Source organism: Protopterus annectens, chromosome 2.part0 (assembly GCF_019279795.1).
Source record: "Protopterus annectens isolate FY-2018-M chromosome 2.part0, PAN1.0, whole genome shotgun sequence".
In the NCBI taxonomy this organism is placed as follows: domain Eukaryota; kingdom Metazoa; phylum Chordata; order Ceratodontiformes; family Protopteridae; genus Protopterus; species Protopterus annectens.
This window is the reverse complement of record NC_056728.1, coordinates 1,650,750,809-1,650,894,987: the sequence shown is the minus strand read 5'-3', so window position 1 is coordinate 1,650,894,987 and position 144,179 is coordinate 1,650,750,809.

The window sequence follows — 144,179 nt, the reverse complement described above, 5'->3', positions numbered from 1 at the left end:
ACCTTTCTACTCCCTTCCTTTATGTATGGAGCCCCTCTTTTCACCAATCTCCATCTTGGCCTTCAGTCCAAACTTGAATCCTGCTACCACAAGATCTCCAAATTTGTAATCAATTAAAAAAACTCATCCCACCACTGCCAATCCCTCCTCACCCTCAACTGGCTTGAACTACTCTACTACCTCAGTTACCTACAACTCACCATTGCCCACAAGCTCATCTTTAAACCTGCCAACTACCCAGCTCTCACTACTTTCTCAAAACCTTATATTCCCAACCACTCACTCAGATCCAAAAAACAAAATCTCCTTCAGGTCCACAAACCTGCACGACCTCCTGGCCATCTACTGCTGTCCCACTCCTTAGCTAAACAGTGGAACTCTCTCCCCACACACCTATGCAACCTACCTAACCATACAAATTTCAAATCTCAACTACTTTATCATCTTTCTTCCAAATGGTAATTCCCTTGCCACGCTCCAACTTAAACCTCTCCCCAATTCCATCTTGCACTGACTCATCCAACTACCTCTACTATTACTTCATCCCACCCAAAATAATCCCTCCCCTACCAAAAACTAATTTTTTCTCTAATATCTAATGTACTATACTTTCCAGTCTCAATTATACTATTACCCTCTCCATGCTTAATGTTTTCTTAACCTACTAATGCCTAGTAGCTATATATTTTGAAATGTTAAACCTACAATTGAGTTTATAAGAAAAATATTCACTTTATGTAAATGTTGAAATTTCTGTATTGAATTATATTTTTTCATTTTTGTAACATTATGACAAGCCAATTATCATGGAGCTTATCTGTAAATCTTTAATTAGCTGTATGAACTATGTCCTTTTGTAACAAGTGAAATGTAACTTGCAATTATTGTGGAGCTTTTCTCCCTAGGCCTCCACTGAAAACAGGCTCTTCTTGGCCCAGTGGACTTCCCCGGTCATCAAACTTAAATAAATAATATATATATATATATACATATATATATATATATATATATATATATATATATATATATATATATATATATATATATACATATATATATTTATGTTAATACCAAGGAGTGTATTATGGATTTAGTAACATTCTCATTTACTTTTTATTTCTTTTAGAAGTCTTGTCACGGAGATAATTCAGGGTCTCAAACAGTGGTGTAATTGCATTTCACAAGAAGCTTGGTTGTTATTTGAAGAAATTTCAGCAAAGCGTAACAAATAGGCATGTGGTTCTTCACAGAAAATTTGGAAGAAACACTCCTCTCAGATATATGAGCCTGAAATTTCTAAAGACTGTCCAACTCCAAAAAAAAGCTAGGAGGAAAGCCAGGAAGGAAGGAAGGCAGGACCCACACAGGACTCCAATGATCAAATTCAATATATTTCAGCAGGTATGAAAGCGACAGGAACTTCTAGCAGACAAAGGCAAGTTTACAAGGGGCAAATAGATGAGTACCTACATGCTTTTACTGATGCGCTTAATGAGGAAGATAGGGTTAGGCTAGTCCAAACTGTGGACAAGGATAATAATAAGCTTTCAGATCTAGGTTTAAATAATTGAGGAGGGGTCCAGTCCCCAATACAACATCCTCAGATATTCCTAATAACCTGCCATTCCCGTTATTGTCTGTAGTCTCCTCTGAGGAGATTGCAAATGCGTCCTAAGCAACCAACACTAGTAGTGATACCAGTAGCAATAATATTCAACAAGTAGTTAAGTTATGTGACTCTGACATCACTGAGCATATTTCCCAAGCATTCAAATAAATATTTGTATATATTTTTGACCTCATTGATACTGAAGGGGTTCAAAGAATCATAGAAACAGAATTAAAATGTTCTAAAGATTTAGTAGAAGCACTGGTGTTATAAAGTACACGTCAACCCAAGAATTTAAAAATAAAGTCTTGAGACAATTGGATAGTTGGTTTTATATATTACATTGTGGTATTGTTAGAAAAACACTATTCTTTGTATATGCCTCTGTTAACTTACTTTCTCATTGTATGGAAAACCTACATTTCAAAAGGGGGTACTTCCTAGTTTCATTACAAGCAAAGATTTTAAAAGCTTAAGATACCCAATTAAAATGGAAACCAGACATGTGAGCACTTGTCTCAGTGTCATGGTGAATATAATCAAATCCAATTACAGTCAAGAAAAGGATAAATTGGTTGGCTAAGACAAATCTAGCTGAGCCTTTAATTCTGATAATCGTGGCTGGCCTTTATGCAGATTTCTATATATCTGCAATGCACGCAGTGGGAGGCATTCTGCCATAAAATGTTGGTTCAAAGACTTCAAGAGTCTAACAAACACCAGTCAACCTCAACTTAGAACACAATTCAATCTAGAATCATGGTCCCAGAAAACCCCACTATAAATCTTCATGGAACCATTCCCCCGTTAAAATATAGGCTCTAAAATTCTTTTAGAAGATTACCCAGATCAATCAACAGATAGTTTTCTCATTGAACTTTTCACTCATGGTTTTCAATATCAAGCACAGAATACATACATGTAACAATCAAGGATTTATCATCAAGAAAAGGAAAGGAATCCATAGTACAATCCTTATTTTCAGAGTCTCAAAAGGATGGATTAGAGGATCATATCCATCACCCCCATTCAAACCATTTGTTATTTCCCCCATAGATATAGTCCCCTAAAAGAATCCAGGAGGACACCATTCAATTTATCAATTGTCACACCCTGAAGGCCAATCAGTTAATGGTGGAATAGGTAAGAGAGACACAAATAGTGCACTACTCATTGCTTGATGATGAGGTAGCTACCTGTTATAGAAATCTTGAGATACCAGCATTACTTTAATCTTCCTTGAGCAGCATGTGTATACAATCTTTTATGTGAATGCCAATGACTGAAAACATGAATACAAAAGCTACATGGAATGCCTGGCTAAAAGGGCATCAGCCAAGATAAGATAGTGCTTAGGAATAATTCCTCTCTTTATCAAGGCATAATTATTAATATAAATAAGTATTTGTATTGAAATAATTCCTCTAATAATCAAATGTCAGACAACAGATGCAAACTAACTATCAACAAAAGGGTCAGAGCATGTTTTAGATTATGGATTAATTTATTTATGGACTTCAGTTGCTTTTCCTTTTGGCAAGATAGTTAGGTAATAATAAAACCCTTCAACTTCTCACAGATGCATCTGGCAAATTTGGCATGGGTGGTTACTTTAATGCACATTAGTTTTCCATTGCTTGGCCCAGCAATTGACCTAGTCAAATTAGAAAAGATATCACATTTTAGAGTTTTTCCATTGTGGGCTTCCATTCTCATACGGCAAGATCAGCTTTGGAGAATGCTTTTAATTCTTAGATCAGACAGCAAAACAGTAGCTGAAGTTCTAACAAAAAAGCCTGCAGGCATTTTTGGGTTAACTGTGTTTAGACTATTAGTTCTGCATACCCTAAATATCAATATGTCTTTCACCACAGAACATGTTGCTGGATTACAGGTCCAGAAATCCAGAATGATGACTCCACAAGCAGACATACTTCCCACTCCAATTACACAAGATGTTTGAATGATTAGAGAAGCATAACAACTTCTTGGTTCTGGAAATCTTGGTTCATCAACACTAAGAGAATATATACCTCATCAATTACACTTTTTATTTCCTTTCTCTACAGTTTAGAAACCAAGGAGCATCATTGGTCATTCCATACTACATTACTGCATTTATATCATTGCAATAACTTGAGTTTGTTGTCAGCATCCTTCAAAATTAATTCAGCAGCTTTAAGCTTTTCTAAAATATTTGATATTCCTAACATTACAAAGCAGGGATTATAGGCAAAGTTTTTAAACAGCCGACTACTGAAAAAGGTTCATATCCTGACAAAAGATGTCCCATAGGCTTCGCAATGTTGAGATCAATTTTGCTGGATCTACATACCACAGCTGACTCATATTGCAACTATTTTTCTGGGCTACATTATTTACTTGACTATACTATTGTGCCTTAACAGTCAGTGAACTAGTACGCTCAAGAGGCTGAAGCATTTTTCACATAAGAGGCAGACCTTATTTGGATTTGCAGCTCTAAATCAGATCAGCTACATCTTGGTCAACAAATTTCATTGCACAAAATCAATGACTCCCTTACATGTTTAGACCTTTCAGAAACTTATAACATCTTTAACAACAGCAATTCAGTTTTTGTTTCCAGGGAAGGTTACAATATCATTAACACACTGATCTTATTAAACAACTTTGAATGGCCCTAAACCATCTAGGTATTTGCCTGCATGCCTTCTTCTCCCACTCATTCAGACTTGGCTAGGCTTCTGATCTGGTAGCCTTGGGACTACCTACAGAGGTACTTAACAGGTTGACTATGTAGTATTGTAATCTTACTTAAGGTATATACACCAACACAGTACCTATTAATCTCATCAAATTGTATTTCCTTTAGGGAAAAGGACAATGCTTATCCTTGGACATTCTTACATCTCCTAAATCAATTCCAGAGTCAGAATTTGATCAAATGGTAAAAAAATAAACCTTGAACGGGACTGCATCAAATATGAAATAATCTTGAAAGGAGACCCAGGTTTGAGAAGGAGTCAATTACTTCATAATCATTTTTAATTAAAACAAATTGAAAATTGTCATATGCTCATTTTACATGTGGAAAGGGTTAACCTCAGTTTTACTAGCAAGAGGCAATTAATTTATTATATACTCAGGCACTTAATGACTATTAAATGCACACACCATTGCATGCTGGTAGTTCGGTTTGGGATCAATCTTGTATTAATTTGAAAAAGTTCTCACAGTCCTTTGGCCATCAAGAAAGCTAGAAGATTAGTGAGCCACAGAGTTCAAGAGCTGTGTTTTTTACTGCACATATCCATAGTTGAACACTGTTTTTTTATATGATAAAGATCCCATTTCATTCAACAAGGATGGAGTTCATTTATCTGAGTTTGGACCGGATTTATTCAATTTAAATTTATCTTTTATTTTTGCTTGAACATTTTTCCCTATCTTAATGAAGAATTACGTTATAGGCCTATTTAATGCATACTTAAAATAATATTGTAATTGTAAGATTATATAATCATTTACAATAAGTTTTCATAATTTTATATACTCACTAGCAAATACGGATATACGTATAATATATATGTATATACATATATATATACATATATATATATATGGATCTAGGACGTTTGCTCAAATGAGCAAACGTCCAAATCCATAACAACCGAACTTTAACGAAAGCACTTTTATCGTAAAAGCGCTTTCGTTAAAGCGTACAACAAAAAAAAAAAAAAACCACTGCATTAACATTTTAGCAGGGGGAGGGAGCTTCACTCCCCTGCACCCACTCACCCTACTTTAATATTCTCTCTCCAAGACAGCACTACAGTAGGGAAAAGGGAATTTTCCCTTATCCACACCATAGTACGGCCTCGGCAGCAGGCATACTTATGCGAAAGTGCTTCTTCGATAAAAAGCACTTTCGCATACGTATGCTTGGCCATTTGGGTTTTAGACGTTTGCTCATTCGAGCAAATGTCCGAGACAAATATAAATGTATATATAGATATATATAAAGAGAGGGAGAGAGAGAGAGAGAGAGCTATATAGCTATCTCTCCCTCCCTCTCTCTCTCTCTCTCCCTCTCTATATATATATATATATATATATATATAGGGAGAGAGAGAGAGAGCTATATAGCTATATATATATATATATATATATATATATATATATATATAGATATATATATAGATATATATATATATATATATATATATATATATATATATATATGTATATATATATATATATATATACAGAGAGAGAGAAGGGGGAATACGCTGTTGCAGCCTAGTGAGTGGCTTTGTATGGCCTAAGCCATCCGTTTATTTACACTTTTCTCCCTTTTTCTCATGCTTGGAATATCACACCCGCATTAACACATCCTGTGTTTCAATTGGGAATGGGGCTAAGAGACAGTAAAGTCTTACTCACAAGATTGTTTGTCTCATCTATACCTGTGTGGATGTGGTGCTTGAGCTGTTTTTTACAAAGAAGTTTTCTCCTCAAAGTAACAGTCACCTAGACAAAAAGATTTACACTCCTCCCAACTCCATCTGCATCTCGCTAGGGTTGGTTGTGTATGCCCTCAGCCCTCTTTGTTAACACTTTCCCCACTTTTCCTCTTGCTTGGAAGATGATAACCAAGGAAGTTAAACCATAATGGCACTGCAGTTACAGTAGTAAGATTTGTTATGTGATGGGTTTAATCAAATACAATTGAAGGCCATCAGGAGGGCTTTATATCACTCTAACCAAAAAACAGGCCTATCGTAGTTGTGTCATTTTACTTTGTACGCTTTTATTTTGGTGTTATAGTGTTATATTTATGGTCAGTTACAAACAACCTTTGGCATTTGTTTGGTTTTAATACATAATTGGTTGCACCTGCATTCACATGACCGGTGTTTCATTTGGGAATGGAGCTAAGAGACAAACAAGTAACTGATACATTTATATGTTTCATAGTTTTTCTTACTCACATAGTCTGGTTTCCACACTTTTATCATCTTGTATAAATAACTTTTTTGCAAGCATTTGTCATTCCTCACTGTGCATGCGTGAGATTTCAACAAATTCTAAGATTCTTTGTAATTTATATTAAAACTATTGTACCTTATATTCAAACTCCCTTGCTTTACTTTAAGGCAGTATTTTAGCCACCAGATATATTTATGGCAGTTCTTACACTCACATCATTTAATGATCACTCCTAGCACTCACTGTCCATTACACACGATAGAATAAGCTGTACACCAAGTAAACTATCTAATACAGTGTCAGAATCTGAAACATAGCACAATCCAAAATATGTTAACGTTTATGGCATAATGAAAGCCCAATGTTTTCAGTTAGTGGATTCAAGAATTAATATGCTTTTAGCAAGTCCTGTATTGCCATCCATTTTCAGTTTCAGCAAATAGTCTTATAATATGTGTCATATACTGACAGTTTGTAAACTTTTAATATTGTAGCTCAGTAGATAAATAAATATACATATCAATATCATTGATTAATGCTCATGGCAAAATAATTGCAAGAATTTCAGTAGCAAGACTTGGCATGACACTGGGGAACTGATAGAGAGCAAGAGGTAAAACAGCATGAACAAAGCACTGTAGTAAACCAGGGGACTTTATAGATTGAGGCAAAAGGAAATATCAGCAAGGTGAAAAGTGGTATTACTGGATATTTCAAAAAACTAAGTGATGCTTCAAATTGGGATTATGTGGAGGATTTATTGAAGAAGGCATATCTGAGAGACTTTTTCAATGAGGGATTAAGGCACTAATTGAAGAACCCAGAGTGAGTCAGAATATCTGTCAATAAAGTGTGATCAATGGAAAAGTATACAAGGAAAGGATGAGGCCAGTATATTCTTTAGTCACTTACTTTTTTGTATTAATCATGAAGGTTCTGGCAATATGAATGGTTGACAGGGCCTAAGGAGGCAATGGTAAGAAAATATTGTTTATTCTGTTTGTACATGATTTTATGATATTGTTCATGAGAGTTACAATAATTTTGGCAAACCTTCTTGAAATCTTTGAACACTATAGTACTGAGTCTGAGCTTAAACTCTTCTCAGATGAATCAGTCATTCTTCTTAAAGGGAATGGAGTCTTACTGAGAAGTAAGCAAGGCTTCTAGTAGTAAGCAATGCAAAACATTTAGGAGTGAAGACATTACATTGGGAGATGTTATTGGCCAATGAGTTAATGGAGAAGGTTGGAAAGCTGTTGAGCAGAAGGATGGGTAAGTTTATTACCACAATGGGTTATTTGAAATTGAACAAGATGAGGGCTATACCTAAAATTTTATAATATATAGCTCAATCCTAGACTGGATCATAATTTCTGATTCAATCCACTACCATAATCCTGGCACCCTACCTGACTCTCTAAGTGCCCACCTCCCTATCTTTGTGCATAGATACCCCCTCCAAATCCCCAAGTCCCACCTATACTGCAACATCCACAACCTCTCCAACTTTAATGTTGACACCTTTTATAATACTCTCTCATTAGTTAACTAGTCTAACCTTTTCCACCTTCCCTTCAATGACGCAGTCCTTGAATTTAACCAGACCTTCCTCAATATGCTAAATTCCCTTCCACCTACATGCAAAATTTGAATAAAATCTAATCTTGCATCCTGGGTCTCAAAATACACTATCTCCCTAATGAAAAATAGAAATAGCACTTGGAAACAATGCCTAAGAACTAAATCCCCTATCCATCTGCAACAATACAAAGAACTCAGAAATCTCACCAAAAAACTAATCAATAAAGATAAGAAAAAAATTCTACCATGAGGCACAAACCACCCACCTTTCAAATCCCAAGAAATTCTGGAGCTCCATTAATAAAATCCTCTACCCAGGTAGACCAACTACCCTAACCCATATCCAAACAAGACACCACTTGAGACTGCCTCTTTACTTAACACTCACTTCATAGAATCATTTTTAAGCAAACACACCATGACCACAACAACCACCACACCTCTTCCACTACTAATAGCACCACCACCTTCAACCTTAAGACAGTCCCAACAGCTTATGTAAAATCTCTTCTGTTTAAACTCAAACATGCTCCCCCTCTTCTAATAACCTGCCTCTCCAATTTCTTAAAGTCACCGCTGACTCGATAGCCTCCCTGATCTCTATACTTATCAACAGGTCTATTTAAGAACCTACCGTCCCTGATATCTGGAAATCCTTCTTATACCATACCTCTCCACAGAGCAGGTAATTTTACTGATCCTTCAAATTATAGACCCATTGCCATTCTCTTTCCTCTCTCCCAAACCCTTGGAAAATCAATACACAAACAGCTTCTCAAACACATAGTCCAGGAAAAACTTCTAACCCCCACCCAACATGGTTTTAGACCTAATCCTAGTACTTCCACTGCCCTTCTACCTTTCACCCATACCATCGATGAAGCTAGGGACAAAATGCTTCTATTATCCTGCCTATTCCTAGACCTCTCAAAAGCTTTTGATATTGTTTCCCATTCCAAGATACTAACTAAACTATCTGACCTTGATCTGTCCCCCTCCTCTATTCTCTGGTTTCTGGCTATCTTTCAAATAGGCTACAATCTTTCAGATGACAAACAACTTGCTCCGCTTTTCTACCTATCCTGACAGAAATAGGTTCATAGGTTGGTATGAGGCTATTGGCCCTAGGGCCTATACAAGTCTAGCCATAACAATTCTCTGGCTATTTCTTCCCACAGTATTTACTTCCCTGGACCCCTGTCTAGCAGGGTGACTGATATGATCCCTGGGGTGAATTTCCTATCTCCCATCCAATCATCAAGTTTCCTTTTGAAGAGGGCCAAAGAGGCACTCTGCTTGACATGTACGGGCAGTCTATTCCAGAGTATGGGGAGTCTCTGGGTCAGAAAGCTATCTCTCCAGCATGTTTTGTTCATTGTGATGACAAGGTTTAGATCCCTGGTGCATGTGTCTCTGAGGGATTGGGATTTCTTTAAGTGGAGCATGTCCAACAGCTCTGGGTTTGACATGGCCTTGTATGTTAAGCAGAGATCGCCTCTGAGTAGACGATAGGCGACTGAGTATAGGTGGAGGTTTTTTAGACGGTCAGCATAGGGCACCTGCTTTAGGCCTGTGATCCTTTTAGTGAGTTATTTCTCTGGCCTTTCCAGTTTTTGCAGATGTCTTGAGAGGTACATATCAAATGGGGCATTGTATTCTATAATAGGTCTAATGAGGGATGAGTATAGTGGGACAATGACCTCCTTTTTTTCTGGATGAAAAGCCCTTAGTGATGAGGTGTGCCACATAGAAGGATTTTCTGACTGTCGTGGCGATGTGGTTATCGAATGTGAGACTGCTGTCCACCTGTGTCCCTAAGTCTCTTATTACACTTTTGGCATTTAGTGTACTGCCACCTATGTGGTAATTCATGGGTACGTGTTTTTTCCCAAAGGGGATAATTATACATTTCTTAGCATTGAGCTTGAACCCATGGCTCTGCCACCAAGCATCTGTTTCTGTAAGGCCCTTTTGTAGAATATCCACATCGTTTGGGGATTCAATAATGGCTCCCAGTTTGCAGTCATCTGCGAACCTTGTTAGCCAGAGTCCCTTAGTGTTGTCCTGTACTTCAGAGAAGTAGATGCCAAACAAGAGCGGTCCCAAGACTGAAGCCTGAGGTACTCCAGTTGTCACTTGTCTGGAGCTGGATTTGGAGTTGGCTACTTTTACAGTGTGAGTTCTGGCAGTAAGCCAGCTGGCAACCCATCGAGTGACGTAGAAATTATTGCCCAGCTTAGTAAGTTTATCTATGATTCCAGAGTGGGGAATGGTGTCAAAGGTCTTGGTGAGGTCCAGATAGGCTGTGAGGAACACCTTGTTCACGGCTCTGGAGACTGATTCGAAGAAGTCAATCAGATTCAGGAGACAAGATCGGCCCTTCATGAATCCAAACTGCATGGGGTCCAGTGTTTGAAAGTTGCCAATGTCTTTGTTTATAAGTTCCATGATAATATGTTCCATGGCCTTGCAGATCAGGCTCGTCAGACTGATGGGGCTGTAGTTCCCACGATCCAAGGTGGATCCCCCCTTGTGGAGTGGGATAACTGTAGCTGTGCACCACTCAGTGAGCAGAAAGCTTGATGTGAGGCTATGATTAAACATGACACTTAGGGGAGGTGCCAGTTCATTTTGTATTGTAGTTCATGTAGTACACAGCCTGGGATGTCATCTGGTCCCATGGATGCTGTATTCTTAGCTTTGGAAAATGCGTTTTTTACCTGTGTGGCCATTATTACTGGAATTTGGCAATCTTTCAGTATTGAGATGGGACTTTTAGGGGGTGAGAAGGGGGTGGATTTTGCAATGAATCGAACTAACAAGATACTGGCAATATCCTTGGGATCAGTATATTTAATGCCATTCTGTTGTAGCTCAGAGCAGATCTGAGCATTGCCATTTAGATTCTTGACAAAGCTATAGAATGCCTTGTGGCTGTCTTTGGAATCTTTGGCAATTTTATTTTCTTAACTTGCTTTGGAGGATTTTATGAGGGATCTCAGCTTTTTACTGAGGCTGGTAAGGTAGTTTTTTGCATCCTGGGATGTTCCTCTTTTCTGCAACAGTTTCTTCCTTTTGTTGTAAAGTTTGTTTGTGGCAAGGGACCACCAGATTGGCTTCCTTTTTTTGGAGGAGAGTGTCTTGGTTCTATTGGGGATGGCACAATTCATGCATGAGTGGATGTACTTGTACAGTATCTTAGTGTAGGATTCAGCAGTTAAACTTTCAGTTCTCATCTGCATGAGTGTCATGAAGTTTGTCAATTCTGACTTGAGTAGCATGAATTTGGCTTTGGATAAGTGTTTTTTACAGAGGTTTTCTTACTGGGTGGTGGGGATGGGATGTGGATGTCAAGAGTGATTAGATTATGGTCAGACCTGACCAATGAGGGGGTGACCATAGGTGTGAAGCATCGGTTTCCCATGTTGGTAATGATCAGGTCTAGGATATTGGAGCCCCTTGTGGGACTATGGATTAGTTGATCCAGGGCATTGGAATTTATGAATTCCAAAAAAACATTGGGCAAAGGTGTTGGTACACAAGTAGTTTTCCCAGTTCATGACAGGGTAGTTGAAATCACCCAGTATTAGGGTGTTTGGTTGTATCTTAATATTTTCCAGTATGTTTAGAAAGGTGTAGTGAGAATCTTGGGGCATGGTGGGGGATCTGCAGCAAGCTACAATTTGGATTGCAGTCTTACCTAGTGTTAGTTGCACCTGGAGAATTTCAGATGCATTGTGTTGGGCAACTAGCCTGGTGGTGTGAATATCCTTGGTGAATATGGACACTTCTCCACCTTTAGTGTTTTGGTCCTGGTTTGGTGGCTGAAAAGTGTGGTAAGAGTTGTAGCCTGGTATTGCAGGGGTGCTCTCTGAAGCCTTGAACCAGGTCTCAGTTACTGCACAGATATGGATGTTCTCCATTTTTAGGAGTGCCACGAGATAGTGCATTTTGAGGTTTAGACTTCTAGCATTGATTAGCATTACCTTCAGATTTTGCATGCTTGTACCTGTTACGGTGGTGGTGATCCCCCAAGGCTCCATTCTAGGACCTCTTCTTTTCAATATTTTTACCAATAACCTTCACTCATCCTGCAGTAACTCTTCCCTTATTCAATATGCTGATGATTCCACTCTTATCTCCCTCTCTGATAATATCTACCACCTTTATTCTATAAATCAAAACTCCTTTCTCACCATTGAACAATGGCTAACTGATAACCAACTCATCTTAAATCCAAAAAAACTAAGCTCTTTCTTTTTCTTCCTAAATCATTCTCCCATCATAAAACCTCTTTCACTATTACATCCCTTGATAACACAGTTATTAAACCTGAGTCACACACTGAGCTACTTGGTACCATAATTGATGACCAATTAAAATTTGACCTGCATTCAAACAATGCATTAAAAATACACATCAAAATTTATGTCCACAGAAATAGAAAATGCCTATCCTCTGACTCCAAACCTGCCCTTGCACAAGCATTCTTCCTTTCCTGCCTACTCTACTCCTCTCCACTACTCACACATCTACAATCTACCCTACTAACCAAACTCGAACAAACTTATAACAAAATAGCCAGATTTGTCATTAACCTCCCACACAAATCTCACCACTGCTTTGCTCTAAAACAACTCAAATGGCTTGAATTGCCCCAACTCCTTCTTCTATCACATCTGCAAATTACTCAATCCGTACTTAAACTTCCATTCTGTCCTTCTCTTTCAGCATGTATCCATCTATAAACCCACTTGGAAACGTCGCACCTCTGATCAACTATTTCTCAACATATACAAACCTAATAAAAACATAGGCAAACTACTCTACAAAAGCAGTGTCCCAAGCCTGGAACAAACTCCCACCAAACATTTGTAGCATTAAATACTCTAACAGCTTCAAAAAAGAACCAAAAATCCACTTAGCCAACTTAAGCTTCAAAGCATGCCAGGACCCCCCCCCCCTTCTCTTCCATTTATCTCTTACTAATTATTGTTCTCTTAGCCCCATGAGAAGCAATGAGAAGCATTCTGCTGCTTCATTGCACTTTGTTGTCTTTCAAATAACATGGCCACTAGTCTTTTACAGTCTATCCAGTGTTTCTGTACACGACACCCTTATGAATATTTACTTTCTTCTCTCTACTCTCCATAGGTACCTTCTTGTATATGTATTGAACATTTTAGTGAATGAACCTTAAAAAAATGTTATTGAGTGAATTCACTTTTTTAGAATTCTGTATAAACTTTTGAATGGTTGCTATTCAATTATTTGTACAGCCTTGTCTCTTTGTACCTTACTTGTGTGCAGTATCTAAATTGGTGAAATCTATTACTTTGGTACTAATCTTCTACAACTCTGATTGTATGTAATTTCTATGTAATTTTGTTCTGTTTTGTTTGGAGCTTCTTATGTAATTTCTGGGATTTCTGTAATTTCTATGTATTTTTTGGTTGGAGCTTTTCTTCTTGGGTCTCCACTGAAAAGTCCTGGCTCAGTTGGACTAACCCGGTTAACAAATTACGAATAAATAAATAATAAATGTATAATACATTGGATACTGGAGTTTAAATGTTGAATGGGTATAAAAATGCAAGGAGCATGTGATTTATTTATTTATTTTTTTTTGAGGGGAAAGTTGTTTTGGATAAGAAGAAGTAGTGGAGGGAGGGCCAGCCAAACCTCAAGCACTGCACTGTGCCTACCAGCTGGGAGCAAATGATGTGTGAGTATTGTAAGAAGGGGAGAGTGAGCTGTGCAGGAAAAAGCATGAGGCTGATTAGAAGTCCTGGTTTTGGAAAGAGAAGAGGATGGAGACTACTAAGTGTGGGAACACGTTGATGATTGGCATTATATGACAGATGAATAGGAAACTTTGAGAGAAAAATAAAAGGACTATGCCAAAAGAAAATATCCCACCCAGGGGAAATTTTGGCAACATCAGCCATTTTGATTGTGCATAGTCTAATAGTAGTATAGGCAGAGGGGTAAATGTAGACTCATGGCAGGGAAAATGGCTACAGTTTAGAAGCTTATAGAAGACAGTGGAAGGACTGATTTAAATTGGCAACACAGGAAACTTTAGACAAGTGTAGTTAATGGGATAAATTGATGGGGAAGAGAAAAGGAAGACCGGATAGGGTGCACTATGCGCTAGGAAGGAGAGAAAATAAGACGATTAGAATAAATATGGATGGGATATAACTAGAAGAATACTTTTGGAGGGAGAGATGTATAGGAACATGCAGAGAATGAAAAGGGATTCATCCATTGTGGAATTTGCAAATGAGGATAGTACACAGATGCAGCATATGGGGTAGTGCCAGTGTAGGAGTTACAATTGAAAATACTGACCTGTAAACACTTTATGCCCAGCCAATCCCCACTTCACACTCTCAGAACCCCCAAAGAACCAAATCCCCACCTCACACTATCAGAACCCCCAAACCACCCAATCCTTATCTCAAACTTTCAGAACTCTCAAACCACCAGATCCCCACATCACACTCTCAGAATCCCCTACCCACCTGCTCCCAGCTCAAACTCTCAGACCCCCCCAACCTACCTGATTCCCATTTTACACTCTCAGAACTCGCAACCTTGGCTTATAAAAGCAAAGTATTTTTCTTTTTGCCACATTAAAATTCTAAGTGCAGCTTCAACATAATCAGATGACTTCAGATAAGCATTGCAGTGTTTGCTCTTTCTACACAGGCTGTTTCACAATAATTTCAAATGAAGATATTGTACAAAAGGGTATACCTCTTCTACTATATTTTTAATATTATCAGGTAGCTTCAGCAGTGATTTAAGCTGAAGCCTGGTTCTAATAAAAAATAGTTTCTTAATATTACAAAACAAGTTGGGATGAACTTTTGATGACATTCTCTAGCTGATAATGTAGATTACAAAATAATATTAATTTATTCCTCCCCTACATATCTTAGATACATTCACATATTACCTATATTCTCTTTTTCTCTCTCTATCAAGCAAACAAAGATGTTGCAGCTTCATAAATAAATGGCTATACAATATTTCACATCATGGCTAAAGTGCCACTTACATGAGTACAGAATAGCTTTTTTTAGCCTTATTTGAAAATATTTTTCCTTCACAGTAGCAGTCTGATGGACAGTTCACGGCACCATATGATTTAACTATTGTTCTGCCTCTCTCACTCTCTCTCCCTTTCTCTCTATTTTTTTTTTGCTTTGCTTGCACTTACCTACTGTTGTATCTTGCAAGGCCTCAACCTTTATGAATGCTGTTTATCCTCACAGTTCTTTGCCACCCCCTCTCACACACACACACACACACACACACACACACACACACACACACACACACACACATGAGTCCTTATCACAAGGACAAAAGTGACAAGATTGAATGTCAAAATTTAGAACCAGATCCAATGAAAACCCAGAGTGTCAAAAAACAACAACAACAAAATCTGCATTTTTTCAGGAAGGCAGGCCCCACAGCGCCTGTTAACTATATATACAATCTCTGAGATCACTACAATGGGGAAAGGAGCAAAACCTCATCTGCACTGTAACACTGACCCTGCACAGTCAAAGTCTTTGTCAGTCACCCTTCTTGATGTTCCTGGTTTGGTCTTTTGATATTGCTCTTATGAGCTTATATATATATATATATATATATATATATATATATATATATATATATATATATATACATTCACTTACAAAGGATCATAGGATCATAGGAGGTTACTAGACTGTCGACCCAGAGGTTATTTCAAACCAGTTGTTTCATCCCAATGTAATGCCAATGATACTCTAGTCAATACAGAGGAGTGTATTTAGTAATGATTGCCCATGTCCAGGAGGGTTATTGGCACTATCCCAGTAAGAATTTACAGTACTCTGTCCCCTCATTCAGGTTCCTTTTGAACAGTTAATCCACACCAAACAATCCTGAGTAGACCTGTATCACACACCAGTTGAGTCCAACTAGATCCACAAAAGCAGTATTTATTAAGTTCAAAAATGATAAAACACTTTTCGTTAATCCCAAATAGTTTAACTTCATCAGATACACACTTCCTTAGAAGCAAGAGTTTAAATAACCCACTTGTCACACCACATGGTCTACAACCAAAGGTTGTTGGGTGTGGCAGCTAACACTCCTAAAAGGAACCCTCCCCTCTAAAGCACAAAAGCTAACTTTGTAACACAAAACAGAATATCCAGTTTGATAAAAATGTGTCAAGGTATGCATAGGAATGCATACAAGTGAAAGATTCACTGAATGCAACACACTGCAGTTCAAAAATACAGAAATAAACAATGCATATTTAAAATTCCAATAAAATACTTAAAACAAGTACTGTTTTTCATACAAACAAACAACTGTGTTATTGTTACACTAAAATTTGATATAACAAGTGTTTACAGATACACACATTTTAACCAAGTCTAAAAAACAAGTTGTTAGTGTGATTCAATGCCTTTTAAATAATACCAAAGACAGTACCACTACAACAGTCCCACACAGTTACTGACAGTAGTACCCACTGTTTATCTATTCAAACTTTTCAGTTTTAAAATGCACATGATGAAACTAATTTCATTGATTCCAGGGTAATGGCAAGAATCTTATCTCAACTGCCATAGCAGTTCATTTCTTTCTAAACTGAGTCTGGTCCCCCTCTCCCATCATTCAAAAATTGGTCAATAACTCTGAATAGAAAGTCATGACCTGGATGCTCCATACTGTGTCTTGCTAGGGCATTTTCGATCTTGTTTCGACCTATGCTGTAAATATGCTCGTACACACGTACCTTTTGAACAGTGTCATAGAGTTGCTCTGCTTCACATGAATTGACAGTCTATTCCAAAGAGGCAGCAGTCACTTCAGACAAATCTATCCCTCCAGCATATCCTATTCAAGTCTTGGGCCATATGTAGGTTCATGGAGTCAGTAGCTGTACTCCCATTTGATTTACAGATGTGCGGTAAATTCATTAGGTTTGGGTCAGTGATTGCTGTATAAGCCAGGCATAAATCTCCCTTAAGAAGTCTATACGATACTTAGTATAGTGACAAGGACTTTAGTCAGTCTGTGTAAGGCACTAGCTGTAGTCTCTTGATCTTGATTATTAGAAACCTCTGAGGTCTCTCCACTTGCTGCAGGTGCTTTGTACGGTACATGCCAAAAGGGGCATTATACTCAATTATGGGGCCTGATTAGTGAAGAGTATAGAGAGGTTATAACCTCCTTTGCTCTAAAAGTGATGCATTTGCTAATCAAGTGTGTTAAGTAGAAAGTCTTCCTTACTAGAGTAGATACATGGCAGTCAAAGTTAAGGTCGCAGTCTACTTGTGATCACAGATCCCTTACCACTTTATAGGTACATAGGGTATTATTGTTAATTTGATAGTGTGAAGAAACATTATTTTTACCAAAGGGAAATTATTTTGCAATTAACAACCATATGTATCCAGTCAGCATTGGGTTGTCCATATCTCCAGCATTTCATTTCATCTTTCTTGTACATAATTGCTAGTCTATATGGGGTGAAAAAACATCTATGTTAAAATGTCCAAGTGTATACATGCCAGAACAGGGAAGATGTGGATTCCTTCACCAACTGTAAACAATTTTTTTTTCCTGAGAATACTTGTCTATTAACTTCAGCTGAATAATTCCAAAAAGAACCATCTGTTTTGCTAAAATCATTTCTGAGAACTTTATAAATAACAGATATGCATGAAGTATTCTTGGGTGAGCTGTTAATAAATGTTGAGATAAAATCCAAGATTTTTAAGTTACTCTTATTGTATGCCTCTAATGAGGGTACAAACTTAGTATGTATAAAATCTTTACTAGTTTGGATGTCCAGCCAATTGCAATTTTGCAAACTATACCTGCTGATCAAATAGTCTGCAGAACTTATTTTATTAGCTGAGAGAAATTGATTCCAATATAATAGATCTTCTTCTTTTGGCTGCTTCCATTACGGGTCGCCATAGCAGATCATCTGTTTCTATTTCTTCCTGTCCTCTGCATCTTGCTGTGTCACACCAACCACCTGCATGTCTTCTCTCACCACATCTGTAAACCTTAACTTTGGCCTTCCTCTTTTCCACTTACCTGGCAGCTTCATCCTTAGCATCCTTTTCCCAATATATTTTAAGCATCCCTCCTCAGCACATGTCCAAATCAACATAATCTCACCTCTCTGGCTTTGTCTCCAAACCATCCAACCTGGGCTGGCCCTCTAATATACTTATTCCTAATCCTGTCCACCCTCGTCACACCCAGTGTAAATTTTAACATCTTTAACTCTGTCACATCCAGCTCTGACTCCTGCCTTTTTGTCAATGCCACTGTCTCCAACCCATATAACATAGCTGGTCTCACTATCCTCTTGTAGACCTTCCCTTTCACTCTTACTGGTACTTGTCTGTCACAAATCACTCCTGACACTCTTCTCCACCCACTCCATCCTGCCTGTACTCTCTTCTTCACCTCTCTTCCACACTTACCTTTACTCTGAACTGTTGATCCCAAGTATTTAAACTCATCCACCTTCGCCACCTCTACTCCCTGCATCCTCACCATTCGTCTAGCCCCCCTGTCATTCACACACATATATTCTGTCTTTGTCCTGCTGACCTTCATTCCTCCTCTCTCTAGAGCATATCTTCACCTCTCCAGGGTCTCCTCCACCTGTTCCCTACTCTCATTACAGATCACAGTGTCATCTGCAAACATCATAGTCCACGGGGACTCCTGTCTGATCTTGTCTGTCAACCTGTCCATCACCATTGCAAATAAGAAAGGGCTCAGAGATGATCCTTGATGTAATCCCACCTCCACCTTAAATGCATCCGTCACTCCCACTGCAGACCTCACCACTGTCACACTACCCTCGTAAATATCCTGTACCACTCTTACATACCTCTCTGACACTCCCGTCTTCCTCATACAATACCACAACTCCTTTCTAGGCACCCTGTTATATGCTTTCTCTAAGTCCACAAAGACACAATGCAGCTTGTTCTGACCTTCTCTGTACTTCTCCATCAACGATCTCAGAGCAAAATCACATCTATAGTGCTCTTTCCTGGCATGAAACCATACTGCTGATCACTAATCCTCACCTCCCTTCTTAACCTTGCTTCCACTACTCTTTCCCATAACTTCATGCTGTGACTGATCAATTTAATCCCTCTGTAGTTACTACAGCTCTGCACATCACCCTTATTCTTCAAAATTGGTACCAAAACAGTGTCACCCTTCTTAAATTCTGACATTTTCTGAGTATCAAAAGTTATCAAGCATCCATTTGTGTAAGCAATAGGAAACATAATGTATTGATAAATTCTTAATTAATCGATTAGAAAACATGAGCTTTTTAAACAACAGCAATATTTGGTTTATAACAGGTATGAGAGCAAATTTTAACCTTTCACTTTGAATATATATTTTTAAAAGCCATATAAAGATGTTTGTATGTATTTGAATATATGGTTCAAGTAATCTTCTATTACTATTTAGAAGTAAGGTTTCATGTATTGATTTCCAACATGATGTATAAGAATATTATTCAAAATCAATACTATGTTAATAAATGCAGAGTTTAAATAAAAATCAATATTTGGAAACCCTATACCTCCTTCATTTCAGCTTGTGGTGTGCCAGAGAATGGAAATTCTTGTTTTTTTTTTGGGATACTAAAGGAAGTTGAGTAATAAGTTACTAATTTTCTGTTTAATTTTGACAGGTGGGGGAATTATTAGAACTTAGCCAATGAATAAAATTTTAGGTAACAGTATCATTTTGATTAAAGTTAGTCTGCCTTCAAATGTGAAGAAGAGACTGTTCCAAATGTCAATTAGACTGTTGTATAGAAGTTGTTGGCAATTAGATGTGAGTGATTTTTTATAATTAGATTCAATAATGATACCTAGATATTTAATATGCATGCTCTCCCAGTTTATGTCTCCTTTTGATCTAAGTTTCATAGTAAAATTGTTATTCACTAGAAGTGCCTGAGTTTTGTTGTGGCTGAATTTTAGACCACAGAAGATTATGTAATAGATGATCTACTGAATTTTCCATATCATTAAAAGTTATTAGTAGGTCATCACACACAGTTGTATCTTGGGGGATAATTTGTCTGACACTTTATATCCTTTAACGCTGTCATTATTTCTAACATAATTTGCAAGAGGCTCAATAGCCAGGGTAAATAGTAATGGGGAGTGGGGGCAACCCTGTTTAGTACATCTTAATATGTCAAATGGGCTAGGTAGATAAGATCCAATCTTTACATAGGCTATGGACTTTTCATATCGTTTTTTAATTAATCCTATAAAGTCTGGGGAGAAATTGTATTTTTACAGAGCTTTAAACAGATATGGTCAACTTAGGGAGTCAAAAGCTTTATGTCAAGGCTTAAAATAAAAAGCTAATTTTTCTTGTTTGCTAAGTCTATTAAGGACATTAATCTAATTACATTGTCTTGTACCTTTATATTTTGTAAACCCGGTTTGGTCTTCATGAATTAATATTGAATGAATATTATTTAATCTATCTGCTAAAGTAGACATGAATATCTTGTAATCAATGTTAAGCAAAGAAATTGGCCTGTATAATGTGCAAAGCTTGGGCTCTTTATTTGGTTCTAAGAAGGGAAAGATGATGGGATATTTCCATGACAGAGGGATGTTTGCTGCAGTTTTAACTTCTTGAAATGCATTGATTAAGATTTTTAAGATGTTATCAGGTAAGAGTTTGTAAAATTCTAGAATTAGACCATCCAGCCCTGGAGCCTTTTTTGTCTTAAGATTTTTTATTTGTTTCTTTAATTCTTTAAAGGAAAAGGGTTTGTCTGTGTTATTAATATTGTGTTTGGACAGCTTCTTTTGAATATTATTATCAAGAAAGTTGCCTATACTTTTGTTATCACTCGTAGATGAGTTATTATTATTATTAATATTCTTGTAAGGGTTTTTAAAACATAACATATTTTTAGGTTCATAGGTTCATAGGTTCATACTAGGCTATCTGCCCAAGGGCATTTATAAGCCTAGCCCATAGTTATGTGGCTTTCGCCACCCCTTTAGTTTGAATAAAAACTATGTCTATCATTTTGCTGTGCCTCTGTCAAGCAGTGACACTGAAGTAATCCCTGGGGTATATCTGCAATCTCCCATCCATTGGTCAAGATTCCTCTTGAACAAGGCCAGAGAGGTGCTCTGCCTCACATGTACCGGGATTTTGTTCCACAGCATAGCGAGTCTCTGGGTGATGAATCTGTCCCTCCAGCACGTTCTATTTATAACCGTGTCAAGGTTTAAGTCTCCCGCCCTTGTGGTTCTGAGGGATCTAGATTTTTTGAGGTGAAGCATATTCATCAAATCTGGGTTTGACATGGCCTTATATGTCAGGCACAGGTCACCTCTGAGCAAGCGGTATGAGACTGAATAGAGCTGGAGTTCTTTCAGTCGGGCAGCATAAGACATATTTTTGAGACCCTTTATCCTTTTGGTGAGGAACTTTTGGGGCCTTTCAAGCTGCAGCAGGCGTCTGGTCAGATACATTCCGAACGGGGCATTGTACTCAATCATAGGTCTAATGAGTGATGAGTACAGGGGGACGATGACCTCCCTTGATCTAGATGTGAATCCCTTCATGATCAGGTGGGCGATATAGAAGGTTTTCCTAACTACTTTATCAACATGAGTGTCAAACGAAAGGCTACTGTCAACCTGGGTCCCCAGATCCCTGATTTTATATCTGTAACTTTGATAGTCTGATTATTTCTAGTATATATTATTTCTTTGATATGACTTTTTCTTTTAAATATTTAGATCTAATCACAATCGTATGCATAACCTTGGGATTAATTGAATAAGATTGTAATCTGATTGTTTCTAGCCGTATTGATATTTTATGCTGCATGATATCCTGATATTCCTTGTTCAGTTTACATATGTCAGCTAATGCAGATTTATCATTTGATGTAAGTTTTAGTTTTAGTTCATCAATTTCTTTTTGTATGTCTACTAGTTTTTTACCCCACTCTTTCCTTTTATTTATATACCAACTTTTGACTTTACCATGTAAGACTACATTTAATGTGTCCCATAGTATAATATCTGAAACCTCTCCATTTTTATTGGTGTCTAGGTAAAGCTTTATTTCATCTAGAAACCATTCTTTAAATCCTTGTACTACCTTTGGCAGAAGTTTATGGGGTCAGTATTGTGTTACATTGAAGGTGATAGCATTGTGGGCAGACATAGGGCATGATGTCAACATTACATTATCAGTTTTTGGCAGTAAAGAAATGGTTGCAATAACTTTGTCTATGTTGGTCTGTGTGCCAAATATGAAAGAGTAGTGAGAATACTTCAGGGAGGATAATATTTTATACCTTCAATGTCAGTTAGGTTTCTGTCTTTTATGTAGTTGTTCAAGTGCTTGGCAACAGGGGACACTTTGAATGGCTTAGAGCTTGTGGTATTAGTGGAGGACAAAATACAATTAAAATCACTTGCTAAAGTAACTCACCTTTAGATTTTAATGTTATGGTGCCTAAATGTTTTTTCACAGTTTTAGTTCCAATACCTGGTATCCACTAGGCGCTAGCAAAAGTGTACATATTTTTATCTAATTTTAGTATGACTAAAGCAAGCATACCATCATTGCTTGAGTATGAGTCAACTATTTCGGAAATTCTCATTGATTTTCTGTGTAAAATTAGGACACCTCTTCTTTTGTGGTAGTAGTTTGAACTTACCAAAATTTTATAAGCATTAAAGGTTAATTTGTTTAGATTTTCTGTTACTAAGTGGGATTCCTGAATGAATGCAAAACTGGATTTATGTAACATTAAATATTTGTTGACACTACTCCTTTTCATGGGGTTGTTCAACCCACCAGTGGTGGCTGGTGACTTAAAATTAAATGGGAGCTGCAGGAGACAGCTGAATGGGTGGGGCCAATGGGAAGGGGTGTGGCCAACTAGAAAGGGGTAGAGCTATGCTATGGAACGTTAATTAAATATGCTGCCCTGGGTGCCAAACCATCATTATGAGAGTCCAATCAAGACATAAAGAAGTGTAGAAGAAAAAATATTTCAATGCATTGGCTACATGACAACTTATTTAATATCTAGATGGAAACACAAAGGTTGTGAGGCATGAAAAAATAAATTACTTTTTAAATAGATCACTGGAATGCCAGTCAAAATCAAGTATAAGAAAAAACAAGCAGCACTCAACTCAAGCCACTTATCCTTGCACTGCAGTTCTAATTATAATTTATATTCAGCTTTATAAAATTACCAAGTAACATACTAAAAGTAGCAATCTCTGTGATACCTCCACTTGTAAAAATGTTTCTTATCCAGAAAAGACCTGCTGCATGACAACAACTATCTACTTGTTTTATGGGTAAGACATGATCAAAGTAAAAAATGAACAGCAAACAAGAAACAAGCTCAAGATAAATTGCTTAAAGGATTACTACATAAGTTATGGACCACACATGATAGATTGGCATTCTGTTTAGTTTATGGGTAGAGCCTTCAAAGATGACTGTAAGTCTCCAAGAAATGTAATGAGCTTCTGAAAATACTGTAATCCTGTCCTTTATTACAAATACTGTCATATGCATTTCAGTGCCTAAGGCTTCTGTGTTATCTAGTTATGTAAATATTCTCTGCATGGCAAAAACGAAAAGGCTTTCAATGTTGGTAATTCTTTAACAGTATGCTTATTAAAGCTTACTTGCATCTTACAATTTCTAACAAGCTTAACTGATGGTCATTAAAGCATTGCTACTTAAACACAGAGCAAAAAGGCACTGTGACAGCATGCATTTTCTGAATAACAAGAAGCATAAATCAACAATATAAAAATATGACAGAAAACCAGAGCATTCTGCAAAATCAAGGACAGATGAAAAGCCACGGTCATACTTGTGGTCTACCTTGGATGGGGGAATACTCTGCACACTTGCACTGCACAACTGCTCCTTGCTTGGACACATCCAGAGCCACTACAATGGGGAGTGGGGTGCAACAAGTATGTCACAATTTGAAATGTCTCTGGCTGACGGTGATGGCTCTGACACTCATACCTCTCAACCTCAGAGCAAGAAATCTGGACAAAACCATACATAGAAGTGGGACACAGGCCCAAAAATAAGAGCAATTTTTAAATATTTCTCTTATAAGCTTAGAAAGATAATAGAATAGTAGTAGGTCTTGCATTAGTATGAGTTTTCTGAAGGGTATGAAATCTGAAACTCAAATGTCTGCCATTATTTTCTAACTTCAATCTTTAATGATTTGCCACTAATTTACCAGAAAAAACACAATTGTATGAAAAACAGACCAAAAATGTGATGCAAAAATATAAAATTGCCACACAATACAGCTGGGAACCTGTCAAAAAAGGGACACCTTTTTAATATTAGTACTGTTAACTTGAGCAGCTGACAAAATAAGAGCATCTACATGCATTTCTGAAATAAAAGCAAACTATAACTCTGATCATTACAGTTATTTATAATTGCAAACCCTCCATGTTTTCTTCCAAAATTGCCATTTTGCAGAGGGATTATTAGGGGGAGAGCAACATTTTGAGCCAAAATTTGGGACGGTTGAGAGGTTTAGATATTCCTTACTCTATAAAGTGATTTATTTGCACATACCTCTCAACTTCTTAATGCAGGAAATCTGGACAAGGCCAAATATATTGGGGGATCATAAACAGTACTAAATATTGCTCTTGTATAAACATGATAGAATAACAGGTTTTGCTTTAGCATGCATTTTTCTGAAGGTTATGATATCTGAAACTCAATGTCTGTCATTATTTAGTGACTTCACTCCTAAATGATTTGTCAGAAAACCACAAATTTTATGAGCTTTTAGTACTCACATATAGCTTTAAATGTATTTGTTTATTTCATTTATTTTAATTAGATTATTGGATAATTGTGTAATTTATGGCAGCATGGGAAGTATTTAAACAGCAGTCTATTTTGAGATTTTATCTGATGAAGTCGTATTTTTTCGATGAAAACGTGGTTATACTTCTGTTGACGTTACAATAAACTTGGTTTGGTACAGCAGCGCCTTATTGTGAGCAATTCTTGTGGTGGAGGTTACCAGACTAGCATCAGCTGTTTTGGATCGTTGGTAGTTGTGTTTACAGCGTTTTCTTCTTTTGTGGTTCTTGTTATGGAAGCCAGTTCGGGCTCTTCCACCTTGAGTGATGGTCAGAGTAGTAACTCTGCCAATTTATCAAGGTCCGAAAAGGATGGTATTGTACAGCTCATGGGTCAGCTTACAGCACTTATCAATCTTCTTACACCGTTGGGCCAAGGCATTCACAATTTGATTACAGACCAACGAGAAATTCTGAAAGCAGTTACAAATAGTAAAGTGATTCCACCTGCATTTTCTGAACCACTTGGTTCGGTCCGCTTTAATCTACCTAGAGCAACGGACTTACTCAACGGAACTGATTTTAACAACACACCAGCAGTTTTATGTGAAACTGCTTCCAATTCCTTGTCTGATCCACCTATGTGTCCATCGGAGAAGAATGGAAAGCCTACTTCAACTTTTCTTGAATGGGTTAACACGAAGCCCAAATTTCAGTTTAGCGAGCAAGGAGCTCGTGCTACAGGGGAGAGGCACAGTTTTCAGGAATCCCTACGTTTGCTTGAGAACGCTCTTTACAGGTACAAAACCTTAGAGCTGGACAATATGTATTTGACTGAATGTTTAAACAAAGGCATAGTGCCAAAAGGTCTACGCGTGTATAAATATCCTAACCAGGTATGTCCTGGTAGTGAATTTCACAAAGATTTAATTCTTGCTTTTGACCAATGTGGCCTTGAAATTGTCAAGGCCATTATTAAGAAAAATACTAAAGAAATTTTATGTTTGCAGAATGACATTTCTAAGTACAATGAGTGTGTTACTGATGATTTATTGTTTGATGTTGACAAATCTAAATATTATGATATCAGGAGGGGGGTAGATCAACATTGTGATACAGTACTTAATCAGAAATACAAGAAATTAAGGAGGGATATTAAGGAGTATCAGGAGGGTAGGCGGTATCCTAACCCACCATATAATAGATGGTACACAGAAGCCAACCCAGCAGAACGCAATGTTAATAGGAATTATCCTGAGCCCTTAGTTTTGGAGGAGAATGAAGCAGAGGTGTTTGTCGAAGAACAGCTACAGGGTGTGGGTAATGAGGAAGATTTTTTACCTCGCAGGTCAGAGCGGATACGCAAACAGGGACATCCCTCCACAGGGAATTGTTACCCTTTAGCAATATCTCCTCAGGAACAGAGGGGAGGGGGTCCAACACGAGCATGAAGGAAGACCAGGAGACAGGATTGGTAGAAGATGGTAATTTTACAGTATAGGGGAATATTTCATGTATACTAAGAACAACTACCACATCTACAATTACAGTGATTTTCCTGTTTCCGATGTTTGTTTCCAGCTTTTCACTAAGGGCTTCAAATTTGTCCCCAACAAATGTAGTAACCTAGTGCATACTATTTTGGACCTGAAATTGTTCATGCGCAAACTCAATTTAGAGAATTTGTTGGGAGCCACGCCAGGGACCCCAAGTTTGCATTTGAGAAAGTCTAGTACTTTTAATCCCCCTCTTTACCCACAACTCAAGAATTTGGAACATAGAATTGAGCAACAATTCAGAAAAGAATTAGGGAAGGATAAATATGTAGCTAATTTAATCCAGGAAGAAAGTGTATTACTATACCATTTGAGCCATGGTCATTCCTTGAGGGTCATGGAACCCGATAAGAGTGGGGGAACCGTACTAATGGACCAAAACTTATATCAGGCCAAAATGTATAACATTCTTCATGATTATGATAAATATACATCTGCTTCCATACATGAAATTAATTTATCATATCACAAGATAGAGATTTGGCCATAAAAGATCTGGTAGATCAGGAAGTTATAGAAATGGATACATTTACATATCTTAACAACACAGATCCCAGGGTACCCACGATCTTTGGGGTGCCCAAGATACATAAAGATCCATCTGACCCACCCTTGAGACCTATTGTAGCAGCTCAAGGGTCCAAGACACATAATATTTCCAAGTTCTTAGACTGGAAATTGAAGGAATTGTGGGGGAGACAGGATTATATCCTTAAAGATTCTTGGGCCTTTTTACGTAATGTCCAAACCCATTTATTCAGTAAAGAGGTCGTATTTTTAACCATAGATGTGGTTGACCTCTTTTCAGTTATTCCATCTGATATTGGGTTGGAGTGGATAGAAGAGGCCCTATGGGAATGTCCTGACATTACCCCCAATGATGTACACATGGTTACTGAACTTCTTGGTTTGGTGTTAAAAAACAATTTTGTTTTCTTTTCTGGAGAATATTTTCAGCAGACCTCTGGTGTTTCCATGGGTGCCAATTGTGCCCCCACTTATGCTGACATTGTTATGTCTATATGGGAAAAGAAATTTGTGGTTAACATTGAATTTTCTATACATTGGAACTATTACTGCAGGTTTCTGGACGACATATGTATTTTCTGGAATGGACCAGTAGAGTGTATTGATGATTTTATTAAGTATATAAATACAACCACGACTTTTTTAAAATTTACTTATCAAGTATCCCATAATAGCGTTAACTATTTGGATGTGTCTCTTATTAAGGAAGGGGATGGGGTTAAGTCCTGTATATACAGAAAACCCACATTCTCTAATAGTTATATCCACTTTCAGAGTTCACATCCAAGATTCCAAAAAAGAGGAATTGTGAAAGGTCAGTTCGTCAGGGTTTCCCGGATGACATCACAGGATCTAGATTTTAGTGACGAGTGTGACAAACTTACATCTTTATTTCTAGAAAGGGGATATCCCATAGGTTTGATACAATCTGTTCAGAAAGAGGTAATGGCTGCTCGTAACACTAGATTCAGTCCTATCCTTGGTAAGGGTTCTGGAGAGACTGACGGACCTTCCTTTAAGGACACTGCTGGTTCATTCTCCAGTAATTTTGCCTTTATTACTGATTTTAGTACCAATGCAATACATATTAGAAAAATAATAGAAAAGGAATGGCAACTGTTCCAGGAATTTACTGACTTGAGTTCGTTTAAGGATAAGAACCTGAAAACGGTTTTTAGAAGAGGAGTTAACATGAAATGGGTACTGGAGCAACACGAACAGCACACACAGTCTTCTCGTACGAAGAAAGGAACATACAAATGTGGTCATTGTTCCTCATGTAAATACATAATCCATGACCATCACGTATATTTAGAAAGCAGGAACAGGGATATCAAAGCGTCTGGTTATTCCAATTGTTTGTCCACCGGGGTGGTCTATTTGGCCCTACGTCAGTCATGTCAGGCGTTTTATATCGGCAAAACCGAAAGACAGCTGAAACGCCGCATATATGAACACCAATATGACATGACCAAATCTAATAGTAAAAATGCATTGTATAGGCATTCTATTGAGTATGAGGGGGCCAGGGTTTTGTTTTTTTGTGGTGGAAACTGTTCCTAAAGATATCAGGGGTGGACCCTGGGAGGCCAAGTTAGCTCATAGAGAGACCTTCTGGCAGATTCTTTTAGAATCCAATAAATTTCTGGGCCTCAATGATTTTATTTCTATTGCACCCTACCTTAAACTTAAGGCAGGACGTTTTTAAATTTGAGGTTGCTATTTACAGTGATTAAGTTTTTATATTCCTGTATAACTTTTTCATTGATATTTTGACATATTAACATGAAATTTTTTTATTTCATTACTTTTGCCCTATATGGTTGAATATTTATATATATGTATACTACTAAGTAATCTTCCTTATTTGACAGTGAGGGACATAGTGGTTGTATGATTTTTAATATTGTATTGCAATTCATGTGACTAGTTTTATATAAGGTTTTTTATGTTTAGTAATTCTATAGAGCTTTTAGTACTCACATATAGCTTTAAATGTATTTGTTTATTTCATTTATTTTAATTAGATTATTGGATAATTGTGTAATTTATGGCAGCATGGGAAGTATTTAAACAGCAGTCTATTTTGAGATTTTATCTGATGAAGTCGTATTTTTTCGATGAAAACGTGGTTATACTTCTGTTGACGTTACAATAAACTTGGTTTGGTACAGCAGCGCCTTATTGTGAGCAATTCTTGTGGTGGAGGTTACCGGACTAGCATCAGCTGTTTTGGATCATTGGTAGTTGTGTTTACAGCGTTTTCACAAATTTTATGAGGAACAAACCAAAAATAAGAAGCAAAAATCTATTCATTCTGCAAAAATCTGGACAGTTGAGAGGTATAGTTCAGCCAGAGCTGTCTGTGTTTGCTGTCCTTCCCCCCTCACAAACCCATGGTCGAATGGAGCCTCCCCCTTGCAGCCATTGCAATGTCCCATTCCTTAGTTATTTCACCCCATTTACCAAAAAACACTGTAATGTGCATACTGCTTTACTTCTGCAATGATTTGGATTTCATTTGAAAGTTTTATTTTGCATTTTACAGCACAAACTCAAATAGATATCTGCTAAACAAAGCAATACAGTCTCACAATGAAAATAGACTTAGCATTAAAACTTCTCTGCCACTGAAACTCACATTCATTGAAACAGTATTGAAACCCACATTCAAAGAAAATACATTTTGCCAGTGGCAGATAAAGATTATCTTTGGGCTGTTTTCAAATCATAGGATCTTTGAATATGAAACATACACATGCTCTTTGATACAACTTCCTGGTTGCATTAAATTATGTTACTTGTACAAAACAGTATAGTTGTTAGACAGCATTTTAAATTTATTGTTTTGAACATTTTTCCAGTAAACAATAAAGCAAAATGCATGCAACAATAATGACAAAACTGCCCAGTTCAGAACATTTCCATCAGAAAAGTCTACTCTAACTTCTACAGTCCACTAGTATCAGTAAATATGCACAATCTCTGAAGAAGTAAAAGTCCTCTAAATAATTCCACATTAAAGAAATCTATAACTAATGAAGAGGTTGCTGCTAGCAAACAACTTTATATGTCATTGTTTCATCTACAAATAAAGTGTCTGTTACCCTTGAGGAATAAATGATCTATGTTGCATTAAAAAAAAATGATAAGCTAGTAATACTGCAATAGGGAATGGATGGCAAACTGATAGGTTCATAGTTACTAGGTATCTTCACCAAAAAGGAGTGCAGTATCCACCTCCTTTACAAGGCAGTACAGTATCAGCAATGCATCTACCTAATGTCGGAGTAGAACCGACAGCCTTCTGCATCAAAAGTAAGTACATTACCTGTTGTGTTATTAATAATGCAAGCAGAGTTACCATAAGCAGCACTAAACCTTCGTTCCTCTGCAGCTCTCAGCTCCTTGTAAAATCTACTCGACACTCAGCTGTATCTCTGAACTTTGCAACACACGAAATCTGGAAAAAGCCGACATTTATTGGGGAAAGCAAAAACCCAAAAACCAGGGACACATTTTAAACATTGCTTGTATAATGTTGGAAAGTTGCTAGAATAAAATGTTGTGTTACCACCATACATTTCACTGCCAAGTCTTGAACCCAGGGGACCCTGTGCAAAGCAGTCAGAGCAACATACCACTATGCCAAATCAGCTGTTTTGTGAAAGAGAGGAAGACTGAAACTTAAATGGCTACCATTTAGGGAATTCAGTTCTCACCATAGCTGTCAGCCTCTTAGCACAAAACACCAGAACAAAGCCAATAATAGGGGAATACAGCCCCCAAACATATTCAGTGAATTCAGTTCTCACCATAGCTCTCAACCTCATAGCAAAAACACGTGGATAAAGCCAGTAATGGGGGAATACAGCCCCCAAACATATTCAGTGAATTCAGTTCTCACCATAGCTTTCAACCTTAGCACAGAAAACCTGGACAAAGCCAATAATGGGGGAATACAGTCCCAAAAATAGGGACACATTTCAAATATCCATGTTATAAACTTATAAAATTGCTGGAATAAAAGGTTTTGTGTTACCATGTACTTTCTTAAGAATATGAAGTCTGAAATTCAAATGCCTGTTATTTTTATTTAACATTTGTTAACCAGGAAAGTCTGACTTGGAACAAAAGCCAATTTTTAGAAGAAAAGGGACAAACTCTCCAGACACATGTCTTTGTAAGATAGGAGGACATGTAGACTCCACACAGAAGGCATTCCAGTCAAGAATCAAACCAGACAACCTGTAGCTGTTAGGCAGCAGTGCTACCAGTGCATCACTGCTCTACTGACTTTGCAAGGAAAAACAAGCATACAGAAACCACAGATTTTATGAGGAACAGAACAAATATGAGGCAAAAATCTGCAACATGTTTATAAATGGTGGTGGGTAGGGAATTCAGGCCCTTGCCACCTGCACCCAAGGTACAGGGTTCAATCCTGAGTATTCTCTACCCACCACCATGTGTTCTCTAGTCACCAGTATATAGCAACTGGGGCATTACACACACACCTGAATTAAATATGCAGCAGTCAGCCTGTACACACACACCTTAATCTGGTCGCAGCAGTCCTGAATCAAAGTCTCCTTAGCCCACCTGCACAAGCTAATGGCTGGTTTCTGGTTCTCCTGTCTCTGCGAGAGTAAGGTGATGCAGTCCAGTGTCCCTCCATTCTGTGCGGCAGTCACCACACAGACCTCTGGGCTGCAGGGCAGAGATGCCTTTCTCTGGACTGCCTATCACAGCAGTCTGGAGTTCTGTGAGTACCAGGAACTCCAAGCACACATGCATGAAGTTCCGGGACTCCTTTTTTTTATTTATTTTCTTCTTTCCTTCTACAGGTGGGGGGGGGGGGCTGCAGTCCTGCAGTCCTATAGCACAAGCCGCCCCTGCAACCCACTGACATTAATAGATATAATGTTAAATATTATGTCCTCCAATAACAGCACTATCATACTTCCTGATACAACTACCAAACTGCTCGGAAAAACTATTGACAATCACCTTACTTTTGATACCCACATAAATAACACTATCAAAACCGTCAATAGAAAAATTGGTTCCTTATACAGGATCAAACCTTTCCTCACCCCTATAGCCAGAACTAAAATTGCTCACTCTCACTTAATATCAACTCTTCTGTACGCTTCGTCCATATATACTAACCTAAAGAAAAATAATCTTACCAAACTAACAAATTCTTATTATAACATCGCCAGATTTGCAACTGGCAATCCCTTTAGAACCCACCACTATTTGAATCTAAGGCAACTAGGCTGGCTTGAACTTCAAAACCAACTGATAGTATCCCAACTCACCATTGCCCACAAGATCTTCTACCAACCCAACAACACTCCTATACTCTCCAATCTCATCCTCCAGTACAAAAATCTTAACTCCCTGCGCTCTTCCAACAAACTCCTTGCCTGCATATGCAAGTCTAACAACCTGGCTGGAGACTCTCTTTTTTCTAACACTGTTGGAAAAATCTGGAACCTACCGCCAAATGAACTAGCATTACTTTCTTCCTTGCCTCTATTTATACACAACCTCAAAAAACACCTACATTCTCACTGGCTATGCCCCTGCAGCAACCCTGACTAATCTTCTTCCTCCTCTCGTCTTCTTTTTCTAATTTCACCTCCTGTTAATTCTTATTTCTTCTACTCTTACTTCAACTACTTATACTCCAAATTGATTGTTACATGCTCACTCCTTGTTAGATTTACTAACTGTTGTTCCTAATTTGATATGCCTAAAGAGTCATTCCTACTCTATATTATTAGTACTTCCTACAAGGCATACTTTTTAATTTTAAACATTATTTACTTGTAATTTTTATTTTTATTTTTATTTAATCCCTGTGGATGATTTTCTAAGTTGTATAACTGCCGGAGCTTTTCTCCCCGGGCCTCTACTGAAAATGGAAATATATCCAGTTAGACTAGCCCGGTTAACAAATGTAAAATAAAATAAATAAATTATCATTTGATGGAGATTGCTATTATAAATAAAATAGAAAAGTGCTTTCCTTGGTTCATTATGACAAGTACAGTTTTTAAAACTGTTATGGATAATTTAAAAACTCTAAATTTGAAAATAAAACTGCATATTTTAATAACCTTCTGCAGGGATAAAATATAGCCAGGCTTACTATAGCTCTCAAAGATGCCACAAACTAGCCCTCTCATGACATCTACTGGGAAGTCCTAGCTACTGCAGATTAATAGCAAGAAGAAGGGAAACTGCATGTACATTAAAAACATACAAAACAAAAACTAAAGTTCAATATACTATGTATGCATAAACTAAGAACATGAAGCTGTATACAATTTCTTGAAGTTCTTTTTATCTAAACAGGCTAACTAAGATATATTAGCTAAATGGAATACATTGCAGAAGTTCAGTTAATTAGTGTCACCACTTTCTTTTTAATTAGCAGTGGTGGTGCTGCAGTAACATTGTCGCCTCACAGAAAGTCGCTGTCTGGTTCAGTTCTCAGCTAGAGCGTCTTCCAGCGTGGAGACATGCATGAATGGGCATACCTTCTTTGCAGGTTGTGCATCAGGGCTGGCAACTCGGCATGTAAAAATCAACTGCCAATTATTAGCAGACCAGAGTTCCGCTGTGGCGACCCCCAACCGGGAAAAGCTGAAAGACACAACAAGTTTCTTTTTAATTACTTAACAGTAACACAGGAAGCATTTCTCTCTCCTGAAGTGAATAAATAATATGATACTAGGACTAAAACAGAAAGGAAAGGCACATACATGAAGAAATAAGTATAGTATATAAAATAAATAAATAAATAAATATATATATATATATATATATATATATATATATATATATATATATATATAAATATATGAAATGAGTAAGTGATTGTATACCATTCCACTAGTACTATGCAATATATATTAAGAAATAAAAGTATAAAGTAGTAATTTGTAGTTGGATATGATTTTGATTTACTTGAATTTTAAGTAACATATATTATTTATAAAGTTAGTATTATTGTGAGAAAGATAATAGAAGAGAAAAAAGTTACATTACCTTCTGTGTATGAATCCACATTATTTAGAAGGAAGTAAACAAAAACTTGCATGAAATGTGAAGTTATGTAAAATCATTTGTATATGGGTTTCTTTTTTTCTTTAATAATCCACTCATTTTCTGAAGCTTGTCTTCTTAAATTCGTTGAAGGACCCATGGGTTCAGGTTGTCTGAAAAGGTTCTTTTTTGACAAATGTGGATGCTTCTTCAAGAGAGTTAAAAGCTTTCTTTCCTTCTGGCAGGGATAGTCTTATTCTTGCTGGGAATATAAGTTGTGCTTTGATTCCTTCATTTTTTAATGATTTTGTTAGAGGGGCACATGCGCTTTTTTGGGCACAACAAGGGATGAAAAGTTGTTATCAAACCTGATAGTTTGGTCACCAATTTTTAATGGAGCAAGAGACCAGGCAGTTCTTAAAACAATGTCTTTGTCTTGAGTGGAGATAAATCTTACAATAATTGATCTTGGATTGCTGTTTTTACTGGATACAGAAGTTGTAGTTAAATACCTGTTTTCCCTTTCTATACCAAAGGATAGTGCTTCAGGTAGGTTTAGGATTTTAGGAATCCAATTAATCATATTGTCTCCCTTGATCTAGCCCAGGATGCCATAGATTCTTATGTTGTTTTGTCTGGTTCTGTTCTCAATATCATTATCTTTTCAATGAGTCTGGTGTTTTCTTGAAGAATAAAGTCTATGTTTTTCTCTCTTTCTGTTAACCTCTAGTCTGTATCTGTTACAGAATCTTCCAAAGCAGCCATCTGGGCAGTTTGTTGTTTAAGGACTTCATTTAATATGGTTATTTGTTTGGTGATATTTTCTTTTATATTGTCCACTTTTAAGTTTAATTTGTCAATTTTACCCACCAAGTCTTGAACTGTAGTAAGGATCGCCTGCATTTTTTTCATCATTTGAGTTTCTAGCTTAGAAAATTTGGAGCTGCTTACCTTCCTTTGTGAACGTGGTTTCAATGTCCCTTCTGTTTGAAAGTTTGACATGAAAATGTGAAAATATTAGCTTAAAATCTATACCATCTCATATCTTACAACTTCCAGAATCTGATTTTAGTAGTTTCAGGTCTCTAAAAAAAAATCCTGTCAGGAAAAAATGAAGACTGCAGAGCTCATGAACTCTTGTTACTTTCAGCTTGCCATCCAAGCCATACACACCCCCTACCCATGGCCTCAGCTAGTTTTGAGTTGATATCTTGTTGCCCAAATATGATATCATTAACATGACATATACAAACTAAACATGGTAGTATACACAGAGTGTGTCAAGACAATCACTCATGTAAATGTTGGAGAGAACAACACTATATATTAATTGAATGAAGTTACTAGAGGGGAATACTCCTTTACCTGAGCTGGTCTGAATTCAGATTTCATAATATTTTGTAAGGGGTGGGGGTTTTGCCACACTTAAAAGCTTATTTCAAATTCTACTATAAATCATTTTTTTTCAGATTTTGTCAGAAACTATACTACTGCCATTTTCAAAGGTGGCAATAGGCCACAAAAAAATGCTAAATGGTTGTCTATACTCGGATGAGAAATGACACAAAGCATGTCTGACTAGCACATCTGATCTAGAAGCAAAATAACAGTCTCTTTTGAAGGCTATAGTCAGCAATTTTTGCCTGGGTAAGTTGCAATGACAACTTGAGAATGTTACAGAAATTAGTGGATTTCAAAGAAACAGCCATGGATAAAGAATACAAATGGAAAAGAGTGTCAGCTATCTGCAAGTCGTGGATTACCTGTGACTGATTCTATAAAAGTATGAATCCTTATACTGTGCATATGAAAGGAAATTGCATGTTAAGCAGCATTCTGGCATTTACTAATACACCTAAATACAAATCAGTCACCATTTACTCCTGATCTATTGCATGTAGTCATATTTTATTATGATTTTGACCCAGATGACCTGAGTTTAAATAGTATCCTGAGCACTGTAAGATCTGCACAGTGGAGGATGGGAGTGAACAGATTACACTAACTAATTCATTTCGGAGGGCAGGAGATGTGGTTTCAGCTGGTTAAATGTATACATGCAGTGCAGACTTGCACATTCACAATGACCACATGACTGGAGGATGTGAGCACGGTGATACCAAGAGGGTGACTGCAAATCTCAGGGGATATGTATGTGGGTGTAGATAGTCCTTATGAGAATAGCATTGGATACCAGCTTGTGGGCCATTGGTGCCCACATCAGTCATCAGAGGAACATGTAGGGAGACTTTGGTGTGTGTGTGTGTGTGTGTGTGTGTGTGTGTGTGTGTGTGTGTGTGTGTGTGTGTGTGTGTGTGTGTGTGTGTGTGTATGAGACTGTTGGATGAAATGCCAGTGCTTGCATGAGCAACAGTTTACTACAATGACATTCAGATCATCAGAGGTTTGGGTTATTAAAGTGACCCACCATAGCTGTGTGCATGACATCTCTGTCATTATTTCTAACCCAAGAGGTGAAACAAGATTGATCAGTGGTGGGACTTGATGGTCATCAAGCAACTTTCAGGAAAATACATGTGTTTGCTTCAGCTACTGGTTATGCCAATGATACCATTCTTGAGGGATCAAGTTTGTGACTGTCTAAGAGAACATGGTAGACAAATCATTCTGCTTCATCAGGAATGGGGTGCATCTACTCTTTAAGGACATGCATATACTGGCTAAACCTTGGTGCCTTGTTTTTGCTAAGGTGAAATCATTGGACAGTTCAAGATGGCAAATTCCAACCTGCCATTTGTCTGAGAGGTTCACATAAAAAACTCAAATGTAAAATGTCTGACTTGCAGACTTTCTTTTACTTGAAGAATGCACACATTTGTGTAGCTACTGAAACATGGTTCTAATCTATAGAAAGCACTATTTCTATTCTAGAATTCATTGCTTATCACATGTGCATTGAAACAATATCCACATTTACTACAGATATCATTCACATCTCATCCCAAAATTATAGCAGAACCAATTTAGCTCATGTTCAGATCATGCTCAAAAAAGCTAATTTTTACTTTATTGTTAATTATAAGTCCACCTCTATAATCCACTGGAGTATGTTAAATAACTAAACATGCTTCCTCTGCTGGAAGTCAAAATAAGTACTTTTTGTTAGGAAACTTTATATACACAAATATCACCTGATTTACCTCCACATCCAGCTGTAGTGATATACGAGCTTTTCCCAACAAGATCAATTCCAGATTCATGGAACAAGTAGCTACTTTCCCTACTAAAGGTCCAAACTTTTCAGATCTTTTCTTTACTAACTTCGCTGCTCTCTTTTCAGCCCAACAAGTATTATCTTCCGCAGTTAAATACTGTTATTGGTAAATGTAAAGCATTACCTAACCTAACATCTTCTACACATCTTCAGTCAAAGTATTTTCAAAGTATATTTACCTGAAGAATAGAAAAATGTCATTGTCATCCATCTTCATATGGGTGGAACCTTCATTGACCCAGATAAGTGTTGGTGTATGAATCTCACTCGTCTTAGCTGTAAATCTATAGAAGGAATGAGAAAGAGTGAATGAATAGGTTCATAGGTTCATACTAGGCTATCTGCCCTAGAGCATTTATAAGCCTAGCCAGAGTGTGTTTGGCTTTCGCCACCCATTTTAAATGAATTTTGCTATACCCTTTTTCGAGGTTAGTGTACTGTGCATCTGTCTAACAGTGACACAGAAGTGATACCCGGGGTAAACCTACTATCTCCCATCCACTCATCAAGATTCCCCTTGAAGAGAGTCAATAAGGGACTCTGCCTAACCTGGACTGGGATTTTATTCCAGAGTGAAGGGAGCCTCTAGGTTATGAATCTGTCCCTCCAGCATGTCCTATTTATTTCAGTGCTGAGGTTCAAGTCTCTCGAGCGAGTAGCTCGATGGGATTTGGATTTTCTGAGGTGCAGCATGTCCATTAATTCTGGGTTGGACATGGCTTTATACATCAGGCACAGATCGCCTCTGAGCAGGCGGTATGCCACTGAGTAGAGTTGGAGTTTCTTTAACTGGGCAGCATATGTCATCTGTTTGAACCCTTTGATCCTCTTGGTGAGGTACTTTTGGGGTCTTTCCAGTTGCTGCAGGTGTCTGGTAAGGTACATCGCAAAAGGGGCATTGTACTCAATTATGGGTCTGATGAGGGATGAGTAAAGAGGCATGATGAACTCCCTTGAGCTAGATGTGAATCCCTTCATGATTAGGTGGGCTATATAAAATGTTTTCTAACCACTTTGGCCATGTGGTTGTCAAATGAGAGATTGCTATCAACTTGGGTCCCCAGGTCCCTAATTACTTCTTCCATACTTAATGGATTACCACCTATGTGGTAATTTGTGGGCACTTTGTTTTTGCCAAAGGGGATGACTATACACTTTTTGGCGTTTAGCTTGAGGCCATGGCTCTGGCACCAGTTGTCTGTTTCTATGAGGCCCTTTTGTAGGATGCTTGTGTCGGCTGGAGAGTTGATTATGACGCCCAGTTTGCAGTCATCTGTGAACTTGGTCAGCCACAGTCCTTCCGTGTTAGCCTGTACCTCCGAGACATATATACCGAACAAGAGAGGTCCCAGGACTGAGCCTTGTGGGACGCCACTTGTAACTGGTTTGGAGTCTGACATGGCTCCAGGAATTCTAACTATGTGGGTTCTGTCTTTGAGCCAGTTTGCAACCCATCTAGTGACATAGGGGTTTATATTTAAGCTGGTGAGCTTATCTATAATGCCCGAGTGGGGTATTGTACTGAAGGCTTTTGCAAGGTCCAGGTAGGCTGTGTGGACCATCTTCCCCTCGTCAATGGCCTTGGTGGCTGTTTCAAAGAAATCAACCAGGTTTAAGAGGCAGGATCTGCCCTTAACAAGGCCGAACTGGGTAGGATCCAGTGTCTGTAGGTCCCCAATATCTTTATTTATGAGGTCCATGATGATCCTTTCCATAGCTTTGCAGACCAAGCTAGTCAGGCTTATGGGGCGATAGTTTCCAGGATCCGTTGAGGCATCACCTTTGTGGAGAGGGACCACTGTTGCTGTACGCCACTCTTTGGGTACATATCCTGTAGTAAGGCTGAGATTGAACAGTAGTTTTATGTTTGGGTTTAGTTCTTCTTGGAGTTCATGTAGGATGCAGCCCAGGACACCGTCTGGTCCCATTGATGCTGTGTTTTTTGCTTTGGAGAGGGCGGCTCTTACCTGAGCATCTGAGATGTCATGGGGGCAGCACTCTGCTGGGATAGATATTTGCCCTTTTGGTGGGGAAGGGGGGGAGAAGTTTGCGCTGAACCTGTCAGCTAGGATGTTGGCAATGTCTGTGGGTTTGGTGTATTTTTTGTCATTTTGGACTAATTCTGAGCATATCTGGGAATTCCCACCCAGGTTCCAAACATAACTAAAGAAAGCCATGTGATTATCCTTAGTGTCCTCTGCAATTTTTCTCTCGAAGTTGGCCTTAGACAAGTTTATGAGTGCCTGTAGTTTTTTGCTAATACTGATCAGAGATGCCTTCCCTTTTTGGGATTTTGCTCTATCATGTAGTAGCTTCCTCCTTCTATTGTATAATTTGTTTATGGCTGGGGTCCACCAGACAGGACGCCTAACTTTGGAGGATTGGGTCTTGGTTTTATTTGGGATTGCATGATCCATGCATTCCTGCAGGTGTTCATAGAATGCATTTATAAACGATTCTGCGGTCTGGGCCATATTTTCCACAGGCCCAGGGGCTTTGAAGGATTCCACCTCGGTTTTGAGGAGTGTGAAATTTGCTTTAGAGAAGTTTTTCACTGTGGTTTTCTGGGCAGGGGCTGGGGTCGGGATGTGAATATCTAGTGAGATTAGTTTATGGTCTGATCTTACCAGTGAGGGATACACTTCTGGTCTGGAGCATAGAGTCCCCATGTTGGTGATGATCAGGTCCAGTATGTTTTCCCCTCTTGTGGGAGTGGCAACAAGCTGTTCCATAGCATTTGAGTTTATAAATTCTAGGCACCTTTGGGCTAGGGTGTTGGAACTAGAGTAATGCTCCCAGTCTATGTTAGGGTAGTTGAAGTCGCCCAATATAATGGTGTTTGGAGAGACCTTCATATTTTCCAGTGTTCTCAGGATGGCCGAGTGGGGTTCCTGGGTTTGAGAGGGTGGTCTGTAGCAGGCTATAAACTGGAAGGCAGTTTTACCCACTGTTAGTTGCACATGGATAGTCTCTGATGCTTCGTGCTGTGCCACCAACCTGGAGGTGTGGGTATCTTTGACGAATATTGATACTCCCCCTCCTTTTGTGGTTCGGTCCAAGTTTTGGGACCGAAAAACATGGTATGAGGTATAACCTGGTAGTGCTGGGGTGCTCTGGGAGCCTTGAACCAAGTTTCTGTTACTGCACAGATATCAATGTTCTCCATGCTAAGGAGAGTTTCGAGTGCGTGCATCTTGAGGTTTAGACTTCTGGCGTTGAGTGGCATTACTCTTAGTTTCTTGTCCCTTGTGATACCTATGGAGGTGGGTTTGTCTTTTGAGCCTTGCCTAAAAAAGGCACTATGGGGGTATATAAATCTAATCAATATAAATCTAATCAATAAGGACATATATAATCTGCAGACACTAGTCTCTTTCTCACTTTGTCTTTGGAAAGTGTAGATTGTGCCTTCTTAATCTTGTTAGCTTTCTCCAGAAAAGCTGCCGAAGTCCTAGATGAATGATTTCCCATTCACAGTGGTCATTTGGACATAGCCAACTTAATACTGTTCACCATCAGTCATCATACATAACAATACCAGATAAACATCATAGTATTTGTGTTTCATGCAGCTGCTAATTAGCTGCCAAGCAGAACACAATTATTCATAATAAATGATGATGTCTTCAAAAATCAAGTTGTAACTAACAGCACCCACCAATGTTCAGTTGTAGGCCCTCACCTCTGCAGTACAGGCAGATGCAAATTTACAGATGACAGCAAGGTAGTAACCATGTTAAACTGAACTACTCAGACTCACTAATACATCTACAAGGCTTTGATCATATCAATAAATGGTGCTCTAATCACAGTTTAATCCTAAATGTGAAGTAACAGTATAGTCCCCTTTGACAAAACTAGTGGTGCTGCACAGAATTTTATATACAGAATTCACCTTAAGGCTGACATCAAGAAGTGGAATTTAAGAACTTACATGAAGAATGATCTGTTCCTAAATCAGAATGCATCATTGCTGTCAGAGAATCATCCCACCTCTTATTCATTTTACCTTTTACAGGATTTCATCCAGATCTCAGTCTGCTCTAATTCCCCCTTACTCTCCCCTCATTTGATCCAGTTTGGCAAGCATAATTCTGTACAACTCTCTCAGCTAGAAAGATGTCTGTATTTTATTAACACATGAATGTAATGTTTCAGCATCTGTCCTATCATTGCTTTCCATATTCTATAGATTCATGCAAGGTGACCTATAGTTTGCCTTCTACACTATGTCAAACCCTGTCGTATGTAGCCTCTTGTTCCTCAAGAAGAGCACATAAGCCTCACCAGCCTTATAAGCAAAGCCATGGAATACATCATAGCAGAACTCCTTTATGCTGCATAGGCAACTTAACCCAGTCTATAGACCTGGCAGGACTTTTCTCCTAACCCAGGGTGCAAATCTTTGAAAATGTCACAGAAGCTGTGAACAGTGGACACTTAATGCATACTACTTTTCTTGACCTGACCATTTCTTTTGTTTCTAACTCCCATTGAAAAGCAAATAGATAAACTTAAGGTAAACCATTATGTTAGTTTGGTTGTAGCAAATTGACTGTCCTACAGATCCCATGTTGTGAAACATGCCGATATCATTTCTGAATGTAAAATTCTAATTGGTGTGGGGGGGGGTACCACAAGAATCAGTGATAGGTCATTGCGTTTAGTTTGCAGATATCCAAGCTAATATCCCAGAAGTGTGGTTGACCAAGATTGCTGATTGCTGCAAATTGACACTGTTATCTACTCATGAACTAATACTAAATCGCTCCATATGTGCTGGAATATGTGACTACCTGGTATACTGAAAACCGTCTCAAGCAAAATGCAAAAGCATTCAGTACAGTAGTATTCAGCAAATAGTTGCTACTACCTCATATGTTCTCAGTGGTAGTCCTCTCCAGACAGATACAACCATAAGAGACCTGAATAATTATATGGATAAGACTCTCTCATTCAATTATCATGTTTCCACCACTGTCAGTGAATCCTCCTATCTGACACACTTAATATCCAAGGGATATCATCAAGATCCAAAAAAGATGTGTTGTTACTGTATTCTTCCATTATCAGACCAATCATTGAGTACAGTGTTCCATAAGTGCAAATCCAAGCAGATTACTCAACTGGAAAGGACCCAACAATCTTAACAAAAGGTAATTAAGGACTTATCCCCTTCAAATTCTGCTTGTTCCCCTGAAGTGACTTGTATTTTACTTTTTGGAATCAAGAAAGACCCAGTCCTATTTGACCTCTTATTTCTTCACAAACTCCAAACATGCATATTAGGGACTATATCTGCACCAACAAATACATAAGATGAGCTGGAAGGATAAGTTCCTAACTCAGCATATTCACAGTTTATGGAAAATATTGCTACTACAAAGTCAAGGAAGGTGCTATTTTTACTTTTAAGGCTAGTTGTAACAATTGGATCATAGTTTGAATATACTGCAAAGTGGTAAGAGATCATAAAAATGCAGGCCTCAAATTCCAGAAATAAATTTTACTATCAAACCAACTATCTAACCTTTTCTTAAAAAACAGTTAAAGATCTACTCTCCTGTTAGACAGAAGCAGTGCAATTCAGGACCTAACAATGCAAGGAGATAGAAGTTATCTTTCAAGGTCCTCTTATATTTAGGAAACTGTGAAGTCTAACAATATCATCTAGATGATTTATTGGTTTACAGCATATCAATATTCATTAAGATTGAGATTTTTTTGTTATTGAAAGCAGGGTATGCTAAACATAACATACTGTGTAGCCAGTGATAATTTGTTGACTATAGATTGAGTTTTTCTAGGCATGCACTGTAAGTCATTTTATAATTAGCTGTTCTTTTTCTAATTGTCCTTTGGACACTTTCTAACACAGATCACCTGTAGAATAGGAGCAAAATGTTGCATTCAGTAACAGGGCCATCATAGGTAGTAAATAATTTTACCAGAAAAGCCACAGAACTACTGCTGAATATTTTTAATAAAAATGCCAGAACACATATGTTTTTTGCTTTACAATACAAGAATTATTCTTATATTATATGCATGAGTTGATATATATACTCTCATGCCTTTGTATTCATGGATTTTAGAAATTGTAGTCACACCTAGAATAAGGTCTTGATGTGATCTGAAGGTGTCAAACTACACCACACAATGTTTTGTAGAACTATTGTGTAATACTTGTTTTGCCATCCAAATACCTGTGAAACATATGAGCTGAATGCCAGAAAATTAGATGTGAAAGATAAAAGACCATTCATTTTAATATCACTTGTGCATTGGGACAGCCAATAAGTAACATTAATGGATAATAAAGAGATCACATATTTAAATAACACTGGCTTATCTTGTATAAACCTGCTCAATTTTAGAATGCTGCACCACTAAGTGCTTGAAAAGGGTGGCACAGACTTTTAGTTGTGTCTTATTTAGGCTAGCCATCCTATGGCATTTGTGATTGCTTGTCTAATATTGTTCATATTTCCCTATATGTCTCAGTTAATACCCTTTACATGGACATAATTTTGTGTTAAAATAAAAACAGTTCATGCCTCAGGGATAAATTCATCAGCCAGCACCTCCCTTTTGTAGCGACCAAGCTTTTACTAAATACTAAATAGAGTAAAATCCTACCAACATTCAAAAGCTCCATTGGATGAATGGATGGGATGCTGTAAATCCATCCCTCGAGTCACTGGCCAGAAACTTTCATCTGGTAACTACATAAAAGCTATCACATATCAGTTTTTCTTATTAATTCTCATTTTGTTTCTCTTCACATTTTTCCATCTTCTTCTTATGTTACTTCTTTCTTGCATTATACAGGTTCAATCTATTCTATCTTAAACATCTTCTGAAGTATTGTCTCACCTTCAAGTGCTCTTCTTCCATGGCATTTTTGGCTAAGCCAATAGTAGTTGACATACCTCTGGCTTAAAAGTAACCTATGAATCTATAAGAAGTGTAAACTGGAAGAGCTCAATTTTTATACAGGATGTCTCTGAAAACCAAGTAAAGGAGAAACTGGAGTGTAGCTTTTTGCAGCTGTTAAAGGTCTGTATGTGAAAGTATTGCCTTAAGGATCAAACCATTTACTGCACCCACTGCAACAATGAAGTCTCCTAATAGCAGTCTTCTGCATCTCCTGTTTGGCAAGCTGTCTGACCAAGAGGCTATCAGTGGATACAGACTGGACACACCTCATGTGTTAGCTGCAAATGACATGTGCACCACAAAGTAATCCAAGTAATCTGAGGGGTGGAACTATCCTACTTGAAGTCAAAGTATGCCTATTGCTAGGAATACCTGTATATGGGGTATTCCAACAGCATACATGAGAGTTACAATCTGCAACATCTAGTATATTGAAGAAGGTCTAGATTATTACATACCATAAGGCTGCTAATTACATAAAGTTCAGCACACATGCCAGCTGCAGACATGATGGTGCATGCTCAAAAGAACATAACAAAACATGTGACAGCATGTACCAATGTTTTTAACAGCAAACAATATATTTTTTTCATCCAGAAATTGCAGTGACAAAGTTGAAAATTAATCAACAAATTTTGCCAAAGATTATTCAGGAATGAAAGATGAAACATTGGTGAACCTGGTGATAGTATTATTCTGTGCAACAGGGTATACACAAAGCATGTATCTGTTTATTTATCTATGTATTTATGTATGTATTCATTAGTTTAATTAATTCACTTTTGCATGTATTTATGCATTTATTTGCGTTCTTAATCAGGACAGGGCACTAAACTCATTGGACCCCTTTTAGGCTCATCTTAGAACACAACAGTCTTTGAAGAAATTGTATAAATGTTTTGGTGTGCATACAACCAGAATGGTTAGAAGGCTGGCATGGCGGCTTTTCATACTGGTTTGTCAAGCCCTAGCTTAAGAACTCAGACACACAAACAGGATCATCCATAGGACAATGAAAATAATAGGGAAGCATCTCTGAAAGTGGAATATATGTATCTCAGAAGCAGGGTTCATGGCATGCCCAAGTTTTAGTGATATGGAAACCACTGGCACAGAACTATGCCCCTTGGCATTTTACATGCACACAGTGAGCATATGTGCATGGTCTCCAGGATTCTGGTATCAGTAATCATATTTCCGGAGTACACATTACTACATAGCTAAAAACTTTACAGCACATTCACGTGCACATACCATATACATATAACTACAACTGTCATGGCCAAGCCCACTTAAAGCAGTCTAACCAATGCATGTTCAACAAACCTGTGGCATGCTTTAACAGATTCATAAATCCAAACTCTGTCCTGCAAAATAAAGGGCAGCATACATATAATCAGCACATTGGCTACAACACAGAGATGAGTAAGGCAGATATGAGGTTCATAGGTTCATAGGTAGGTACTAGGCTATCTGCCCGAGAGGATTTATAAGCCTAGCCAGAGTGTGTCAGCTTTCACTGCCCCATTGATTAATTCACTGATCCTCTGTCAAGCAGAGCCAATTAAGTGATCCCAGGAGTGTATTTTCTGTTACCCATCCACTCGTCAAGGTTTCTCTTGATGAGTGTTAGTGAGGGGCTCTGCCTAATGTAGTTTGGAATTTTGTTCCAAAGCATGGAGAGTCTCTGTGACAGGAAGCTATCCCTTCAGCATGTTCTATTTATTGTTGTGGCAAGGTTTAGCGCACTAGAGTGCGTGGCTCGCAGTGACTTGGATTTTTTTTGGTGGAGCATATCCATCAATTCTGAGTTGGACATGGCTTTGTAAGTCAGGCAGAGATCACCTCTGAGTAAGCGATATGCCACTGAGTACAGCCAGCATTTTTTCAGTTGAGCTGCATAGGACATATGTTTGAGGCCAGTAATCCTCTTGGTGAGGTACTTTTGTGGTCTCTCCAGCTGTTGGAAGTTTCTTGTGAGGTACATCCGAAATGGGGCATTGTATTCTATGATGGGTCTGATGAGTGATGTGTAGAGAGGCACTATAACCTCTTTATTTCTAGATGTGAACCCTTTAGTAATTAGATGGGCCACATAGAAGGATTTCCTAACTACTTTGGCAATATGATTGTCAAAGGAGAGATTACTATCTACCTGGGTCCCCAGATCTCTTATTACCACTTCTGTATTAAGGGAGCTGCCACCTATGTGGTAATTCGTGGGTGTTTTGTTTTTCCCAAATGGGATGCTTATGCATTTTTTGGCATTTAGCTTGAGGCCATGACTTTTGACACAAGGTGTCCATCTCAGTAAGGCCCTTTTGGAGGATGTCCGCATTGGCTGGAGAGTCAGTTATGGCTCCCAATTTGCAGTCATTGGTGAACTTGGTTAGCCATATTCCTCTTGTGTTTGCCTGTACTTCTAAGAAGTATATGCCAAACAGTAGGGGTCCCAGGGCCGAGCCTTGTGGGACACCACTTGTGACTGGTTTGCAGTTGGACCTGGAGCTGTCTATTCTTACCGTGTGAGTTCTGTCTGTACGTCAGTTGGCAACCCATCTCCTGACATAGGGGTTTATGTTCAGGCTGGTGAGTTTTTCTGTAATATCCAAGTGGGGAATGATGTCGAAAGCCTTGGCGAGGTCAAGGTAGGCTGTGTGAACAACCTTTTCCTCATCTATGGCCTTGGTGACTGTCTCAAATAAGTCAACCAGATTTAGTAGGTGTGATCTGCCCTTAACAAAGCCGAACTGGGTCGGGTCAAGTGTTTGGTGGTTCCCAGTGTCTTTGTTAATGAGTTCCATGATGATGTGCTCCATAGCCTTGCAGAGCAGGCTAGTCAGGCTTATGGGGCGATAGTTACCAGGGTCAGTTGTGGCCCCTCCTTTGTGGAGTGGAATAACCATTGTTGTGTGCCATTCTATGGGCATGTAGCCTATGGAGATGCTGATGTTGAACAGCGTGTTTAGGTGGGGGGTTAGTTCATTCTGTAGTTCATGCAAGAAGCAGCCTGGGACACCATCTGGCTCCATTGATGCTTTGTTTTTGGCATTTTAAAGGCTATTTTCACCTGTGCATCTGTGATTTCTGGGACACTACACTTTTTTGGTATTGATGTGGGCCCTTTTGGGGGTGAGAGGGGGGTGAAGTTTGCACTGAATCTATCTGCCAGGATGTTGGCAATATCAGTAGGTTCAGTATATTTTGTGCTATTTTGCACTAATTCAGTGCATGTCTTTGAGTTGCCACTTAGATTCTTAACATAACTAAAGAAAGCTTTGCGGTTATCTTTTGAATCCTTGGCTATTTTTCTTTCGAAGTTAGCCTTGGATGATTTTATGAGGGACCTTAGTTTCTTACTGATACTGATCAGGGATGTCTTTCTTTCTTGGGATTTGCTTTTTTTCTGAACTAGTTTCCTCCTTCTGTTGTATAGCCTGTTTATGGAAGGGGTCCACCAGACTGGTTTCCTTCTCTTAGAGGAGTGAGTCTTGGTTTTGCTAGGGATGGCACGATCCATGCATCCTTGTAGGTGCTCATAGAGTGCATTTGTAAAGGTTTCTGCATCTTGGGCAGTGTTATCCTTTAGCGTGGGGACTGTGAAACTTACAGCCTCTGTCTTAAGTAAGGTGAAGTTTGCTTTAGAAGTTTTTTACTATGGTTTCCTTAGTTGGGGGGGGGGGGGGGGTGTGGACATCTAGAGTGATTAGTTTATGGTCTGATCTAACCAATGACGGGTTGACCACTGGTGTGGAACACTTGTCACCAGTATTTGTGATGAACAGGTCCAATATGTTTTCACCTCTGGTAGGGGAGTTTACCAGCTGATCCAGGGCATTTAAGTTGATGAATTTTAGGAAGCGCTGGGCCTGGGAGTTTGTACTCGAGTAGTTTTCCCAGTTAATGGTAGGGTAATTGAAATCGCCCAATATCAGGGTGTTCGGTAGGACTTTCATGTTTTCCAGTGTCTCCAGAAAGGTGGCGTGATACTGGGTCATGGAGGGTGATCTATAGCAGGCCACAATTTGCATTGCAGATTTGCCCAATGTTAGTTGCATATGGATGATCTCAGAGGTATCATGCTGTGCCACTAACCTGGAGGTGTCGGTATCCTTGATGAATATGGATACACCCCCTCCTTTTGTGTTTTGGTCCATGTTCTGTGGCCGAAACGTGTGGTACGAGTTGTAGTCCAGTAGTGCTGGGGTGCTCTCTGGAGCCTTGAACCAGGTTTCAGTTACTGCACAGATGTTGACATTCTCCATACTGAGGAGTGTTTTGAGCGCATGCATTTTGAGATTTAAACTCCTGGTGTTGAGTAGCATAACCCTCAGTTTTTTGGTAAAAAAATGAGGTCCACAAGATCACAGGTGCTTTGTCAGATTTAACCCCTAGTATAGTGAATGGTGAGTTTTCTGACAACATATTGTACGATCATACACATACGTAACTAGCTAGATAGGCCTAGCATACTATAGAGTGAATGCTCTTCTGACAACATATTGTACAGTCATGCACATACATAGATAGGCCTAGCATGCTGAACAGTGAGTGTTCTGACAACATATTGTATGGTCATACACATCCATAGACAGATCAGCCTAGCATGCTGAAAAGTCAATGTTCTGAGAACATATTGTATAGTCATGCACATACATAGATAGATAGCCCAAACCTGCTGAACAGTGAGTGCACTGACAACATATTGTACGGTCATACACATACGTAGATAGATAGACCTAGGATGCTGAACAGTGAGTGTTCTGACAACATATTGTATGTTCATACACTTATGTAGATAGATAGGTTCCACTATGAGTTGTCATGTTTTATCAGGAAGAAATTACAATGAGATAAACTGAACTAGTCAAAATTTCATCTGGATTAAAAAATGCATTTATTTTGTTTATTTATTTAATGTTTGTTGACCAGGAAGTACAACTGGGCACAAACCCTTTTTCAGCAGAGGACTGGAGGAAAAGCCCCAAACAGAATAAAGATTGTTACAAATAAATCATACAATACATAAGCTCTTACAGTAGAAGTACATACAATGAATAACAAGATATAAATAGATACTTGTCTGGGAGGTAAAGTATGCCATGGGCCATTGTGAGTTGGGTGTATGTGAAATAATTGGGGAGCCCAAGCCAGTTTAGTTGGTGTAGAGAAGTACAGTGATAGGATATAGGATCTATGAGGACGGTTGGTGGAGAATCTGCCAGTTTTGTTGTAGCAGGTATCTAGTTTTGCCAGGTCAGTTTTGTACAGGTTAGTGAGAATGGGTGAGGCAAAAAGAAGTGTAGAGATTAGGTGTGTTCTGGCAATAGATTGTCTTGTGGAGTCAGTGACGAGGGGTTTGGCTCTGTAGAGCAAGGCTAATTTAATGTGAACTTTTTTAATAGTTTGAGTAGTGTGTTTGCCAAATCTCATCTTGTTATCAGTTGTAATACCAAGCAGCTTAGTGTGAGAAATGGGTTGTATTTTTGCGTTATTAGAAAAATGAATCATGAAGGGGAACAGAAGGTCTGGTTATCTGTTGTTAGAGAAAATCATAAGTTTAGCTTTACTGGGACTGAGGATTGACTGTGCATCAGAGAGCCAATATTCTACCTCTGTAAAACATTTTTATGTTATTTCTTGATGTTTAGAAAGAGAGAGTGTTGCTCATATGACTGTAGAGTCATCAGCATATTGTATGGTAGTGGCCTAGTGGGTGGCAGATTGAAGCTTGTTGGTGAAGATCGAAAAAAGCGGAGGACCTAGAATGGATCCTTTTGGGATACCTAATAGACAGGAAGTAGAGAACAGAGTTCACATTGCAATGTTACAGCCTGCTGATGGTCAGATAAGTAATTGTGGCTTAGTTTAAAGGATGAAAGTTTTTTGAGGAGTTTCTAATGGGAGACAGTATCGAATGCTTTGGACATGTCAAGGGAAATGGAGGAGACTAGACAGCTGTTGTTTCTAAAATGATTGATAAAGTTTGTGAAGCTTAAGAGAGTTGTAGTGGTACTGTAATTGGGTCTAAAGCCATGTTAGGAATTATCTAGAAGGTTATTAGAAATTAAGTAAGGCATGAGTTGGGAATTGATACATTTCTCTAGAATTTTGGATAGTGGAGAAAAGATGGCAATAGGCCTGTAATTGCAGAAGTCTGTAGAGGTACTGCCTTTATGTAATGTAGGAAATTTTCCAGATCTTGGGACTGTACTGTTCTGTTATGGAATGATTGATTAAGATAGAGACAGGGTAAGAGATTTTGTCAGCAGCTAGAATGAAATATTCAGAAGGGAGATTGTCAGCAGCGAGAGGAGTAGGTCTAAGTTTATTGACTAGCTTTTTTTATGGTGCTGGTTTTTACAGTTTTGAGGGAAAAGGTATGGGAACCATTGTCAGGATTAGTGGGAATAATTAGAGGAGCACTGATGTTGGTTTGGGTTAGGGTTATTATAGAGTTTGTAAAGCAGGTGTTAAATTGTGTGGCTATACTGTCTGAAGAATTTGTACGGTTAGGTATTGGGGTTTTGGGTTGACCTGGTTTTAACAGTTAATTTATAGAAGCCTAGAGTTTTTTGGGATTGTTTTGGCATTTTTGTTGGGTAGTAATGTAGTAGGATTTTTTTTTATCATTTTTGACCTATTTCTTGGCTTTGTTTCTTAGATGATGAAAGGAATTGAGGGAGGTTTGGGTTTTGATGGACTGGTATTGATCCCAGGCTTTACCTCTGGTTTTTAGTAATAGTTTGGTTTCTTTTGTCAGCCAGGGAGCATAGTTTGTCTTGATTCTAATAGTTTAACAAGTTTTTAATAATTTAATAATTTTGACAAGTTTAAACAAATGCCTGGACTTTATTCTCGAATCTCCTCTTAATTAAATATACTGACTCAAAAATGGCACATCTGTTGAGAAAAGGAAGAACTCAGAGAAAAAAATAAATGCATGTGACTATCTGTACTGTAAGAGTATATATATATATATATATATATATATATATATATATATATATATACACAGACACACACACACACACACACACATATAAATATATACATATATATATATATATATATATATATATATATATCTATATATATATATATATATATATATATATATATATATATATATGTCCCACTGGTAGGTAAAGAGCATCTAATTTGTATGGTATAACAGCTATCTCTATAGCCAGGAGTTCCAGAGGTAGCAGTGTATACAGGGATGAAAATACAGCAGGATATGAAAGACACATTAGTCACATCACTACATTTACCATGTCATAAAACACCCAGGGCTTCCTGACCTTTGCATGTCCTACCACCACGAGTCATGTTATGTATCTATGTGCATACAATAGATACTGGAGTATAGAATAAATTGCAGTTAAGACTTCTGAGAGCAGGACAAATAAATTAAACCACTATACAGAGAAACAAACATATTATGGGTGTACATGCCAGGATGATGTATTTAGTACTAACCAAAGGCATACTGACATGTACATGTTCATTAGACCAGGTACATGTCAGAATACATAGGTACTCAGCACACTTATGCTATCACTGTAGGCCATTAAGGTAGGACCTATACATAAGCTGAGTAATAACATCAAACAGCACATAAAGATAAAACATGCAGCCAGAATGGTACAGCTGCCATGACAATGCCAGAAAAATGCCAACTCACAGCACATGCTTTGCAAAAAATAACCTCTGCCATATAACAGAATATCTGTATGTACAAATGATGTGCTGCTACAGAAGGTACAAGTTATCATCTTGATTGTCCTCACATCACACAGCCTACAGTGCAACAGACACACACACACTACACATATTACACACACACACACACACACACACACACACACACACACACACACACACACACACACACACACATAAACAAGGATGCCAAAGCACATTATCATTTTATGTAGGAAGACGTGGCTTGATCTCAGTATTTGATCACATCTGAAACCACTACTAGTCATGAACGGTTGCAGGATTGGTATTATCACCTGTGGATGCAAGGAGACCTGGATGTGTTGCCATGGTAGAGCAATGTGTGGCATAGTGCTGTGCTGATGTGCATGAATACTCATCAATTTTACATAGCTGACCCTGCTGTGAAATCATGGCCACTATATATATTACACTGCAGGGCTGGCACTCATAGACCTCATGAAAGTTTGTTTATCCAGTAGCTAATACAATAATTCTCTAATTAGCATGATTTGTTTTTTGACGTGTACACATTCTCACTGGGCTCAAACAGCAATCACTACCGAGTTGTCAGCCAAGACTTTTCTTTGGAAGAGAGTGAGGGTCAGAGAGTGGACACTAAGTCATCAGATAACACACCTCCATAATGGAGGTCCATTCATTCTCAGGACAGGGTTAAGGCCATACAGTCCAAACATTCCTTATCAAAGGCAAGAGCCTGATCTTAACTCCATCCTTTGCCATGTCTTGTATTTATAACAGCAGACTAAAGCTATGAGCGGTGGGGATGCTGCAGTAGCATTGTCACCTCACAGTTAGACGTTGCCCATTCGATTCTTAGTTAGAGCGTCTTCTGTGTAGCAACATGCATGAATGGGCATTCCTTTGTTGAAGGTTGTGCATTAGGCCTGGCAAGCCAGTACATAAAAATCTACTGCCAATCATTACTGGACCGGAATTCCGCTGTGGCGACCCCTAACCGGGAAAAGCCGAAAGACACAAACAAACAAACTAAAGCTATGAGCTATTAATGAGCTATTTCCTATGCTTAGGGTATGATGCTAGATTCCTTACACCTTTATTTGCCTACTCTATGACTCTGAGTAAGTCACTTAACCAGATATTGCTCCCTTGTCTCCTCTGAAAAGGGACAGTTATGCCCAGTGGGCTTACCCAATCAAGAAATGCAAAAAATAAAATAAAATGAAATGATAAGATAAATCAAAGTGTATTCCTATGAAAGTATGTTGAGTTGAGCAGGGATGCTCCCATCCATGCCACTCCCAGAAGGCAGTTCTACAACCCATTGTAGTTGCAGTCATAGAATGCAGCAAAGGGAACCTAATATAACCCTCCTCTAGCATGAAGAGGCCTATCCTTCCCATACTGACTACCACAGACATCGAGCAGCTATTTGAACCCAAGTTGCATGGATCATAGTTTGGGCTGTACTCCCCGTACACCAGCAGCCTTGGCAGTTCCCATCCTTGTCATAGTCCAGGCATTACCCCCATACACCAGCAGCCTTGAAAGTTACCATCCTGATTATAGTCCAGGCTTTACCCCCATATTCTTTCATTTTCCACTGATTATCTAATTGATCTATTCTCATTTTTTTTAAATAATTTGAAGTAAACCTTTTCAAAAATTGCAGACTTCAGTCATGGGGCTACTGCCCTCAGAAGACATTCCTCCCTGCAAATCATCTTACATTTATCTCTACTTGATGTATCACTGTCTTTCCCCTACTATATATCCTGTCTTCTTGAGTTGGTTATGTGTTGCATCATGTTATTCCCCCATCTGTGCCTGACCTTACCATAGAACATTTATTTTTTTAATCCATATATCTTGTTGTACTTGATGATGACTTGCATGCACCATGATCATAGATTCATAGGCTCATAGGAGGTTACTAGGCTAATGGCCCTAAAGCCCTTACAAGCCTAGCCATATTTATCCTGAGTAGCCCCAATTGTCTGTGGTTAGGTGAGTGAAGTTCACAGAGGTAAGGGTCTGTGGAAGTTAATACCGACTTTGTCTGTCCAGAAGGGACATGGGTACCACCCTAGTAGTGAATTTGCAATCACCCATACAGGGAGGGGGTGGTGTAATGGTTATGGCATTTGCCTCGCAGACACAAGGTACAGAGTTTGATTCTCACAGTGGGTAATTGGCTAGGCTTAAAATGGCCCACAAAGGCAGTTAGCCTAGTACCAACCTATGAACATATGAACCTATGAACAGATATTGATCTAGGTTGTGTTTGAAGTGGGTCAGGGAGGGAATCTGTTTCATGTGAACTGGAAGCTTATTCTGAAGACATGGCAGTCTCTGGGAGATGGAGCTATCTCTCTGGCATAACCTGTTTATAAGCTAGGTTAAGATCTCTAGAGCGATTGAACATCCTCCAGTTTGATTTACAAATGCTTGGCATTTCCATCAGGTCCAGGTCAGAGATTACCCTGTAAGCCAGGCACAGGTCACCTCTTAGCAATCTGTAGGAGACAGAATACAGTGACAGGACTTTCAGTCTTTCCTTGTAAGACTTGTTTTGTGTACCCTGCAATTTCTTGCTGAGAAACCTCTGTGGTCTCGCCACTTGTTGCATGTGTATGGTGAGGTACATGACAAAGGGAGCACTGTACTCAATTACTGGTCTGATAAGGGCTGAATATAATGGAATTTCAACAGCCTTAGATCTAAATGTGATGCCTTTACTTATAAGATGTGTTAAACAGAAGGATTTCCTTACTACTGTCGATACATGGTAGTCAAAATTCAGACTGCTATAGACCTGAGTAAACGCCAGGAAAGAAAGATGTGATCCACAAATGTCTTGATATTTAGCGCTTTCGTTTTTTAATAAAAACTTCTTCAGAATACACATCCATAATAAATTAAACCCTTTTTATACAAATACATGCCTTCATAATTAATGACATCACAATGAAATTACTTACATTGAATTAAATTGAATTAATACAGCGCCATTGAGGCATCTAAAATATTGAATACATTTTGTACCATATTACAATAAAATAAAAACCTTAATAAATACAACATATTATGTACAAACCACAAAAAATCCCTAGTTTATTGTCACTATTATTCAAAAATAACCTTCAGATTTTAATCTGAGGGTGGAACTGATAGATGTATTTGTGTTTAAGCCTGGGAATGATGTTGCATTAGTTTTTAACTGCCATCTTAGTTCCCTATTTTCCAAAAAATCATTAAGGGGACCACCTCTATCTCCAACTGTGACTTGTTCCAATACTGAAAATCTAAAATCATGTCCCTCATTATTGATAATGTGCACTGCTAAAATATTTTTTGTATCTTGTTTTTTAATATCGTAAAAATGTTGATACATTCTGCTCCTGAGAGCATTGATGGTCTTCCCGATGTAAAAATAAGAACATTGTGTGCATGTCCCTATGTAAACAACAGCCCTACTATTACAGGTGAGTTTTTTCTTTTATATATATATATATATATATATATATATATATATATATATATATATATATATTTACCATAATTTGGGATAAACAACTCTGTGCCTTCTAAAATATATTTGCACTGCAGACAAAATCCACATTTAAACATCCCCTTGGGCCCAGTGTGAATCTCTTGTACCCTCTCCAGCATGATTTTTATAGTGGTGTCCTTTTTATAAACAATATTAGGTTCTGTTCCCACTAAATTCAAGAATTCTTTATTAATGTTAAAGAAATTCCAGTTACGTTGAATAATGTTGCTTATACTTTTAAACTGCTGGTTATATCTAAAAATACCAGCTCTATGAAATGACTTATTGTTCGAACCTTGAGAACTTTGTATACCTTCAGCTGAACTATTAAGACCCTTCCCTAATAGTGGAAAAAATATACCATGTTCCCTTTTAGATACCACCTCCTTTAATATATTTTCTACAAATTCTAAGGGATAACCTCTACTAACCAACATACCTTTAAGAATTTCTATTTGACATAATAACTCATAGAAGTCTGAAACCATTCTTGCTAGTCTAACTCCTTGTCCTTTAATTAGTGACTTCTTCTAATATATAAGGTGAAAACTAGAAAAATGTAAAAGTGTGTTGGAATAAGTAGGTTTCCTAAAAATTGTCATTTCAAAACAACATTTAATTCTATTTTTACTTATAGTAATATCTAAATAATTAATTTTCTCATCCGAAATAGTGTGGGAAAATTCCAAAAACTCTGTACTTACACCAATAAACTCAAGAAATTCATTTAACATATCCTCACTGTCATCCAAATACCACCCATAATATTGACAAAGTTTTACATATTTACTGGTGAACATATATTCCTTCTCCCAGAATGCTAAGACTAAATTAGCAAAGATGGGTGTGTGCACAAATAGCCCCCACGGCTACACCTTTACACTGTTTGAACAATTGTTCTTGAAATACAATAATGTTAGTGCCCAAAACTAACTCCATGAGGCTCCTTAATGTAAGAATCCTATCATGCCCCATCTTAGTATATTGACATAAATATGAAATAGAACCATTCAGTTCTAATATCATGTGGGATAACAGAAAATAAATCTTTGACATCAATTGTTACAAAACTTAAACTATGATTATACATATTTTTATTAATTTTCTTAAGTAAATCCCACGAATCCTTGACTATCCAATTACAGTCTCGTAAAATGTTTTTTAATTGAATGTCAATAAAACTGGCTATATAATATGTTTTTGAAGCCTTTGCATCAACAATGGGTCTAAGGGGGGGGGGGGGTTGTTGAGATCCTTATGTACTTTTGGTATACCAAAAGTAGTAGGTATTTTTGGACGTTTAACTGTCATATAAAACCATTCATCAAATGTGATTTGTCTATTTAAGAGAAGTTCTTCCAACATAATGTCCACTTTCCTATATAATATATTTTTCTCATTGAAACTCATTTGACAATATGTATCAGTGTGAAGAAATGATAGCATTCTATCAATATAGGAATTAGTGTCCATTATAACTAATCCTCCCCCCTTGTCCGGTTTCATAATTCTAATCTTGTTGTTATTACATAAATTCTGTAATTATTCCATCTCTTGCTTTTCCAAATTATTTTTGTCATAAGTTGTCCTGCTACTGTTCTTAAATAACATGCGGATATCATGTTCACACATTTTTTTCAAACATCTGTACAATGGGGCATAGTTGGGGATTAAATGTACTGGATCTTTTACATATATTGTTACTACTATTAATGTTGATATCATGTGATCCTTCTTTGAAATAAAACTGAAAGTTCAACTTTCTTGTATACATTTTCAAATCTATTAATGCTTCATCTACAGTCCCTCTTTTACTTGGCACAAAGGACCAACTTCTTTCAAAGATGTTTGCTAAACCTTTGTCCAATATACAGTCACTATAATTATACATTTTAAAGTCACCATTATTGTTGGTTATAATCTGAACAGAGGTGTCTATAGAGTCCCTTAAAACATAAGGGACTTCTAAAATGTCATTCGCTGTATTCAATATATTTATTTCTGCAAAATCATTTTCCAAGAAGAAACTTTCAAATATATCTATTACATTCTCCCCCTCCCCCTGCCCCTGTTGTTGTAATTCAAATTATGTTGTCCCCTTCCCCCTCTCTGATTCCTGATCCTTTCGGAACACCTCAGAGGGGGAAACTCTAAAGGGTTCAAGCCAAAAACATTTTCATCATCATTAAATCCATTAACATCACCAAGTTCCCCATCAGGTACATGACTATAATCCTGGTACTGATTGTAATTGTTAAAAACCTTCTTTTGACTTAAAGGGGGTGGGGGGTATGCTCTCTGTTCAGCATACTCCTTTTCATCCCTTCTAAGCTTTTTTTCTTTTTTGTACTTTAAATCAGAAATAAACTGATCAACATTCTTAAATATACTATCAAACTTTACTTTATTAAACTCGAATAATAAATCGGATTGTAAAATGTTATTCACCTGTTTAATTCTATCATTTAGTTTTACCATTTTTTTATCATTATCAGTAATAAGGCAGTCCAAAAGTTCAAAACCATGCCGATTAAACATTGCGATTAGTTCCACGTGTAGTTCTGAATTTTTAACCAAACCTGTCGGGTATCGCCATAGTCGGAGTCCTTTTGGCACCAATTCTCTCCATTTACACTCACGTAAATAGTTATTTTCTAGTTGCAGTTTTCGATATTCAAAAGTTAGACTTTCCAAGTCATTAAGCTGCTCCTGAAATGAGTAAACCAAAATGCTGACACCAACGGTCCACAGGAAATCCAAGTTTATTGCCAGAAAGTCACAAAAAGGACCAACTGCACCACACGAACCACAAAAGTAAACACTAACGCTTCCAAATCTAACGCTTCCAAATCACGTTTTCGTCACCAACTTCTTCAGAAATACAAGGAGTTCTGTTAAGAGCACAGATTTATAGTATGACAAGTTAGCAACCAACCAATGAAAAATGATCATTGAAAATTTGAAAAAAATATACATATATATATATATATATATAATGAAAATTTAAATCTAATAATAATTGTAATAACACTGTTATTTGTAACTGCTTGGTCAAAATGAAACTTCCCACTGTTAAAATAGTAAATGACAAGAAAATAGGTTAAAATACATGAATGTATATGTTTTAAATAAAAAATCTTCAGAACGGAGTCATTACGTAAAAGTGTGTGCATTATTTGACCTAACAAACATTTACCATAAAAACCCTGGCCATCAAAAGTTAAAACAGTGTGTCATAACACCTAAAAAGTCACAATATGAAAATTTTAAAACCTAGATAGTTTAAATAATTTATAATTTGGCAGATCTTAACTTAAGTACTGGTCCCAGGGAGATCATATCGTTCAAACCTGGGGGCCGTGTGGACTCAAGAACAATCTGCCAATACAGCTCCCTGTATTCCACACGGGTTTCCCAGATACCTCCCCTGGGATCCATTCCCACAGATTCTAGGACAAAGAATTGGTATTTGGCTTTGATGCAACTACAGGAATGTTTGTACAGAGCATTACTGTCCTTCCTTGACCTAATGTCATAAAGGTGTTCGTACATTCTCTGTTTCAACTTTCTTTCACTTTTTCCAATATAAAAAGAACCACATTCTTTGCAGTCTGCTAAATAAATAATCCCTTTGGTGTTACAATTAACAAAGGTATTACAAAATAATTTCTTATTCCTTGCTACCAAAAAGTAACTCTCTCCTGTTATTAAATGGGTACAATAATTGCATGCCCCACATTTAAACAAACCTTTCTTATTCACTGGTCTGTTTAAATCAACCCCTTAGAGCTATACTCCAAAAGGTTTTTAAGGGTTTTCCCTTTTCGATAAACATATTTTAGTTCATCATCAAAAAATGTGGTTTAAATCTGAAATTTTGGCAAAATTCTGCCATTCTCTGTCTATAATTTTTCTAACAAGATTAGACTGGCCATCGTATGTTGTAATAATACCCCCAGTGTAATCTTCTTTAATTGTCTGTTCATTACTAAATCCTTTATATGGGTTTTTTGTACCAAGTATTGGGGCAAAGGTAGAATTCCTCTTAACTATAACTTCATTGTAAATTCCATCCAGAAGGTCCTCAGGGTACCCTCAGTTTAGAAATTGTCTTTTTAACCATCATTATTATCAGAGTTCATCCTACTAATTCTGACCAACTGTCCTTTTACTACCCCTCTTTTTTGATAAGGGGGGGTGGGAGCTATACTAATGTAGGTACGAATTAGAAAAAGTATCTTTTCTAAAAACCCTTGAAACAAAATGGTTTTCTCTCTTAATAATTGTAATGTCCAAATAGTTTAACATGCATTTGTCAAACTTGTGTGTGAATTTTAGGAAAGGTACAGTACTATTCAAGTATTCAACTAAACCCATGAAGGATTTTTCATCTCCTTTCCACAGAAAACAAAGATCATCTAAAAACCTACCATAAAATACACATTTCTCTTTGTACAAAGTGTTGAGCAAAAAATGATTTTCCCAATATGCCATGATGACATTAGCATAAGTGGGTGCACAAGGTGCACCCATAGCCACACCCCTCACCTGCTTGTAGTATTCACCAGAAAAAAATATGAAGTTGTATTTAAGTACTACTTCCATAAGAATCAGAACTGTTCTAAATTCATTGTTGGTTAGCAATTTGTGTTCAGTCAGCATTTCTTCGAACCACTCCAACCCAATGTCATGGGGAATACTGGTAAAAAGATCTACAACATCCATTGTACCAAAGCTGACCTCATCGGAACATAAAGAATGTTCCAATCTACCTAGTAGATCCCATGAATCTTTTAAAATTTTCTGGTTGTTCATAACAAGTCCCTTAAGTTTGGTGTCCACATATTTGGCAAGGGGTGTAGTGATGGAACCTTGTGCTGATATTATTGCTCTCAGTGGGGGGTCACTGAAATTCTTATGTATTTTTGGTATTCCAAAAATAGATGGCACTCTAGGTCTGTCCACTTTCAAATATCTAAGTGTACCTAGATCTATAGAACCCTTCATAAACAAATCATCAAGAAGAAGGTTAATTTTCTGGTTGGCAATATTAATCTCATTGATGGATGTCCTGACGTATTTGTCAGAATTGTTAAGGAGCTCCATCATTTTTCCTTCATATATTATATGTTCCATGAAAACAACCCCCCTCCCTTGTCAGGTTTCATAACTCTGAGTGTATTGTCATTACGTATTTCACCTAACAAAGTCCTCTCCGCCTGTGTTAAATTATTTACAACATATTCATTTTTTAATGATTTTCTTAAAGAACTCTCCAAGATTTTTTCAAAATTTTTCAATTGAGGATGGAGTGGGGGGTTGAAAGTACTTTTCCGTCTTAAACCTATTGTTCCAATTGGGTTTTCGTTACCATTAAAGAAAAGTTGTAAATTCTTTTTCCTGAGAAAAAGTTTTACATCGACTAGTAAATGAAATATATTGGTTTTCTGAACAGGTATAAATCCAAACCCCTTCGAAAAAAGGTCAAAAGTAGTATTTGTGATGGTATAACCAGAATAGTTGTAAATACTAAAATCTTGATGTGTCCATTTACAACCTGTGTTAACAATGTTACCTGTTAGTTCCACTTGACTGGATTCCTCATTTGAGGTCTCCTCTGGTTGCCCTGGTAGTTTTTTGAATAACTTTCAATATTATTTTTAGACCTAAGTCTTTCTGACCTTCTTAAAGGGGGAAATTCTGAGTCATAATTTTCCTCAAAAAATACCTCCTCATTAGTATTAGGTTCAACATTGTGTCTGTTGTACACCCCTGAGTTAATTCTACCCCTGTATTTAGGTTTGGGGTAGTGGGTTTTGGTCTTGTAATCATTGAGGTCTCTGTCTATTTTGTTAAATTTTCTGTTATGCACCTCGATACATCTACCTTCAATGTTCTTAAGTAATTTAAAGTATTTCATCCTCTCTTCTTCAATGGTAAAAGCTAGATCATTGGTAATACTATTATTCAAACATTCAATTTTACCAAACAGTTTTTCTTTTTCAAAATCATTATTCCTAATAATAGCTCTCATTATATCCATACCACATTTGTCAAATGCAACTAATAATTCAGAATGAAATTCCGTTCCCTCCACCACATTATTAGGATATTTACAAACTCTAAGTCCCTTAGGGACTATATTTAAAGATAAACAGTGTTTGAGATATTCATTGTCCATCTCCAGCATTTTAACTTTGTATAAGAAAAAATCCAAGTCCTCAAGCATTGTCTTATAAGACCCTTTCTTGAACAGAAGAGGTACTCTGTGTTCAAAGTCAAATTTAGCATAAAAAATGTCACCAAAAAGGTTCTTAGTACCTGTAGTATTATTAGCATCATTGCCAGTCCGCTTATTGCTTGTTCGAGTGTTAGTATTGGTTGTATCCTTAGGAGAATCACCTAAGGTGTTGCCTGTAGCAAAAAGCCTCGGAAGTCGTTCAAAACTGTTGTTAACTTCTTTGTTTGCTTCCCTTCCCCGTTTATCGGTGTTTGAAGATGGTGGTCTTTTCTCTCTTACTAGCATTGTCCTCTCCGCTTCCTGGTTCCCTGGTAAAGGTAGCGACGATAGCAGCGTGGTCACAGATTGGCTTATTGGTGTTAACGAACCCACTAGCTGCATCAGCTGACCTATCAGTTTACGCAGCTCTCCTGTTTCGGAGCTGCGTTGAGTGTTTTCCACCTGAGGATTGCCTGTAGGATCCATCCAAAAAAGACCAAGAAGCAAAAAATATGGTAGGTGTCAAATTAAACCAGTAAACCAAAATGCTGACACCAACGGTCCACAGGAAATCCAAGTTTATTGCCAGAAAGTCACAAAAAGGACCGACTGCACCACACGAACCACAAAAGTAAACACTAACGCTTCCAAATCTAACGCTTCCAAATCACGTTTTCGTCACCAACTTCTTCAGAAATACAAGGAGTTCTGTTAAGAGCACAAATTTATAGTATGACAAGTTAGCAACCAACCAATGAAAAATGATCATTGAAAATTTGAAAAAAATGATGATTACAAGACCAAAACCCACTACCCCAAACCTAAATACAGGGGTAGAATTAACTCAGGGGTGTACAACAGACACAATGTCGAACCTAATACTAATGAGGAGGTGTTTTTTGAGGAAAATTATGACTCAGAATTTCCCCCTTTAAGAAGGTCAGAAAGACTTAGGTCTAAAAATAATATTGAAAGTTATTCAAAAAACTACCAAGGCAACCAGAGGAGACCTCAAATGAGGAATCCAGTCAAGTGGAACTAACAGGTAACATTGTTAACACAGGTTGTAAATGGACACGTCAAGATTTTAGCATTTACAACTATTCTGGTTATACCATCACAAATACTACTTTTGACCTTTTTTCGAAGGGGTTTGGATTTATACCTGTTCAGAAAACCAATATATTTCATTTACTAGTCGATGTAAAACTTTTTTTCAGGATAAAGAATTTACAACTTTTCTTTAATGGTAACGAAAACCCAATTGGAACAATAGGTTTAAGACGGAAAAGTACTTTCAACCCTCCACTCCATCCTCAATTGAAAAATTTTGAAAAAATCTTGGAGAGTTCTTTAAGAAAATCATTAAAAAATGAATATGTTGTAAATAATTTAACACAGGTGGAGAGGACTTTGTTAGGTGAAATACGTAATGACAATACACTCAGAGTTATGAAACCTGACAAGGGAGGGGGGGTTGTTTTCATGGAACATATAACATATGAAGGAAAAATGATGGAGGTCCTTAACAATTCTGACAAATACGTCAGGACATCCATCAATGAGATTAATATTGCCTACCAGAAAATTAACCTTCTTCTTGATGATTTGTTTATGGAGGGTTCTATAGATCTAGGTACACTTAGATATTTGAAAGTGGACAAACCTAGAGTGCCATCTATTTTCGGAATACCGAAAATACATAAGAATTTCAGTGACCCCCCATTGAGAGCAATAGTATCAGCACAAGGTTCCATCACTACACCCCTTGCCAAATATGTGGACACCAAAATTAAGGGACTTGTTATGAACAACCAGAAAATTTTAAAAGATTCATGGGATCTACTAGGTAGATTGGAACATTCTTTATGTTCCGATGAGGTCAGCTTTGGTACAATGGATGTTGTAGATCTTTTTACCAGTATTCCCCATGACATTGGGTTGGAGTGGTTCGAAGAAATGCTGATTGAACACAAATTGCTAACCAACAATGAATTTAGAACAGTTCTGATTCTTATGGAAGTAGTACTTAAATACAACTTCATATTTTTTTCTGGTGAATACTACAAGCAGGTGAGGGGTGTGGCTATGGGTGCACCTTGTGCACCCACTTATGCTAATGTCATCATGGCATATTGGGAAAATCATTTTTTGCTCAACACTTTGTACAAAGAGAAATGTGTATTTTATGGTAGGTTTTTAGATGATCTTTGTTTTCTGTGGAAAGGAGATGAAAAATCCTTCATGGGTTTAGTTGAATACTTGAATAGTACTGTACCTTTCCTAAAATTCACACACAAGTTTGACAAATACATGTTAAACTATTTGGACATTACAATTATTAAGAGAGAAAACCATTTTGTTTCAAGGGTTTTTAGAAAAGATACTTTTTCTAATTCGTACCTACATTACTCTAGCTCCCACCCCCATTATCAAAAAAGAGGGGTAGTAAAAGGACAGTTGGTCAGAATTAGCAGGATGACGTCTGATAATAATGAATTTACTAACGAATGGGGATGGTTAAAATGACAATTTCTAAACTGAGGGTACCCTGAGGACCTTCTGGATGGAATTTACTATGAAGTTATAGTTAAGAGGAATTCTACCTTTGCCCCAATACTTGGTACAAAAACCCCATATAAAGGATTTAGTAATGAACAGACAATTAAAGAAGATTACACTGGGGGTATTATTACAACATACGATGGCCAGTCTAATCTTGTTAGAAAAATTATAGACAGAGAATGGCAGAATTTTGCCAAAATTTCAGATTTAAACCACATTTTTGATGATGAACTAAAATATGTTTATCGAAAAGGGAAAACCCTTAAAAACCTTTTGGAGTATAGCTCTAAGGGTGTTGATTTAAACAGACCAGTGAATAAGAAAGGTTTGTTTTAATGTGGGGCATGCAATTATTGTACCCATTTAATAACAGGAGATAGTTACTTTTTGGTAGCAAGGAACAAGAAATTATTTTGTAATACCTTTGTTAATTGTAACACCAAAGGGATTATTTATTTAGCAGTCTGCAAAGAATGTGGTTATTTTTATATTGGAAAAAGTGAAAGAAAGTTGAAACAGAGAATGTACGAACACCTTTATGACATTAGGTCAAGGAAGGACAGCAATGCTCTGTACAAACATTCCTGTAGTTGCATCAAAGCCAAATACCAATTCTTTGTCCTAGAATCTGTGGGAATTGATCCCAGGGGAGGTATGTGGGAAACCCGTGTGGAATACAGGGAGCTGTATTGGCAGATTGTTCTTGAGTCCACACGGCCCCCAGATTTGAACGATATGATCTCCCTGGGACCAGTACTTAAGTTAAGATCTGCCAAATTATAAATTATTTAAACTATCTAGGTTTTAAAATTTTCATATTGTGACTTTTTAGGTGTTTTTACACACTGTTTTAACTTTTGGTGGCCAGGGTTTTTATAGTAAATGTTTGTTAGGTCAAATTATGCACACACTTTTACGTAATGACTCTGTTCGGAAGATTTTTTATTTAAAACATATACATTCATGTATTTTTACCAATTTTCTTGTCATTTACTATTTTAACAGTGGGAAGTTTCATTTTGACCAAGCAGTTGCAAATAACAGTGTTATTACAATTATTATTAGATTTAAATTTTCATTATATATATATGTATATTTTTTTCAAATTTTCAATGATCATTTTTCATTGGTTGGTTGCTAACTTGTCATACTATAAATTTGTGCTCTTAACAGAACTCCTTGTATTTCTGAAGAAGTTGGTGACGAAAACGTGATTTGGAAGCGTTAGATTTGGAAGCGTTAGTGTTTACTTTTGTGGTTCGTGTGGTGCAGTTGGTCCTTTTTGTGACTTTCTGGCAATAAACTTGGATTTCCTGTGGACCATTGGTGTCAGCATTTTGGTTTACTGGTTTAATTTGACACCTACCATATTTTTTGTTTCTTGCTCCTGAAATGAGCCGTTGTTATCCCGATGTTTTGATGGTACAATACCCGATTCACAGTCCCCTTCTAGCCATTGGCTTAGGGTTTTCCGTCCATTATAGGCTAAGTTACTGTTAGGTACGCTTCCATTAGGGGAAAACCGTTCGTCCTCCCTCACTGAAGCGTTTTCTCTCCCTCGTTGTTGCCATTGTGCTGGTCTCTCATTGTTGCCATTGTGCTGGTCCCTCGTTGTTGCCGTTGTGCTGTGTGTTTATTTTCTGTTATCCCACATGATATTTGAACTGAATGGTTCTATTCATATTTATGGCAATATACTAAGATGGGGCATGATAGGATTCTTACATTAAGGAGCCTCATGGAGTTAGTTTTGGACACTAACATTATTGTATTTCAAGAACAATTGTTCAAACAATGTAAAGGTGTAGCCATGGGGGCTATTTGTGCACCCATCTTTGCTAATTTAGTCTTAGCATTCTGGGAGAAAGAATATGTATTCACCAGTAAATATATAAAACTTTGGCAATATTATGGGCGGTATTTGGATGACATAGTCATCCTATGGAATGACAGTGAAGATATGTTAAATGAATTTCTTGAGTTTATTGGTGTACGTACAGAGTTTTTGGAATTTTCCCACACTATTTCGGATGTGAAAATTATTTAGATACTACTATAAGTAAAAATAGAATGGAATGTTGTTTTGAAATGACAATTTTTAGGAAACCTACTTATTCCAACACACTTTTACATTTTTCTAGTTTTCACTCTATATATCAGAATAAGTCACTAATTAAAGGACAAGTGGTTAGACTAGCAAGAATGGTTTCAGACTTCTATGAGTTCTTATGTCAAATAGAAATTCTTAAACGTATGTTGGTTAGTAGAGGTTATCCCTTAGAATTTGTAGAAAATATATTAAAGGAGGTAGTATCTAAAAGGGAACAAGGTATATTTTTTCCACTATTAGGTAAGGGTCTTAAAAGTTCAGCTGAAGGTATACAAAATTCTCAAGGTTCGAACAATAAGTAATTTCATAGAGCTGGTATTTTTAGATATAACCAGCAGCTTAAAAGTATAAGCAACATTATTCAACATAACTGGAATTTATTTAACATTAATAAAGAATCCCTGGATTTAGTGGGAACAGAACCTAATATTGTTTATAAAAAGGACACCACTATAAAAAACATGCTGGAGAGGGTACAAGAGATTCACTCTGGGCGCAAGGGGATGTTTAATTGTGGATTTTGTCTGCAGTGCAAATATATTTTAGAAGGCACAGAGTTGTTTATCCCAAATTATGGTAAATATATATATAAGAAAAAACTCACCTGTAATAGTAGGGCTGTTGTTTACATAGGGACATGCACAAAATGTTCTTGTTTTTACATCGGTAAGACCATCAATGCTCTCAGGAGCAGAATGTATCAACATTTTTACGATATTAAAAAACAAGATACAAAAAATATTTTGGCGGTGCACATTATCAATAATGAGGGACATGATTTTAGATTTTCAGTATTTGAACAAGTCACAGTTAGAGATAGAGGTGGTCCCCTTAATGATTTTTTGGAAAATAGGGAACTAAGATGGCATTTAAAAACTAATGCAATATCATTCCAAGGCTTAAACACAAATACATCTATCAGTTCCACCCTCAGATTAAAATCTGAAGGTTATTTTTGAATAATAGTGACAATAAACTAGGGATTTTTTGTGGTTTGTACATAATATGGTGTATTTATTAAGGTTTTTATTTTATTGTAATATGGTACAAAATGTATTCAATATTTTAGATGCCTCAATGGGGCTGTATTAATTCAATCTAATTCAATTTAAGTAATTTCATTGTGATGTCATTAATTATGAAGGCGTGTATTTGTATAAAAAGGGTTTAATTTATTATGGATGTGTATTCTGAAGAAGTTTTTATTAAAAAACAAAAGCGCTAAATATCAAGACATTGTGGATCTCGTCTTTCTTTCCTGGCGTTTTTTCAGTTTTCATTTGTGGTTTTGATTTTTATAGACCTGAGTAACCTGCTCACATACCACTGAGTCTACACTTGGAGAGTACTGTCTATAATGTAATTAGCAGGGATGTCACCTTTTCCATTTTTTTTTTTTGTATTTTTTTTTAATCCATGGCTTTGGCACCAATCATATGTCTGCGTTAACCCTGTCTGCAATACAGTAACATCATTGGGAGACTCAATGACTGCTCCCGATTTGCAATCGTCAGTGAACTTGGTCATCCACAGGCCATCTAAGTTTGCCTGGACTTCTGAGAAATACATTCTGAATGGTAAGGAGGCCAGCCCAGAACCCTGTGGTATATCACTGATGACTTGTCTTTTGCTAGAAGTGAAGTCACCCACTTTGACAGTATGTGTCTTGTTGGTTTGGTAATGTAGGATTTAATTTGCAATTGGAAGAGTTTCTCTATAATACCCAAGTGGGGGATTGTTTCAAATGCCTTGTCTAGGTCAGGATAGGCAGTATATATTGTATTTCTTTCATTCATGGCCTTGGTGACTTTCTTGAAGAAGTCAACCATGTTTAACAGGCATCATTAACCATTAACGAATCCAAACTGGGTTGGGTCCAGAGTCTGGAGATTACCTATGTCTTTGTTAGTAAGCTCCATATTGATTCTTTCCATGGCCTTGCAGATGAGGCTAGTCAAGCTTATGGATCTATAATTCCCAGGGTCAGTTGATGGTCCTCCTTTGTGCAGAGGGACTACTGTTGTTGTCCTCCATTCCACCAGAACATAGCCAGTTCTCAGGCTATAGTTAAATAGAGATTCAAGTGGGTCTGCTAGGTCATGTTTTAAGTTATATAAAATGCAACCTGGGATACAATCTTGTCCCATTGATGCTGTGTTTTTGCCTTGTAAAGTGCTGAGATTATCTGCTCTCTCGAGATAATAGGCTGAGGAATGGTGGGAGGTATACTTTGGGGCATGAATGGAGGGGACAGAGGGTGACTTTTTCTCCAAATCTATCAGCTAGCAGGTTGGCTATTACTTCCAGTTGAGTATGGGTGGTGCCATCCATAACCTGTTCTGTATATAGCTGAGTATTCCCTTTTAGATTACAGACATAGTTAAAGAATACATTGTAATTATCCTTAGCTAGGAAGGGAATTTTTGCTTCGGAGGACTTGACAAGATCTCTAATTTGATTGTTTACTAAGTAGAGAGGGATTTCTTCCTCTGCTGAGCCAGTTCACTTTTGTTCTTGGACATTAGTTTCTTTCTCTTGTTGCATAGCCTGCTTATATTAGGGGTCCACCAAGGTGGCTTTTATTTTTTCAGCAAGATCTGGTTTTATTCTGGCCAGGTACACAGGATTCTACACAATTGCTTAAGTGGGTATACAAGGCATTGATGTACACCTCTGCATAGGAGGCCATGTTATCTGCATTCAAGGGAGCTTTGAAACTTCTTATACCATCATTTAGTAGGAAGTAATTTGTCTTAGAAAAATTCTTTTTGAGCTTGATGGGGTATCTGATCTTATAATTACGTCAAACAAGACTGATTTATGGTGGTCCAATCTTACCTGGGAAGACATCACATGGGGTAGTGAGTACTATGTCCAGGGCATTTGACCCTCTTGTGAGTGTGCTGACTAGCAGTTTCAGAGCATTTGCATTGAGAAAGTCCAAGAACCTCTGAGCCAGCATGTTTTTGGTCATATACATTCCCCAGATGATGGTAGGATAATTAAAATAACCTATGAGTAAGGTGTTGGGCTGTTTGCCAAGTGACTCCAGTAAGTCCAGGTATGTGGTATGCTTTTCCTGTTTCATGGTGGGGGACTTATAACTAGCTATGATGTGGCAGATGGATTTGCTTATAGTTAATTGGACGTGGAGTAGCTCAAGAGAGTCAAACTGTTTGACCACTCTCCAGGTGTACTTATCCTTAATGAAGATGGATACACTCCTCCTTTGCTTCTTTCACACTCAGTTTGTGGTCTGAACTTATGGAAGACATTATAGCCCTGCATGGCCAGAGTGCTTTCCATGCCTTTGAACCATGTGTCTGTTACTGCACAGATGTCAGCATTTTACTAAGTAAGGTGTGCTTCCTGGGAGTGCAGTTTCTTGTTTAGATTCCGAGCATTAAGCAGCAGTACCTTGAGTTTATCTAGAGAGGATTTTGTTATGTTGGAGGGTGGTTATTTTGACACTGCCTAAAAAGGCACAAAATAGGTGGCTAATGTCTTTGCCAGTATCTGAAAGGCTAGAGGAGACAGCTGCAGACCATCTCTGGCAAAGCTGCATGGCCTGCCAACCATGTCATCCCAGGATGACAGATATTGGATCTCCTTGAACTGACATCAGAAGCTAAGTCAATTGTCAAAGTCAATCATGTTTGTTTTCTTTGTGGCATCATCCTTGGAGAAGGTAAAATGATGCTTAAGTCCAGGCTTATACCAGTCTGTGACACATAACATGTCTCTCTCTTCATACAGTCAAGTGAAGTATGTCAAGTCATTCACCCCCACATGGACTATGATAGAGTCATACTGGTACTTGTGGTTGAATGACTTAAGTGCTTGAGTGACTTAATGATTCCTGGCACCTGATAGGCAGCTAACAGTAACCCGCTCTTATCCAGCCTGGTAAGAAGAACATTCCTATGTCTCAAAATGGATTTACCTATGACCAACACATTAGGTTTTGTAGTGTTATGCCTTATGGGCTTATTTATTGAAACACTGGTATGTGTATTATTATGTGTAGTTGTTTTTGCATTGTGTGTGCAAGTGGTTTCTGTTTGGGAGGCCTCTTTTCTTTTGGTAAATTACTTGTCAGTACCTCGGCATATGTGAGTTTATGTATTGTGTCCTTATTTAGTGTGAGAAGTGTGTATCTGCTGACAACTTGTTTGGCATTCAGTTTGTCCTTATGTGAGAATCTTGCCTCCAATGTCATAGGGTAACTACATTTCTCACATAAAGTATTTGTTTCAGGAGTAATTGGTTGTCAGTATACATGAAACAATTGCTACATTGCCTTAAGATACCTATGTCGATCAGGCTGGCCAGAGAGATGAGAAACTAACACCCATGACAGTAGTTGCTTACTGTATATTTTATTAGGGAAGGGAATGGGTTAATTTGAAAGGGCTGTGTTGGTAGTGCTGACACTACACGAGAGACCTATACTTTGTGTAGGCTAAGGTAGATCAATAAGGGAAAGCTGCTCCATGTTCAACTGAGTTGTTCCTAGAGTAGCAGAAAGGCTTTGAAAGGTTTCACTAACAGCTGTTTAGGGAAAAATGAGCTTCTAGGCTTTTGCATTAATACAAGGGCACTACTAACCTCCACTGTCTAAAGAGCAGCAATACAAAATGCAAGGCTTAAATACGAGCAAAGGGAAACGAGTTTTAAGCTAACTACAAATCAGGAAAGCACACAATAAGCTTTAAACCAAGAATCCCCAAATCAGACAGGTTAGATCTGCACACTACTGTTTCAAGGGGGCAGAAAACACCTTCTTAATGTAGAATAGCAGTTTTGGAGACCAAATATAACAAGACCACACAAACTACCTACAACAGCCCTACAACTAGCAGATGCAATATAATACAGTATAATTAACTACTTAAAGCAGCAACAGACGATATTTTTTTTTGTAACTGCTAAAGTAAAGTCACACTATATAAGAGAAGTACAAAAAAATACTTAGAGCCCGTTTGTGTGCATCCCAGCACAGACAGACCAGTTAAACACCTACCGCCACTAGATGAATAATCATAGTCCTCCTAATATACAAGCACAATAAAGGAGTGTCCAGATGGAAATGATACCACAAACAAGCTTAAAATATACAAAATGCTACCACAAACTAACTTAAAGATACAGCAGTGTACTTTAAACAGCTTATAAAAGAGTGATCATTCAATAACAGTCTTCGCTTTGTATAAATGAGCCGAGAGCCACTCAACTGTACAGAATTTATAAAGACACTAAAAACAAGATATGCTGATTAATAAGCCCTCCAGCCATAAAACTACATGCTGTAATCTCAAGTGTTTTGCCAACCTAAACAGACCAGGCCACCACCCAGTGCAGTAAATGGAAAATCCACTGACATCTTGATGTAAAAACAAACACTTACTAGAGTATAAAAATTCACTACTGTATCCAACAGCTAGCTACATAATTAATTCAGAGCAAGTAACTCAGTAGAACAGACAATGGCAGGCAAAATGCACTTGCTCAATATAAGCACAGCAAAATGCACTTTTACATTTTGATCTTTTGGCTGAGTATATCTGCAAACGTATTCACTCTGTTACATATGGTTTTATGTACCACAGTCTTTTATCCCTGATTCACTGAATTAATTTGTATAATATGTCTTTATCATTGTTGATGCTGAAAATCATTTTCTTTTTAGCATTATGCCTTCTCCTACTCAAACACATGCTGAGTTCTGAAAACTCTGATTCAGCAATCTTGCCATATTATTAGGTTTTCCTAAAATTTTGCACATGGGTATTTTGTTTTCTTAGAAGCCTTTCTCAGTGCTTTGCATGCATTTTGGAATCCATCCTAAAGAAGTTACCAACAAAGTAACAATATATCCTCTAGCCATATTCACTAAAATCAAAACAATGCAATAATCCCTCTAAAAAAAGAAAAAAAGAAAAACAGAAATGTTTTATAATAGTGTTTTCACATTTTCTTCTTGTCCATTTTTCATTATAGACCAGAATGTACACTTTAGTCTAATTGATAAAATTGAAAATGGCATTTTTCATAATTTAACATTTATATGAGACATTTAACAGACTATTGAGTTATTCTGATACTGTCTACAGAAAAAGGTTTAGATTTTATATTTAACAATACACTCTGAATCCTAATGCACTATTTTAAAAACTATGCATTATATTTTGCCATTTGCATACTTTTAATTTTGAAAAGATCCATTTACTTAAATGAAGCTTAAATTAACCTATTATATAAATGCACAGAAATGGTGAGATGGACTGAAAAAGCCTGTCACTCCTGAATCTTGAGCATCATGTACATTTACTGATATCAGCCAGACAGGCTATTATCAAAATGTGTTATAGGCTTTTAGTAAAATCTCCCTTATTTGCTTAAATGGTCTGCTTTCACATATAAAAGATGCCAGCAATTTAATTTCTTTTCCATATTCTTACCATATGCAAAATAAAATGTATCTTTTACATACTTCCCCACTTTATTATACAATTAGAATATGTTAATTCCTTTAAGTTTCTTAAAAGTTTTAGGGAATTGACATATTCTCCTTTGACTGCTAGATTTTTCTACATCACTGCATAACTTATTTTCATTACTTTTAAGCATTCTGAGGCATACATTCTTGGTGTACTTAACCCTGAAACACAATGCCAGTTATCAAATACTTTGGCATATATAATGAATAAAACAATGTAAGACTAGCAGTTTGTGCAAAAGACTAATGTCACATGCTGCTGATAATGAGCTTCTCCCTGTAATCCAGTCCATCAACCTCCAGTTGCTTTCAGTGTGTGACTCTGAGCAAGTTGCATAAGCAGAAAGTGCACTGAGGCCAGTCCTGAAAAGGGGCAATTGTGCCAAATGTGCTAGTCTGGTTAACAGATAAATAAAAATAAGGGAAACAACATATAGAAGCAAATTAAGAAAACAAAGCCAGTTTATAATTCAATAGCTGTGTGTAGAATGACACCATAAAGAAGGGCAGTTTTCTAACCTCTCATTAGTATGCTATATAGTTATTAAAGCAAACAATCAATTGTATTAACTATTTAATTAAAATGATCTGGCATATACTCCATAATACTATTGAACTTACAAGGAATTACTGCTGCTGGCATTTATTTGCGATCTTTGTTCTGAAGGCATACATAAAGTAATGACTGAGAAGGGAAATGTAATATAAACGAAACAGGAAAAGTGCAGCTGCAACTATAGAAAAGGTGAAATTAACAAGGGACCATTGTGAAATTAAAATTATTAATAAACAATTATTTGATTACCCTACCACAAAACATTGAATATACATGCAGAAAACTGCTGTCCATATTTCACAGTATCTAAAGATATCAACAAAATTAGCGTAATACTCCTTTATTCAATGCTTTCTTCAAAATTAATTCTTCAGAAATAAAAACAGCTCTGAAACCAAGAGTTTATATATAATATAACATACAATAACAGAAGAACAATTAATTAAAGAATTAATGTGCCAACCACTTAAAACATATTTCAAAAGCTTGTATTAAAACTTAGTTAAATAATTAAGTACATAAATAAATATATGTGTAAACAGTAGTATAATACATTTACTTAAATGTTTTAATCTTCTGTCTTTCAGAAAATACTTGTTATATCATTTCATCAAAGATGAGAAAATGCATTATTCAAGCATCCTAGAGAATGCCAGAAATATAAAAAAAATCTTCTTTTCCATATGAGAACAAGTCCCTATGGACTTAAAAGATGGCAACTACAAAAATAAGGTGGAAAAATGGGAAACTATGTGGCAAGTCAAATTAGTGTTTTCTGAAAGATATAAAATTAAAACCATATAAGTGAATTTATTATATTACTGTTTACACATATATTTATTTATATACTTAATTATTTAACTAAGTTTTAATTCAAGATTTTGAAAAATGTTTTAAGAGTTTGGCATGTTAATTACTTAATTGTTTAATTGTTCATCTGTCATTGGATGTTATGACTGTATATAAACTCATGGTGTTAGAACTATTTTTATTTCTGAAGAAGTCATTTTGATAAAAGTGTTGAATAAAGGAGTGTTACATTAATTTTGTTGGTGTCTTTGTAGTTCTTTGTTGGTAGTTTTCTATTCTTTTAGTGTTACTTCTAGCTCAGTTGGTTTGGTTTAATTTCTTGGTTTTGAGTGCATTTTTAACTAAACCAATGTCTAGTGCTGGAAGACAAGAACTGCTAGCTGTAACTATACATCCAGTACCAGATAATCAAGAGAACAGTATGTTTAATGTCTTATTGGATATTTTAAGGGAGATGCAAAAATCTCTTGCACTTTTCACTAAAAAAGATGGTACATCACAATGTCAAATCAGAATCCTGCAGCTCTGAACAGGATCAGAGAATGGTGATAGAATTAAATTTACCTGCAGCCATGGCCCTAATACAGAAATGGACATTTTAAAGATGTTATTACTATATTAAAATTAAATTATGATAAGTTTTATTGGAAGGGACAAGTAGTAAACAGACATTCGCTTAAGCATGCGTTAAAGCAGCTGCTTGTTAAATTGGAGAGGGATCCTAAAAAATATCATGCTCTGACCATTGAAAATAAATACTTTAAGCATTGTGTTGAACACTATAGTTCCTAAGGTGGTATACTTTTTCAAATGGCCCAATGGAATTACTGTCAGAAATTCTTTTTTTCTCCACTTTGGCTGATTTTATTAATAATGTTGGGTTGGATTTCTTAAGGTTGTTGATCAATCACAACTTAATGAAAGAGGTTAGAGAAAAAGTCCATAAGGTAGGTCATCAGATTAATTTTATGCTCTCTAACATGTTGGAGCTGCATTATAAATATGATTATGTATTATTAGATGGTGACACTCCATAAAGGTAAAAAGCTACAGAGAGCTACAGTAGCTTTTGACACCAAGACTGTTTATTAATTATTTGCTCCAGTCTTTAAAAAGAATAAGGCATTAGTTTATTTTATTTCAAAAGTTCAATCCACCTTTAGAAATGAAGGTGGGAGAGGTGACTCTATTCCAAGTGGTTCAGATGGTTCTTTTAATCTCAACCCTGCCCCTGTTGAACAACTAGTGATGATGTCATGGAAGTTTCTTCTATGGAAGGACCAAATGCACTACAGTTGAAAATAATGGAGAATGCGATGGATGATTTTTGTTTTTAATTACCTCTTTATACTCCTGCACGCAACAATGTTTCTGAAGCTGTCTTTTTGAATATCAGACCCAATAATTCTTTTGTTGGCCAAAGGGAAAGACAGATATCAAATCAGAGAGCGAAAACCCAAGAAGAGAAAAGAACAGACTCTCTAATGGACAATTTGTGAGTTATAACTCAAAAATATTTAATTTGTCAATATTTGTTTTAAAACCCATTCATAATCGTGTTTTACAATTAGGGTTGAATTTTATACCTACAAAAAGAGGACATTTGACGAAGACAGTATTGGAATTAAACATTTTCACTTGTTAGTTAAATCTGAAGTATGCACTTAAAGACCTCAATTTACATAATATTGTTTTAAAAAAAAAACTTTGACTTTCAATCCCATGTGAAATAACACCTTTAAAGTTTTTGAATCAATGTGTGAGAAAGAGATTAGAAAGTTGTTAAGTAGAAAGAGCAAGACAGCATGTCATAATTTAAACAATGATGAGAGAATAGCATTAAATGAGTTAAGACAGAATTCACAAGTTAGATTTATAAAAGCTGATAAGAGTAAGAGGTTTGTAATTATGGACAAGAATGTTTATGCTGCATCTATGGAAAATATGTTGAATAATGTAAAAGAGTATATCTTGGTTTCACCAAATGATGTTTATAAAAGTTTCATGGTTATTCATGCCTTTTTGTATAAATGTCTTATGAATTGTACAATAGATTTTGCTGTACATGATTTTCTCAAAACTGAAAATCCTACTATAGGTGTGTTATTTGGAATTCCTAAAATTTACAAAGACCTGATTAACCCACTCTTTAGAGATACTGTTATAACCCAAAGCAATGTCATGGAGGGAATTTCATTATTTTTAGATGTAGCGTTGAACCCAATAGAGCAAAAGTTGCCTTCTTACAATACAGATAGAGCAAAAGTGCCCCTCTTTTAATAGATATTGCTAAGATTTTTTTAGATAAACTCTGGGCATTTAATGATACCTATACATTTGATAGTGAAAAAGAATTGCATGGATACAATTGACATTTGCTCTCTTTTCACCAGTATTCCTCACAATAATGGGATAGATTATATAACATTATTTCATGCTAAATTCACAGATATTTCTAATGACATTATTTTTATTGCATGTTACTAGCAATTTTGGTAGAAAATAATTATTTTATATTTAATAGCAAATATTACAGACATGTCAAGGGGTGGCAATTGGGTCAGCAGTGGCCCCTATCTTTGTAAATATATTTATGGGATGGTGGAAATTCTACTTCTTAACTCCCATAATGGAAAAAAAATAATTCATTTATTACAACAGGTTCATGGTTGACTTGTTTTTTGTAACACAAGGTGTGAAAAATTAATGCTCACTATTTGTAGATTTTTTTTAATGATCATTCTGAGTGTTTACAATTTAACATAGGAGATATGGGATTCATTGTCAACTTCTTGGATGTTAACCTAAATTAGAACAATGAGATAAGAAGGTTTGATAGTTGTATTTATAGGAAAAAAACACATTTTCCAACAGCTATTAACATTATAGGAGCAACCATCATCCATCATTCATTAATAAATAATATTCCAAGACAGCAGTTCATCAGGGCCTCTAGGATGACAACTGGTGGAAATAAATTCATTTGTAGAGGTTACAACAGAGATTTTTTTTGCATGAACAGCGGCAGAGGTTAAACCTAAAAGGGAAACATTGTTTAAACCTATTCTAGTCGAACCTTTTAAAAGTAAAAAAAAAAACATTAGTGAGTCCAAAGGGACCTTATGCATAGATGAGAGCATGGGATGTTCTTTAGAAATGTTCATAGATTGCCATGCCATCCAAGCTGTTATCACTGGAAATTGGAAGATTTTAGAGGGCAATAATGATTTATATGGAACTATTATTAGATTCCCAAGTTTTGTCTATACTAAAACTAATAAGATACTTCCTTTGATAGTTCATACTCATAAAAATAATGTGGGTGTTGTTCTATATGCAGATTTATTTTAGAAGGACTATACATTTCACTGAATCATATACAATACACTAACTATTACTGTTCCTGGAAGATTTTCTTGTAAGTCCAAAGGGTTGGTATATATAAGTGTCTGCTCAAGTTGCAATGCCTTTTACTTGGGCATGACTACAAAGTGCTTGGAATAAAGGATTAAGGAGCACCCCCCAGATTTACTAATCTCCCATGCAGGACTAGTGTAGTCCTGCATGGAAGCGGCCACTTAGGAGCAGGAAAGCAGCATGCCATGCATATTAATGAAGGCATGTTGCCCGACATCCTAGGCATACATGGAGCGTGTACAAGTGCAGGGGGCATGTCTGAGAGCAGAACACTCAGAATAAACATGCCCCTGCAAAGTAGAACAGCAGAAAGTGAAAATAAATGAGTGAGGCTGCTCATAGGTGTTTGCATATCCCCACCAACAGTACCCCATGCGTACAACTGCAGCAAGACATAAAGATGAAAAGAACCCCCCGTATTGTTGTCTAAAGCTCCGAGTACAGTTAACCGTAGGTGCGCGGGTGTACCCATTGCTCAGCCATGGTGAAAGCAGCCCAAAAGGCGGAAGATGATAACAAGGACGATATATGCAAATGAAGTATGTCAGCAATAATGTAGTGGGGAGAGCGTTCGCATAATGAACAGGCATTCCCAGTTCGAGTCCCAGCACAGCACAGTCTATTTTACACAGCAAAGCATGGTATAAGCAATATTTGTAATACAAAGCCCACTAAATAACATAATTTCTATGAATAGGAGTACTGCAGGAAATGCACATGTGAAGTGTCAGTACCATAATGAATAAATCAGCAGTAAGCAGGCGTAAGCACAGATAAGCAGTAGTAAGCAGTTGTAAGCACTAGTAAGCATGTGCAAGTGCGCTTGCGTGGGGTTAAGCACTGCCGACACAGATTAAGCAAAGAAGAAACTAACTGGGTGTAAAACACTGTGATCAGAAGTCAGCAGTGCCTTGCCTCTGCACAAACCCGCTTACAACAGCTTGAAAGTGCCTTAAGCACACCATATCCAATGGCCGGTGTTCTGCCCAGCAACAAAACAAACAGCTACTGCAAAGCCGCAACCCAGGACCATGCAAACCATACACAAAACAATTTACCACTACGCCATGCCAGATAGGCAGAAATCATATGTTGTCAGAAACATAACCCCAGCCCAGTCATGAAACAGTACACAGAATGTATACCTACAGCTAGATGGGCGTGTGTGTGCAAATATATCACTATCTAAATGGATACAACATATCTATAGATGTAATCACATGTATACACGTATATATATCTATATCTATATATATATATATATATATATATATATATATATATATATATATATATATATATATACATATACATATATATAAATATCCAGAGATATATACATATATATAAAAATATATGAACAGATATACATGCAAATGCCGACAACTACACATATATATGTCAACATCTATATGTCCACATATACACATCAATTGACATATAGGTAAGCAGCTATATGTCTCCGTAGGTACATATGGACATAGTTAGAAATATGTAAGCAAATATATATACCCACAGAGGTATATATGGCCAGACATCTGTAGATACCAATAGTAGATGAACAGAAACATATATGTCCACATGTACCATCAATGGGCCTGAGAGGCCCCAAACAATATACGTCACGTACGAATTTGCATACCCCCCACCCAGCCAAACATGTCCGCCCTGCAATACACTACCAAGCTCATTGTATTGTATGTCTGTCAGTGAACTAGGGAATTAAATGAGCCCTCTGCTATGTTTCCCATGTCAACATCACATACCCCTCTCCCCCACCCACTAGGCAGTCCGAGCAATACAGGCCCATCCAACCCAGGCCATACCCAACCCATACATGCATAACCCACAGTTCTGCTTCCCCCCACCTGCAGCACAAATGCAGCCACCATCCCTACCATGGTTACTGGCTCGTAGCTAACACACCACCACACATTGCCCCCCACCCCCCAGTACCCATCCCATATGATTTCCTGACCCAAGTATCCTAGTTGTGGCACACGCTGTAGTCCATACACATAGCCATGCGTACCTATGTAACTCTGGGTGTAGAAGAAAGTTGTATACCCAATGTTTGGGCTGTCCCACATGGGAAGAATTATTACCTGGTACTAACAATAGATTTCATGTGTGACTCTGTGTACACTAACGGATTTAGTTGTAGATATCGCAAAGCATACGTGGCACACAAGGATGGCCGGTATGCACACAAAAGACAGTACCCAGCAATAACAGGCAACATTACAGGATATGTAGCTAAATATGTAGAGGTATGTGTGTTTGTATACCTGAGCGTAACCTATCCAAACCTGTTAAACTGGAATCACAGTTCACCTTAAACTTACCTATGTCAAAAGTCATACCTGACATGCAAACCTGACCTTTGAATGTATAATACCGACATGTTAATGTGAACTAGGCATGAAGAATGTGGTACGTAGCTATGTTAAGTCTGTTACTCTGTATGAATGTGTACACCTCAGTACTACGTGTAATGTGTAGCTGGGGATTACTGTGGAGCTTCACACCCCAGGCTGACAATGGAGAAGCATCCAGTTGGATTGTCCCGGACAACAAATGTGAACTAAATACATGAAGTAGCATGGGGGTATGCTACAGCAAGGGGGGTTACCACCTGTTTGGGTGGTGGTAAGCATTGGACACACTGCTTAAGCAATGTGGAGGCCAACTCAGTGTAAGACGTCGTAACTGGAGGTCAGCAGATCTGAGTCTTGCGCACACCAGCTCATACCCACCTACACTTCCTCTACAGTGCCTCAGGCACTCTGTAGCCAACAGCTCTCATCATGCCCATTAACAAAGTAATCTGCACTCCTGGGTTCCAACACCCCCACCCTGCACACTATAGTCTAAGTGAATTACCACTAAGGCATGGCAGATACACATTCAGCAGCTATCACAAACATATCATCCAGCACAGTTATTCAACAGTATTGGAAATGTATGTAGGTATGTAGATTAATACCAGCAAACATGTGCACATTGCTCAATCACAGTATTCTGTGTTCTGTGTATTCAATCACAATTGACCAAGGACTGCTCTGAAATGGTAAGTCATTTCTTAATCATTTCTCAGGTGGAAAAACAGGATAACCTTGTATAAGTAGGCTACTGTGGTCTCAGTTTAAATTAACAAACACAGAGTATTTATCAGTTATGGATACTATTTGCTAACAGAAGGGAATAAGAGAGAAAATGGAAGATGTGTGTGTGTGGGGGGGTGGGGGGGCTGCTTACAAGCCAAAGCAGAGTGCTCTCCAGGGGAAAATGAATATTGGCTCAAGCAGGTAGACACATACTCAAAGTTAACTTGAACTGTTTGCAGACAGTTCAGACCCAGACCGTGCTTTTCTTATAAGAATGATAAAGGTGGTACCACAGTTGAATACTTAAGAGTGGTGTTAGGTCTAGGAGTAAGTACTTTTGAGATGGTAAAGCTATATTATAAAGATTACAAAAAACAAATTGACAAATAGCTACTGCATACAGGAAAATATGTCTAATATATAAGAAATATCCAGAGATATATGCATATATATACAAATATATACACAGATATACATGCAAATGCCAACAACTACACAAATATATGTCAGCATCTATATGTCCACATATACACAGCAAGTTACATGTATGTATGCAGATATATGTCTCCGTAGGTATATATGGACATAGTTAGAAATATGTCAGCAAATATATATACCCACAGAGGTATATATGACCAGACATCTGTAGATAGCAATGGTAGATTAACAGACACATATATGTCCACATGCACCGTAAATGGGCTTGAGAGGCCTCAAACCATATACTTCCCATATGAATTGGCATACCCCCGTCCAGCAAAACACATATGCCCTGCAATACACTACCAAGCTTATTGTATTGTACGTGTGTCATTGAAATAGGGATTTAAATTAGCCCTCTGTAATGTTTCACATGCTGACATCACATCCCCCTCTCCCTCACCCACTAGGCGGGCCGAGCAGTACAGGCCCATGCAACCAAACCATCCCCAACCCATACATTCATTACCCACAGTTCTGCTTCCCCCCACCCACTGCACACAGCCATCATCCCTACTCTGGTTACCGGCCCATAGCAACCACACCACCACACATTGCCCCCCCCTCCACACACCCCCCTCGGGATCAATCCCATATGTTTTCACGACCCAAGTGTCCTAGGTCTGGCACATGCCATAGTCCATGCACATAGCCATGGGTACCTGTAACTCTGGGTATAGACGAATGTTGTATACCCAATGTTTGGGCTGTCCTGCATGGGATGAATGATTACCTGGTACTAACAATAGATTTCATGTGTGACTCTGTGTACATTAACAGATTTAGTTGTAGGTATTGCAAAACATACATGGCACACAAGGATGGCTGATATGCACACGAAACACAGTACCCAGCAATAACAGGCAACATTACAGGATATGTAGCTAAATATGTAGAGGTATGTGTGTGTATATATATACCCATAACTACATGGAGATATATGTCACCCTCTCTGCAGTACAAATGTATTCATACATAGACAGACATTTATATAAATACCTACATATAGCTATATACATATGCAGACACCCATACATCCATATATCATTAGATATATATATATATACAGTAATGCTTATACATATATGTGTATGTATATATATATATATATATATATATATATATATATATATATATACATAATCACACATACATATGTATGCATACATATATATATATATATATATATATATATATATATATATATATATGGTTCCACTTCATATCATCGAATTATCATTTCATCGAATTGCAAACCATCGAGACCAAATCGTTGAAAACCCATTTCATCAAAAACTCATTTCATCGAATCTCAAATCATTGAAAACTATGAAGCAACTACAAATAACATACCAGACACTTTGTACTATGTGCATGCAGGGGGGCAAGCCCCCCTGCACCCCCCCATGAGCCCCCCACAACCCCAGTAATTAAATATACCAACTCCAAGGTTGCACTACAGTGGGGGAAGAAGTTAATTCCCTAACCCCACTGTAGTGCGACCTTGGAGTTGGTATATTTAATTAGGGGGTTTTGGGGGGCGGAGCCCCCACTTGGGGGGTGCAGGGGGGCTTGGCCCCCTGCATAAATGTAGTAAAAACATTGTAGAATGTTATTTGTAGTTGCTTCATAGAGTTCAATGATTTGAGATTCGATGAAATGAGTTTTCGATGAAATGGGTTTTCGACGATTTGGTCTCGATGATTTACAATTCGATGAAATGATAATTCGATGATATGAAGTGGAACCATATATATATATATTTTTTTTGTGTGTGTAAATATACATATATATATAGCTAGGATATGATATAGCAGTTAAGACTTACATATGTTCACAGGCCATGCCAATGGGGGTGAAGGGCCCAATCAACAAATGTGTAACACATAGCATTAAACCTCCCCCCCCCCAGCTAGACAGGTGAAACATACAAACACACAATAAAAGTAAACAAACTACTGCTTCCCAGACTACAGCAGGATACTACCAGTGGGAGAGACCTGCCAAGTCTAATCTTGAAACAAAGACAAGAATGTCCCTTGTGGGACAACCCAAAAATTCTACAGATATTTGGGTTTCCAGCCATTACATGGATATCCAATGGAAGGGCATGCATGTTCTCGCACTACAAGGTTGGGGAAGCCTGATGATCCATGGGGCAAGACAACATATGTGATGGGTCCTGAGAGGCCGGGGGTGGGCAGTGTGTATTGGTGTTGCCAGACCTGACCTGCACCCGGAGTAAGGAAGAGTGCCGAAGAGGAGGTGTGGCTGGAGATCTATGGGTATGTAATTATGGGCCTAGGCATGCTGGTGTTGGCTGGAGCAGTTCTATGTGGACCGCCCCAGGGCTGTAAGCAATAGTGTGCATTGGGCAGACCCGACACCTAACGAGCAGCCACATCCAGTACGAGTCCCACAGCAGCAATGTCTAGTTTACAGGGCAAAGGGCGGAATAACCAGATGTGTTGTCACAATCTCACTAAATGACACCAAAGAACACATGGTCACAACACCCCACTGTAGGCATGTAAGCCAAACTAATTGGCATCACAAGGAATTATTGGAGTCCTACCCCTACCCAGGGGTGTGAGTGTCCAGACCTACTCCCAAATGCAGGGTATATACACAGCTGTCACTGTAGAAGAAATGGCCAGCTTTGGACCTTCCCATCAGCTGTTCTGCACATCCTTGGACATATCCCCTACTATCAGCCCCTCTGTGTGGCCCAATAAAACCACTTACCTATCAACCCTTATTTCATTTTTAGTAATGTTAACAGTCACAAGTAGGTGATACCCTCCACACAACTATAATGGCAGAATCTGGAACCCCCAACCCAGGTTTATTACCCCAGCTGTCCCAGAATACACATGTAAATAACACATGAAGGGAAAACTCAAGCCAACTTGGCTCACCACCTGCTCACCACCTGATGAAGTCCACCACCCCCCAAATAACTCTCCATACTCCTACACCAACTAGTGATACTGACACCTCCTGTCCTGACTCACATACATATCCCAACACCCTGTAAACCTGCACTACTGCTCCCCCACCAATCAGTCGAACAGCCTACTATACAGTTAAAATGTTCCCCTGCCACCTACCCACCTACACCTTCACTATTCACATATACTCTACAACACAGATATGGCATAACTAAACCTAACGCAAATATGTGAGTGAAACCTATCCAGAACTGCTAAACTGGAATCCCACTTAACCTTACACTGACCTTTGCGAACAGTCATACCTGACATGTACACCTGACTTAAGCGTGTATAATACCGACATGTACATGAAGTAGCACGGGGGTATGCGGCAGCAAGCAGGAGTATGCCTGTTTGGGCAGAGGTAAGCAATGCACACACTGGTTAAGCAATGTGGATGCCAACCCAGTATAAGATGCTGTAACCGGAGATCAGCAAGTCTGAGCCTCACGCACACCAGCGCATACCCCCCCTACACTTGCCCCGCAGTGCCTTAGGTATGTTGTTGCCCACAGCCCTCATTGTGGCCAGTAACAACATAATCAGCACTCACAGGTCCCCCTCCTGCACACTATAGTCCAACTGAGTTACCACAAAGGCATGTCAGATATACAATCAGCTGCTGTTATGACAAACATATCATCTGGCACAGTCAGTCAACAGTATAGGAAATGTATGTAAGTATGTACATTAATACCAGCAAACATGTGCACAGTGCTCAGTCACAGTATTCTGAGCAGTCTATGAGTACCAATGAACGGTGCCTGTCCATGCATACTCTGAGAACAGTAGTGTTGTATAATACTGAAGAGAGGAATTGAAAACGGGCCATGGCATGGGGGTGTGTTTCATCCGTGGAAGCGGGAGATGAGGCTGGTCTGATGTGTGATCAGACCACTACTTCTCAAACCCCTGGCAGGATGCTACCAGTGGGAGAAGCAGTGTAGACCAGCAATGTCTACTTGTGACACAACAACAGGTCTGTCCCTGGAGGGCGCACCAGACTTTGTGGGTCACAATAATGTTTCCACCAGTATCGGAGGAGGATCAAAGGAAGGCTCGAACAAACATGGACTAAATGGATGAAGAGCCTGCAGAATGTTGCATTGAGGCAGTAAAATAGAGGAGTACTGAGATGTGCAGAGAGGGAAATGTGTGGAGGTGTGGTATGGCAGGGCTAGCAACTGGAGAATGGATGGATGCTGTGTACGTGGAGCTCGGGGGCTGGGGAAACAGAGCATGGCTATGACATTAAGGTAGAAATATGCAAATTAAGCAGAACTGCAACAGTGTAGTGTGCAGAGCATCCACCTAACCTGCACACATTCCCGGTTCGTGTCCCTCTGCAGCACATTCTAGTTACCATGTGAAATCAGTATGTCAGCATTGTTTTGCTGTATAACCTACTAAATGACATTTACACTTGAACAGGTGTACTGCATTACACATAGACCCACTCACTATTCAAAGGACATGAGATGATATTCAGGTATATGTACACAGACAACCTTTAATGTTGTATTTTACAATAATGTATGGCATTACCTAAAGCACATAGATCTGGACGTATTTAATCAGTGAGGAATGCAAGGCCCACACAGAAAAGTAGATGCAGACAGTGCGGATATATAACATACTATGCTGTCCAGGCCAAGCCTGTCAATTCGTACAACTGTAGACAAAGGATTTGCCATCAAGATAGGTAACAATAAACAATAACAGATGTAGTTCATCAGCCGCCAGTTACATCCTATAGTCAAGGCCTAGAGGGACATTTATAACCTGTGATAATGTCTATGTATCTGTCACATGCATGGACCCTGACAAACAAATGTTGTGGGAGTCCACAATATGACTGGGATGATAGCAGGAATGCTAGCAGTAAATAATGATAGGCCAGTACCGAACAACCCCTAACCGTATCACAGCAGTACAAAGGCAGTCATATATGTGGAAGACAGAGGCAGGAACACAGGGCCATACTCGTAATATTGCTGTTACACAACCTGCAAATTGCTGGTGTTACAGGATTCATTGTAACATACCCTTATGCAGGAATAACACATCAGGAACACAACTGGAAGTAGCCATGTACTGGTAGCATGCAACAGACAGATTTCCAGGAATATATCTAGGACAAGACCTGTGTGGTGCATAGGCAAAAGAAAACAGACAATCCACTGGCCATCATGTGGATAGGCCCACTGTTGAGAGCTATGCAGACAGACTGCATTCCATCCTAGACTACTATGTACACACAAACACTGCAAGACCAGCAATACACAATGCACATAACACTACTCACTCTGTCTGTAGGTCTGGAACTTCTTAAAATTGTGTAGTTGTCCTGTGTCTGCAAGCCCCGCTGTAATAAGTGCTTCAACCCGCCGTCTGTAACATTGCTACCCAATAACAGAAAGCATGTCCTACACACTGGAAAGGTGAAGGGACAATGCCCACATGAGTAAGCAATGTATAGTACTGGGTTGCCATGACAATGGTTAACTGAATCACTATACAGCAGACTGCATGCAGTCAGCAATTGTTGCACACTGACTGGTGCAGAACCCATTACCTGATCATGTGCATCACCTACAAGGGCCATGCTGAAATCCATTTAAATCAACTCATTTGCTCTACTGGAGAGGGAGAGAGACAGAGAGAGAGAGAAAAATAAAAAGAAAGTATAAAACGAAACTCACACAGTGGGAAACAAATACTTTCAAGCCACAACTGGGAAGGTGTCGCACCCATCCAAAGAATAAAAGGTATGTAAAACATAACTGTATGTATAAAAAAAAATAAAAATATATAAGATGCCAATGACAGGTACACAATACCCAGAGTTGCTGTACAAGTGGCAATAATTGAACATTAAGGTAAGCCTCAGTTATATGAAACTACTGAATGAATACTTTTTACCTGAGGAGAATGCGCTATGTATTGGTATAGAGAAACAGCAAAGACAATTATATGAACGCTATCCAGCTTCTGCTGTTGATAGGGTTTTTGAGCCACTTTTAGACCATGTTTCCTGTATGAGAAAAGGTTGATTGAACAGAAGAAGACTAAATTGAAGAGGGACTTAACGGACTTCCAGTTGGACCATGTTTTTACTTGGCCCAGGACTGATCACTCTTCTAGTGTGATGTGTGATAATGATGTTACAAATGATGCAGGTTCTGATGGTAAATGGAATGTGATTACAAATGTGCAACATAGAATGCCTTTGACTGTGTCAAGTGATGTTACTACCAATGTTAATGTCAATGAATGTGAAGAAGTGATTACCTCTGAAGTGAGAGTAGAGAGTGTGAGGCCTGAACTTGTCGCAGGTATTAGTAATAATGTCCTGTCAACTTCGTCTGCCAATGAGAATGGGTTATCTAATTTATCTGTGAGCGATGTCGTATCGCCGCCTTTAAATCAGTCCATTGATACAGTAGTGAGGAGGAGAGTTAAGGACAATGGACTTGGTTGTTCGTCCCAAGGTGTTCCATTGGGGAACATGGGTAATGGGGTTCCCTGTCCTTTCCCCATCGATATGACATACGGGGGGGGGACATGCTCCATGAGCAGAGGCAGGCAGGAAAGGAAGCTGTCAAGAGAGTCCCAGAATCACAACACATTGAAAAAGATGTGGCAAAAAATGAGCAAATGTTAGTCTGGAATATTTCCAGAAGGGTACTAACTGATGCTGAGAAAGAGGTGCTCTCAAAGGGGCTAACTTTTATTCCCTTGAGTTACAGTGATGTAACAGATACAATTTTAAATTTTAAGTTGTTTCTTAGGAATCTGTCATTAAAAGTGGAGTTTAGGGACATTGTCTTGGATGTGGATAACAGGAGGTTTAGGAAGCCTAGCACATATATCCCTAACACACATCCATTGATAGAAGCCTTTGGCTGGTTAGTGGAGAATGATATTCATACACTTGGTACCCCAGTTTGTACTAAAAAAGGAAGGAAGGGCAACCTCACATTTGTTCAGAGGACAACATTGAATGATTTACAGACAGATGAAGTGATTAGGATTAGAACAGCAGACAAAGGGGGCTCTGTTGTTATCATGGATACAGAGTTTTATAATGAATCCATGGCCCGTATGCTTGGTGATGAGAAGTTTTATAGTCCTCACCTATTACACCTAAACATATGGTTTGTTACCCATTAAATATTATTATTAGTTATCGTAACTTTATATTCATGCACCCTAAGTATAGGGAATGGAATTTTATTGTATTCCCTATAATGTATACTCAGGGTATGCTTTTGTCATCTACTTCTGAAGGAACTCATTTAACTATAGATAATGATCTAAAGTACTGGTATCTGTTGATATCTGATAATAAAGTTAAAAATCTAGATTTCTTAAAACAAGAATTTGATCTAAGAGAAACTTGCTGGTTAGAGGTTCAGACCTTTAGACAACATCTCATTGATAGAATAGATCTAATGTCTATAACAGTTAAAGAATCTATTCCAACACTGATTGATTACTTGATATTAAATTTACAACATAAAGTTTCTGATAAAGGTAAACTTTCATACATACATAAAATTATCAGAAAAGAAACTTTTTACAGTGTAGATTCATACTGGAATTATTTCACTTCTATTAATGGGGACCCACCAAATCAACAAGATAAACAATATATATTGGAATCTGCTTATAGAACTACGTCTTCCATTGTCTGGAGACTTTATACATGGAAATTTTTACATAGATCTTTTTATACACCTTTGATGATGAATAAAATAAATAATAAAGATAATTTATATAAGAGATGTAATGTAGAAATTAATGCTGACTGGGCTCATACGTTTTATGACTGTATAAAATTGAAAGAATACTGGAAGTCAATTAATGAATTTTTGCAGGCTCTTTTTACAGATAATTTCATTATTTCTAAATCTCTTATATTATTCAACACACCTGTACCTCAAAGTGTTAAAAAGGTTAAGCTTCCCTTGTTATGGTCTATTCTAGCAGTGGCTAGGAAAATAATAACTAGAAATTGGATTTCAGATACACCTCCTTCGTTCAATGAATTTAAAAATGTTATGAATATAGTGTGCCATATGGAAATAAACACAGTTAGGACAAGAACAAATAGAAAAACGTCTTATTATATTGTATGGGATAATTTACAAAATTTGTTAAAAAAATTTTAATTTCAATAGCATGGTATTTTAGTTTAATTAATTGATCTGATTGTAGTGGATGTCTTTGTAAATACTTTAGTTGTTTTGTTGAATATTATAATAATACCTATTTTTAATTACTTGTATAAAATTGTTATGATATTTCTCTTATATGTTAAAACAATAAACCTGTTTTGAAAGAAAAAAAAAAAAAAAGAAGTTTTATAGTCCTACTGATTGGAGACCATCAGGAGACATGTACTTAGGATTGGTAACATGCTAGAGGATTTGTACAAGATCCATGTCATCACTGAAGAGCTTTTTGTATACCTCACTGTCAAGGACCCTGTTATTCCCATCATTCAGGGCCTACCCAAGATCCACAAGGATGGGATGTTGCCACCCATGAGGCCCCTTGTTTCGGGCAGGGGATGGTGTACTGAGCCCTTTTTCTTGTACATTGAGAGTTTTGTGAAACTTGTAGTTGATGCCAATTAATATATTTTGAGAGACACTAAGTAGTTCCTGTTAGATTTGTATACCACTATGAGGACAGTTTCTGTTGATCTTGATTATTTACTTGTTACTATGGATGTCCAGTCACTCTTCACCATCATCCCTAATCAGGATGGTGTTGATAAGGTTTATGAGTATTTAGAATCTTGTACAGATTACACCAGGTCATCTATTGATTTATTGTGTTCATTTTCAGAAGTTGTGTTAGAGAACAATTTTTTTTAGTTTTGGCACGTTATTATTTACAGAGAGGTGGCATAGCTATGGGCACTTCTTGTGCCAATAGCTACGCCAATCTCTTTTTGGCAGCCTGGGAAAAGGATTTTTTGTTCAAGTTGTATAGTTTTATAAGTTATGTTATTTTTTATAGGCGTTTTGTTGATGATTTGTTTTTTTTATTTGAAAGGGATCCCAGGATTACCTTTTGGGCTTCATTGATCAGGTGAATAACTCTTATAGTTATTTGAAGTTTAGTCTTGAATTTTCATCTCACTGGATTCCCTTTTTGGATGTATATGTGGAGAGACTGGGCAATGACCTTCTGAATACAGGTGTTTACTGGAAGCCCTGTCATCGCAATGCTCTTCTTCATAGACATAGCATGCATCCTGGCTATGTCTTTTCCAATGTAGTTAGGGGTCAGGCTATGAGGGTGTCTTGTTATAATCCCTCAGACAATGGTTTTGATGGTGGATTGATTGATTTATGTAGGAGATTGAATTGGAGAGCTTATAGTGTGGATGAAATTGAGATTGGAATTGATGGTTTGTCAGATCTCAAGAGAGATCGAGCTGCACCTTATTTTTCAGATGTTATCAGTGGTGGTGAACCCTATTGATTGCTTAGACCCGAGGTTGTTAGGGTCCCTTTGTTTTATACGGAATATGTTGGTCCCATTAAGGATGTCATCAGGAAGCATTGGGAGGTTTGAAGGTGGATCCGGACATCAGGGAGGTTGCTGGTGATGTTCCACACTTTGTATATAAGAACAAGCCCAACTTAAAGAAACTTTTGTGTTATCCCAGAATTAGTCTAGAGACAGTGAGTTTGGATGACATGGGTATGTTTCCTTGTGATCAATGCAATTTTTGCAAATACATAGATACATGTGGAGGTTTTGTACATCCAGTGACATAATATAGGTTTAGGTTCCAGGTGGTTGCTGGTTGTTTGACGGAACATGTGGTTTATCTTGCCTATTGTGTGTCTTGCCACATGTTCTATGTTGGCAAAACAGACAGGAGATTTAAGGATAGGATCAGGGAACACCTCTACCAGATTAGGATTGGGTCAACTGTGAATGCACTCTCCAGACATGTCTTGGACACAGATGAGAGTCATTGGTTTAGGTTCATGGTCATGGAGGTGGTGCTCCCTGGTCCACATGGTGGTGAAATAAGGAACGTCACAGAGACTCAAGAGACTAGATGGATCATCAGGCTCAGGGCTGATCAGTACCCTGGGCTTAATGATAAAGTAGCCCTATATATATATATATATATATATATATATATATATTTTTTTTTGTTATGTCAGAGTTAATGCTTTGTAAGGTGCTTCTGTCTTTACGGTGGATACACTTATGTGTTCATATAGTTATGATATGTCTCTAAGAAGTTGTTTACTGTTGTTTTCCCGCTCTTTTTTATTATAAATACATGTCATTTTAGAAGTTATGTATGGTTCGGTAAAGCCCTATTGGGGTGAAAGCACTTTCCTGTCTACATGGAATAAATCTTTGTTTTTATCGTGGATGTTTGCGGAATTATTCAGCCTTGTTTTACTCCGTTATCCTGTGGAATTGTTTTATTTATTTATAACTGTATGTAATTTAATGTAGTATGTGGTATGGATTAATAGGATATATGACATAGAATGTTTGATATGTGCCATCTGTAGTTGTCCCTGTAATGATGTCCTGCTGAACAACAGCTCTGGACAATACTGTCTGTCCCTGTAAGCAGTGGGACATACCCGCCAACTGTAAAGATCAGCAATGAATGACAAAGATGTTAGCCATAATATCTGTGTATGTTATGTTAGTGTGGACAATAGCTGGTGGTAGATGTACTGCCTTCATGATAGACACATGAGTGTCAGAGCACACCACTTGCAGGACAGTCATGTTAATGTGTAATTTAGCATGCACAAATGCCATAGGCATGTAATAGGCATACCAGCAATCTCACACCATATTTGCCACCCTAATGTTAGTCTGTCTTCACATGTGGCACCTGTCTGTGTTGCAGCAAGGCAGAACAGTGCAACTGTGAATGAAAGACAGTTACAGAATGCAGACCAGATGTCTGTATGCACTCCACATATCTGTGTCATACAGAATGTGACGTGTATGTGTACAGATGCACAGACACTCATATAGACATAGGTATATCAACAACATACAACATATATCGATGCATATATGTACAAAGATGTATATTTATACACATATATATATATATATATATATATATATATATATATATATATATATATATATATAGTGGCACTGACAATGGCATGCATGTGAAATAGTCTGTAACAGGCCAGCAAAGATAAATGTCCCCATAGGGAGCATGGATACAAACACACAGCACAAAGCGTGGCACATACACATAGCACAAATCTTGGTACAATACAACATATGTCCCAATGGTAGGTAAGCAGCTGACATAATTGTGTCTGTGAATTGTTTGTCGTAGCTGATATGATGGGAGGAGACAAATATGTGTATTAAGAACTATGGTAACCCTGCTGTATGTGTGGCTCAGACCTGTTTCCATCCTTATGTATTCCAGGTAACATGTTGCATAGTCGTATTCCCACGTACAGTGCCGCTGAAACAGCAATCATTATCGACCACCTGGTACAGCCCTACATACTGCTGTTTGGCCAGACAGCCCATGACCAGCAGGAGAGGACCTTCCTGTGGAACAAGCTAGTCCACAGTGCCAATGATGTTGGACTGCATAACTGCAGCTATGAGCAGGTCCGGCATCATTGCACTGACCTGCTTTGCCATGTATGTCGGTATGCACCTGCCATAAGAGGGGACCACCTCGCAACAGGGGGGCAACCCACTCATCAACCCCTCACCCATGTGAAGGAGCTTCTCAGCAGCCTTGTGGCACCTGTCCACCTGCAGCATCAACACCTGGCAGGGCATATCTTGGAGGTGGGTGCCAACAACACAACAGCAGAGGAGCATGCAGGTAAGGCCCCAGGGCACATCGGTACCCCACCCGTGTGTATGTATCTGCATCTGTACAGGTACATCATGCAAAACTGAGATGTCATATGCATAGTCTGCTGCTGTGTAGTAGTAATAAACAGTTGTGTATAAGCTGTAATATTGTGTAATTCTACTGTTGATGTAACGTAATGCTGCACTCACCTTTTATGAATGCCACAGCTGTGGCTACTGACATCAGCTTTTTCACACTTCTATGTAGGTCCCTCCAGGATACCATCACAGCAGCAGCCCGTAGCCAGTGAGTATGGTTCGTGTTCATACATGATGATAAACTGGGCATGTAATAGCTATGGGATATCCCATGCACATGTCTAACACACCTACCCACACTGCATGCTGTACACATTCACGTTTTGTTGCTGTGAAATGCACTGCATCACAGTAGAGACCACGCTGGGTTATCGGAAGGGTACAACAGACACATGCAAGATAACTAACATCATATCAAAGTGCAATGTGTCCACAGGGATGTGAAGTGTGGCAGGATACATGGCCTACAGAAAGGACATGTGTGACTCAATGCCACCATGGCTGCAGCTGCACACAATCAGGCTAAGTAAATGTTGCAGACGTAACCCTGACCCCACAACACTCATGACAGCAGTGTGTGCACTCAAAGGTATGTGCACATGAGCAGACCTTGCAACCATGCAGAGTTCTTTGACATCTGCAGGGCACCCCTCACAGCCATGGTAACGTCCGCTGGTTTTCAGTGTAATAGTCATGTACTGGTCATACATGCACTGCTGATGTTGTGATCTGTAACTCAGACATCAGGCATCTACAACTGATAACTGCTCACATATCATCCCAGGTATGCGTTGCTACAACACATAGGGGCTGTGAGCATTGGAGCTGACATAACCAACACAGTACTACAGCTGCATCAATGTTTTCTACACCTGCAAAGTATGGTGCACAGTACAAGGCAGGGTGTGGAACAGGTCCACAGTAACCCTTTGTACATGGGTGCAGTGTTAACATGGGGAAGGCCCATCATCTACCAACAAAGCCCATGCCTCACACACATGTACACTGCCACTAGCATGATGTCACTATAGTTGCACTGCACGTAATTGAGCTCCATATGTAATGCATGTTGACAGAAGGGTAATGGGAGGACTGTGGGTACAAATGATGTGCAAAGCCACATGTAGGGGTTTGGGGTGTGTGTGTTTCTCGGTTTTGTTCATAACTGCAATCTAGTGGAGTGTGGATGATGCATGTCAGATGTGTGTGTGTGTGTGTGTGTGTGTGTGTGTGTGTGTGTGTGTGTGTGTGTGTGTGTGTGTGTCCATGTATGCACAGGTGATAGTGGGATTGACCACACGGTGGTACTTCCCCTTGGGATTATGCTGTACAAGGAGTGAAACATGGGACACCAGGACAATCTGTCAGGTATGTGAATACAGGACAGTTGATAGCATGACAAGGTCTGTAGTATGGAGCATGCATTGGGAGGTGCAGTACATACCAGGTATACACATCATATTGCCAACAGCAGATAGGTAACTGGCTACCCACATATGCAGCACTATAAATGCAATGGGGAATTACCCCAGCACATCAGTGAGTGTATCTAGGTAGCACTGTTGTCCACCTGATGGGTCACTTGTGCAGCAGATGAGTCATGGACTGGGCAAGACTACAGTATGAGGCTCTGGTGTGTGACATATGTAGTGAATGTAGCAGCCCCAACCATATAGGGGCCTTGTGCAACATTACTGCCCATACACAAAGTAATTCAGGGTGACAGCAGTGAGGCCATGTAAAATCTACTCCACCCAAGTCAGGGAGGCAATGGAGTAACAGATCAGGTGTTGTAACCACACATGTAGGCATGGAGAGGAATGATATGTTAATGGGCTGTAGTGATACGTGTATATTAGCAAGTGCCATCCAAGATGGGGAACATATGTAACTGACTGTGGGACTGTCTGTAAACTCAGAGAAAGTGAGGTAGTAAGGTGGCTGTCAGTGTGAGTGTGTGTGAGTGTGTGTACTGTTATTCACTGCTGTACAGGTCTTAACGTGTGTATTTGTTTCCCCCACAGGTGGCGAGGTGGGTCAGGGTCCATTCTGCATGCAAACTGAGGTAGGTATCCCAACAGACACCGATGGTGATGATGGTACAGGTGCAGTACAGGTGGTGTTGTCAGAGGCCGGCACTGTGCCAACATGTGTCATCACCCTCCTAGCCACCCCAAGCCCGCACACTGTTACAGTGCCAATACAAACCCCATCACATATGGCCATAGCAGAGGGACAGTTGGCACTTGGTGGCATTGACCAGGAAAGTGTAGTGTCCATGCCAACTGTGTCGGGTCACAGTCAGCATAATGGGATGTCTGGAAGCCCACCACATTGGCAGATGTACAGTGGGAGGACCACAGGTCATCATGCCCCTGGCAGAGGTGCCACAACTGGTACCACTGGGAGCATGTTTTAGGCCATAATGGAGGCATAGGCACATATGGAAATGCACACCAGACAGGGTCTGAGGCTGCAGAGGTCTGCTTTTGCAGCTGTAAATGGCAACCTCCATGAACTCACTGGTGCCTTCTGTGAATATACCGAGGTCATGGATAGACAGTGGGGTGAGATGGTTGGCCTCCTCAACCATGGTATGTCTGTGCTAGAACATGTTGTGGGAGTGGTGCAATGGCTGCGTGGATGTAGGCCAGAAACACCAGCAGCTGGCAGTCAATGTGGATGTGCCAGGATGCACAGCTGCTCCTGTAGTGGCATTACCAGCCCCAGCACACCACAGGGGCTGCTGTCCACACCACACTACAGCAGGCATTGTGCACGTGGCCCTGGCTATTCCCAGGTGGGACATGGTTCCAGCGGATATATGTCATCATCAGGGGAGAGTAGCACCTCAAGGTCTGTACCTGCACGTGCCCATGGAACCCCTGGCAGGCACATTCAGCATGTCCGTGGCCAGAGGCAGTGAACTGCACACCCTGCCAGGTATGGTCTGCAGCTGTCCAACATTACCCGTACAGGGCAGCCACATAGCAAAACTGTGTGCATGCATACCTACACACAATGCAGCCACACCTAGGGTGACCCCATACCGACACACACCACATCACCACGCCTCAATCAAGGAACCACACCCCTCACCTACACACATGGTGACACAAGTTTGGACCAACCTCGGCCTCTGGGACTCCCGCAACACACCCTGTGCATATGATGATACCTGTGTCACATCCCTGTCATCCATAACATCGATGTAGGGACAGGCTAACATGGTTCTGATGCACACGGTGACTGTGATAGAGTGCCACAATGTAGTGCAGTGTAGAATGTAGTCAGGGATAATGTGTACTGCATACATGTCAGGTAGTGTAGCCATGCAGCTAAGATGATGTTCACACACCCTGTGCATATGATGATGCCTGTACCACATCCCTGTCATCCATAACATCGATGCAGGGACAGGCTAACATGGTTCTGATGCACACGGTGACTGTAGTAAAGTGCTGCAATGCACTGCAGTGTAGAATGTAGTCAGGGGTAATGTGTACTGCATACATGTCAGGTAGTGTAGCCATGCAGCTAAGATGACATTCACACACCCTGTGTGTATGATGATACCTGTGCCACATCCCTGTCATCCATAACATCACTGCAGCGACAGGCTAACATGGTTCTGATGCACACGGTGACTGTGATAAGAGTGCCACAATGTACTGCAGTGTAGAATGCAGTCGGGGTAATTTGTACTGCATACATGTCAGGTAATGCAGCCATGCAGCTAAGATAATGTTCACACACCCTGTGCATATGATGATAGCTGTGCCACATCCCTGTCATCCATAACATCGATGCAGGAACAGGCTAACATGGTTCTCATGCACAAGGTGACTGTGACAGAGTGCCGCAATGTACTGCAGTGTAGAATGTAGTCAGGCGTAATGTGTACTGCATACATGTCAAGTATTGTAGCCATGCAACTATGATGCATCTCAGCTGTTGGTAACACCTATTGATATCCCCATACTGTCATCCATTTGTTCTGTAAGCATAGATGTGTCAGCAGGAGGATGGTCCACAGTCATATTCCACAGGGGTATGTCAGTGTGGTGACACCATGGCCGTGACATATGTGGTGTACAGTTGCACACATGCCACAGGTATATATAACAGTTATCGGCCATGCAAACCTGATCAGTGGCCAGCTGGTACAGGTATAATCTGCACCCTTATGTCAACCCATCCACATACACACTCATCCTTACTTGGCAGCACTGTGCAACTATGATGCATCTCAGCTGTTGGTAACACCTATTGATATCCCCATACTGTCATCCATTTGTTCTGTAAGCATAGATGTGTCAGCAGGAGGATGGTCCACAGTCATATTCCACAGGGGTATGTCAGTGTGGTGACACCATGGCCGTGACATATGTGGTGTACAGTTGCACACATGCCACAGGTATATATAACAGTTATTGGCCATGCAAACCTGATCAGTGGCCAGCTGGTACAGGTATAATCTGCACCCTTATGTCAACCCATCCACATACACACTCATCCTTACTTGGCAGCACTGTGTCTAGACCCCAGCATGGGTATGTAGTGCTTCTGAACTGTGTGGCTGTCATTGCATACACAACATCATCTGTATGGTGCGGTGTGCACCAGGTCATGTTATACATGCAGACCATCCACAGACACATACGATATGGTAATGGGGGATGTAATGTTTGTATATGGATAATACATAGTGTGTCATACCATAATATACACATTGACTGACACATAACAGGTACACACACATCTTAGAGATCTGGTTGTATAGTTGCTAACTAACTAGTCCATGTGTCCAATGTGTTACAGGTAGGCTGCACACAGCACATGTGTAACTGGGCTGTATCCTGTTATCTGTTACCTGTATGGGTGATGGTTACATTGGCCACCTGAGACTGGTATGTGGGCCATATACCAGGTGTACCATGGTGTAAAGACAGTGTACACATCCCCCACTGGATATTGCACACACTAGAATCCATCTTGAAACTCTGACATACCCACTATCGCACAATGGCTAAGACGCAATAATAACCCATTGCATATCACAACAGTGGTACCACAGGGATATGCATGTGATGCACATGCCACAGGTATAGTAGGGTGTTGCATTGTGTTGCCACACCTATGGGTGACAACAACAATATCCATACTACTGTGTGGCAATGTGTATCATAATAGGAATATATGGACTCGGACTGGTGTACCCTACAGATATGCACACATGCACACAAGCACACACATGACAGACCTGAATGGGATTCTCATGCCTACCAACCCATTGGTGCAATACTGTTGTGCTGGTACTACAAGGCACATGTAGCTGTTAGAGAGAGGAATGCAACAGACTACATGTTACGTTAATGGGCTTGACAGGCACCACACAATACATGAGTTGTACAAATAGGCATCCCCCCAGCCAAACACGTCTGCCCTGCAATATACTACCAAGTGTTGGAGATCCCATAACCAGGGCCAGTGACAACATGGGCACATGATGTTACCTGTACTACATCCCACCTGTATGATGTCAGGCTGTTATTGGTAACATATCATGCAGTACAGTCTGGCTCCCATGGGGAATGTATTATGTGGAAGCCATCAACATTACCAGGCTTCAGATACACAGATACAGATATGCAGATACAGGTATACATATATATATATATATATATATATATATATATATATATATATATGTACATATACATGTGACTACACATACACATGCAGTTATATGTGCAGTACGATACATAAGTAGTAGGTGCACATAATATGGAACAGCCACTATGCCTACAGCTGACCCCTGAATGACTGGACACTGTATGTGCCACTCATACAAATGACAATAATTGCCTGTAACATACACCCACAGATAGGTCATAGGTAAAACAACACCCACAGGTTTGCAGACATGGAAACCTTTCATCGTGTACTATTACAGTTCTACATGCCATGCCATATAGCTGTTCAGACACCTATATCAACGGAGTGATGCTACAGTGGACCAGTAAAGTCATACAGTTGGCTGGAAAGGTTTACAGCTGTTGCTGTCCAGGCCAAGCCATTCACATTGTACAATAGGAAAGACACACTGGGCCACAGGATACCTAAAAATCAACAGTATGTACTCCAGGTGTGTAGTTCAGCAGCCACTGTCTACACACTGTACAAACACAGTTGGTGGTATAGACGCCTTATGACCACATGGGTTGTAACTGCTACATAACATGGCATAACTGACATCATCATGAGCACACCAACACAGAACAGTTTGTATGGCAGTGGGCAGTAGTCCTGCAGTACCCAGATCCATGTCCGTAATGTGTATATAGGTGAAGTATATGTTAATGTACATCATACCTCTCAACTGTCCCTGATTTTCAGGGACGTCCCTGATTTTGACTCAAATTTTAGCTCTGTTCATCTTAATCCCTCCTAAAACTAGTGACTTTTGGAGGAAAGGTGGTGAATTACACTTAATGAATAATGACAATAATTAAGAGTTATAGACTTCTTTTACTTCAGAAAATGTGTATTAATTCATATGCTTTGATTCTGTCAATGTTTCAAGTTAATAGCACTAATATTTTAAAAGTGTCTCTGATTGTCCCTGATTTTTTCTTGACTTGTCCCTGATTTTGTTGAAATGTGTCCCCGTTTGGTTGAGAGGTCTGCTGTACATCCAGATACATTAATGCAGCGCAGCTCTGTAGCAGCCTAGGTCATTTCTGGTGCTCCCCACTAAACTTAATAATACAGGGCCATATACATACAGTGGGCTCTGCAGTGCATGATGGCACACATGTATTGTGTAGGTGGCACTCACACATATATGGCCCCAGCCACAACATATATGTGGGGGTTACAATGGCAGTGGACTGATGGCAGACATGGCAATGTGTTTACTCCCAGCCCACTATGGATCAACCACCGACATCATGACATATGTGCAAAGCTTGGTATGTAGGTGATGGACAGAGGTTGGAATACAGGCACATATGTGGACAGCTGTTGCCATAAACTACGCAAGGTGCAGGTAGTACAGGATAGTCTGTAACATAACCTTAGTCAGGGAATTGCTGGTAGAGACGGTCATAGATGTAGCCAGACACTGCCAGTGTATTATCTGACACAAGACCTGTGTGGTGGACAGACAAGATATAATAGGCACAGCTCCGGCCAGCATGAGGGTAGGCCCACAGTTGTGTGCTATGCAGATGGACTGCATTACATGGCAAACTAGCATGTACACCCACACCCTGCAACACCAGTACTGTACAAAGCATAACACAACTCCACTCGCAGTCTGTCTGTACTTCCTGATCCTCCTACAAATATGTGGCTGTCCTAATTGTGCTGGTTCTCCTGTATGGGGTATTGCTACATGCTGTTGGTAGCACTGCTGCCCACACACAGGACAGATGCCCATCACACAGGAGATGTAATGAGACCATGCACACATGTTGTGGGAATCTATAGCGGGTGGTTGCAATGACAGTGTTAATTGGGTGTAGTATACATGTGTAAATGCATATCTGGTTATCTGGATATGTATATGTACATATATTCCCACCATATGTCCTGGACATGAAGTGTAGGCCAACTCCAGCCCATATGTTCCCAATGTCGATGTTGTAGGGGATGTCAGGTATCTACAGCAGGTATACTAGTAGACTATTGCTACTGACATTGGGATTGTCTTCACAGACATGGTGTGTGTGTATGAGGTCACATCTGCTCATAACATGTATGCCATTGGTTACTGAACGACATCCAAAGGACATCAGTCTACAGTACCGCTGCTAGCACGTAATGCTGCTGTGGTCTGCAGCAGAGATATTGGCCAATATATGTGGAGGGTCTGACACAGTCTGTACAGTCCAGAGGTATACACATAAGCCCTTAGTGCTACACATGTATACCATACCTGACAATATGGATGTGGATGGTCATGTAAATGGGTATAACACATAACAACTGGTATATGATGTCCACCGTAGGTCATGCATTCACAAACCCCTGCCTGGCCTATAATGGTATGACCGCTGGTACAGGGGTGCCATGGCCACATACTACACAATAGGTATTGACATACATCTGCACTGCATCCCACTGCCCTGTCTGACATACATGACTGTTAGGATAGGTCCGGCAGTGGGACATCTGGCTAGTATCTGCACATGACTTCCTACTGGGTAGGTATACTCAGCTGCTAGGCATGTCACAATGCACTGTGCAGGCTGCAGGCAGACTGGCTCAACACTGGTCTACACCTCCCAAGGGGGAATGGACATGTACCTGCATATAAAGCAGGCTCAACAGGCATGTCACAGCACAGGGTAAGATACACCTGTGTGACAGTGCATATCCACAACCAATGTGAACACAGCCACAGCCACATATGGTTAGCTAGCATGGTATTACAGTATGTGGACTATGTGTTCGATACCATCCTCATATGTACTACTCACAGACTGACCCTTCATCTGCTGGCCTGCTACACAGTTTGGTCTGGTGGCTGTCTGTGGTATGGAGCACAGGTGTTTATGGCCCTACAAACATGTACGCCACTACAGTACCATACAGTGGGGCAGCAAGGTACATATCAACACTACACATACTGTCAACATTCATCATAGGTACACAGACCTTAGTATTGTACGACCATCCACAGAATGTGCAGGTAATGTCATGTAATGTAACCCCTATTGTGCATAACATATGTAGCAATCAGATATATCAGTGGCTTGTGCTCAGATATGATGCCACAAAGTATGGTGTGCAGCACATGTGCCCCACTTCATGAACGACATATGTACAAAGGTTTACAGAGGTGTGGCTGGGAGCACATATGCAGGGCCAGTATTGACATGTTGCTGTGATTACTACATACATTTATTGTTGTTACAGGGTTTTTGCAACATATGTCCTTTGACGGATATGACGTCTTGACTACCACAGCTTTCTCCATCTACTGACTGCGATCCTCAGACTACCTTCAGCAGTCGACAGCTAGATGCTCCATGGGTGACACATGCAACCATGGACATAACACTGCCCAGGCTTCAGATGACTCTGCAGATGGAGATTCCCCATCAACATGGAACTGACATGGCAGGTATTGAGACATGTACAACAGCCATATCCACACAAACACTGTGAAAGCAACATTACTCCAAATGCAGTATAGCGGCACATACAGTCTGTAATCAGGTCAGGCACATCCACCTCCTGTTTGTTGCACTGTTTCCACAGTGTATGTTGTTAGAGGTACACCACAATCTGTCAGAGATGCTGTTTGGCACACAATAGATCTATTTCCTGCTCACAGTGGGTGAAAAGGGTAAACACCACCATAATGTTCCTAGGTATTGGAGTGTGTTTCCATACAATTGGCTATGGGAATGTTACCACAGCTGTTTCACATGCAATCAGCTGGGGGAGGGCTGTGATTCATGCAGAGGTCATCAGCTGATCATGAGCATTACTTTCATTACACATAGTGCTGCCTAAGCAAAGCAGGTGTAGGTCTCCATGTCCACCTGAGAGGAAGTTGGGGGATGCAGACAGAGGCAAATACATATCAGGGAGGGGTGGGAGGGTAAAACTGAAGCATGTTTGTGTCACACACCTAGCAGCACAGGGTATCAAACCCCTGACAACTATGTAGTGCTAACACAATTCACTACAATTATTGGATGCGCCACATGGGTTACCTGTTGTGGAGCATTCAGAACATATATGTGATGGTGAGTGACATCTGCAATGGGGATACAGTAGCTGTATGGTAGGTGACATACACATGCCTGTTGGCATGAAGAGGTGCCAGCGTCAACACAGCCACACTCTCACAAGGACACACACACACACACACACACACACACACACACATTGGCACATGTGGTAGGTATGGGAAGGTGTCTGACATCAGACAGCATGCTGCAGTATACCCATAGGGGTTGTAGGGAGTGTGGATGTGAACATCTGCAGCATGCAACACACACACAAACACACAGGGTGCCACTATTGACATGCAGGGTGCATGTCTGCATAGGTGTGTGGCATTCAACTGTGCCAGATGGCTGTCCAAGGCTAGGCAGTGGGTGTACCTTGGCACGAGGCCGCATGACGATGGTCTGGATTGTAGCTCAGGGATGTAGTGTCTGCATTTTCCCACACAGGTGGGTATTATATCCCCCATCCAGTCACCTGGGTGACTGCTGTTTGTGGGCAATGCTGTGCATTGCTTGCCATGTCTATGTTCCTTCATCCATGACATGGATGGCATCTGAGATGTGCACACCTCCCATATGCATGTACAGTGACATGTGGAACTGTACCTGGGGTGACCGGCCCATGTTATGAACACAGATTGTCATCAGATGTGCCAGTCCTGACCACCTGTGGTTGGGACTGGTAATGGCCAGCAGCTTTACCCTGCACCTACATGGAGTGCATGCTATCAGCATTCCTTGGTGTCAGTGGCATGTGTCCATACAGGCATGCTGTCAGGCATGGTATGTCTGTTGTGGGTCACATGTGATGGCACCACAGGTGGTGCAGTTGTCCAATGGGGAACATGGGGGAGGTGCACTGTCTGCACATATGTGCATATTGGACAGATGGACTGGGTGTCATGCCCTCTGTGGCCCACTGCTGTCACTCTAAAGTTACTATCAGTGTCCAATATGCAGTGTACTACTCACATATTGGCTGTTACCTAGGCATGCGTGTGTGTGTACGACACATGTGGTGAGAGTGTGCTCTGGGTAATATTGGGGTTGCTAACTGTGATTTGATTAGCTGGCCTTGAAGTCACATGCCTGGGTATGGTTCTGCACCCTGGCCTCCCAGCCATATCACATTTGTTGTCCCTGTACAGTGGACATTGTGATATATAGTATGGCCACTATATATTAAATATGCAAAACCCGCTCCACATTGGCCACCGGTGTCACACAGTCACAACCACCTCTACACAGGATATGGGTTACAAACACACACTCACACACACACCTGTCATGTTTGGGAGTAGAGCCCCTACCTAACCAGTGTATTATACTACAGCACAATGCAGTTATAATAAGCACCACAGATATTACTGGAGTAGCCCTTGCCCAAAAGTGTATTTCACACTGACTGAGATCAGCAGGTTTGCCAAAGTAGGGCATTTGAAATGACTGCGAGAGACTAGCCTAAAATGCATTGCTCCCTACACAGACAGTGACACACACAATACATCCGGAACTGCCATGTGTGGGGATGGAACCCAACCATGCTTCTAATTCGCAATACAGCAGTATGCAGTTACAGGACGTGCTATGGTGATTACTGGTCTACAACCTCCCCAGAGGTGTATTTCTAAGTGCAAGACACTGGCAGTCTTGCCAAAGGTCGGTATGTGAAATGTGAGGGGTATGAGTACCCTAAAAGCATTTCTCTCTACACAGTCAGACATGCACACATACACACACAGTCGGCAGGTCAGGGGTTAGAACTCCCAACTAACTCCTTAATCACACTGTGGCCATACGATGTTACGGGATGTGCTATGAAGATTACTGGGCTACAATCGTCCCAGAGGTGTATTTTTAGGTGCGTGACATCGCCAGCTTTGCCAAAGATGGGTATTTGACATGTAAGGGGTGTGAGTATCCTAAAAAAAATTGCTCTTTACTCAGACATGCAAATAATCACAGACACACACTCACACAGTTGCCACATCTGGGGTTTGACTGCCTACCTAACTACATTATCACACTACAGCAGTACACAGTTACAGCATGCACTTCGGAGATTACTGGGCTACAGCTTTCTCAGGGGAGTATTTCTAGGTGGGTAACATCAGCAGCCTTGCCAAAGTTGGGTATGTGAAATGTAAGGGTTGTGAGTACCCTAAAAGCATTGCTCTCTACGCAGTCAGAGATGCACGCATACACAAACAGTTGGCAGGTCAGGGGCTACAACTCCCAACAAACTCCTTAATCACACTATGGCCATATGATGTTACAGGATGTGCTATGAAGATTACTGGGCTACGATCATTCCAGAGGTGTATTTCAAGCTGTGTGACATCAGCAGCCTTGCCAAAGGTGGGCATTTGACTTGTAAGGGGTGTGAGTATCCTAAAAAGAATTGCTCTCTTCACAGTCAGTTGCAGATAGACATGCACACATACACACACACACACATACTCACACACACACAGTTGCCATGTCTGGGGTTTGACCTCCTACCTAACTACATTAGTACACTACAGCAGTATGCACTTTCAGTATGCGCTATGGAGATTACTGGGCTACAGCTTAATCAGGGGTGTATTTCTAGGTGGGTGACATCAGCAGCCTTGCCAATGTAGGGTATGTGAATAGTAAGGGGTGTCAGTAGTCTAAAAGGGATTGTTTTCTACACAGTCAGTGAGAGACAGACACACACATGAACAGTGACTCACACTCACACACACAGTTGCCATGTCTGGGGTTAGAAATCCTGCTACCTCAATAATCTATCACACTACAGCAGTTATGCAGCACGCCACAGAGATTACTGGCCTACAACTCTCCCAAAGGTGTATTTCGCATTGGATAACCTCAGCAGGCTTGTCATGGTACCACTATGGGGTGGCCAGTGTGTGCATGGCCCATACACCATTCATATAGGGATGACACGCCACAGGCAGCCACACATGGGTCATATGTCACAGGTGCATGTATAGGGCAACTAGCTGACTATGTCCTTGTACAGCCATGTTGCGCAGCTGGCACGTGGACTACATAGTCTGTGGTGCTGACAGGTACTGATCGCTAGTAACTGCAGTGTATGACATCTGCACCTGATGTGCTTGGGACTCTTTGGCTGTGTGCTCGGTGGGACAGGCATGGATGGCTCCTTGACATGGTCACCCTCTTTCATACATCTATATCCATCTACATTTGGTGTATTATGGTGTGTTGTTCTTACATATATGTCTGTATTCCTATCCACTGCGTGTGCAAGGCATGAGTGGTGCATACTGACATGTGTCTGCAGTAACAATTGCAACTGCTGGATATGTCTGGTCCACCGATGTTTGCATAAATGGCCTTCATGAAGTTTGTGAGCATACCCAGCATGACCTTTTAGTATGTTGATGACTGACATTGCCTTCATTTCTCTAAGTGTGTGAGCATGCCCAATAAGGCCATCTGTTTTGCATGTGTGGAGAATGTTTGTGTTTTTGTACTGCACAGCTGACCTTTGTGTTGTACACCGACAGGTAGCATGCTGTGTCTGCAGGGTATCCACTGATCATTTGGCATTGACTTTTGCAACATGTCTGCATAGCGGGGGGGGGGGTACACCTGACTATTTCTATGCTTCTACACAGGACTGGGGGGGGGCGCACCTGACTGTTACTATATTTCTATGTGGGGTGGGTGGGGCACACCTGACAGTTGCACACATTTGCAAGGACTGTACTAGTATGTCCTGTAGTCCGTTTCAATCAGAAGTCTTACATATCATGCTGGCTACGCCATACCGGTGTACTACCATTCTAATCTTTTGATAGCATACACATTAGTTTCTGACTTCTTAGCCATCACAACTGACATCCCACTACCTGGCATGCTGTAGTCTGTCCATGTAGGCCTGGGTGGGGGTCACCCATACCCTTCATTCAGAGGCTATAGTATGGCATTTGTTTGTGTTTGTCTACACCTGTCCTCCTGGCTGTGACTGTTGTTGAGTATGTGAACCCCCTCCTGACTGGCATGTATGAGTCCCTTATCTTGTGAGTGTCCCAGTATTGCAGCTGGTGCTGCAGGGCTGCCTGTGTCAGACGCACATAGTACACTGCCTACGCATGGTTAGGCACAGGTAGTGTAATGTTTGGCATCCCTTTTACTGTATGTGAGACTCAGAGAGAGGTGCTATTCCCTGGGTCCCTCCCGTGTCAGTGCATGTGCTATGTGTTGCCTCTTTGCCAGGGTCAGGGCATACTGGGCATGCCTCCTTCTGCCTACCGGGGCAGGCTCTGGTTGTTTCTCATCTGAGTCACTCTGTGCCTGTGCAGGCCTTGGCATTGGTGGGGGCTATGTGGCCCTGCCCCTTGCTGCTCCTGCTGCAGCTGTTTCCGCAGGATCATATTGTGCAGCATGGCACATACAAGGAGGATTTGGGTACATGTAGTTGGTGAGGACTTCAAGGCTCCACCGGATGTGTCCAGGCACCAGAACCATGACTTGAGAATCCCAAACACATGTTCTATTATTATTCTTGTTTGTGTGTTGTGCCTCATTATGGAGTTCTTGTTTGTGTGTGTGTGCATTTCTGATGGGTGTCATCAGCCATGGCTCGAGTGCATATCCAGCATCCCCCACTAGATGACCGTTTGGGATATCCCCATTGGCAAATTTCTGGTACAGCTGCGGCAAATGCCAGATGTGGGAATCATGATAACTTCCAGGGCAGCCAGCAGACACATTCAGTATTATGCCCTGAGCATCACACAAGACCTGGCAGTTGATGGAGGGAAGCCCTTGCGGTTGATGCAGACCCTACCCTGCTCACCGGGTGGTGCTTTGATGCATATGTGTGTGCAGTCTATTGCACCCACTACCTCAGGGTATTCTGCTATTTGCTGGAAGAGACGCATACTGCTGGCCAACGCCTCACGGGTGAGGGGGAAATATACATGCTCACTGACATGTGCTGCTATGGCATCCAGGAGCTGGTGGAGTACCCTGGATGCTGATGGCTGTGAGATCCCCATCATATCCCCAGTTGGCCTTTGGAAGGTATCTGTAGCTAGTATTCTTAGGCCTACACATACCTTCGTTTACACTGGGATGGGTTCCCCTCTGTTAGTTCTGTGTGTTAGGCGTGGCTGGCACAGCTTAACAATCTGCTGTAGGAGGTCCCTGTCCACCCTATAGCGCTCCACTACCTCCAGCTCATGTAGCCCTTGGTAGGTTACCCTGGGTTTGTACACTCTTTTCTGTCTCCTCACTGTGGGTTGGTCGGCAGCATTCCCATCCTCATCACTGTCAACCTCTTCCATAAGTTGTATGATAGCTATTGCAGCCTCTAACATTTTGCTGTTGTGAGTGTTAAAAGTTCCCCGCTTGTTTACACTGGTGGTGTAGGGTGTGGAAAAAACCAGAGGGGTAGGTATCTGCATAGTTTATAGTGGCGTTCTGGGCTGGGCTGGTCTGCTGCCTGTGTAATTTGGCTGGTTCCAATATGTTTCACCTGCCAGTGAACCTAGTACCCCACTGCTGCTTTCCCTACCCATTGCCCCTCTGATTCATCCCGGGGGTGCACCGCGCAATCGGTGTACTCCAATGTGCACGCTGCTGCTATTTCCTTGGTTCACTTCCTTTATCTTCCTGTAGATCCCGTTGCGTGGTGCGCACACCCACTTAAACTTTGTCATATGTGCTGGGCAGGTTTAGATACCTCTCCTGGCTTTGCTGTGCTAAGCTGGATGCAACCCTGAGCCAAAGGGCTCTAATCCACTGACAATATACCTGACACTCCCACACATGATGTCACCTCCCTCCTAGTCTTGCAGTCAGCTATTCATACTCATACACCGTTGCGACCTGCCTCACACGCTGGGCAAAACCGGGATTCACTACCCTTCCACTCATTTGCATAGAATTGCCTGCTAATGCATAGTTACATGTGTCACACTGTGCCTCCCCTCTTAGCAACCACTACTCACTGACCAGGTTGTCTTTTGCCTGCCATTGACTTGCATGGCGGAATACTGATTTTAGTTAGACTGCTTTTTTTAGGTTTATTTTCTTATTTCCCCACTAGTCTTGTTTGCGCGCCGGTGCACTATGCTTCAACGGCCGTGATCGGCGGACATATCATAAAAGTTGTATTTTGTACATTTGGCATTGTTTGCAATGCCAATGGCCTTCTACTTGGCCATTAGCATGCTTCCTCAATGATATGCAGCCTTTATTTGGAGCTGTCATAGCTCCATTTTGGAGTTTCCAGTACCGTACTCGGTTACTAACCAAGTACATTTCTGGATATTATGCTAGTCCTGCACACCCTGATTCCTGCTTCCTGGATGGCGGATTTACCTCCTTTACATGGTTTTCACCTGCAAATGGGGTGATTTGCATTTGGGGGCTGAGAATGTGCAGCACTAGTGCTACAGCACTCACGCACGTCAAACGTGCATGTATGTGGATCGCTCGGCCACCATATTGGCAAAATTTCATCTTACACAAATCATGCACACCGTGCAAGCCTTTGAGAATATGGGAGCACATGTATTCCATTAAGATCAAAGAAGAGAAAAAAATGCATTATTCAAGCATTCTAGAGAATACCAGAAATATAAATAATTCTTGTTTTCCGTATTGGAACAAGTCCGTATGGACTTAAGTGGTGACAACTAAAAAAATAAGGTGGAAAAAGAGAAACGATGCTGCAAGTCAAATTGGGGGCTGATAAGTTTCTGGGTTTAAATGATATAATAAATATCAAGTATTTTCTGAAAGACAGAAGATTAAAAACATTTACAGCAGAGTCGATTAACCAAACTAATTGGGACCTAGAGTAGTTTGGATAATCAAACTGCTTGGCTGATTAAATATACATTGAACCAGATAAAAACTTGTAAAGTCTTGTTTTTTTCTACATGCAGGGAATACACTTTTCAACCACTGAGTGATTCCAGTGGACAATAATGAATAGTTTTCACACATGAGCAACCTACAAGCTCAAAAACACACACACAAGTAAATACATATAACGTTTACAAATTCAGACTATGATTTTTCCTACTCGAAAACTTTGGAAGTCTGCATTCAGATAATTGACTGTTCAGATAATTGACATTCGGATAATCAACTCTCTACTGTAAGTGAATTTATTATATTACTGTTTACATATATATTTATTTATGTACTTAAACTAAGTTTTAATAAAAGTTTTCGAAATAAGTTTTATTTATTTTATTTTACATTTGTTCAATGGGATAGTCCTACTGGGCACAGGTCCATTTTCAGCAGAGACCCAGGGAGAAAAGCTCCAGTTTACATGCATCAGTCAGAAAGAAAGAAACAAAACATAATCCAAAAATAGCAAACAGTACTTAGTATATTGATCTGTCATAACTTCTATATTAATTAATTTTTTTATGTTTCTTAGAGCTTTTCTCCTCGGGCCTCTACTGAAAATGGACATGTATCCAGCTAGACTAGCCCGGTCAACAAATATAAAATAAAAAATAAATAAATAAAAATAAATAGTAAACAGCTCCAGATAACATGTATCAGAAAACAAGAAATGCACAACTCAAAACAGCATGCAGTACATAGGAAATATAATATACAGTCATAAGAATACTATCTTCTTCTTCTTCTTTTGGCTGCTCCCGTTAGGGGTCACCACAGCAGATCAACTGTTTCTATTTCTTCCTGTCCTCTGCATCTTGCTCTGTCACACCAACCACCTGCATGTCCTCGCTCACCACATCCATAAACCTTATTTTAGGCCTCCCTCTTTTCCTATTATCTGGCAGCTTCATCCTTAACATCTTTTTCCCAATATACTCTGCATCCCTCCTCAGCACATGTCCAAACCAACATAATCTTGCCTCTCTGGCTTTGTCTCCAAACCTTCCAACCTGGGCTGAGCCTCTAATATACTGATTCCTAATCCTGTCCATCCTCATCACACCCAGTGCAAATCTTAACATCTTCAACTCTGCCACATCAAGCTCTTACTCCTGCCTTTTTGTCAATGCCACTGTCTCCAACCCATATAACATAGCTGGTCTCACTACCCTCTCGTAGATCTTCCCTTTCACTCTTACTGGTACTCGTTTGTCACAAATCACTCCTGACACTCTTCTCCACCCACTCCATCCTGCCTGTACTCTCTTCTTCACCTCTCTTCCACACTCACCATTACTCTGAACTGTTGATCCCAAGTACTTAAACTCATCCACCTTCACCACCGCTACTCCCTGCATCCTCAACATTCCTCTATCCTCCCTCTCATTCACACATATATATTCATAAAAATACTATCAATGGGATTAATATAGAAAACACACATTGTAAACGAGTCACTCATAACAATACTTTAAATGGGATTAATATAGCATTTACACCTTGTAACTGTGTCAGATGTTGAAGGTAGTCAAATTGTTACTAAGTAAAAAGGTGAAGCAATATAACAGAGTACTGACACTATGAGTGGGAAAATAGAAAATAAGTTGGTAGTGAGCATAATGACTAGAGGGGGCAAATTAAAGTAGTGATTATTGGATCAATACAAGATACAAAAGGTTAGTTCTGTAGATATTGCAGGGTTTTGTATGAGGCCTATTGGTTGAATGATGGAAAATAGATTGTTAAGTAGATGTTTACCCTGGGGAGTCACAGGAGCATAACCAGTTGTTCATATAGTGTGTTTTCAAGAGTATTTTTTTAAATTGTGTAGCAGAGCTACAGGTGGCTAGATAGAGTACTCCAAGCTTTAGGAACAGAGTAATCAAAGAGAGATTTCCCAGCATCATTATTGTATTTAATAACATTTAGGAGGTTTTGGTTACTAGATATTAAGGGTTTTGTTGTAGTATAGGGTTGAATTAGATTCTGGAGTGCTGGTATTTTATCAGGGTAGTAGTATAACCTGTGTGCAAGTGATGACTGAATTGCAGTAGTTGAGGCAGCTCCAGCCAGTTTAGCTGTTTGAGTGATACACAGTGGTGGGTCCTATATGAGGTCTCTGTAGCAAACATGGTAATCTTTTTTTAACAAGGTTTTAATTTGTTTAAGTCAGCCGTGCAAAGGTTAGTTAGAGCTGGGGATGTGTAGAGGAGGGTAGATAAGAGATGTGTCCTAGCTATTGTGGCTTTAGTGCGTTTAGTGAGAAATAGTTTGTTCCGATAGAGGAATCCTAGTTTTTTGTGAACTTTCTTGATAGTTTGGGCTATGTGAATGTCAAATCTCAGGTTGTTGTCTATTTCTACACCTAACAGTTTTATAAGGGGGGGTTGGGGTGATCTTGCTTTTATTTTTGGACATGATAAAAGTATCACTTGGAGGAGAAGATGTACATGGGGTGAAAAGAAGTAATTTTGTTTTATTGGGATTAAAATAAGTTGGGAGTTAGTGAACCAGGTTTCAACTAATGAAAAGCAGTTTTGGATTAGAGAGTGAAAGTCATCTAATGTGGGTGCGGCACATGTGTGGGTGGTGTTGCCTACATATTGTAGTACTGAGGTAATGTCTGTGGAGGAAGAGAGCTGGTTTGTAAATAGAGAGAAAAGTAATGGGCCAAGGATGGAGCCTGGAGGGACTCCTAAGGATACTGGTAAAAGAGGGGACAGTTGGTTCGGCAATTAGATTGCTTGCTGAAATCCTGAGAGGTAGCTTTTAAACCATGAGATAGAGGATGTGCTGATGTTTAGGGTGGATAGCAGCTTAAGAAGCATATTGTGGTTGACCATGTCGAAAGCTTTAGCTAGATCCAAAAATATGGTAGAAACAAATTGTCCACTGTTTCTGTAGTGGTTAACTGTGTGGGAAAGGGGCATTAGTGCTGTGGTGGTGCTGTGAGAAGGGTCTAAAGCCATGCTGAGATTTAGATAGCAGATTGTTATTTAGGAGGTAGCCCATCAGATGAGTGTGAACAACTCTTTCTAATATTTTTCATGGGGGTAGAATAGCAATTGGATGGTAGTTAGTGAATTCTTAGGAGTTACCTGCTTTTTGTAGTGGTATTATATGGGAGGTTTTCCATATAGTAGTTACCTTGCACTCTGATATAGATCTACTGGGATCCTATTATGAGATCGCAGATGCAATTTGTTGAATCCGTCTTGATCGAACCAAAAAGAGCAAAAAGGCAAAATAGCAAAGTGGCTTTTCAGCAAATTCTTTCCCTGGGAAAGAATTCGCTTGGCCGCTTTTGTTACTTTGCCATTTTTGGCACTGTAGTTCGATCTTGGAGTTGGTATATTTAAGTAGCGTGGGTGTAGGGGGCATAGCCCCCACGTCGGGGGTATGGGGGGCAAAGCCCCCCACATTATGTAATGTTTTAAAATTGTGTTTTTTTTTTGTTTTTTTGTTTTTTTATTTTGGAACAATGATTTTTTTCCCTTGGAAAAAATGGCTGTTCTGAGGTTTCAAAGTTGTAAGCTTTCGCTTACATGGGGTCGATTAATTATCATTCATTTTTGTAAGCGTGCAATAATATAATATAGACCCGATCTGTTAATGAGAATAGCAACAGGACAGGCTCTCTGCAGCTATCAGAAGGAATTCTGCTGGTAAACTGTTAGCGGCCAGGGTGGTTGGTTTAAGTTTATGGAGGAGTTTTAAAATAGATTTGATAGACACTGGGTGCAAGCTAAAGTGGGAGATATTATCTTGTGTGTTCTGTGCTATTTTGGGTGGATGGTAGGATAGGGCAACTAGCATTATTTTGGGTATCTGCAAAGGCTTGAACTGTTTTGGTGAAACATTTATTGAATTGAGTGGGAATGTTACCATGGTTGTTTACCACTGCTAGCATTGGAGTAGCAGATTTCCCTGGTGAAAGTATAGAATTTATTTCAGTCCAGAATTTTTGTGGGTTGTGAGCATGTTTTTTCTGGATGTTTTGGTAGTAGTATTTAATTTTGTCTTGTTTAGTTTCTTGGCTTTATTTTGGAGTTCTAAGTTGCTTTGGTTTGTTTTTTGGGTTTTGTTTTTGTGAATTGTATCCAAGCTTTTCCTTTGAGAATGGATTTAGTTGCATTAGTTAGCCATGGGCCATACTTTGCTTTTATTCTTATAGTTTTGGTGGGTGCATGATGGTTTACTATTTGTAAGAAAGTTGAGTTAATGTAGTGCACTGCTTCATTAAGAGAAAGTTGTGTCAAAGGTTTCTAACTTTAACATTTTAGGGTGGAGATGATATTATTAGATTTAAATTTCTTTTTGTTTCTGACTAGTCTAAAAGTTATCTGACTGAACTGGTGATTTCTATTTCTAAGCAGGTGGGTTGGCTGATGGTCGCTAAGTCTGTCAGGCAGACAGCCAGATTGGGTTGTGAGGGAGGTATCAGATATAGGAATTCAGTCCAGTATGGAGTAGTGTTTGGATGTTTTATCAGTTCTAGTGGAGGATGAGATAAGTTGGGTAAACCCATGGAGGTTAATGTGGGTAGATGGATTGTGGCCGGAGTAGTTAAGCCAGTTTATATTAAAGTCTCCCAATAAAGTAGTTTCTTGAGGAAGGGAGTTTGAGATCCAGTCTAGTAGGTTTTCCATAATAGTAATGTTATTACATGGTAAGAAATAGCCTCCTATGATATTTATTTGTTTATTAAGGCTCAATTTAAAAAAAAACCACGGTGGTGGTGCTGCGGTAGCGTTGTCGCCTCACAGTTAGATGTTGCCCATTCGACTCTCAGTTAGAGCGTCTTCTGTGTGGCGACATGTGTGAATGGACGTTCCTTCGTTGAAGGCTGTGCATTAGGCCTGGCAAGCCAGTATGTAAAAATCTACTGCCAATTATTAGCGGATGGGATTTCTGCTGTGGCGACCCCTAACCGGGAAAAGCCGAAAGAAACAAACAAACATTAAGGCTCAATTTTAATTTTGTAAAGATGAGTTCTGCATTATCGATGTCAGGAATATTAACATCAAGTTGTTCAAGGATGAGATTTTTTTGAATAATATTGCTACCCCCACTCTTTTTGCCCTTTCTGTCTCTGTGTATGATATTGTAAACTGGAGCTGTTATTTCATTATTACTGCTCTCTGGTTTAGCCATGTTTCTGTAGGTAATACAATCTCAGGTTTATATATAGCTAGTAAGGCATGAAGGTCATTAACTTTATTTAAGATATTTCTCACATTCAGGTTAAGGAGTAGCAGAGAGGAATTTTGTCTGTGATGTAGAGGACTAAGCTGATTAAGGTTTGGGTTGGTTAGCGCATTAGGACCAGGATTTTAAGAGGTAAGTGTGTTATTAACTCAATTAATTGTTTAATTGTTCTTCATCAGTTATTGGATGTTACAACTGTATATAAACTCATGGTTTTAGAGTTGTTTTAATTTCTGAAGAAGTCATTTTTAATGACAGCATTGAATAAAGGAATGTTATGCTAATTTTGTTGTTTTTTAGTTGTTTTCTATTCTTCTAGTGTTACTTCTACCACAGTCGGTTTGGTTTAATTTCTTGGTTTTGTAACCAAAGATATATTGCAGAATGATATTAACACATAAGTACACATCTGATATGTCATAATAGATATGAAAACTGTTAAAATAACTAAGATTAAAAACTCATAACCCACTGGACTGGTAACACATATTGTAGTTGATATTCAGTCCCCATAGTCCATGTTAAAGAAAATATTAACATGTGGATACATTCATCTCCCATGACAGGGTGCAGTAGTACAGACTCAGAAAATGAATGGGAAAATTTTAGATGCATTTTCATAACCAGATTTCTGTCAAACGTCTTAGAGCCATAGTGAAGGTTATCCAAACTATATGTTGAAGAAGTAACAGCACCTCTAGATTAAGGTCTACCAATGCACATTGCTAATCATGGTCTAACTGAGGCATTCAGCACTATTCTAAGTGAATATGAGTATTAAATGGCTAACCGTATGTAATTCAACAGGCAAAACACTGGTTAAACAAAATGATTTATGGTAGTAGGGGTCTCTGTCTATCCCAGTGAGGTTACTAGTGCTGTCTCAGTGGGATCTATACTGACAAATTCATTTTAATCTACTGTTCTTACATGTGCAAGTAGAAAATGGGTCTAGATGACCAAATATACTGATGAGCGCAAAATGGGTAACATAATTGTTTCAATAAAAGAAGCCAGAGTTCTGCAAAATGTCCTGCAAAAAAAATAAAAAAAATCATGCATGACATAATCTTAGTGACTTCAACTTTTATGTCAACAAATGTAGCATTATTGACTACACATGTTTTTTCATGACAGCAAGTTGACTCATATAGGTTCATAGGTTCATACTAGGCTATCTGCCCTAGGGCATTTATAAGCCTAGCCAGAAAGTGTTTAGCTTTCGCCACCCATTTTAAATTTATTTTGCTATGCCCTTTTTCAAGGTTAGTATACTGTGCCTCTGTCTAACAGTGACACAGAAGTGATACCCGGGGTAAACCTACGATCTCCCATCCACTCATCAAGATTCCACTTGAAGAGAGTCAATGAGGGACTCTGCCTAACGCGGACTGGGATTTTATTCCAGAGTGAAGAGAGCCTCTGGGTTATGAATCTGTCCCTCCAGCATGTCCTATTTATTTCAGTGCTGAGGTTCAGGTCTCTCGTGCGTGTAGCTCAATGGGATTTGGACTTTCTGAGGTGCAGCATGTCCATTCATTCCGGGTTGGACATGGCTTTATACGTCAGGCACAGATCGCCTCTGAACAGGCGGTATGCCACTGAGTAGAGCTGGAGTTTCTTTAACCGGGCAGAATATGGCATCTGTTTGAGCCCTTTGATCCTCTTGGTGAGGTACTTTTGGGGTCTTTCCAGTTGCTGCAGGTGTCTGGTAAGGTACATCCCAAAAGGGGCATTGTACTCAATTATGGACCTGATGAGGGATGAGGAAAGAGGCACGATGACCTCCCCTGATCTAGATGTGAATCCCTTCATGATTAGGTGGGCTATATAAAATGTTTTTCTAACCACTTTGGCCACGTGGTTGTCAAATGAGAGATTGCTATCAACTTGGGTCCCCAGGTCCCTAATTACTTCTTCTGTACTTAATGGATTACCACCTATGTGGTCATTTGTGGGCACTTTGTTTTTGCCAAAGGGGATGACTATACACTTTTTGGCATTTAGCGTGAGGCCATGGCTCTGGCACCAGTTGTCTGTTTCTATTAGGCCCTTTTGGAGGATGCTTGTGTCAGCTGGAGAGTCGATTATGGCACCCAGTTTGCAGTCATCTGCGAACTTGGTCAGCCACAGTCCTTCCGTGTTGGCCTGTACCTCTGAGAAATATATACCGAACAAGAGAAGTCCCAGGACTGAGCCTTGTGGGACACCACTTGTAACTGGTTTGGAGTCTGACATGGCTCCAGCAATTCTAACCATGTGGGTTCTGTCCTTGAGCCAGTTTGCAATCCATCTAGTGACATAGGGGTTTATATTTAAGCTGGTGATCTTATCTATAATGCCCGAGTGGGGTATTGTATCTAAAGCTTTTGCGAGGTCCAGGTAGGCTGTGTGGACCACCTTCCCCTCATCAATGGCCTTGGTGACTGTTTCAAAGAAATCAACAAGGTTTAAGAGGCAGGATCTGCCCTTAACAAAGCCAAACTAGGTAGGATCCAGTGTCTTTAGGTCCCCAATATCTTTATTTATGAGGTCCATGATGATCCTTTCCATAGCTGTGCAGACCAAGCTAGTCAGGCTTATGGGGTGATAGTTTCCAGGATCCGTTGAGGCACCACCTTTATGGAGAGGGACCACTGTTGCTGTACGCCACTCTTTGGGCACATATCCTGTAGTAAGGGTGAGATTGAACAGTAGTTTTATGTTTGGGTTTAGCTCTTCTTGGAGTTCATGTAGGATGCAGCCTAGGACACCGTCTGGTCCCATTGATGCTGTGTATTTTGCTTTGGAGAGGGCGGCTCTTACCTGAGCATCTGAGATGTCAGGGGGCAGCACTCTGCTGGGATAGATATTTGCCCTTTTGGTGTGGAGGTGGGGGAGAAGTTTGCGCTGAACCTGTCAGCTAGGATGTTGGCAATGTCTGTGGGTTCAGTGCATTTTTTGTCATTTTGGACATGCATATTTGATTGACATTCATTTGGTCAACATTTAGGACCTCTGGAACTCAGAACTAACAGTGATCCAAAATCATATTTAAGGCAGAGGCTGTGTGCTGTCAAGCATCCAGACGTTATTCTTGTTCCATGAAAGAAATTTTTGTTAAAGCCTAATTCAATGCCTATTATACTATGCGGACTGTATTGGCTATTCATGCATTCATTGCTGAAGTTAAATTTGACTCATTCACCTGGATGGATGAATTCAGTAAAACATACATTGAACATTCAATCCTTCTAATTTGACTGTAAAACATGACACAGTATTTGCAGTACAAGCCACCCCTGCCATGACTCTAAATATAATAACTATAAATGCATACAATAGTGAGGATAAATAGAAATGCCCTTAGCATCAGTCTTCACCAGTCCTGCTCTAAAACCTGTGTACTACTTTCAATGAAATGGGAATTGATGGGACATAACAGCCGATTCCTGTTTCAAGGAATAAATGGAGCCTCATATTGAGTATGGCTAGCTTTACATGCTACACACCTTCACTTAATATACTAACAAAACCATCCAGCATCAAAGTTGAGCTAATATGAGTCATCTGGATGTGAAATGATTGACTTTCAGGTACAAAACACATGGGTCAAACTAAATAAAATTAATTAAAAAAAAAAACAAGATGAACATTAAATATCTACTGACAACATTAGACACCATTTTAAACTTTCACAGGTGGTTATCTACCAAAGTCAGAAAATCATTTTCTGTAGCTCACCAAATTGTAAACCTTACATCTAATGACATGAAGAAGATCATCATACCATTTTATACCGTAGTGACCCAATACATAATTGTACAAAATGCTGTGTTTTTTACCTTCAAACAAGGAGCCTAAACCACTTTGACAAGGCACAGTGATTCCTTACTAGAAAAATCATAAATGTAGAAAATATGAAAGATTCACAAATGTTTAATAAATTGTCATAAGCATTTCTTCTAGATTCCTTAGAGTTGACCTATACCATGCCATTAATGCAATAACTCAGTTTGGTTTGAATGTCTGTGACTTGAATGCACCACTGCTATTTTAGCCAACAAAAGATGGGGAACTTACTACAAGTATCAGCAACAGAAAAAAAAAGAGACAGATACCTTACAAAATGTCTTTCATGGTTACATTACTGCCAGAAATAGAAGTCATTAACTTCCTTTAAAGAAAAACTAATAAGCTTCATATTTGTGTATACATACATAAATATATATATATATATATATATATATATATATATATATATATATACACACACACACACACACACACACACACACACATATATATATATATGTGTGTGTGTGTGTGTGTGTGTGTGTGTGTGTGTGTGTGTGTGTGTGTGTGTGTGTTTGTGTGTATAGATTTGTACAAACACATACACAAATGCCACATGCGTCTGAATATCTAATAAAAATATAAACATGGGATTATGGCGGCAGATTTTGTTAAAGGCTTGACAGTGACAAGCATAACACCTGAACCAATGAGTCTCTAAAACTTTGATAAAGATGTTTATGTTGGTGCATCACTTCAGTATCATTTTGCACTTTACCTAAAACAATCACCAATGTACAATTTAAAACATAAACCTGTACAAAACCTTAATGTAACTTTTAAATCAAAATCCCTTCTTGAAGAGAAAAAAAAAATTCTCCAGATTTATTTATTAAAAATCTGCAATATACAGCCCCAGGCAGCAGGGAAAATGTACATTTAAAGACATAGAATCATGGATAATTTATTTACTGATATCTATTTCTTAAGGGCTTAGGCACATAAAAGCATGTGACTTTTCTGCTGTGTGTAGTTTTCCCTCCCCTAGTGCATTATTAATTAATTTCATTAAAATGCTTCTCTGATATTCTGCAGCTGCACATTTATTCATCAATTTATTCCGTACTTAATTGCACATTTGTCTATTTTGGACTTGTTTATCATTAGCCATTTACAGATGCACTGATCCTTTGTGAAAACAAGGGAGTAGACACACACATGACTGTTTTGTCCATGGAAAAATGAAATTGGATATTAGATGTATAGTTTCTCTTTGGAGCTGTTTTGCTGTAGCTGGTTGCCTAGTGCTAATATGAGTAGCATTATTGTAATACTTACTTTCTTTTGATTCCCTGGTATAGCACAATAGCTAATTTTTTGCATTATGCTCAGAATGCATAGTTTATTATTGAGTTGATTGTGTTTGCAGACATCTGTTTATAGAAGGCAACAAAATAAAAGCTCAAACTCCAAGACCAGATAACCTATTAACAATAAGCAGGACAGGCATAGGATGGAGTGGAGTTTGTGTCACTGTTGGTTTATCCATCCTAGCAGGAAGTTGGTGGTTTTGTTTTTCTCCCTGTATAACACCAAGAGGGTGGACTAGATGCAGCACCCAGAAATAATGAACCAGCAAAAGAATGACAGCCAGTGAGCCGTGATCAGGATGTGACCAGATACCAGCATTGTGCCCATGGACTGTAGCTCCATAGCTCTGAACACCTTAGCACAAGAAATCTATACAAAGCCTAAAATAATTGCAGACAAAGGCCCCAAAATAGTGATAGATTTTAAATACTGCTTTTATAAACTTATAAACTTGCAAGTATAACCAATTTTGCATTACCATGCTTTTTTGAAGGATATAAAACCTAAAACTCAAAGTGTCATTATTTAAAGACCTCGATCCTCAGTGATTTGCCAGAAAAATGCAAATGTTATGAGGAACAAACCAAAATATGAGCCAAAGATCTGTATATTTTGTGAACATCTGGACAGTTGAGTGGTATGAGTAGCTCTAGAAGAGCTCTAAAGTGCCAGCAGAAGGGTTAGAGTTTCAGGGTGAAAGGAGGAGAGTCTACCAGATCTGGCATTCTGGTGCAGTTCTTACAACTAAGTTTCACCTCTGTAGGGAGCAAATTTGGTAAGAATTTCTAATCACGAAACAAATAAGCTACGCACCTCTTGCCCCATTTGAAATGTATTTTGATTCTACTCTTTGTCCTAAGACATGCACATACAGGCTAGTAGAGTAAAGAATAGAGAGTCACTTAGCAAAACCATGCTGCTAAAACAAACAAAAAAAAGGCATCTATGGTATCAAATAGTCTGACTACATAGCTGAGGAAAAAAATAGTAACTTTACTTGAGCTGATAACACTTATAGGAAGCAGCATTTAAATAAGCAATACATATCCTTCTCTTTAAGTAACATGTAGGTATAACATTTTCAAAACATGCAACACAGCAATTAAATGTTCAACTTACAAAACAACATTAGAAAATGCTTGTTATTATTGTGAGATTCCACATTTACTAATTGAAAAATGTGTCTTTAAAGTCACATTTAGTTAAAACAGAGATCTGGAACAGAGTCAGCAATTCATTGTGTGAAATAATCTTGTACTTGGATGGATTTTATGGATTCACTATTGTGGGTAGCAGTGATTTAGGTTGTAACTTGATGCCAGCATTTCAATCTTAAACTTTTAAAATAGTGGTTAAGCTAAATAGGCAGCTTAGGAGGTTCATAGCAGAAGTATTACATGAGCATATCTGATATATGAATTGTGGTGGTATGAACGGGAATTTACAAAAAATATGCCTGTATGATTGCACATTTGTGTATATCTAGGCCCTACCTAACATCTGCATGAACTGAAGCTTGAGGCTATTACGTTTATAGTTCATTTCTTACATCTTCTGTTGTAACTGCTTCCTTCTATTCACAAAGGTAGGTGGCCGGAGTGCATCTTCACTAAAGTCCTCTGTGGAAGCGCTGTCTATGGCAAAATTGCCTCCTTCTAACCAGCCTCACCACAATGATGATGATTTGCATTATACGTCAAGGTAACAAGGTAAAACCCCTCTCATCGTTTTCTATATATTAAGTTTAGGAATTTTGGAGGAATGTGAAAGGTAACAATCTAATTTTAGTATCAGGGTGTGTTCTTCATTGTTGCTCAATATACTTTTTTTTACCTTGATCAAATCATTTAATCAGACACTGCTTGAAGTAACTGGTAATTTAAGGTAAGCACCTTACTGGTCCTCTGGACTGCAAGTCTGCTAACAACCTATGAACCCATGAACCTATTTAGCTTCTTATATTAACTAATTTTTTCAGTGGATGTTTTGAAATGCTTAATATGAGAATACTGTTCTACAAATGTTTGTATATTTCTTCTTTCTTTGTTTGGTGGATGATACATTTGATTCCGTTAGTGTCTTAGTTAAGATGTTTTCTGTTTTCAGAAACAAAAGAGTCAGGTGATCAGTTTTCTGACCTGTTCTTGAATCAGAGGGACTTTAGGCACAGTGGCACAGATGAGGGTCATTGGGCACAATGGCACAGAAGAAGGTCTTTGGGCACAGTGACACAGCAAGTAGCACTGATACGTCTAGTTCATTTCTCACTGTGGGTGCCTTCTATGTGAAGTTTGCATGTCCCCCATTTGTCTGAGTTTTCCCCCACATCCTAAAGACATGTAGATAGCAAATTTCTGACACCAAATTGTGCATGTGGTGTGTGTCTGTGTGTGTGTGTGTGTGTAATACAGAAGAAAGACCTGGCAATCTATTTCTGCTCCCTACTTGACTAGTAAATTCTGAGAATGACAGTGGATGTTCATAGAGTGACTAAAGGAAATGAATTTGACTCAACAACACTGCTGGATTGAGTTTAACATGAGTACTTATTTTCCTTGGTTTGTTATTTTATTATATAAGGGGCTAGCCACCATGTTCTCTGAGCTGGATATGTGGACAATATTTCCCATGGCACCTTTTCCTCCTATTCTACCCTTTCTCCCCTGGCTGCTGCTCATGCAGTAACTTGGCATCTATGACATGTGGCCCATGTGAGTCACTAAATTAGTGGAGAGGCACACAATTCCTTGTGCAAGATAGATTATACTTAGGTGAGTATAGTTAAATTTATATTCTTTGCAATTATTCTCACCATTCTTTTGACCTGCTTTTAAGTCACATTGATTTAGGAAGACCTTGGCTGGTAACTATAAATCAGAATCGCTTAGAAGAATATTCAAAACTAGTAAAAGTTAGTAGGTGAAGATGTTTTTTAAATTATCATAAAATAACAAATGGGCTGAAGTCTAGTAAAGAGAAGGATACTATTCGGATATATGAAAACTCTTCATAGGTTCATAGGTGTGTACTAGGCCAATGGCCCTGGAGCCTTTACAAGTCTAGCCCATAGAAGTGCCTTGGCTTCTGGTTGCCATTAGTTCCCGGTGCTTCTATCAAATAGAGCCACTGGAGTGTTCCCTGGGGTGAACTTTCTATTTCCCATCCACTCATCAAGATTTCTCTTGAAAAGGGCCAGTGAGGCACTCTGCATGACATGTATAGGAAGTCTATTCCAGAGCATGGGCAGTCTCTTGCCTCCAGCATGTTCTGTTGAGTGTGGTAATGAAGTTCAGGTCCATGGAGCATGTGGTGTGGAGGGACTGGGAATTCTTTAGGTGCAATATTTCTGACAGGGCTGGGTCAGACATGGCTTTGTAAGTCAAGCAGAGATTGCCTCTTAATAGATGATATGAGACAGAGAATAGCTGAAGTTTTTTGAGTCTGTCCATATAGGGCATGTGTTTAAGGCCTACGACCCTCTTCATGAGGTACTTTTGTGGCCTTTCCCACTGTTGCAGGTGTTTATTGAGGTACATGGCAAATGGGCCATTGTACTTGATAATTGGTTACCTGTGCCTCACTGTGGCCACCATCAGCATCAGAGTCCAAAGAGACACTGACATCAGGTTGTGTAAGGGACACACACCAACCACCCCCCAGTCACCTGTGATAAGAAAGAAAAAAGTGGTACATGAAGTGGTACATGAATACCTTCACTATTATGTATGAAAAATCCACCAATATTCATTATAACAAAAACCCACAACTGAATTAGTGGTCAAACATTTTTCTTCTCCACTTTCATCTGAAAAAGACTTCCTCAGAACAAAATACATACTCAGTTCAAGACCTTTATAATAGTCACCAAGTAAATCAAGTAAAACAAGGGCAGTAAAATTTACCTTTTAATTAATCAATATGAAACTATACTTGATAAAACAACACATAAAAACCCAGTGCACCTATCTTAACAAATATATTGAAATACACGTTTCACTGCCTAATTTATTTTCATTTCAACCTTTTATTTTTGAAAAGTCATTTTAGAGTAATTGCCTCATTTAAACCAGAAGACTTATCTGCTCTTAACTGTCACTGCCAAAGTGCTTCATTTTGTTCAACTACACTCCTGTGATTATCCCCTCTAAGATCCTTAGGTACCTGTTCCAGACTAGAAAATAAAACCATTCTACTCTGTTTACACATGAAAGTGTGTTTAAATAGGACATTATTCTGGCCCTTAACTTTAATAGAATATACATGTTCCTTAACAAAATGGTCTCATGCTTACCAAGAGCAGGACTATGGCCTTGGCCAATACCTGACAGATGTGAAAAGTTGAGGGCGAGGTAATGTCAGGACCAAAGCATGTTGTAGCACAAGAAGGTAATATGTCCGTATATCTCACATTTACAGTAGCTACTGTGTTACTTGCTGTATTTGTCACATTCTGAGTATGAGAGTACAACTGAGGTTAATCCATCCACCCCCAAAGAACAAAGACCTGACACCCACATAAAAGTATGTACAGCCTGACACACTAACTGCAACAGTATGACAACGCTGATAACAGTAAGCCTCCCTGCACACACCACTGCTGTGGAAGCTGTGGCACCCACCTCCACGATGTATGGTGTGATGGATGCCTGGGAGCTGTCATGTGTGCTTAAGCTCCTCAGGAATTCCTCAATAGCTGAGAGTGCTTGTTCCACTGCAGGCCCTCCACTGGTGACAGCATGATCCTTGCCTACATCTGCTACCCTTCATCATGCAGCATTAGCCATGTCTGTTGCATGTTGTTAAACCTGCTCATATGTCATGCCCTGATGGCCCATGCCATTCACATCACTGACAAGGTCTGCCACAACGCAGCCTGCTGTTCTCTGGTTTGCCTCCCCATGGACAGTAGGATGTGATGACGTTGCCTTAGTCCTGCCAGTATCATTTCATTTTCTGAATCAGAGAAGGGTGCATGGTGTCTAGGGTACATGATTCCTGAAAGACAACAAAAGGGGAACACGTTATAGGATCACATATGTGGCACTACACTATGTAGAGATACAGCAAGGACAAAGTGGCAGGCACTATCCACTCCTTGCTCACAGATGTCATACTCCACAGTGTGCAAACATACTAAGTGTATAGACACAACTGAGATAGTGGCAATAGTCAGGTATTCCTGTGTGTGCCATGACAGATGCTGCTGTATGATCATACAGCCAATATTAAAGTCTACTGTGGTGTGTCCCATACAGGCCCCCCCCCGATAATATGTCATAAGAATAGTTTTACTCAAATTGAAGTGTGCTATTACAAACACTATAACCGAACAGTTCAAAGAGACCAGTGTGCCACAATGACAAATGACAATGCACCCTTGATGTATTGTACATCCTGTGTAGGTGTAAGACAGCAGGAGATCAATGACATTTTATTATCACAGGTCTACGACAGGCTAAATGCTGTAATGCCTACTCCTTGTAAGCCTATTCACCCATCTGCATCCTGTTGTACACAAAATCAGTTACATACCCAATGAAGTGCAGTAGTCCTGTGTTTATACATGGTGAGAGTAAAGATTTTACAAAGGTGTGCTCTGTGTGAGGAAATTGTCATACAGAATGGTTCCCCACAGCCAGCTATTTGACTTTTAAACATGCTTCTCATCAGCAGGCGATTGCCTCTAAACCAATCTGTGAGTCTGAAATGCTAAATGCAGTCAACACATCTTATTTGCACTATGATCACCCAATGACATGCAACCACTGTACAATATATAAGGCCTTCATGTATTTTAGGGTCCCTTTCTGATATGTTGTGCTGGACATTACTGGAGTAAGGAGACTACATTGTTACAGTGGGTAGGTCTGTAGCAGAAACCTTTACATAGAGATGTGTGTGCTACAGACTGCAGCTACTGCTGCAGGAATAGACATAATCAGAGAGTGTGAACACTTTGGAGGGCAACAAGCTGTAGAAGTAACTGGGGGAGCTGTGTCAGCCTTGTAGATGCAGAGCCAGAGTGAGGCTACCCTTTCCCCTCCAATTAAGGCATGTTTTTAAGGCAAGTATGTTAGTTAATGGTATCACTAACAGAGTACTTGGCAATGTGTTTGGTGTGTCCTTGAGTAAGATGGGGTATAAATATAAGAATATGGCTACCATCTGGGCAACTGCCAGGCCATGTGTTACAGTCTGGCAATAATTTGCAGCATGTATGAGGGCAGGCCTTTTTACAAGTAGGGACTTCCAATGTCTATGTTAGCTGTGCAGCTATGATAATCTGCACAGTGAATTTGGAAGGAGTGTGTGGTGCACTGTGATATTAGTGGCCCTCATTTGCAGTACCTGCATTGACATTCTCTGTGAATGCATATTAATGCATGACATGATACTTTATGCACGTATAGGTTATAGGGAAATGTGAGTGTTCCTACCTGCAGGCCTATGAGTTCCATCGGTAAAAAGAAGACATGCCATTTGAAATGTATTGTGTGGATAAAGAGTGCATGATTCAGTCATTAATTGCTGCCTTCAAAATACTGGACATTCACTTCTATACACCACTGGATTTGAACCCAGGACTGTGTGTGGCAAAATGTACTGTTTACAAGGTTTTTAACAGACTAGGCTACTGAATCACTGCTACAGCAGGTGTATTTGCAAGATATATGTGCAGACATACAGGCTGTGACATACAGTTTCTTCATCCATCAGTATGTGCATGGCTTTATATGGATGTATGTGTGCACCAGGGTCCCAGTTGAACATGGATTTTGCCATTAATGTCTTAGCTGGTGTCTTTCAACATGTTGCTGCTGAAGGGTACATTTACCTGCTATCACAGGCCTCACTTACATTCCTTATTCTGTGTTTGGCTTTCTAGTGGTGTACTACTGCACCAGAGTCCAAGGTACACTCCCATTTTTTTCCATTACTATTTAATCAAGTTGGCATGGCACAGCACATTGCACAGCTCTGCTGAAACACGCTTAATGACTGTACCCGGCAATTACTATGTTTTGTTTAAACCACCTGTTGTAATTATGAGTTGTGTGGCATGGCGGGTTAATGCAGTGGTATGCAGATGTAATGGTTTTGAGTTCAATATATAGGACAGGTCTTTATTTTGGAAGTGTGTATTACAAGTTTAAAAACACATATAGCCAATATAGCTCTATTTAGCTGAGCTTAGTGAAGCTGCATGACACAGTAAATCCCACAGCAACACACTAAAAAATATAAAGAAAATAAAATGGGGAGATAGGAAAGTGTTGAAATGGGGGGGCAAGCAGGGGGTAAACATAATGAAAGACAGGTAGGGATGTGCAGGAAGGGTATTGGAAAGGACCATAGTTATCCATTTATTGTACAGTAACAACTGTGGACTTTGACATAATTTGTACATGATTTTGAACTCTATAACTCAGAGAGAGGGCTGAGGACAACATAACTGAGTTGTCAAGCCAATTGGACCAAATTACATGTGTCTAGTGGACAAGTGTGAAATGAAGAGCTATGTATGGGATGATATTTTTTTGGGAAATGTGCCCATTTTTTTCCTTTTTTAAGGTGAGAGTGGAATGCTGTGGAAGGGGTATAGGTACATGAAGGGGAGGTAAGTTGGATAGATGAGGAAGCATTTGGAGACAGACAAGACAGACAAGACATCAGACAGGGGAGGTGTGTGACACTTAAGGAGGGTGAACACCTTGAATAGGGAGGGTGTTGTGGAATCCAAGTCCTATGTGCCTCCAGACAGCAGCAGCATGACTCACATCTCCACCCATGGGACTGTCGGCATTGCTTCTTCACTGCCCCAGGGGTGGCAGTGCTGGAGACTGGGCACTGTGGTGAGGCTGCCCCCCCCCCCCCCGGTTGGCCAGCTTTCCCTCAGTTCAGCGCAGGCAGTCGTCAAACCCATGGTACACTATCCTGTGCACGAAGACTGACAGCTCATCCTGGGTTACAACACCCCCTACACCACCTACTGGGGGGCCCATCCCGGTCCCATGGGGCAGTACTACACAATGCTGCAGGAAATGCAGGGGCAACAGAGGGGGCACTACCAGTATGGGTCACAGACATGCTGGGACCTGGTGCCAAGGCCAGTTAAGGCAAGGTAGGTGGATCAGCGGGAACTGGCCTGCCTTGACATGCTGTGGTAATTGAGGTATAACAATAAGTTACAGTTAGTAATAACCAAACCATTGCTAGTATTAACAGAATGGAACATCATTTTAATTAATCCAAATACATATTAATGCATATTATGTGCAACACAACAGTAAACAAAATAACAATCAGTATGTTAACAGCATGCCAGTAAGAAGTAAACCATGAGGCCAACAAAGCAGTTTAACAAAATATGTTAATATTGAATCATAATAACACATAACAATAATACATCACATTTTGCAAAACTATAGTTAGTATAGCAAAATATGTTAATATTAAATCATAATAATAAATAACAATAATAAATAAATGAAGATAAGGGGATGGTAAATACAGAGAGAGAAACAATCCATTACTGACAATGCAGACTATATCGCTGAAAACACTGATAATAAATACTCTATAGGTGGGTAGTGTCAGTACTGAGCACAGTGACTACAGTTCTCCTATAGCTGATGTAGCATGTACATACCTCTCAAGCTGTTAGCATGTGTCAGTATGGGCTGAGCAATAACAAAAGCCAGTACACAACTACACAGAACACTTTCACATAATGTGGACTTCTATAACTACCAAGGTGTTCTGTAAGCAGATTTGGTAATACATTGCATTCCAGGGTAATCATTTCTCTGGTAATCCTGTGACAGATGGAATAGGCAGTTTTAATTACATTACATGAAATTGTAACACTTGAGAGGAATGTTTATGTACAGTACATAAACTAGACATCTGTCATGCCTTAGCTGGCAGGCACGGTTATAGAACCCAACAGCAGTGCCTGCAGGGGACATCTGCAAAAAATATAACATTAACTGCAGCAGCTTAGTACAGGCATGCAAGGAATACATCCATTCTGGGAATATGTAGACAGATGTATTTAGGAATCAACAATGCTGCTTAACAATTTGTTGGTATTGCTGATAAGTGTCTGTGAAATATTAGTGCAACCATATTTGCTCATAACATGGGCTAACTCAACCATATACCATTTATTCCTGGAGTGGGAGAAAAAGACAACATTATGTGACTGAATTCATTTTGCATTCCAGAATATTACAGTATTATACTTGACTGCAGTGACAGTAGAACACACTTACATGGAATATGGCCATACTGCATTTATTAAAACAGATTTCTGTAGGAATCAACAAAGCTGCTTAACACTTTATTGTTATTGCTGATAAGTGTCTTTAAAGTCCCCACAATATCTAGCATAGAGTGGGCTATCTCACCCATATACCTTTATTACCTGGAGTAGGAGGAACAGAGAGCATTATGTTACTGATACTGGCCTGGATACAGCCTTGGACCATACTATGAGTTTAACAATGTAGTTTGCAGGACCTTAGTTTAGTTCATTCTAGAGCTATTACAGTGTTACACTTGACTCCAGCAATGTTACCATAGGCAAGCAATTCATACAACTCTACTGCAATGGTTATGACAGCACAATCCTGCTGTATGCCATTTTGCTTGCTGTTATTGGTATTGTTTATTGTTTATTGCAACACAGTTGTTATTGTTCATTCATTGCACTACAGCTCTAACTGCCCATTTTTTGCAATACAGTTCTACTTGCCCATTTATTACACTACAGTTTTTATTATGCATACTTTATTGCAGTAAATGCTTTACTCTTTCTTGCTTATTGCACTACAGTTAGCATAATAAATCCATACATACCACACTCATGGCACAACCTAGCTAGGCGCCCAGCATGGGACTCAACACTGTGAGTCCTGTCAGCTGCAGCTGTAGGGAGAGAAGCACACCATTATGCATACAAGTTTTGCAGACATTCAACTTGCATATTTGTAAGACAGTGGAAAACATACTTACATATTTGTGGAGCATTCCCAGCTCTGGCTTCTTGGACCCAGGTGTCCAAGTTTCCCCTCTTCCTCCTCTTCAGGTCATTATAATGGTGATGACACTGCTCAACTGTACGAGGGATACCAGTAACACTGGTGAGATCCCTGGCCAACTGGTCCCAGACCTCTGCCTTATATTTTAGCCCTGGAAACCAACCTGCAGCAGCCTGGGTTCTTGATTTTTTACTAGGAGCCCAACAAAGACTCTGGACTCCTGAACATCCCATCTCTTTTCCCAAAAGAGCACACCTTCACCAGAAGCACCTGCCATATCACCATTTGATCAGACTCCAAAGACTGTTGCAGAATTTCTGCCTATTGCACCTAATATAGAATGTTTTCCCACCCTTACACATCACAGAGCAACATTCAAAAAGGTGTTGCGTTACTTAGCATCATACAAATGTGCTTAAATAAACCTAAACATAAATAATTAATTACATCACGTTGCCTATTTTTATATGTCTAGCAACTGTTGGCTATGTATATATGAGCTCTCTTCAGCTCTGCCATGCTCTGCACCAGGCAGCAAAAACAAAAATTAAAAAAAAAAAAAAAAAAAAAAAAAACACTTAAAATAAGAAAAATATGTCATTTTGATAATTAATGACATCTGGTTTCTATTTTTAGATGTCTGGCAGATGTCAGCTGTCTATATTTGAGCACAGCTTGGGATTTCTGTGCTCTGCACCTTGCAAGCATACAAAAAAATTGAAAAAAAAAAATAAAATAAAATATTACACATTTAGCAATTCACAGTATTTCCACAATAGCAGGGAGCAGTACAGGGAACATCACCCTGTATGTATCCACAGCCATGGATAGCCTCTACACTTCTCCCAATACAGATTCAATATCCCTGGTCCTGTGCTCTGCTTTGGCAGTGCACCATCATTAATATGCATGGTATGCTGCGGGGGGGGGGGGGGGTTTGGCTGTGTACATGGATACATTCTATGTAGGCTCTACATGGTGCCTACACAGATTTTATTAAAACCCTGGATCTGTTTTACAGTTGTAATTGGGTTATAAGAGGGTTCTAGATAATTGTCAATAAACTACTGCGTCCATCAGAGATATTCAGCTTTATGTTTTATTACATAATCATCATTGTCATGCTAAACTGGTTACACACTTAATCAACTGGGGTTCATATGTCAGTCATTAATGAGGTATGATACCTACAAAAGTATGTGTATGCAGGCAGTAATCATACCTGTCTGTCAATCAACCTACTATACATAGCTATTGACATGTAGTATTATCTTTAAAATAAAAGTTTTTGGAGCAATGACAGTGTGACACACTTATTAAGATGCAAAGCCCACTGGATTTGAACCCTGGCTCATCTGTGTTCTGGTTATAAACTCACAGCACTTACACCTGGTACCACCAAAAAAGGTACACAGTACTTTTATTTTCTCCACACAGTACTTTCCAGAGTGTCAATGGCTGCACATCACAACTGAACGTGTTTGCACGGAGGAAGGCACACCAAATTAAAATTTTCACTTTTTTCCTTAATCAGTGTACCATGCTTGCACTGAGGCAGGTAGCACACAAATGGAGAAGGCAATAGCGAACACAAATTACTTCTGCAAGTAATCATTATGACGCCTGAAAGAATTGATAAGACTGTACTGTACTGGAATTAACTGGAAATAACTGAAATGAGACTGAAATGAAAGTCTTTATCTGTTAATTACACAAACTCATGCTGAACAGGTACCAGCCTCTCTTTTATGAACCAAGTCTTGTGCACTTTTCAGAATGAATTCTCCAAACACTATAGTTCATTCAATAAGACTTTCTTAGATGTTCACAATATCCAAATACTGTCTTCATTAACAGTGCTGATAAACAATAACAATCTGTAGAAATACTGGGGTGATGATTAGTATCCAAAGTTACTGCATGTCATATTCTGATTGTCCTTAACAACGTAAACTAAAATAGTCTTTATTTGGCCTATCTTCTGTACTCAGGCTTAAGCGTCTATATTGTAGCTTAATCTTCTCTACAATGACAGGTTGAACAAACTAACTAACCTTAACTGAACTGCTTTCCTGAATACAACATATTATATTGCTTCATTCCAGTGATTTTCCTTTGTAAACTGCATTCACTCCACCTAACCTTGGTCTCAGGCCTTGTCTCGTATGTGCTTTATTTAACATTCCATTAAGGAACATTCTGTAGCTGGCAAGATTGTATCTTTCCCTTGAGAAAAGAACATTCTGTACTTCTGTATTTTCTGTACACTTCATGCTTATCATTCCTTTCTAATACACTGTCTTTCTCTGAAACTGAATGCATACATGTCTGACACTACATATTTTACCTTTTAGTCTGCATAATGCCTAATAACTACTTTAAAATGGAAGTCCCTAATCTAAGAGTTGCCCCTGAGGTCCCCTGACGAAAGTCTACAGGGATCTACTTTTGAAGTTACCTTACATATGTATTGATAACTACTGTATACAGCTTTATGCTACCTGACTCAGAATCTGATTTTTTTTTTATTTATTAAGTAAGCCTACAATTTTAATTTTGACCATGAGGTGTCACTTGAGCTTTTATGACCTGTTCTGATTGAAGTCTCTTAACTTTATGATGTAATTAGAACTAGGCAATTGTTTTTCTTTATCTAGTGAATAAACTTGCAATTTTAATTTTGACCACAAGACTTGAAGTCTGTTAACTTTATGATTTAATTTCCATATTACCTAAATTCATAGTTTTTAGAGTCTTTAAGTCTAAATTCTGATGAATGAGTGATATATCTGAGACCTGTACATTATTCTGAAAAAGAGTATCTTTTAATTCTGTGGCTTTTAAAGCTGAATAGAAACTGCCATACACATTCTTAAGTTAGAAGAAACTGCCATACGCATTCTTAAGTTAGGCAGAGTATGAACTGTTAACCCCGTCTATTTTTTCCCTCTCTGTATGCTGTAATGGTAAAATTCTATATTTTTTTTACATTATAAACTGGTTCTTTAGTGTACCATGATGCCTCTTTCTTATAGCAGATAAAATATTTTCCTGTTGTTCACAGATTTAAATCTTTAAACATTGTACTGCTTGTTTTTATTGTATAGCCTATCAAACACGATGGCTATTTTCTGAAGACTAATTGAGATTGGCACTAAAGAGATAACTCTTTAACTGGTCTTATAGCATAATTACCAAATATTGTATTAACTTGTGTCTATAAATTTTTATTTAGATTTGCTCTATAATGCTACTTATCTTTTTAACTTTTATGTATTGTAATAGATATCTGCTACCTAAATTTGTGTCTGAAATAATCTATGAATATTTATGAGCTATAATAGTTTATTAAAACCTACGCTTTATGTATTTCAGATCTATACATTTGCATTTTCTGTTAATGTCCTTTTAAATTTCTGACTAATGTACAATAATTATATAAAGTGTACTGTAATCTGTAAATTAATTAATAAATTAAGCTTGCCCTGTTATGTCTTTAGTTAATTGAATAACTTTTACTACCTGTTCTTTAGATAACTTATCTTAATAATTTACTTAAAACTTATGCTTTCTGTATTTTAGGTCTATACCTTTAAATTTTGTGTTAGTGTCTTTTTTAACATTTTGACTAATATACAATAATTATGTAAAGTGTACTGTAATCTGTAAATTAATTAACAAATTAAGCCTGTCATGTTATGCCTTGAGTATACTGAATAACTGTTACTACCTATTATTTAGATAATTTTTTTAATAAGCCTGTAATAAATAATTCTTTCACTTTACCCTTAACTAATGACTAAATAATGTAATTATGTTACTTTACCATTAAAACCAATGACTAAATAATGTGAAGTAACTGAGTATTATTTTTATATTCTGAGATTTGACTGAAATGTACTATACTGAACACAACTGAGTATGAATGCCATATTCTGAATCTTGACTGAAATTTACATTAGCATAATACATATTTATACTGAACATTTAAAATAGCTGTGTATATTCTGGAAACTAACTAAACTAATACTAAAATAATATATTTTGCCAGTGTTATCTGAACACAGATAAAAACATAACTAAAAACTAGTACGTGTTATAGTCTGAAAACTAAACTATTAGTACCTTTTTCTGTCAGTATTGTCTAACATAGATAAAATGAAAACTAGTGCTGTTGTACAACTGTCTGAAAACATGAGGACATTTTGACAGTGTTACCTGAACACAGATAAAAAAATAAACTGAAATATTTTTTTTTTCTGTCAGTATGGTTTGAACATAGATAAACTGAAAACTAGTACTGTTGTACAATTAAAACATGAGAACATGTTGACAGTGTTAGCTGAACACAGATAAAAATAGAATGACATTTTTTTCTGTCAGCATTGTCTGAACATAGATAAACTGAAAACTAGTGCTGTTGTACAATAGTCTGAAAACATAAGAGCATTTTGACAGTGTTACCTGAATACAGATAAACTGAAATCTGTTATTGTTATATTCTGGAGACAAACTATTAATATTTGTTGTCAGTTTTGCCTGAACATATATAAAAACATAAACTGAAACTAGTACTGTTATATAACTGTTTGAAACATACATACTTGCGTTGACTGATAAACTAAGAACTAGTACTGTTAAATAACTGTCTGAAAACACAAATATTTGCTTGAACTCATACATTTTAACTTTAAACAAGTATTGAAGAAATAACTGAAACACACAGACAGTCAACTTCTGCACCACAGCTTTTGCAAAATGTTACTCTGCATTGTCCCAGTCACTGTTGTGGTAAAGGAAGGCCTGCTTTAATGTTAAAGTGTCCTATTTATAATTAGGCCTTTTAAACCTCTTCCTTTCATTTCTTGTGCAAGGCTGGGTGGTTAAAGTTCTTGATTGTATTTAGTATCAGGTCCTTAAAATAACATTTGCATCTTTAAAAATTATAAACTGATAGCATTGATTATTGTGCTGACTTTATTTACATTTTCTGCATGAAATAAACATTTGCAGCCAATAAACTCTTGCAAGTCTGTAAGCAAACTAACCTCAAATTAAACTAAAGTAGAAATGTAACACTGTGCATTTCTGCACCTATATAAAATTAATTTTAACTGTTGAACTTTTTACATTTTCTCTTGTGGCCCTTAACTTTTAACATGCTGTTCTGTGAGTGAAACTCCACCTGCTGTCTCACCATAACCATTTCTTTAGCTGACATCATTTAACTTTTCATTGCTACTGAATGCTGCAAGAATTTATCATTACTGTCTATAATTTTCTAGAATAAATAGTAAAAACTGTAAATGCAATAAATTGATCTTCATCATACTGGATTATGGCATACAGTATTGTCTTTAATTCAGCTTGCTAAACTGGCAGTAATCTGATCTGGTGTGCTTGATAAACTGCCATAAGAGTTTAACCTGTGGCTTTAATGACACATATGATGTACTATTTTTATGTAGCAATATGTTTCTTGTCTCTGTCTGTATTAAGATATTGTTTATGCATTGCATAGCACCTTAATACAAGACTTTTAACTAATGACTGCTAAACAAAACAATAACACAAAAAATGAATTTGCCAAATCTATAACTGTAAAACCCTTTATTCAGAAAATTAACATGACTGTCATTTCTGATATACAAGACATAGATGTATACGGTTACCCTTTTTTCAAACTGGCTACACCCACTATGTCTTTCTGAGCACGTCAACTGTGTCAACTGAACTGGAATTTATTTTATCTTTAATCCAAAAATCTGGATGTTTCTGTCATAACCAATTCTTTAAAATCTGTGCATTTGCAAAAATCTTGTCACTGAAGTCTAAAACAGAAAATAACTCTAATGACATGTTCATACCTAGTACAGAGCTATTACACTTTGAACTGTTAGCTGCTGTAATCTTTGACCCTTTAAATCCTGACAAAGCTGCATTTATATCCTCTAATAAAGATTTATGTGCAACTGAAGTTAATTTGTCTGTAAACAATGAAATATTGTCATTTCTTTTAACCTTAATTATGGAATGCATTCTTTCTTTATTTTGCTCTGAAACGGTAGCAATTTTATTTTGCACTGAAGTCTGTTTTTCAGTTATACTGGAATTTACTTTATCAAAATCTGCATTCTGATCCATCTTAACCCTCCTCGATGCAATATGTGCCCTTGATCTTCTTTGTTAGAAAACTCTGAGTTCTCTCTAATTGCTGTACATGCCTAGCACAGTACCTACTGAATGGGGTGTTATGCTCAATTATGTGCTGGATAAGTGCTGAGAATGGGTTGGGGGTGGTCATAACTTCTTTTGCTCTCAAGGTGATGCCTTTACTAATCAAGTGAGCTACATAGAAAGCTTTCCTTACAGCGGTAGACACATGGTGGTTGAAGCTAAGGTCTTGGTCAACCTGTGATCCCAGATCCCTTTCCGCTTCATGGGTACTTACAGTATTGTTATTGATTTGATAGTGTGAAGGGACATTGTTTGTGCTGAAGGGAATAATGATGGATTTCTTTGCATTCAGTTTGAAACTGGGACTAATACACCAGTCATTGGTCTTTGTGAGACCATCCTGGAGTATACTGACATCATTTGGGGATTCAGTGATTGCACCTAGTTTGCAGTCATCTGCAAACTTGGTCAGCCACAACCCTTTAGTTTTGACCTAAACTTCTAAGAAGTATATACCAAACAGTGGGGATCAGCACTGACCCCTGTGGCACTCCACTGGTAACAGGTCTGCTGGTTGATGTGGAGCCACCCACTTTGATAGTGTGTGTCTGGTTTGTGAGCCAGTTGGCAAACCATCTTACAATGAAGAGGTTTACATTCAGTTTGCTAAGTTTATCAGTAATGACTGAATGTGGCATTATGTTGAAAGCCTTTGCCAAGTTGAGGTATGCTGTGTGCACAGATTTGGCTTTATCAGTGGCCTTGGTCATACTTTCAAAGAAATCCACCAGATTTAACAGGTAGGATCTACCTTTCACAAAGCTGAATTGGGTGGGGTCCAGGGTTTGGAGGTCACCTCTGTCTTTATGTATGAGGTCCATAAAGATCCTTACAGATGAGGTGATCAGTCTTATGGGTCTGTAATTCCCCAAGTATGTTGCTAGGCCACATTTGTGGAGGGGAATAACTGTTGCTGTTCTCCATTCTGCAAGAACAAAGCCTGTGGTTAGGCTATGATTGAAAAGGGTACTTTGTGGTGAGGCTAGTTTATGTTTTAGCCTATTTAGAAGGCAGCCTGGGATGTCATCTGGTCCCATAGATGTCATGTTCTTTGCTTTGGACAGGGCTTTGAGGACCTGCTCTTCAGATATGTAAGGTGTGTGTGTGGGGGGGAGGGGTTTGGGAGGATTTGTTGTAAGCTAGGAGGGGAAAAGGAAGTGAAATTTTTGCCAAACCTATCTGCTAGCAGGTTCGCTATCTCTGCGGAGTCCATGTGTGTGATACTGTTGGCCACCAGTTCTGCACATGCTTGGGCCTAGCCTTTAGGTTATGTACGTAGTTGAAAAAGGGCTTATGGTTATCCTTAGCAGTACTTGCTAGATTTCTCTCAAAGGAGCTCTTGGATGATTTGACAAATTCTTTTATTTGCCAGTTAAGGCTGAGGAAGCTGTTTTCCATTGTTAGGTCCTTATCTTTGATTTCTTCAACAGTCACTTTTTCCATTTATTGTAGAGTTTGTTGATGCTGGATGTCCACCATGGCAGCTTGATTTTACTTGGGGCTCCGGCTTTGATTCTAACTGGTACAGCTGAGATTATACACTTATGCAATTGATTGTACAGGGCTTTAGTGTACACTTCAGTGTAGTTAACACTTTCAGTTGGGGGTGGGGCTTGGAATGCATTTATACCTTCACCTAGGAGGGTATAGTTTGCCTTGGTGAAGTTTTTTAGTCTGATTTCTCCCCTTTGTGAGTTCTGGTGTTAGTGTCAGTTTGAAGATGACTGATTTGTGGTCAGTTTTAACTAATGAGGGTCCAACAGTTGCAGCAGTGCACCTGTTTGACATGTTGGCAAGGACCAGATCTAGAATGTTTGTCCCTCTTGTTGTGGTTTAGACAATTTGCATTTGAATTCACAAAGTCAAGGAACTTTTGTGCTAGCTAGTTGGGGCTACAGTGGATTTCCCAGCTGATGGTGGGATAATTGAAATCCCCCATGACTAGTGTGTTCAGTAAAATTTGGATTGTATTCAGTTTGGTTAAGTAGGCATCATGGGTGTTGTGACACATGGAGGAGGATCTATAACTGTCTAGGACTTGAATGGGGGTCTTACATACCGTATCCTGGACCTGGAGTAACACCATGGAGTTGTCCGGTCTAACTAGACGTGAGGTGAACTTATTTTTAATATAGTTTGAAACACCACCTCCACTGGTTTTCACACATTGCTTTTGCAGTTTAAAGTTGTGGAAGGCACTGTAGCCTCCTTTGGTTTTCACATGTTTGTTTTTTGGTCTAAAGGTGTGGAAGGTATTGTAGCCTACCACACATATTATGTTTCAATATCCTTCTTGCCTTGCTCTGCCCTTAATGTATACAACAGCAGCTTACTAGTTCATTTAGTCTCACTGTATACTTATATGTTTATTATGTTTCTTTTCGGTGGTAGGAAGATAACAAAAAATTGTTGATGTTGCATTGAGTCATTTTCTGATATGAATCAAGATCAGTCAATAACAATGAGGTCTCTAACAGGTTCCTAAAGAAATAACAAGGACAGGAATTCTGATCCTCAGAGTAGAGAAACAGCATCTGTGAACATGAAAAAATATTTAAGTCCTAGGTTGTAGTTCTCTCTACTTTTTAGGTAGATGATGCTTCTGTTAGTATATATAACCAAAGAGGATGATGGGACATAGCTTCATATTAGGAGTGCAAAAGGACAAAGCCACCATGCAAAGCATTCTAACTGTGCTAAAGTGAGTTTTCACATTTGCCTTATTTCTTAAATAACCACAGTTTACTTTTGCAAGAGGGCAAGACTTGCTGTTTTGAGAGCTGCACTTCTGATAGAGAGGCATTCCTGAATCAGATAAAACTGCTGACTGTGTTAACAAAAGATTATCATTCTTCCTGGTAATTTTAAACTCAGTGATAGCTCTCTGTATCCTCACAGTACATAGATAGCGACCATTCAGTATGGTCCTTTGTACTAGACAAAAGGCTGTGAATAGTAAAGGTTTTTGTAACTTATATTAGTAGTTCAGTCTCCCGCTACGTCTGCAAACATTAACCAAAGTACATCAACATTTATGCACTGCATTTAGGACTGTACATAAATCTACAAGATCTATCTCATGAATGTTGTTGTTGTTTGTCTTTCGGCTTTTTCCCGGTAAGGGGTCGCCACAGCGGAACTCTGGTTTGCTAATGATTGGCAGTAGATTTTTTATGAAATGCCAGCTCAACACCCAACCTTCAACGAAGGCATGCCCATTTACGCACGCATGTCTTTCGAATGTTACTTAACCGCGGGGAGGACATTTAGACTCCACACAGAAGGCACTTCCAAGCCAAGCCGAGAATCAAACTGGAGAACCTCTTGCTGTGAGGTAACAACGCTACCACCGTACCACCGCTATCTCATGAATATATTTACTAAACTCTCAGAAGGTTATTCACAGTTTTTTTCTTTAACACCACCCCCTTTAAACACACACTGTATGCCTAGAGGGCTCTTTGGACAAATGTGGATGCCAAACAAGTAAAGACTTTCGGTTAATACATGTTTGCTAGTTAATAATAGTCTGTAACATTAATAGGAAAAATGTCCTAAAAAAGAAAGATTTTTCTTAGCAAGACAAATGAGGGCAAATTGCATTATGTTAGTGGACTCTGTTTTCATACGTGTCCCTAGGGTGTAAACATAACAGCTACACACGGCTCAAATAAAACTGCCATGGAGGAAGAGTGAACACAGCACAGAAATGCTAAATTTCTAATTTAGTTCTAACATTCTTATTTACATGAACCTTTATGAAATCGATAGGTTTAAAATGTACATAATTTGCATGAATCACTAGATTTAGGCCTATAATATGCCTCAGTGACCATAATCTGGGACAACACTGTTGATCATCAAATAGGCTATGGCCTGCTTCTCATTTTGGGATTGGTGCTATTGTTTTGCTTCTGGTGACAGGAGAGTAAAGGGCATTGTATCCCAGCAGTGAAAAAGTTGTGGTGAGACCAGCACTAATAGTAGCCAGGTAGTAGCCAATTATGTGAATCCCTACTATTCATCATTTTTAACAAAGCAAATTCTTTCTGTTCAGGAAGTACTGCTTGTTCAACTGTTGTCTAACCTAACTTCAGAATATCTCCCTAAATACATCATCCAGAAATCATCAGGGTCTACTTTAGTAGTTTCACCTTAAGTGTTTGGCAGTGCTCTTCATAGGTGCAGGCATCTTAAGTTGACATTTTTTCTGTAAAAACTCCTTGAAATTTCACCAGTACCTTGCTGCACACAGGAAACTAGTTTGTAGTGACAAGCATTCCCTCCAGAGTTGCAAATCAAATACTCCTGACATTACTTTATATTCTCAGCACCACTGTGTAATTAATGGGAAAAGGCCTATTGCCATGGATATGAACTTTTCCACTAACTCCTTTACCAGCTTGGTGGATATGAGCATCCTGAAGTAATGTAGAAATTGCCTCATCTTTACTGACATCCATTTAATTCTCAAACAAACTGTTATGGTATGTGAGAGATGTATTTACACAATGTCACTGGAGGCAGAGCTCTCACTTAAATGCACTCATATTGTCGATCAAGTTGTTAGTAGTACACATGCTGCACCCATCACACACAATCCAAATCAGACACATACACCTACATATGCTGAGGCACTTAAGTGTAACCTTCCTAAACTCCAAAGACCTCCTTGATAACGTACACATGACAAATACCCTCAGCAGCCCTGAATGCAATCTTTCTAAACAACAACCACATCAATATATACTGTCACACCTCAAGGACCCTCTACTTCTAAGCCCATAAGGTAAGCCACCACTCAATTCAACATTCCGATCATTGGAGACTCCATTGTTAAACACAGTGATGTCCCCCTCACCAAGCTGAGTAAGGAGAAAATCACAGTCAGTTGTTAATCTGGGGCCAGGATCCACCATATTACACACACACACACACACACACACACACACACACACACACACACACACACACACACACACACACACGCACACACTGAAGTAATTGGACCACAAGTATCAGTATGACTCAGTCATTGTCCATGTGGATGTAAATGACCTGAGACATACTCCCTAGACTAAATATAGAGATACATCATGGAGCCCTCAGAATATGTGTTCCAAACTGGTATGAACCTAGCATTGAATAGCATTTTACCTTTTCCAAGGATGATGCCAAAATATGAACAGAAGATGACTTACTTTAATAATTGGCTTAGTTTCTAGTGTCATTCTATGGGGGTGCAGTATTGTCAGCATGGAAGCAGATGGCCAACAGGCTGTACTGCTTTTTCACAGATGATCTGCCCCCCCCCCCCCACCAGGCATTTGAATATTGGCTAAAACATTTTCGTCCCTCATAGTGCCTTTTTAGGCAATTTCCAACTGAAAATACTTCTGACATAGCAAATAAAAAAACAAGAAAATCAAAAGGTGTTACTGCTCAGTGCTATGAGTCTAAACAAGAAACTCCACTCCCTACAAGCTCTCCTCACACTAGATAATGATGACATCTGTGCAGTCGCTGAGACATGGTTTAAAGCCATGCAGAGCACACCAGCAGTGCAGGGCTATAATTCCTTCCACACATTTAAAATGGCTACTGCACAGACAGACTAAAGGTAGAGGTGTCTCGATTTACATCAAAAACAAATATACCTCAAGGCTGGTCAAACAGGACAATGCACTTCAGCTTCTCCACATTCAAATCACCATACCACTTGCTCGTGAACTATAAGTCCCCTGCTATGACCCAGGAAACCCATAGCATTTATTTAAGCTTACTGAAACACTCATCATTCAACCCAATACCATATTTATGGGTGACTTTAATTACCCCACTATTAACTGGGAATAAATAAGGGCATGACGTCTAGGTCCAGAGAGGTCATTATCTTACTGTACTCTATTCTTATCAGACTAATCATAGAGTACAATGCTCGCTTTGGTATGTATCCAACCAGGCATAAGCATCAAATAGAGCAATCTCAGTGTTTCCTTACAAAAAGAATATAACGCATTACAAACTGCCTTATGCAGAGTGTCTTAAATACCTCTCTCTCTCTCTACTCAGTCTCCTATATATTGCTGAAGGGTGATCTATGCCTGGCTTACAAGGCATTTGCAAATCCCAGACTTATGAATCTCCTACATATTTGTAAGTCAAATAGCACCTGAAATAAAAGGTCTAAGGACCTGGATTTTATCTGTGACTTAAAAAGAACATGCTGGAGAGACAGATATGTGTCCCAGAGACTGCCCCTCCTATGGAACAGGCTTCCCATTCATGTGAAGCTGAGTTTGTCTATTACCCAGTTTAAGCACAATACAGACCAGTGGATGGGGAATAGAAAATTTACACTGGGCATGTACTCATGTCTCTTATGGACAGAAGTACCTTATAAATGCTTGGCCCTCGGTGTCCTATTTGGATACAGGACATCATTATTCTTTCAGGAAAACTTGGCTAGGTTTGGAAAGGATTCCTGGGTCATTAGCCTAGTAACAAACCTATGAATCTGGTTCAAAGCTGCGGAGAGCACCACAGCCTTACCAGGTTACTTGTCATACCTATCGGTCTTGGAGCCTCTACTGTTTGGAATATACATTTTTGAGGTGCAAGCCAAAACCAGTGGTCTGTGGCTGATCAAGTTTGCAGATGACTGCAAGCTGGGGACTGTCATAAATTCACCTAGTTATGTGAACATCCTCCAAGAGGGCCTTAACCAAACTGAATGACAAGAAATGCAGCATTATCTTCTTTGGGGAAAATGGTGTTCCCACTCCTTATCACATTAATAACAATGTACTAAGCACTCAATCAGTCATGAGGGACATGGGCACCCAGGTTGATAGCAACCTGACTTTTGACCACCATGTTGCCTCCATTGTACGGAAGGTTTTCTACATGGCCCACCTTATAAGAAAGGGTATTTCATCCAGGAACAAGGAGGCCATAACATCCCTGTACTCCTCCCTTATCAGAGCCATTATTGGATACAATGCCCCCTTCGCCATGTACCTTGACAAGCACATGCAGCAGTAGGAGAGACCACAGAGGTTCCTGACCAGGAAAATCCAGGGTCTCAAACACCTATCCTATACAGATAGGCTAAAACCCCTGTCCCTCTACTCAGTCTCATACAGACTGCTCACAGGTGACCTGTGTCTGGTATACAAGGCCGTCTCAGACTCAGCCTTGATGGAGTTGCTGCATATCCATACATCAAACTCCATTCACGCAACCTGCATGCAAGGTTTCAACCTGGTCTGTGACATTAATAGAACTTGTTGGTGGGATAGATTTGTGCCCCAATGACTCCCCTATCTGTGGAATAGACTTCCTCTCCATGTCAAGCAGAGTACCTCACTAGCACTCTTTAAGATGAGCCTGGATGACTGGATGGGAAACAGAAAATATACCCCTGGGATCTCACTCGTGTCCCTGCTGGACAGGGAAAACAAGTGCTGACTTTGTGGGAAGCTGGGTGAAATTCTTGATTAGGCTTATAACAGCCTCCAGGCCAATA